At 37.9% G+C, this 144,179-nt stretch overlaps 1 protein-coding gene and 1 non-coding gene across 3 annotated transcripts; both read left to right on the forward strand.

Annotated features, from left to right (window-relative positions):
- Window positions 1-19,145: 19,145 nt before the first annotated feature.
- Window positions 19,146-112,610, forward strand: CYYR1 (cysteine and tyrosine rich 1). Of its 2 annotated transcripts, XM_073891534.1 has the most exons (5): window positions 19,146-19,546; window positions 24,702-24,804; window positions 75,956-76,000; window positions 93,131-93,288; window positions 104,958-112,610. In XM_073891534.1, exons 1-5 carry the CDS (start codon window positions 19,474-19,476, stop codon window positions 105,140-105,142), a joined length of 564 nt encoding a protein of 187 aa, XP_073747635.1. In that variant the 5' UTR covers window positions 19,146-19,473; the 3' UTR covers window positions 105,143-112,610. The 2 variants fall into 2 exon arrangements, with proteins under 2 accessions (XP_073747635.1, XP_025723753.2); XM_025867968.2 differs by lacking the exon at window positions 75,956-76,000 and having other exon boundaries at window positions 19,153-19,546.
- On the forward strand, window positions 37,374-37,480 carry LOC112834375 (U6 spliceosomal RNA). The gene has a single exon (XR_003210874.1). It is a non-coding gene; the product is annotated as a U6 spliceosomal RNA (small nuclear RNA).
- Window positions 112,611-144,179: the final 31,569 nt, after the last annotated feature.

Consider the following 144,179-nt stretch of genomic DNA (forward strand, 5'->3'; position numbering starts at 1 on the left):
AGATCGCACAGATGCATTTTCTTATGCTGCCTTCAGGAATCTAACCAAAATGACAGTACAGAGACCAAAAAAAGAAAAGGTAAAAGCCATAATCCCGCAAGGATAAAGAGAGTAGTAGAAGAGACAGGAGCAGACAGGTCAAAAAAAAAAAATCTAGAAATAGAAAAAAGAGACAGATGAATGATAAAGCATTCAGGTGGCTGAAAAAAGCTGAAAGCTATCTGCCTTCCCAGAAAGCAAATCTGCTGGCCCGACAGAACTACAAAAAGGCCAAGGAACTGGATGTGGTGGGCAGATAGGCCTCAAAACAGGAGGGATGGCTGAGATTCCCTAGAAGAAGCAGTTTGGACAACAATCCTTCCCCCACCCAATACCCCAGAATTGAGCACACTCTTGAGAAGAGGGGTGCACGCTGGGTTGAGAACAATGGGAGTCATGGTCTCGTCATACTCTACCCCAGACCTAGACAAGAAGGAAGGACCAGGAGGGGCAATGTGAGTTTTTTTTATACCATCACATGGTGTAATAATGAAATACTGAGGTCACTACTTGGATTTAAACAGGCATCTCTCTTGGGAAGCTGTGGCACATAACTCAAATGAGCATATAATTAAAAAATCATTTCTATTTAGTTTTTAATTGCATTATAAAAATTGCAGCTTTTTAATTTTTTACATATTTTCTTAATTATGTTTTGCTTTGTGTAATATTAAAATTAGTTTTAATTCCCTATTCACTGGCTGACTGAGAGTGAGGAGAGGTAGGCTGAAAGCGGAAAGGGTATTTAAAAATGTAGTAACCACAAAAATGGATACCTGGTAAACACATTCCTGCATAAAACGTCAATTAAGTTAAATTTATACTGGATCTCTAAGACTAATAAAATTCCAGCCATTTTAAGAATCAATAACAATCAGTAATGATTCCAGGCATCAAGATGATCATTCAGGGTATATTTATTCCAAGTGAATAAAAGGCAGATGACTTGAATCTACAGCAAAATAGTCACAAAATTAAATATAATGAATGACATCATCTAAACAGATTTCATCTCCCAGAATAGTGGCAAAACTCAAGTATAGTCAGCAATGTACACAGGATGCTTTATCCCCAGTCTTGTGACTTGACAGAGTAAAGATGTCCATCCCCACCCGTTAATGTTGTACCATAGGTTTGATGGGAATCTTCCTTATTAAAAAAACAAAACAAAACAAAAAGCAGCCCACAAAACTTTTACAGAATTAGTGGTAATGGTTATTCATCCCAAGCGAGTTTTCATTTGTTCTTGTGCACTGCTGGATATGGTTGGTCATCTACATGTTTCCATGAGGCATATTCTCACAAAGATTTTTTAAACGTATGATATCACAAAATATTTTTTTATCCCAAACCAGCTATTGTGCAAAAAGATATCATGTATCCTCTCTTAAATATCTCTCATTTTCTTTTCTTTTTTTTTTCTTTTTTCATTTCTTTGGTCAGTTAGTGAGATGTTCATACTACCATGGAAATAGATAAGCCTTCTATAACACAGGGTTGCACCATACATTTCTTTCAGAGATCTTCCTCTCAAAGATGATTCTTTAAGTTATATGTAATTAAAGGAAGAATACAGTATTTTATGAAGAAATTGGAATGAAATTTTTCAAATAAAACAGTTAATACACTTTTATTGACATCACTTTAATGTTCAACATGTCAATGATTTAGAGTGCAGTCATTATTTCTTCATTGTATATTCTCAGGGTTAGAGGAAAGACATTTTTCTTATGAGACGGGAAGGTAAATGAACTACTGAAGATAATGATGTATTCACCAGGCTTGAAGGTCACCTGTCTCTGAATGCCCTAAAGTGCCACAACTTTGAACCCATATCTACCTTCCTAGAGACTTAATAATATTCTAATTATATCTATGAGTTTTCCATAATCCTTTCTCTTTTTTTAAGGATTTTTTAAAAGATTTATTTATTTATTTTAGAGGGAGAGAGAGAGAGAGAGAGAGAGAGATTCCCCAACCAGACTCCACACTGAATAGGGAGCCTGATGCAGGGCTCACTCCTAGGACCCTGAGATCATTATCTTAACTGAAATCAAGAGTCGGACACTCAACCTACTGAGCCACCCGAGATCCCCTTCCATAATCCTTTCTAAATATGTTGTCTTTCCCACGGGATTGGCCCTGCTGCTCTGGAATAAGATTGCCACTCTGCCAGGCTCAGCCATCCTGGACTGATAATGAAGAAATTACAACATAGAGAATAACCATCAGCGTCTGCTGTATTTTCTTGGCCTCAGAGACCCCAGGTTCATGCCTATTCTCAGAGTCAGAGAGCATTCTTAACGGCTGGCCATCTTCAACAGGGAGGGGCCAACCCACATCTCCAACAGTGTTCTGACTATCATCAGACCTCTGAGTATAGTCTCTTCTGTCCCGACCCCACTGAAAGAACACTCTCCTTTTAACCCTACTGTGAGCTTTGCCTTCTGGTTACAAGTTCTCCATTTTCCCCAGTTGATTAATTAGAAACTAGTTTTCCTGGTTGATTAACTCAAGGAGAGACATTCTTCCCACACACATACCCCTCACAGAGATCTAGCCTTTTCCTCTGGCCCTAACTGAAAACAGTAGCCCTGCATGAAGTCACTTCTCAGCATCCAGGTCATTCAGTCTTAGACCACCCCATTGCTAAGAAATCAAAGGTCCACAAAAATGTTCACACACAAAAACAAATGTCCTTCCTTTGCTGGTTTCTTTCCAGTTATTTCAAGTTGAAAATTATGTTTGTATCTCTTTCCTGAAGTCCTCTTCATCTGAGATTCTCATTCCAGAAAACAGCTGCTCAAGCAAGAATACATGCAATCTCAAAGAATAAATTACAGTATACAAGCCGCCTACATATAAATATATTCATAAAGCAAAAACACATCTCTCAAAGAAGCAACAAAATCTGTAGAGACATAGCTTTGCCAAAAACTTATGCACAACAGTTAAAATTACCAAAGAGACTACATAGTTTCTCAGTTTATAACATCTGCAGTCATGTTTACATACTGAGGAAAAGAGCCAGAGAGGAAAGAGATGCTAAAATGCGGAATAAGAGATACGTGCAGAAAAAAAAATTATCTTAGGAGGACTATAATTAGGGAATCAAATGAGATGGAAGTCAGATCATGAATGGATGAAATAAACTTGGAAAGAAGGTAAAGCTGGTTGAGGTTTGGGAATAGAGGTCTGGGGAAAGAATCCAACCGGAAATGGAAACTTCCAATATGATCCAGGAAGTAGAAAAAATACAACAGCAGATTTGTTTCAGTTCCACAGTTAACTCCTGGGCGGTTAGCAAATAAGCCTCTTTACCCTTCTGAGTTTGAATTAACTTCATAAAAAAGAAATATCACTGAATCGCTGCTTATTTGTCACATTAAGACATAGAAATAGCAAATGCCTGGCTATAGTGAAAAAGAAGAGGGCAAACCTGCATTCAGGTATGTAATACCTTGTCCGTGATCAAGAGGGAATATATGTGAGAAATTTCGTATGCTTGGTGGATAATTAGAGCAGAGGCGCTAATTGCAGCAGACAAAAGGCAAGATTCTCTCCTCGTTAGTTTGAACGTTTTATACTGAAGGTGGTTAATCATTAGGTCTGTGATATGGGACGTGGATTGCAACAGTTGTGATGAAGGAGATTCCAGAATATCACCATGTTCATCACGTAGGAAAGGCTGTCTGCCCTCAGAACTGGCATAAGTTATGATGGAAAGAATTAAGCTTTGAAGTCCTGTTATCTTAATATCCTGGGTCCATTGTTTATTACCTATGAATTAGATACGTCTCGAAACCCCTTGAACAAGATGGTAGTAAAAGTGGTACCTCACAAGTTTGCCAGCTTTTCTCTCTCTCATCTCCATGAGGCAGCACTGGTTTGAATCAGTGTAACACAGAAATGCAAGGACAATACCAGGTAACAGAATGATAAAAATGTCTGGAGAGTCTAGGTAGGATAACACAAGCTTGTCTATGTGGGAAGAAGTCCTTGGTTAATGCTGGGGTCAGAAACCGATCAGAAACTGAGGCAACACCATAGAATCTCTAGGATGGAGTGCTTCGTGGTTGAGTTCTTTTATATATTCTCTGTATATATTCCATATATATTCTGTCACTGAATGTTTTCATCCAGGTCTTTGCCCTTCAATACCAACTTCCTAGTTTCCTAGCATTGCCACAGTTTCCTAGATGGCTACCACAGATTAGTTGGCTTAAACCCACAGAAATTCATGGTCTCACAGTTCTGAAGGATAGAGATCCAAAATTAAAGCATCAGTCAATAGGGGCAAGTTCCCTTCTCTCCTGCAACAGGAGAATCCATCCATTCTTGCCTCTTCTAGCTTCTGGTGGTTTGTTGGCAATCCTTGGCTTTCTTAGGTTTAGAGCTGCATCACTCGCATCTCTGCCTCCATCAACATCATGTGGAATTCCCCCAATGTGTCTGTTCTCCACTTTCTACAAGGACACCCACCAGTCGTATTAGATTTAGGGCCCATCCTACGCCAGGATGACCTCATCTTGCCTTGACTATCATAACATCCATGTACTCTGATTCCCAAATTGATATCTTTAGTATTGATCCTGAGTGATTTCCCAAGTGCTTACTTGGCATCTCCACTTAGATATCTAAATAGGCATTTCGACATGTGCAAAACTTACCAACTCACCCACATCCCCCAAGCCTTTCCTTTCTGAGCCTTCTTCATCTCCGTGTATGGGGCTAACATCTGCCTCACCATTCAATTTAAAAAATCCACAAGTCATCTGTTGTTCCTCCTTTACCCTCATCTCCTACATACATCCCATTAACAGCTTTTTCTTATTCCTCAACCTCCGTGATGGGAGCAGAATAATCCATTTCTCTCATCTATTCCGCCACCATATGGGTCCAAATCACCATGGAACACAAAAAAATAGCCTCCAAAATTATCTCCTTGCTTATAGCATCATTACTCTATAGCCCATTTTCCATGTGGCAATCAGTCATTTTTTTTTAAAGATAAATCAAACCACAACATTCCTCTTCTTGAAACTGTCAAAGTCTTCCTGCCATATTTAGAATGAATTTTGAACTTCTCACCATGGTCTACCAAAACTAATGAGGCTTGAGTCCAACACCACCATCTCATACCACTACCCCTCCACTTATATTAGCTCAGTCATGCTTGGAGTCAATGATTCCAGCAACTCTCCCATTCAAGTTGTCCAGAATCCAAAAATGAGATGCTCATGGGAGTAAGAAGCAGAGGAGTGAAGGCGGGAGGAGAGGGAGAGAATGGGAGCATAGCAACTGGCATTTCATGGTTGCAAGGAAATGGAGAGTGGGCCCACTTTTATATACCCACTTTAACCCAATCCTTGTTTCACTCCTGCTTCCTACCGCTGCTCTCAGTTTACCTGATACCTCCAAATTCTGAACTTTGCAATTGGGGTTACCTTTTGCAGATACTTCAGTTGAAGTGTCTGTTCTCTCTGCTAGGTCAGGTACCTCTTTAAGTGACTTTCTAGCTTCCAAAATTCATAGCAATCTCTTCCACAGATGTCTTCTCTCCTATTCTGTTTGACCTCTTCATTGATACACTTTTAATTCTTAATTTTTTCCTTAGTGAAGTTTGGGAGTGAGAGTAGATACATGCATGCAATCAATCTGCCTGATTCATGGGAAGTATCCACACGATTTACCTGATTTCTCTATTCCAACTCTTCCATTGTAAGTGGCAGAAAACCCCTGGATTTGAAGCAAAGTAAACATGATGCCATCTGTATAAGAACAATGAATGGGGGTGATAGGTTAGAGCAGGATTTCTCAACCTCAGCACTATTGACATTTGGGGCTGAATAACTCTTTGTTGTGGGGAGCTGTCCTGCACACTGTAGCATGTTTAGCAGCATCTCTAGTCAATACTCACCCTCCTGGTCATGACAAACAAAATGTTTCCAGATATTACTAGCTTTCTTCTAGAGGGCTGGGATGGAGGGAGATTTCCCCTGATGGAGAACCACTGATTTAGAGAAAAATGGGAGCACTGTTACCAGGCTAAGGAAGAGAGGGTGACAAACGCAAGAAAGACCCTCTACTCTTTGATTTAATCAACAAAAATAAGACTTGGAAAACCTTGCAGCAAGATATATCCTCATACTGTCACCCTACCAAAAGGAGATAAACCTCCAGTTATAAAATAACTAAGTCACAGGGGTGTATTATTGTACAGAATGGTGACCATAGTTAATAAAGTTGAAAGTTGCTAAGAGAGTAGATCTTAAAAGTTCTCATCACAAGAAAAAACATTTTGTAACTATGTGTGATGATGGATGTCATTAGACATGGTGGTGATCATTTTGCAATGTCTGCTAATATCCAATCATCATGTCATACACCAGAAACTAATATAATGTTGTATGTCAATTTCACCTCAATAAAAAAAAATTCTTTTGACTCTAAATTATCCATATGATCTCAGGAAAAATAAATCAGACCCCAGAAGAAGCACAAATGGAATGTGCCAAGGTGGCTCTGAGGAACTCAGCAGTAAGATCCTTTGATCTTCACACAAATGTTTCTCTATTTACATCATTCAGACCTCTGCAGCGCAAACTGTTTCTTTTCTACCGGCCTTCCAATATATGTCATATAGAAATTTATATTTATCACATATTCTTTTAATGAATATTTCCTACCCTCAGTATGTCAGAGATCACTGGGGGCATTGCACATACGGCAGTGTATGTGACATTCAAGGCCCCTACCCTCGTGGTGCTTATATTCATGCCAGGCAACAGAGTAAATAGTAAACTGATCAATAAATAAATTAACATAGGTAGTGATAAATGCTACATGGAAAATAAGAGAGCATAATGTGTTAGAAAGGAATAGCAGTGGGACAAGAAGCAGAGGGGGCAAGGTTAGACTGGTAAGTTGGGGAAGACCTACTAAAGAGATGACATCTCATTCAAGACTCAAGAGACAATTGCAGGAGATAATTCAAGGTTTCCCTTATGAAGACCTAGAAAGAGAAATCTAGAAGTAAAGAATCAGTGCCATATGTCAGCATCTCTCTCTTGGACTTCCCAGCCTCCAGAACCATGAGAAATAAATGTCTATTGTTAATAAACCACCCAGGCTATGGGATTTTTTATAGCAGCCTAAGCAGATGAAGACCATACGCACAAATATATACATTTAAATTAACTCCTCTACTTCCTCCCTTCTGTTCTTTCATAGTAGCTCCTCCCTCATTGACATAGGCCAGCAAATGGTCATCAGAGTTGCCTGTTCTTTCCTAGTATCACCTCCTCCATCTCCAGCTCACACTATTACCTGCCTCATTATTGTGGTATTTCCTAATTTGAAGTCATCTGATGGGCTGAATTTATCTTTGTGTTCTAAGTAATGTCATAAACTGCTTGCCAGTTTAGGGATTGACTTGTAGATCAGACACCGTTTCCTAATATTATCAAGTCTATGACCGAAAAAATCAGTTAGCCTCAGAATACTTGCCTGCAATTTCCCAAGAGCAGGAACGTAGTCAAGTCAGTTTCTCTTTAAAGAGCCTGTGGGTAAGCAAGCCTCCTGATTGACATATCTCCTGAAATCACCGCTGAATAGTCCTTTGCTGTGTACTCAAGGTCATTCTACCCTTCAGCTCTGCTATCATTCATGTTCCATTTTTAATTTATCATCCGGAGAAATCCCCGGAAGATATCATAAAAATCGTCCTGGCAGGAGCAGAGGTTAAAAGCAAAAGATAAGTATATGTCTTCCTCACAACAGTATAAGATTGAAACTGATTTCCCGCGGACAATGAAATGAACATATATTTTCTATTTCCTAGTTCACATTCTCTGGTGTGAATCATAAACTTATGTATTAAATCAAAAATTTTTGCACAGCCATTTGAGCCAAACTATAGTTCACAAACAGAATAGATGCAATTCCTATCTTTAAGAGTTTACATTGTAGTGGGGACATGCAGTGGCTATTCTCCACACTTCTTTGACTGCTCAGAACCCTTTGAGTACCCTTCTGGTGTTTTTCAAATTTTTCACATAAGCCTCTGGCTCCCCAAGGAAGATGCCAAAAACTCAACATCCCAGCCTCTCTTACAACTAAAGCACAGGCGTATGAAAGTGCCCTTCTGGTCACATACATTGTTAAGACCTAAAATACAGAAGAAGGTACCATGACGACGAAGGCCTAAACAAAATCTATTTTTATTTTTTGTGAGGATGGCATGGCTTTGCAAAGTCATCCAGGCCAGAGAGAGATGATTTATTGGGATTCTTATAATAGTATTTAGTGTCCAAGATGTGGTGTCCCCAGTTAAGCAGCCTTATGGTATAATTTGGCATTTCCTAGTTTCGTGCCATTCAATACGGTAGCTAATAGCCAGGTGTATCTATTGGGCTCTCACAATGTGGCTCATATGACTGACGAACTAAATTTTAAAATTAATTTAAATTAGTATTTGAAAACAGCTGCTTCATTTCCTTATTGGAAGACTGTTAAGTATATTTGGAACAACTTTGTTATGTGTATCTCTTTTTCAACTGTAAATTCTATGAAGCCAAAATCCAGATCAGATTTTCTGATAGAAATTTAGTACCCAAATTGAGACAAGCTGTTGAGGATAAAATACGCACAGGATTTTAAAGACTTCATAAAAAATAATGTAAAATATCCCATTAATACCATAATTAATAATTAGTTATACATTAATACTATGCATTGATGACATATTATAATAATATTTTGGATTGAGCAAGGTAAATAAAATATATCTTTAAATTAATTTCACCTCGGGGCGCCTGGGTGGCTCAGTCGTTAAGCGTCTGCCTTCGGCTCAGGTCATAATCCCGGGGTCCTGGGATCGAGTCCCACATCGGGCTCCCTGCTCCGCGGGAGGCCTGTTTCTCCCTCTCCCACTCCACCTGCTTGTGTTCCCTCTCTCGCTGTGTCTCTCTCTGTCAAATAAATAAATAAAATCTTAAAAAAAGAAAAAAAAATTAATTAATTAATTAATTTCACCTCATTCATTTTACTCTTTTAACATGGCTATGGAAACCTTTCAATTACGTATGTGGCTCATGTTATGTTTTTATTGGACAGCAATTTCCTAGACCAATGGCTCTCAAATTTTAATATGTAACAGAATTACCTGGAAGGCATGGTAAATATAGTGTTTTAATCGAGAATGACAGGAGGGGATCAAGGAGGGAATCTGAAGAAGTGACCTTTCAGGAGAGGTCCGAAGGTGAAAATTTGGGAAAAGCACTGCTACAAAGAGACAGAACAGCATGAAGTGGGATCTGAGGCAAGAAAATGATTTGTATTTCTGACAAGTTCCTAGAGGCTCTTGTGGCAGAAGAACGAAAACATGGCGAGAAATCAGAAAGGCATATGGCAACCAAATGGTCATGGCTCTGTAGGTCTTGGTAAGGAGTCTGAATTTTATTCAAAGTGCAAAGGAAATACATGAAAGAATTTCAATCAGTGGAATATGGGGATCTGATAACATTTCTAAAGGACTCCTCAAGCTAATACCTGGAAAACGGATTGAAACGTGAGCAAAGTGGAAACGGGCAGAACATGAAGAAGGCTATTGAAGGATAAAAGGAGGGCTAAGTCAAATACGCTGAAACAACCTAATGGAATTCTAAGCAGCTACTGACAATAAGGACTGTGAAGACTGTCCAAATACTGAAAATGTTTAGAATTCAATGTCAGTGGACACAAACGCAGAACACAAAATTGAGCAGACACTACCCTTCAACTACATGAACTCATGTATGTATACAAAGACTAAATGAGAATATACCCCACCCACCACAAAGAAGAAAAATCTAGCAGAAACATGAATGACACTTTTCCTTTTCCAAAAAATAATTTAACGTAATAGTACTTTAGAACAACATAAATTGGGAAACTATCTTCAGTTAATTCAAAGATTTCTCTTGCCTACCCTCTTAGTAAGGTGAGATCTTTTTATCGGCCCAGAAGATAAAATTGTTGATAATATGAGCCACATCTGCATTTGTGCTTAACCCTCCAGAGTGAGTTTCCATTTATGTTTTCACTACAGAGACATTATGTTAGTTTTTCTATATCAGTCTCTGCACTACACCACAAAGAAGATATTATCCACTTGAGGAATTCCAAATTCTGTTAAAAATAAATGTATCATGTCTCCAACTGGAAGACAATGGTGGCATTCTGACTTTAAATCTCCACATACAACCTCACACCAACAAAGACAAGCACAACGTCTTCTAACTAGTTATGATTTGTGTACTTAAATGCTTAATGATTGTTGCATGCTAATTTTATATCCTGTTATCCTAGTGAATTATGAACGTAACAACAAAGAGATCTAAATGTATAAAATGAAAACATACAACAACGGTTACTGGAGGTGCTCTCCTGCATAACCTGGGAGCAGGAAAAGGCTTTCTAATCATGACTTCAAAAGTCAGATACCAAAAAAATAAAAATTAAAAATATGACCTCTTAAAATATTAAAATAATTTGCAAGGCATAAGCACCACAAGCAAAATCAAAAGACAAAAAACTGGTAGGAAAAAATTGCAAAACATATCACTTTAAAAGATCTATCATGTAAAAAAAAATTTTAGGGGCACCTGGGTGGCTCAGTCATTAAGAGTCTGCCTTCAGCTCAGGTCATGATCCCGGGGTCCTTGGATCGAGCCCGCATTGGGCTCCCTGCTCAGAGGGAAGCCTGCTTCTCCCTCTCTCACTCCCCCTGCTTGTGTTCCCTCTCTTGCTGTGTCTCTCTCTGTCAAATAAATAAAATCTTTAAAAAAATAAAAATAAAAATAAAAAATAATTTTTTAATTGAGGAAAAAACCCACCTAACTCCTATAGAAAAATGGGTAAAGATTTGAATATATAATTCACAAAATGATCAAAAATAGCCTATGGAAATAGGTTCATTTTCGCTTACAATAACAAAAATGCAAGAGATACTACCTATCCCATCAAATTGACAAAACAGAAAAACTTGAAAGCTTAACAATGCAGTATATTAGCAGAACTGGGGAGAAAAAGGCGCTCACATGCACTTCTGGTAGAAATGGAACAACCGTGCATTCTCTCTATAAGAGAATTTAGCAACATTTAACAAAAGTACATATGCATTTACCCTTCAACCCAGCAATTGCAGTTCTGTGAACTTACCCTGCAAATACAGCAATAAGAAAATACATATTTTCAAGGTTATTTATTGCAGCATCATTTGTAATTGTAAAATATTGGACACTCTAATGCCCCAACATATTAGAAAATTATGGTACACACCTACAACAGAATACTATAGAGCAATAAAAAATGATTAGAGGGTATTCGTGCCAGTTGCTGTGGTTATCCATGTATCTAAGCTGAGGGGTAGGGAGGAATGGTGCCCACCAGTTCTTCTGTTCTTGGAGAAGTTTCCTAAAGATCCCCTCCCCTCCAGCATTTGTTCTGAGTTTAGTCAATAAATCTCCTTCCCTATACCCCAGGCACCTTTCAAACTGCTGTCTCTATGCAGTTCCTGGCAGGTAGTTTGTTATGCTGGATCTTTGAGGGCGGGGACTGTTTGCTACCACCCTCCCTCTCTCCCAAGTTTTCTCCTGTCCACTGATTTCTAAAGTTCCTGATGGTCAGCCCCACTGGTTATAAACACTTGTAACGTTAAGCCCCACTGGTTTTCAAAGCCAAATGTTATGAAGACTTGTGTTCCGGTACGGGTCCCCAGTGCCTGAGGTGCCCGGTGTGGGTCTGCTCCTCTCTCCCTGTGATTGTGGAGTTCCTCCCATTTGTGGTTAGTTTCCCTAGGAATTTAGTTCCTGACCATGTCTCCACCCTCCCATCCTTTTGATGTGGCCTCCTCTCTGTGATTAACTGTGGAGGGTCTGTTCCGCCAATCTTTGGGTCATTTTCTGAGTCGGGTGCACTGATGTGGCTATTGTCTAAGTGTGTCCTTGGGACGAGATGAGCTTACGATCCTCCTACTCTGCCATCTTCCTAGAAATCCTGGAACAATAAAAAATGAATGAAAGCAATACCTATGAACTGATATGGAGTGATTTCCATGATGTATTATTCAGTGAACTGACTTCCCTATAGACATACTTTTTAAACTAAATTAATATTTCAAAGCATATGGTTATTATATGAACTCTCTCCCAAATTTCCTTTGAAAAGCGAATATGGCCATATTGAGTGGGCACCCCCACAAACTCAAAACCCACTTTTAATTTTGAGATGCCCATCAAATATCCTTGGGACACATACAAATGAGGACTTTTTTAAAGATTTATTTATTTATTTGGGGGGGAGCAGGAAGGGGGAGAGGAAGAAGCAGACTCCCCACTGAGCAGGGAGCCCGATGTGGGGCTCAATCCTAGGACTCCAGGATCATGACCTAAAGGCAGATGCTTAACCAACTGAACCACCCAGGAGCCCCCAAATGAGGACTTTCAAAGGGTGATTTGCCTAAACCTAGTGAATCAGGGATAGGTCTAGTGATCTGTGTTTCAACAGACTTTACATGTCTTTCTGTAACCCACGAAGCTTTCCCAACTATACTTCTAAACCGTAACGTAATTATAGTAATACAAAGCAAAAAAATAATTAATAGTCACACAGTCCATTTTAGGATTGTTAGGTTGGTTAAATGAGATGCTACACACGTGGAGATGATTTTCTAAAATGTAAGGAACATTTCATCATAATGAGGATTATTATTGTGTAACACAGAATTGAGGGAGAAAAAATGTCCTACAGCCAATAGTACTTTGTGCTTTTATCAAACTGCTCTTCCACAAAGCTTGAAAGAGGGCTCTTTCTTTAAGCCTTCTCACAGCTTGTACTAGGTCTTGCACACTAGAGATGCTCATGAAGCTTTACTGAAACTAACAAAAACAGTTGCTATTGAGAAAGCTCATCTGCAAGTACTTGGTCTCTTGTTTCTGATACAGCCAAACTGGGAATCTTAAACTTCACCAAATCCAAACAAGCTCTTAGTTTTGAAAGACAACTTAGCCTCTGTGGTTAAGGGTAGAAACCCTGCTCTGAAATTACATTATCGGGGCACCACTCATTGCTGTGGGACCTCGGGCCAAGTTATTTATTCATGCTGAGTCTCAATGACTCCGCTCACACCGCAAGGGTGATAACAAGAGTATCCACTTCATTAGAAGGCTGAAAGTATTAATTAAAATCTTAAAGAACCTAGAAATGGTTCTGGCACAAAATAAGCAATCAATTATTCTATGCCACGAATGCCATATTTTATGTCATCTCCCTTTTTCTTCTTTGTTTTTTTTTTGTGTGTGTGGTGGTGGTGGTGGTGGTTCTGTTTGCATTCTTCTGGATTTTTGGCCTTTGTCTGAGTCTTACTTTTCTTGGCAACCACATATCTTCTAATGAAGATAAAGACCAGGCACAAATAGAAGACTTTCAGGTACCCAAAATGTTTGATTTTTTTTATTTATTAATGAGTAACAAATTGCGAGAAGTTATACTAGTCAGACTACATGGTGAAATAAATTATTTGAAGAAAGAAAGTGTGGGTCAGAAACACTTAAAAGGAATCATCATCAGACTCAGGCATACTCTATTTTATCATAGCGAAATCTGATATGTGATCTCTCCGCATGGGAACTTGTCGAGTCTCTAACTGACTTGATAATTTGCCCTTAGTTTTCTCATCTATGAAATAGGGAAATTGACCTGGACAATCTGTGAAATCCTGTTCTGTTCTATCTCTCTCGTTCTAAATAATACTGTAGGTTAAAATTACTCACCTCTCATATATCACCTATAGCTTTTTAATCATTTTCTGACATTTAAAATGTTGGTTTATGGGTCATCCAAAGGCACAACTGTAATATAAATGCAGCACCAAATTACACATGATATACTAATAAATGTTCATTGATGAATATGTATCTTTAAGTTTCAGGACTATGGCAGAAATTAAAATATCTTTGGAGATAAAACCATTCAATTTTCAAAATGCAATAGTATTTACTTTCATATTAATTGTTAGGAAATATCCACTCTAACTGACATGATCAGACCAAACGATTTTGTTTAAAACTCATTGTTCTCATTATAAAAGAATACATGTTTACTATAAAGTATTTGCAAAACACATAAACAAGAATAAAGAAGTACATATCTATATATTCACTAAATTAGGATCTCAAAGGAAATGTAGTTTTGCTTTTCCTTAGAAAGACCATGAGATTTTTCTGTATTATTAAATCTTCTCCACAGACATGAGTTTAATGACAAAAATAATATTGCAAAAGATGGATGCATCTTTTTAAAGCTAGTACTTATTATATGTTAAGAGCTATGTAGAGCTATAGTGTAAATTTGGGGAAACTATTAAATAACAATTAGAATTCCAGGAGTCAAAAAAATAGCTATTTTTACAAATTTGTCTGTACTCTTATCTCCCATATATGTATTAATGATAGCTTTTAAAAATTCAGCTTCCTTGGGGCGCCTGGGTGGCTTAGTCAGTTGAGCAGCTGACTCCTGATTTCGATTCAGGTCATGATCTCAGGGTCCTGGGATCAAGCCTTACGTTGGGCTCTGTGCTCAGTAGGGAGTCTGCTTGGGATTATCTCTCCCTCTGCCCCTCCCCCAGCTCTCTCTCTCTCTAAAATAAATCTTCAAGAAAAAACTCAACTTCCCTGAGGTTAATTTACATACGTTGAAACATACATATTTTAAGTGTACTGTGTACACTTAAGTGTATGCATGACTTCAGCACATGCATACATCAGGGTGATGGCCACCATTACCAAGATATAGAACATTGCCATCACCCCTCAAAAGTTCCCTCATGACCGTCTGCTATCAAATTTGCATTTCTACCCCCATTCCCAGGCAACCACTAATCTGCTTTCTGTCATTATAAATTAATTTTGCCTTTTCTAGAATTTCATGTAAACAATATTATGCAGTGATTTGTTTGTGTCTGGCTTCTTTGTTCAGCATATCCTTCCAGAGATTCATTCATGTTGTTGCATGTTCTTCAAATTTGTTTTTATTGCCAAGTAGTGTTTCACTGCATGGATATATAGCACAATGTATTTATCCATGGGTTATTTCCCTTGGATATTTTCCTCTCCCAATTTTCCTCCTAACTGTATATCATAAGGACTTTCCTCATTATTTTGAAGTATTGGATATTAATCCATAATATGCATGTATCCTAATTCACTTAACTGTTCTACTTCTGCTAGATATATAAGCTCTTTATCATGTTTTAAAATTATAATAAATAATGTTATAAACGTATTGGAGTCTGATTTGGAAATAGGATTCTTGGACTATAGTCTTTATCTTTCAAAGGTATAGAAATATTTTCACTCTCTTAAATTCTAAGGTTGCAAATGAGAAGTCTGATGTCTGTCTAATTCTCTTCCTAAGAAAACTTTTTTTATTATACTGAAAAATTTATATGATTTTAAATTTATACTAGCTCAAATAGGTCTCTAGGATATGTATATATGCATGTCTCTTTTTAAATTTTTTAATTTATTTTTCATTAAAATTTTACTTAGTTAACATACAGTGCAATATTGGTTTCTGGAGTAGAATTCAGTGATTCATCACTTACATACAATACCCAGTGCTCATTACAACAGGTGCCCTCCTTAATACCCATCCCCCATCTAGCCCATCCCCCCTGTGTGCCTCTTTTAAAAAAAAAAGTTTTCTTGGAACTCACTCACCATTTTAAATTTGAAAATTCAAATTTTATTATAGCTTGGAATTTTAAAAAAATAATCTTTTAAATGTTTGCTTCTTCACTTTTTGTTTATTTTAAAACTTTCTAGCTTGCATCTAGACCATATTTGGTCTCTTCTATGTGCCTTAGTATTTCTTATATTTTTATTCATCATCTATTTCATTGCATATTTTTCTATGTTATGAAATATGCTCTCTATTTGACCTTACAGCCTAAGTTGTTTTTTTCATCTGTGACGATTTTATAACTTTTTCTGTGATATTTTTAAAATCTCCAATCAAGTTTTACTTTAACTTCCAGAAACTTTTTCTGCCCTCTACTGCTGTGTTTTAAGGTTTTTCATTTCATTTTTTGTGTATACATGTCCATCCATATATACATACATATTCTTTCTTTTTTTTTTTCCAAATCCTTCCTTTAAGCTACCACATTTCCTTAAATGGCTTGATATCTTTCTTTGTCTTTGGATGTCAATTGAATTAGGACTCCTAATCACCCGAGTACTTTAAGATGGAATTTCTTGTGCAATGTTGAACCAGCAGGTAAGCTTGCTTGGTCATTTCATTGAAGTGTATGAGGAGAAGGCTCTCTGTTCTCAAAAGTAAGCTGGAAGAGGCTACTCTGATCAATACTTCAACTTTCTACTGGCATCAGTGGCAACAGGCAGCCTCTCCCAGAGCTGCGTGCAACAATTGAGCAGGTGTGGTCCAGTCCTTCACCACTAGATGCCTGCTTCTCCATCCTGGACCTAGGGTCCTACAGCCAGTTTCATCTGCAGAGGCAAGCAACTTTCCATTCCAAAAACCTTCAGTATCATTCTCTAGCTTCGCAAACACTGACTTACACCTGTATCTTCTTTTAGAACTCAAAATCCTAGTATCTCTGAAACTTCCTTCAGGTATTCTCCCAGCTATTTAGAAATTCTCACAGTTATTTTAAGATTGTACTCCTCAGCAGAATGTTGAGATCGGGTTAAGAGCAACAGGACCTAGTGATAAATTTTCTGAAAACCACGGATTAAATGTCTGGATTTTAACCCAAGAGCAAGAAGAATGCACTGGGTTTTAAACAGGCGAGTGAATGTGATAAAATCCATAGTTTAAGAAGGAATATTCCAGCTTCAGTCTGGAGAATATCCTTGGAGGCAGGGATACTGGTTGTAATGGAGACTCTAAGAGCCTAGATTAGAGCAGAGATAGAAGCAAAATGGAAATATGTTTGAGTGTTGTTCAGGTGCACAATCAGTAAAACTTGGTGATAGATCAGCTGTTGGGACTGAGGGAGAGAAGGACCTGATCAGACTTCTTATGGGACTGATGGATGGCTAAGACTTCACTGAGGCATAGAACACACTAGGGATCTCAGGTTATATTTATTTGAAAGTGATTTTTCCTCCTATCCTCTTACACCCATGCAGCAACATATTTATAGGACTAAATTCCTAGAGGAGGACTGATTACATTACATTGCATGTGCATTTGAATCTTGATACATTGCTCCCTTAAAAGTTGGGTTTGGTTTTGTTTTGTTTTGTGTTTGGTTGCTCTGCTATATGAAAAATGATGTCTCACTGTCAATTTGATTTTTACCTTTTTTTCTTTTGGGGGAGTTAGGATGTTTAGAAGACTAAAGATAGGTAGGTAGGTAGATAGGTAGATAGATAGATAGATAATTCTATTAATATCCCTGTTCAGTTTTCTATTGGCTTTCTTTTCCTTATTGATTCTTAAAGTTCTTTACATATTAGGAGATCAGGACTTTGTCCTATGCATTGTAAATATTTTTGCCAGTCAAATGTGTGGCTTATCATATATAGAAAGTTTTTTTTTTTTAAAGATTTTATTTGACAGAGAGAGAGCGAGCGAGAGAGGGAACACAAGCAGGGGGAGTGGGAGAGGGAGAGAAGCAGGCTTCCCGCGGGGCAGGGAGCCCGATACGGGGCTCAATCCCAGGACCCTGGGATCATGACCTGAGCCGAAGGCAGACGCTTTACCATCTGAGCCACCCAGGTGCCCCCATATATAGAAAGTTTTAATTCTTATGGAGTCAGATTGGTCAATTTGTTTCTTTTATGACTTCTGAGTTTTTTATAATGCTTAGAAAAGACTTCCATAATTTTTTCATAATTATTTACATGTCATCCTCCCATTTTTTTATCTAATATTTTTATAATTGCATCTTCAAGCTTAAATATTTAATTCATATGAAATTGATATTGATGAAAGGAGATGAGACTCCACAGATGCCTACTTAGGGCCCCAGCACAATTCACTGGATAACCCATCATTTCCTCTTCTGCTTTAAAACTGTCTTTTTTTAAAACTATAAAGTAAATTTCTGTACATATGTATCTCTATTTTTATATTCTCCATTCTGTTCCACTGAGCCCATCTATTCTTGTGTTAATCAAAACTGTTTGAATTATTGTGAAGTTATAATATATTTATTTTCTATTGATGCTTATCCTATTCATCACTCTCATTTTTTAACAGATATTCTTACAGGTTTATTTTCTACATAAACTTTAGAATCAGATTGGTTTGAAAAAAGCTCATGTTGGTATTTCTATTAAATTCAGTTTAATTCCCAGATTTTTAGATTAATTTTGAGAAATCTGTTATCTCTATGATGTTGGGGCTTCTTTAATAAGTAAAGAAATTGTCTTTATTCACTTATTCATTTCTTTTTTCTTCTTTCATGCATAAAACTGAGAACTTTCTGATTTTTTTGCATGAAAGAAAATGATTGATTCTTTAGTCACTTAACTCTAGTTAAGAGTTGTAGAGTTGATTCTCTTTGATTTTCCACATATACAAGCAAATCATTTGCAAATGATAATTTTGCTTCCAGTTTTTATAACTCTTTTTTTCTTTCTCTTGTCTAATTGCATAGGCCAGTAACTCCAGAACAGTGTCTAATAATAGTGATGACCATGTATGTTCTTTTTTTGTTTTCCATGACTTTACTGGCAAGGCCTTAGATGTTTAACAAATAAATATTCTATCAGCTTTCAGCAGAGATACCTTACACCGTTTCTGTACCTTCCAATTCTCCTGGGCTTTCTTTATTGGCTTTCTTTGTTCAGTACCTTCAACCCTGAAAATTCCCTACATATGTTTAAAGATAAAAAAACTAAACTCTTCTTCACTTATTGTTTCTAAAGGAAAAACAGGAGTAGAGGGCAGGAAGAAAAAGGAGCTTGCTAAACTGCTCAGCAATGGCCAAAACATAGGGTTAGAGAAAGTTCCATCTAGCTGAGGGAGTCCCTCTCTACAGAAGGAAGAACCGGAGGGTGGGGAGGAGTCGGGGCCACCCCCGCCCCCAGCCCCACGTCGGTGCCACCCGCGAAGATGAAATGTGAGCCCCGGTGGCCCAGGACTCAGGAGCGGGCTGCCTCGTCTTCCGCCTGAACGCCGCGGGCAGAGACAAAGAGACCTCCGTCCCAGCGCAATCCCGCGCGGGCCGGCCCGGGTTCCCCTCGTAGGCTCCCAGGGCAATGGCCCCGTCTCCCCGCGACCCCCGTGTCGGGAGTGCTGCCCTCTCCCTCTGACCGCCCTCCAGCCCCTCCGCGTCTGGGGCTCTCCCTTCGCTCCCAGCCCCCTTTCCAGTCTGTCTGCCCGTCTGTCCTGGCGCGCAACCTCCGGCCACCGGCTTGGATGGACGCGCGGAGACTGCCCGGGTGTCCAGGGATCTTGCTTCCGAAATTGGTCCTGCTCTTTGTCTACGCAGGTCAGTGGCTTGGGGTGGCGGGAGAGGGGAAGGGGACTTGGGACTGAGCCTGGGTCGCCCTCGGGGCAACGCGGGTAGGGCGAGACGCACGGGGACCTTAGTGGGAGGGCCAGGACTGTGTGGTCCCCGCCGGGTAGCCACAGAAGCCGGTGCGCCGGGTGCCTCGACTCGACTTCCACGCGGTTTGGTTTTGTTTTGTTCCTTTTCTTTAACTTTCCCTTTTATCCTTTTCGCTTTCTTTCTCTTTCCGCAAGCAACTTAAAAACCCCAGTCCCACAGTTAGGGAATTTCACTCTCTGGATAGCATAAAAGTTACCCAATCCTATTCACTACTCGGGAATCTGAGGTTGGAGGGCGGAGACTGAGGGTGGGAGAAAAGCTTCTTTTAAAAGCACCTGAGATTAGAGGTATTTGCTGAAGTTTTAAAATAAACTAATGTGGTGACTTTTCCATTTCACAGTAGGCTACCCCCTGCCCCTGCTACACCCACATTCTGAATATTTCAAAATAAAAAAGCTTTAGACCTTTGGGTTTCTTCTTTAGGTCATTCTCAAGGGTAGTAGTCTGGGTAATTGGATGCTTTGAGTTCAAATATAAAGTTTTTGAGGGGCTAAATTCACCCAGAGACTAGTCTGTTTTCATTGATTTCGTTAAGCACTGTTTATAGGTGAAAGGGATTTCATTTCCCTCCTAATTATTCTTCCTGAGCATTGCTAATAATTGATGGAGCAAAGCGGTTTTCTCGTATTGTGACTGAGATCGAGCTCAAAATGACCCTTCACTGGTTTTTCATATATAAGGTTAATTACACATGTGGTTTTGCATCTGCTTTGTATTCATAAAACAAGCTAAAAGCAAAGTTGTTTGTAAAGTGTTTTTATGTCTCTCACTTCCAAGGACAAAAATTACAGACAGTAGGTAAATTTATGTAGCACTGATTTAGCTTTTGATACTTACAAAGATACTGCAATTGAAATGAAGATGTTCTTCAACATTGTTGCAGAACATCAAGAGAATCGAACTCATTCAGCCTTGCCAGAAATGACTCCGGAAACTTCTATAGAAATTTTCAATTTGTACACTAAAATGTAAATTAGTGGCTGTCCATAAGTTATTTAAAAGATATTTTATTGCAAGGAAAATGCTGACTTTCAAATACAAAAACTTATAAAAGTAGGAAAAGTACTTCCTATTTCATGAGGAGAAACCACATTGTAACCTGTTTGCAATGCTTATTTCTTTTACGTACAGTGTGTGAGGTTTTCAGAATTTGAGAGACTGAAAGAAACAATTGCATTAATATTAGCTTTATATTAAAATCTTATTAGTTCACTTGAAGCAATGATTCTTTCTACCGCCTCTGTTTATCCAAAGAAAACAAAAATAAGAAAATAGAACACGACCTCACTCATCTTTACTCAGTCGCGCCCTTGAACAACAGCTTACTCTTTTGTCTGTTTTGTTCCCTGTGGTAAACCGAAAGCTTCTAATGTGAACACTTTTACTTCCTTTCCTCCTGTGCCGGCAGTGCTAGGTGCACAATCCCCAGGGTTCAGGAAATCTGCAGAGCTGGCTGGCAACAATTTGATTAGTTTAGAAGTTTTCCTCCATTCATTTCTTCTCTCCTCCCACATCCCTCCCTAGGAAGCTACAAAGTAATCACAAGCCAGTAATACTGAATTGACATACTGTCTTTGATAAGAAATGTTTAGCTAACGTGTTCTTTGGTGTTAATTCCTGAACTCTTTGCTTCAGAAGCCCTATTATGCTTGCCATACTTATTTATGCAATATTTGGCGAGTGAGGTATTTTGCGTGATGTATAGGACAGAAGCCATGCTCTGAGTCTTGTCCGGGAGACAAGGCGTGCCTACTTTCATGTATAAAAGGCTGTGCCATAGAAGACAGTTGTGTGCGATAGGTGTTCACAGGAGGGGACCTCATCGCTGGCTTAAGAGTATAAGCTCTATGAAGATGATGTCTGTCTGTTTTGTTCAGCGTAATATCCAGAGACTAGCAAAAGACCTGACCCACAAGAAGAGCTCAATAAATATTTGCTCTGGGGCCCCTGGGTGGCTCAGTTGGTTAAGCGACTGCCCTGGGCTCAGGTCGTGATCCTGGAGTCCTGGGGTCGAGCCCCGCGTCGGGCTCCCTGCTCAGCGGGGAGTCTGCTTCTCCCTCTCCCACTCCCCCTGCTTGTGTTCCCTCTCTCGCTGTCTCTCTCTCTGTCAAATAAATAAATAAGATCTTAAAAATAAATAAAATAAATAAATAAATAAATATTTGCTCAGAGAAATTGAATTAAGGAGGAATTTTAGGAACTCAACCTTTGATAGGGAAGCCTTGGACATAGGGGAATGGAATAGGACATACTGTGAACAAAGGCGAAAATCAGGAGATACCTATTTGCAAAAATATATAATTCATTTTGGTTGGAACTAAGAGATGTGGCTGGAAGTGAGGACTGGAGTTCAGTGGGGAGACCATGCAGCTATACTAGTTGAGACACCCCGTTAAATGAATTGCCAGCTTTAATGGGACAAAAACCTAAGTAGAGGCATTGCCCATAGCCTGAATTATTTTCCCCGAAAGCAAACGCATTAAATTCATGTTGCATTCGTTAAGGAGGTAAGAACAAAGTTTGTCTACCTGAAGCATCATGTTTTGCCGTGGGACCACCTTTGGAAAGAGACCCAGTGAAGTTTATATTATTATCCAACTCCCAATGCAGGCGGCAAAGACAGGATTTGGCCAAGGTTTTACCTTCCCCGGGCCTCAGCCCTCCCTCCCTTTCCTTCCTTTCTTATCCTCAGCTGTAGCTTACAAGAACCATTTCTGAGCAAGTGCTTGCGGCCAGATGTTGCTTTTCCTGTGCTACACATTCCTCAAGGCGGGGCGAGGGTTGGAGAACCTTCTTCCAGATCATGCTTTTAATTAAAGTCACTGAAGAAAGTTTCCACTGGCTATTTGTCAAGGATATTAACTTGAATATTAGAAGTAATGTCATTTATCTTCTGAAACAATTGGAATGTTCCATTCTTTACAAGTGAGAAAATGCTCTGGTATCTTCCAAATCTGATCTTCATAGAATTATTCTCAAATAAACTGGAGAAAGCACCTAACATTAAAATAAGATTTGAGGCGTGGTCAAAACCTGAGTTTGGAAATGTGATTGTGAATGTATTTGCCGTACTATTAAATCTGCCCTTTTCAGTTGTATAATTCTGGGAAGTTGACAGGAGTGCTGGAAAATGCCATAAAAAAATAATGAACAATGTGTGACATGATCTTGATGTTTGCTGTAGGAATAATCCAGCTTCTTGGCTACATGATAATGGGCTTGGTTTCCTGTAACTTTGGTTCAAAATATTTTGATAACACCATGTCCTTATAACAGTAGTAATTGGAATACAATAATAGTAATTGGATCTTTGATATTCATGGAGAGCTGAATAAGATGTCACTATCATGGGCGTCGTTCACAAGGCACCCCATGAAGCTACTTACGTAGGGGTTGTCTTGCTCAGACAGAAGTGGGGACCTCAGCTCTCCCACTATCTAAATGACTTTAAAGAACATGAAGCAAAACATCCCTGTGAAGCCTCTTGAGACAACTAACTAGTCTAAATATTTGAATTCACTAAACAGCACTAAAAATGAGAGCTATAGAAATTCACTGAGAAAATGATAAAATAGTCTTAAAAAGTGTGATGTACTCTGCAAAAAGCATACACTATCGAAAAATCATTAGATTGTGTTTCTGTCTTCAAAATTTAACAGTGGTTTTAAGTAGAGTTCTGAATCTTACAAGGGTAATTATTTTTTCCTCTCATTTCTTTTTATGACATCTCAGAAGAAAACATTAAGGTAGAAATAAAATCGAGGGGAAAAATACGAATGTTTTCACTTGCTCTACAAAGGCCATGCAGTATTGACAAAGGTGAATGAACTTTTGATCACATCCATTTGTCAAAAATCATCCTGCCAGGGAGGTGATTTAAAAACAAAATCTGAATTTTCCTTTCTGGATAAATCAATCACATGGACATACAGACATAGTGTAACATCGTGCACTTTTCAGTTATGATTCGACAGGAAAGCAAAAGTGTTCTATAATTTAGTTCTTGGTTGATGTTACCTTTAGAGAATGAGCTGGAAAGGACTTATTTTGTGATTCTTAAGCACATAACTTAAATTACCAGCCCATAACTTAATGTTTTCCTAATCATGTACCTGAAACTCACATATCCATTATAATTTATACCACCGAGTATAACTGATAATCTTAACATAAATCACTGAGGTAGCACAAAGAATTTTAAAAGCCAGGGTAACTTTTATTCAGCATTTTGGGTCTAATTTTCATTACCCAAAACATAGGGGAAAAAAGACAGTAATTTGGTTTTATCAGCTCCAACAAGTCCTTTTTACTCAGAAAATACCTTTTCCTCTTCCCACAGTGCTGTTTCATAACTTATTGATTCTTAAATCTGGCATTAAATAAATTCTTAATTATTTACAAGTTAGTTATCTACAGGAACCTCTTCTACAAGTAACTAATTATCTTCCAATCCAGATGGATTGACAGGACGTATACGCAGACTCATTTGTGTGACCAGATGTGCGCAAAGTGTAATTACTAAGATAAAAAAGTGTAGAGAAAGGATAACATATAATACACTGTCATGAAAATATACATTATTTTAAAATTATCTCCAGTTAACTTTATACACGTCAATCACACTTTCCATAAAATGAAGTTAATTGGGAGTATGACCCTCAAGTCAAGACTTTATCATTTCAAAATTATTATAAGAACTCTGTTAAAAAAAGAATTGTATTGAAAAATTGAATGACTGATTCGTTGGATCATTCATTTCTCCTTTCATTGTCTCATTCAACAATTCTAACTACCAATTATGGTACTTGATTAGGAAATTAAAAAAAGAATGACCTTTGCCTCTTCTAGATTTATGTCCAGGAGGGAAGGAAGACTCGTTTAGATGCTTACACACGTCTTGGAATTCTGAGTACATAAAGTGAATATCTAAATGCACTGAAGAGTGGTCTTTGAGGGCGAGATATGAAATAGAAGACTTTTTAATGCAGCTGTGATTTCAGAACTATAAAGGACATATGCGGTGTTTATGTTGCAGAGGATTGCCTTGCTCAGTGTGGGAAAGACTGCAGATCTTACTGCTGTGATGGAACCACACCCTACTGTTGCTCCTACTACGCTTATATTGGGAATATCCTCTCGTGAGTACTTTGGCACTATTGATGCTCTGCCCATTGCTCGGTTATGTTTTCACAAAGTACTACATTATAGTTAGGGGCAAGAAATTTTGAGAGTCGTTATTGACATAAAATCTTCACGGAGATACTAAACACTCATCACTATCTAGTGTGTTATATTATTTGACAAAATGTGCAAATTGATATGCAAAATAAGCTGCTTTTATTAGAAGGGAATTAAAAAGTATCTTCTTACTGCTTAATTTGTGTTCCAGAATAATAATGGTTTTAGTCAACTGCATTCATATTATTGATCATTTTTTAACATTGTAAATTATATGCTTTTTTCTGCTTTGTTGAAGGATTTGTAAGCTAGAATTTGCCATTTAATTATGGCTAGTTTACTTTGCCATGTGTTTGTCTAACCCATTCAGTAGATATCAGGGAAAGGAGACATTATGAATAAAAAACAGTTGAGATATGAAATGTCAATTTTTTACATAATGCATAGTAAACAACTTCAAGAAATAAGTTTAGAGCCCAAGAAAGGCCATCAACAGTGTAAAGGGGTAACCAACTACAAACACCAATGAAACATACACACATAGGATGTGTTGAGAATTTCCCCATAACAAATTAAGAATGTGTTTTGGAGGAGCGCCTGGATGGCTCAGTTGGTTAAATGTTTGACTCTTGATCTCAGCTCAGGTCTTGATCTTGGGTCATGAGTTCAAGCCCCATGTTGGGCTTCACACTGGGTGTGGAGCCTAAGCAAAAAAAAAAAAAAAAATTGTTTTGGAGTTGCTTCTGGGCAAAGGGAAATGGAGAAGCAAGAACCACCTTCAGAGTTGTATGTCTGAAAGGTGTACAAATCTCAGTTCTTCTACACAGATCTTGAAGTGGAGAAATCAGAAAATTAGGAATGTTAAGAATTTTCGGAGTCAAAAATCGCCCATGGCTTTCCAATAACAGAGTCTAGCTTCTTAGACTAGCTCCTTAGTTTTTACTTTTCAAGTGCATATCAGGATGATCTGGGAGCTGTTCTGTTGTGGCTTAACTCCTGGCCTGTGAAGGCTTTAGTAGAAACAGGAAAGATTAGGCATGAAGGGAAATGTGTCTGGCTATTTTAGGGATGTGTCCACTGATATGGCTTGTAACTCATCCTCCTTCTGAGGTTAGAAAAGCTGGCACCACATAAACTTCCTAGAATCAAAGCTGGGGCTGATATTAGAGATCAAGTCTCTGAATAAGGCCAGAAAGAATCATATTCAGGATACTCTTGAAGTCTATCACGGCTATATAAGAAATGTTAGGCTGTAATAAAGATTGATGAGTAGAATTTTAAGCATTCTTTGAAATGCAAAATAAACCCTAAATAAAATGGTTTTTTTTCTCATGGGAATCTTGTTGAAAATGGGATTAAGTCCCCTTCTTACATTAGAGATCAGTCAGAATGATATTTACAAGAACTAATCAGTTCAGAATACCCTGAATATAAATATATAATGATATTTCACATTTGTATGTCACTTCTCACTTTTAAAGTAGTTTAAAATACATTATTACTGAATTCCAGTTCTATTTTCGAGTATATTCCACATGCCAGCTATTTGCTGCTATGGGGAGATGTGTAAGTGGGCCCAGCAGGTGGTACAGATTTGAGGAAACTGGCTTCAGAGGGGTTCTGTGATTCTTTGGTCCCCTGGCTCCTGGTCCCACCTGCTAATGTCCATCCTGGTTTGTATTGTGCCCTCATTTCTCACCTCATAGCTACCTCTACCCTGGTAAATATATAGAGAAGACAAAATGACTTAATTAGAACTTAAGAAATTTAAATGTATAGATGTGCTTTGTATGTTTTATATTTGCATTCACATTTACATTTTTATGGCACATTTTAATTTTACCCTTGGTTAAAGTAAAGAATTAGTTGAACTGATATATTTATCTGGGTTATTTGGGCCATGTACTTGTTATGTTTGAAAAAAGGGATTGTGTTTTGTGTGGGGGGAGAGGAAGAAAAGCAGATGGCATTATATTTCAGGCCGTTAAAACTGAATTTTCTGTTCAAAATAGAAGCCAAGTAAATCCTTTGCTAAACAATTCTTAGGAGAAAAAAAAAAAAAGAGAGAGACAGAAGCTTTAAAGTGTTTTCCCCCACTGAATAAAGGAGAATACATTTTCAGGATTTCCACTTATTGTTTAAGATTTGAAAAGAGTTCTTAACTCCACCCAAGGCTTTTTTTTTTTAAGTTGGGGTGGGGGGGGGCGAGTAGCTGGGGAGAACAGTCATTCCAAGAATGCTTACAAAAGTTCTTTCATGCACATGTTTTCAAATATTGCTATTTTGGAACTCATAAACTATACTTCCTCTCTTCCAAGTATCCAGGTACATTCTTACTAAAATCATTTTAATCATCTTAACAGAAAATCAAATCCTTGTAGTTATTAGAAAAGTAATAAGGAAGAAAGCAGTAAACATAACGGAATGTTATGTATCCTAAATGACTAATTTTATAAATTGGTTATAATTTGGTTTCTATTTTTGTTTGTTTTCAAAATAGAAGATATCTTGGCTGTATTTAAAATGAAGTAAAAAGAGTACAAAATACAATTTGGGTCACTCTAGACTGTTCACAAATTGGTATGGGAAGGTACACTCAATCCTCATTGCTGAGGCCCCTCTAAAATAATCAGAATAGAGATGTTTAGCCCTTAACTCTGTTTACTTCAAGTCTCCTTTCTGTTTTGCAAATTAACCACGAAGGCTCATTTTATAAAGAGATCGCAAGAGCTAACTTTCAACTTACCTTTTAGTTGAGAAGTCTTATTTTACTCAGGTCCCTCCTTTGTAGACATTTTATATTCTAAATATGAGTTAATTTTGACAAATAAATTCAGATTATACATCACCACATTTTTTTTCTTTTTTCAGTTAAGAATTCTTAATTTTACTTATGTCTCATGAAAAACTTTAAAATTTCAACTTTTAATAGCATATCTACTTTTTTAACTGAAATATAATTGGCATATAACATTATATTAGTTTCAGGTGTACCACATAATGATTCAGTATTTGTATATATTGCAAAATGATCACCACAATAAGTCTATTTAACGTAAGTCAATTTAAAATAGCATATTTACTTTTGGTCATTATGGTTATAGATAATAAGCTCAATATAGAAAAATAGTATCATTTTCCAGAATTTAAGAATGCTTTTACAGAAGTCAACATATACTATCCAATCAGTTATTTACAAATACATATGGAGTGCCCATTAATTACCATGGCAGTACGGAATCTGGGATCCAAAAATGAATAAATGATATACCTTGACTTCTAGGATTTCACAATCTCATAAGAGAATAAAGTGTAAACAAATAATTCTAATTCAATGAATTAATCTATAAAGTGCCATTGGAGGGCCAGGAAGAGAGAAAACAGCTATGTCTTTGTGTGTGTGTGTGTGTGTGTGTGTGTGTGTGTGTGTGTGTGTGTGTGTTTAGAAAGAAATGTTTAGAAACATGACATTGGATCAGAGTGTTGAAGAAAGAGTATATATTTACATAAATGGACAGTGAAGAAAGGGAAGTACATACCAGAGAGAGAGAGACTCTCAGTTGCAAAGGAAAAGATATAAGAAAGGAAAATGATCACTTTGGGAAAACCCGTGTCATTCAATGTTGCTAGAGAGTGAAGGTTAAACTTTGAATATGGCAAATGAGTCTGTAGGGAAGACAAAAGATAGGTCCTGACTTTCACATACTTTTATTGGTAGATTACATACTTTTATTGACCATACTTAACAAAACTGAAACAAAATAATCCATTATTTTTCTGGAAATAAGACAGCTGGTTTTATATAGAAATGACACATTTTTAGACATCACTGTAACAAGGGACACAGGTGAGAAGGGCCAAATGGACATTATTTTCTTTATCCCATAGAGAAAGGACTTGGAATAAACACTTTCTAATGTTGCACTATTTAGAACAACATGACAGGTTATGTGACCTTGGAATTATTTCTCCATTTTTGACATTTTTCATCACAGGGTAACTACCTGAAGATTAAAAGCCTCACTATCCTTCAAAGTGAGGATTGGGACAATTCAAGAAGTAAACAATTAATTTCTCATCAAGTTGATTCTCAAATATTTCATTCAGCCACTCTTGCCCATGAAAAATAAACATCTGTGATGAATATGGAAAGGGATATTTCAATTTTTGCGGCTGATTAATTGACATTTTCAAGAGAGACGATCCAGCATGAAGATGTGGTTGTAGAGTACTCTTTAGAATTGGAAGAATTCAAGGGGAGAGAGGGGGTAATTGAATGGCTAATTACTGTTAGTAATGGAACAAAGTAAAAACAGGACTTTATTGGAAATGAAGGGAAACTGCTATGTGAGGAAAAAAAGAATTGCCTAATATTGAATATGAACCCAATAATGCCTAGGTTGGACTTAGTGAGCCAGATAACAAAATATAAGATTTAATTCTTTTACTCAAAAATAGATTTTTGCTCTTCCAGTTTGCCTCTGTAAAATGCAGCTCTGTCTAGGGATTTCAGAGCACCATCCAGCCAACACAAAATCCCCATGGGGAAAAAAAATCAAGAGGAAGAACTAATAATGGAGATCCTGGTGGAATTAAGTTTCTTTTCTTCTCAATGAAATGTGAAAGATGTATTGCGCACAGTTTTGCAAGGACAGGTAATAAATATCACTACTGTGATTTTAGAGCCATATTATGCATGGAAGCAAAACCAAGTTAAAAGACAAAGGTTTCATATTTTCAAATGGCATTTGAAGTCCTTTGCTCATTAAGTAGCTCAGCATTCTGAATAAAACACGTGAGGCTCTTCAAATACTGACTGGAACATAATGCATTTTGAAAGGCTTTTGGTATTGGTAAAAACATCATTTAAATTAATTAACTTAAAATATTCTTAGTACTTAGATATTAAAAAAACAACGCTGAAAGGTGCTTACTGAGCAAATAGAAATTTGTGGGGGTCTTATTTTTAATCATGACACAAAGATAAATAATTAATATAATGTTAAAACAAATATGAATTTGATTTCAAATGTAGTAACAAATTATGTTTAATATAAGAATTAAGTCAGTGTTTATCAGAAGCCATTTATATTTTATGGGTTATTTTATTAAGAGCAAGTATAAACATGTAGAAATCTAAAATTCTTCTCAGTCAAATTTATATTCTATTTCATCATAATTGCCCTTGTAAATTAAGCTTAAATGTCAGAAACATAATTTATCTTTAGGAAGAAATTAAGTTTCTAGAACATGTTCTCAGGAAATTATAAATATGTATAGAGATATTCTATGTTCTACACCAGGTTCTGGTGGATATAGCCTTGAATCAAACATGGCTCTTGCCCCTGAATTGTTTATAAGCTACTGGGGAGCATAGACCTATAAGAGATAGTTTAATCTACTAGGAAAAGCACAAAATGCAGTGGAATTGGGTCCAAGTTTAGGGTCCTAGGAAGGCTTCTTGAAAGAGAGTAATTCCAAGGTTAACCTTGAAAAGCAATTAATAAAATTCATCGCTTACATAGAGTTAAAAAAAAAACATTCAGCAAACTAAGAATATAGAGGAAAATGTCTTCACCTTATAAATATCTCAAAACAAAGACCACCCCTACCAAAAATGCCAGATTTAGTGGTACAATATTATAACCTTTCTCCTTAAAGGCAACTGTAAGGCAAGCTAGCACCTTCTATTCAGCATCCTACTGTTCTGGTCAGTGTAACCAACAAGGTAAGTTAAAAAAAGTGATAAGAATTGGAAATGAAGGAGCTAAATTGTTATTATTTTTAAATGATATGATTGCCTATACTCCTCGGACTATAAAAATGAATGAGAACTCACCAAGATTGCATCATGCAAGCTCAGTGTACAAAAATTAGTGCATTCCTATATATCAGCAATGTTCAGACAATGTAATATTTATGTAGCACACAAATCTCACAGCATCAAAAACTATAAGATACCTTGTAAGAAATCCAGCAATAATACATGTATGGCATTTACTGAGTAACATAAACATATAAAAATTTCAAGGGATGAAAGAGACGCCTGAAGAAATTAAGAGATTTATCAAATTGTAGATGGGAATACAGTAAGGATGCCAATACTGGGATATGTCAGTTCTCCCTGAACTCTATGTAAATTTGGTAGAATTCTAATCAAAACCCATTTTTTGGACCATTTTTCTGTTGACTTTGACAGACTGAGCCTCATGTTTATGTGGGACAGTAGGAAAATAAAAGACAGATATGAGAAAGAACAAAGTGAGGAGACATGCCTTGGAGACATCAAGATTTATTATAAAGTTATAGAAAATAAATTGTGTGATACTGGTTCACAGATAAACCAACAGAATATAGAACTTAGAGATTGACTCATGAATATATGGGAATTTGATAGATAACAGATGGCATTACAAACCAGTGGAGGTGGATAGATTATTTAATAAATGGTGCATTAGCTATCCATATGGGTTAACATTAAACTAGATCACTCCATCACACCACCCCCAAAAGCCTATTCCTATTGGATTAATTACATAAATGCAAGAAGCAAACATTTACAGCTTTTTAAAAAAAGAGAGAATGACATTATGGTATCAGGATAGGAAAGATTTCTAAAATAAAAGAGAAAAGCACAAATAAAACTACTAAAACGAAAAAGCAAAATACTGTATACTTTAGATTTTTATCTCCACGACTTATTTATTTTATAAGTGGAAGTTTATCTCTCTTAATCCCCCTTTATCTGTTCCATCCGTCTCCACCCCTGAGAACTATATACTTTTTAAATGGTGAGTTTTATGGTATATGAATTATATATCTTCATTAAAAAATTTTTACTATATAAGGCAACAGAATTCCATAGACAAAGCATAAGGCAAATCCCCCACTTGGAGAAGATATTTGCAATTCATATGACTCACAAAAGATTAAGATCCAGAATGCTCGATTGGAAAATGGGCAATGTGTGTACACAAAAAAGGTAACAGAGCAGAAAAATGGAAGGCAATAAACATATGGAAGATGCCCCACCTTGCTAGTTAAGCAGGGACCTGAAATACCATCTCGTACCTGTCACACTATCAGTGCTCTTAAGGCATTAATTCTTACATATTTGAAAATCTTTCAATAAAAAAGCAGGAAGTAATTAAGCCTGATGATCGCTGGAATGGAGTCACCTGGACACCTGTGATTCTGAGACCAATTCCGTTGTGTGGGTTTTCCAACGCCACAGTCAATTCTGACTCTGTCTATGTGGAGACAGCATCAGATCCCACAGGTGAAGGCTTCAGTCCTCCAAAATCCCTTCCACTTCAGCCATCAGTGGCAAGTCCAAGTTGTCCCCTGTGCTTCTGACCGACCAGGTATAGATTGGAGCTTCCAATGACCCCCTCCTTGGGTTTGATTAATTTGCTGCAGTGGCTCACAGAACCCAGAGACGCATTTTACTTACTTAATTATAAAAAGATATAACTCAGCCACAGCGAGATGGGAGAGATGCCCAGGGCAAGGCAGGGGGAAAGGGCTCAGAGCGTCCATGTCCCCCTAGCACTCCACTCTCCCCAAATCTCTGTGTGTCCATCAAACCCGGAAGCTCTCCAAACTCTGTCCTTTTGGGGTTTTATGGAAACTTTATGACATAGGCATGATTGAACTCAATCTCCAGCCCCACTCCCCTCCCCAGAGGTTGGTGGGTGGGACTGAAAGTGCTAAACCTCTAATCACAGTGTTGTTCCCCCTGGCAACCAGCCCCCAGCCTCAGGTGCATCCTGAAAGTCACCTCATTAACCTAACAAAAGACACCTTTAGGAAATTTCAAGGATTTTAGGAGCTCTGTGCCAGAAATAGAATGAAGACCATATGTGTATTTCTTCTTGTAAGTATCACAGCAAATTGTTAACATGCACCTTCTGATTTGGTAGGTACGGGGTGGGACCCGAAAATCTGCAGTTTGAACAAATTCCCAGAGGATGCTGATGTGGCCCTTCCTATGCACACTTGGGTGGGCAAGGCTGGTGCTATGTGACAGTGCCCTATCCTACGGGATGAAATGGTAGAAGAGATTAGGACTTGCAGACTGATGAAATGTGGGGCTAGCAATTGGGGCTAAAAGAAAGGAACAAACCCAAATTTAATTCTGGAGCTTCCACTTCGGATGATTGGGTGGATGGTGTGCTGGGAACTAATAGGAAATATTCAAGAAGGTTCAGAAAGGGGAATGAATTCCATTTTTAATTATGTTGAGTGGCGGAGAAGCAGGGGAGCAGTGGTAATAGGCTTGATAGCCTATAGGCTAGGTTCAGTGGGCCTTCAGCTGGTGAAATGTACTAATCTGAACTCAGTGGGAAGCCGGGAGCACTCACAGATAGATTTGAGAGTACAAAGCCTAGAGGTGCCCTTTGAAAACAGTGTAGAAGAGAGGTATATGAAAGAGAACAGCAAGCCAACCGCAGAGCCCCAGGGAAATTCGAGAACACACTGTGATTTCCTCCCTTTCTATATTTAATCAGCCTTTTGAAAAGTGTTCTACATCTATTTCAGCCTCCCTTACCGTATTTTCTACCCCTTCAAATTTCCTGCGCCTGTGAAAATTGATCTGTTCTTCACTAATCAGCCTGAATATACCTCCTGTAAAATGCCTTTATTTTCTTCTATGTGCTTTTTGTGTTTTATATCATCTAAAAGATAAGATTCATGGCATTTCAGTTCATTCTGAATGGAATGTGTTGTCATAACAGAGGAATTTATGTGCTGGTCCATCTTTATTTACTCGGATGGTGCCCAAACCGAATCGACTCAATCTGGTCATATATCCCAGGTTTTAGGAGCTACCTTATTTAGGTAGAAACCCGAGTTTGGTATTGTAAGAGAGACTGTGCTTGGTGGTGACAAGTATTATCAGAATGAAAGGAATTGCCCTTTATTTAATGTGTTCTTTGTTTCACATGCTTAAATATATATTAGCTTATTAATCTCCAGAAAAACCCTCATGACCAAGGTATTATTATTCTTGAATGTACAGATGAGGAAGTTAAGGCTCAGAGCTAAGTAATTTGTCTAATTTTAAACAGCTGCCATGCAATGAGCTGGTGCTTGACCTCCTTCTGCCACTCCCCACTGGCTCCTGAAGATCTGAAGATTTCAAAAGGGATGAATAGAAACTATTCATTGCTGCAAGACCTGTGAAGGCCTAAATCCCATGTTTTGGGGGAAGCCCTTTTTTACTCTTAATATCTGGATTAAATTCCCTCCCTTATGCTTCCATAAAATGATCCCTTCTCTACTCTGTTATTATTTATCCCTTTATTCCAGTGCCTAAATTATTTCTCCGCCCTTCCGGACTCTAGACCCTAAGGGGACAGGAAGCCAGTGTGACAATTTAGCACTGAAGGCACAGGGCGGAGCCAACTGTATGATCCAGAACAGACTGTTCCAAATGCAGGTCAGTCCTCCATTTACTCATGAAAAACCTGAGGTTTTGTGGGTTCTACCTAAATATGTATCACCTGTATATATATTTGCTTAAATAAATCAAATCATAATTGGAAAATGTTATTGATGTCAGAGAATCTCTTTTCATGGAGTATAAATCGGGGATCATTCATGTCATGGTTTCTGTGTAGCCAGTCATCACTTTCCAGTCACACAATTTAGGATAAATTGTAATCCGATGAGAGCGGTAAGACTTCAAAGACCAATTTGATTATAACGATTTAACCTCTCGTCACATTTCTGGAGTGACCGCGCTCCTTGAGTGATGCCGTGTCATCTGCCAGCCTGTAATTATTTCTGGTTCTCTCTTCACTTGCATAATTTTTGGAGATAAAATGTTTTGTTGATCAAACTGAGGAGAGAAGAATTATGCACACACAGTGATTTTTATTGCATTCTGTTGGGAGAATCCTGGGGGGCAGCCACTGGCCAGAACACAGTGTCTTTAAGCTGTCTCCCAACTACGAAATGTTAGTATGAATACACCCATAACTAATGAAAATTTCAGAGGGCAATAATAACCTCATAAAGGGTAATAGGATTCCATCTGAAAGTGCCACGGGTGAAAGCCTTGGCTATTTAACCCATAGTAACTCAGAGACCAGTGGAATTTCAAGTTTCGATATTCATTTTTAAGGAAAGAGGAAGAAGATCGATCTTACAGGTAACAGGAAGAATGCTTTGTTTATGCCTCTGCACAATCTGCCCAAACTAGAGAAAAACATGACAAATTACTTCAAACATACTCGGTATGAATTCATGCTGTTAAAAAAGGTGAGCAGAACTCTTTCTGTGCTGCATTTTGCAAAAACTAAGTGCTACCTGTGGTTGCAGATGACCACATGCACAGCGTTGATACATTTTTCCTCTCAGACACCAGGAATAATAGAAGATCCACCTCCAAAGTGTTCCACATAGAGAAATACTTGAATTTAAATTTATCAAGTGAACGACGATTGCGATCTCAAGCAATACCCATCCTTACATGAAGTAAATAGACCTCTTTGCCCTTTGTCAGGTGGAATTAAACCAAAAACAATTCTTTGTGATTCTATTATTAATTAATAGTAGTCTTAGTGATAGGAAGTCATAGAAGAAAAACCAAGAATGTTTGGATTCACAAAAAAATGCCTTTGAGTTTTTCTTCTTTGCTGTGTAAACTCTGTTCTGCTGATATCACTGAGTCCCAGTTTATTAATTTGTAAAAAGGGAATGGCAGTAAGCACTTGCCTACCTCTCAGAATTTGGCTAAAGAATATATTTGTTCATAAAAGCATTTAGGAGAGCTCTGCACATTTTCCCTGTCATTAATGAAAACTCTGGGCTTGGAAAATGTCTGGAGCTTTGGAAAAGAGGAAACAGGTCGGGGGAGCAAAGTGACTTCTCCATGGTCATTCAGAAATCCATGACAGACCTGAAGAGCAAATGCCACTTTGGGTGCAGGGCCTTCCCTGGTGCTCCGGACCAAAACATGGGCTTCTCGCCTCAGGAGAGCACCCTCAGCCTTCAGTGAAATAAATGACCTTTTTAATCAAATGTGATTGCAGTCTAAAAACTACAAAAGCAGCTAATTAAGTACTGTGTTCTGCGGCCCAGCAATTGCTAAAAGCATAATACAGCCCAGTAAGTCATGTGCATTAAATAGACAAATCTGCCAGGTTGCCCTAGGCTGACCTATGAATTAGAGAAGCCAACTCAAAAATGGGGTAAACAAGTCTAAATAAAAATATATAAACCTGATTTGTTAAAAAAAATCAGACATGTAATAGCAAATATCAGGGGGGGCAACGATTTGCTTTGCTAAACAATTCATTATGGAGCTCCAATTAATTCGCCTTTCAAAATTTATTTTATTCACAACCTTGCGGAAATATATATCGTACCTAAGGCTGGTGCATCTCCATTAATGATATGTCAGTAATTAAGGCACAAAACAGTGTTCTAACTGCTGGCCATTTCAACAGAGTGATCACATACTCTATAGATTTGAGTGTGCCTTTGCATGTAGAAGTTTAGAAATGCCCTGATTAGGCTTTTTAAAAAAGTCTTAATCAGCAGTTCTCTCAATGTAAGTCAGTGCTTATAAGACAAGAATAAAAAAGGCAATGACTTGCCTCTGATGATATTATACATAACCTACATTTTGCAACAATCGCCAGATTGAAAATATTTTCAGTGGTAGTGAATAAAATGCCAGATGGCATGCTGAATAAAAAGTCATTGATCATAACAAGGATCCACTGAGGTCTATCTATTCTAAAATGAATTTCTTTACACTCAGTTTGTTGGCCTTAAACAGCCGGCTTATTGTATGTGCTATATATTTTGCTTAGTGTTGGTAGTAAAATAGTTTTTGTCTCATTACCTTTCATTGCAAGGATTGGCTCCAGTTCTGGGGAAGACAATGCTCCACTCACTGCCTCCCACTGAATGCAGCTACAGAATTTGGGTGGAAGGCACAAGACAGCTATTTCAGATATATGGAAAGTAAAGAGTAGCAAGCAGATTGGGGAACAAGACCAAAATTCAAAGTACTGCCTAACTAGCCAAGAGTTTACCAGTGTTTTTTCCCCTCTGTTTACTCCACTCTGGACTCAACATAGCCCAAAACATGTAAGTAGGCTTCAGAATATGGACCAGACAGATACAGGGGAATCCCTCTAGCTTGAGCTAAATAAGCAAGGTCTCTTCATTCTGAAAGACAGTGGGGAAAATACCCCGATATTTTTTTCTCTTCTCTGTTCTCTTGTGTAGTTCCCAAGTGATGTTTTTGTTGCTGCAGCGGTGGCAGTGACAATGACAGAAGCCTAAAATCCTGAGACTGGGGAATCTTCCTTTCTGATCAGAATGATGTAATGTCAGGAGGATGGGGTGAATCCCCACTGCGTTTTTGTCTGTCTTTGTGTTCCTAGTGTTCAACCCTGGATATGAGCCCATTTTTGAATATGCAAAGAGCAAAGTAAATAAAGCCCATTTTTCTGACCAGAGAACCAAAAACATTGCCCCAAGGGAACCAGAAAGTACTAGTGAGATCTTTGTACTCACTTTGGCAGCACATATACTAAAACTGGAGTGATGCAGAGAAGATTAGCATGGCCCCTGCACAAGGATGACATGCAAATTTGTGAAGCGTTCCATAGAAAGAAAGGGGGGGGGGATGAACTAGTGAGATCTTCAAGATAGAAGACCTCAAGAAAGTGACCCTAGGGTTCCTTGTGAATTCCTGGGCTCATCTCAAGTTGCACATGCATGGATCAAACCCTAAAAAGTATACATAGAACTTTAGAACTGAATACAGGATATCCAGTTCCCAGATTGGCGGTTGGGTGGTGTACGCGTGGCTCAGATCCAAACCTGACTGCAAAGGCTCTGAAAATGTAACTGACATTAAAACCACAAGCACTGGTCTGCCTGGAACTTGTGGTCTAAATGGAACCTGGTTGATTGCCTGCTAAAGTAAAAATCTCAAAATTCCCCATCCGCTTAAACAAAACCCAAAAACCTCATAACATAATATTCAAAGCCCAGGATACAATTCAGAATCACCCAGCGTACAACAACAACAAAAAAAAACAAGGAATCTCAACTCAAAAGACAAACATAATCATCAAGCAACAGAGATGTTGGAATTATCTGACAGAGCTTCTAAAGCAGCTATTATGAAAAATGACCCCAAAAAGTAAGGGCAGACACTACTTGAAATTAGTGAAAAGACCAAAACAGAAAATATGAAGAACTAAATGGAAATTTCAGAATAAGAAATACAGTAGCTAAGGTTTAAAAAATTCACTGCATGGGCTCAATAGCAGAATAGAGATAAAGAATGAGTGAACGTGGGAACAGAGGAATAGAGATTATTCGATCTGAACAACAGAAGGAAAAAATATTGAAGAAGAAGAAGGAGAAGGAGAAAAAGAAAGGAGGAAGGGAAGAAGGAGTCTCAGGGAAAAGTCTAGCATTGATGTCACAGAGCCCCAGAAGAGAGGAGAAACTGTGATTACTTAAAACTTTCCAAGTTTGGCAAAAGAAAGAAACCAAATGCAAGAAGTTTAATAAACTCCCTGGAGCATCAACTTAAAGAAATCCATACCCAGACACATCATTAACTACTGAGAACTAAAGAAAAAAATCTTGAAAGCAGCTAAAAATAAGCAACAGATTACCTACTGAGAAGCTATGATTTGAGTAAGTTCACATTTGTCATCAGAAACCATGGAGGATGGAGAAGCAGCACATTGTTTATGTGATGAAAGAAAAGAAAGGGTAATCCAGGCTTCTGTAACCAGCAAAAATATCCTTCAGGAATAACAGTGAACTAAAGACATTCTCAAATTTAAAAAAACTGAGGAAATATTAAGCAAGCTGACTTGACTTGATCTAAAAGGATTGTTAAAGGAAGTTCTTCAGAAAGAAGGCAAATGACGCCAAAAGGAAATCTGCTGTATCAGGAAGGAAAGAAGAGTACAAAATTGGCATATATTTGGGTAAATATAATAGCCTATTTTTCCCCTTTTGAATTCTTTAAGATAGGTTAGATTGTTGGATGTAGAAACATATAAATTTTATGTTAGTGTTTTCAGTGGAGGTAAATAACAACCGTTCCGTAAACGGGAGAGAGTAAAGAAATCTCTAAGATGGTGAAGTTCTACTTTCTAACTAAAGTATGAAAGTGATTCTCCATAATGATGAGAAGTATGTGTTCTGTAATCCTTAGAGCATTCACTAAAAGGAAAAACAAAAACAAATACACAACCACCCAAAAACCCTGCAAAACCTACAGCACAATATAAAGTAAGGCAGGGAAGGGAAATGAATTGAAGGAATGAAACACAAAGGAAACAAACAGAAAGTAAGTAATAAATGATAGACCAAACATACCAGTAATTACATTAGTTGTCAGAACGCATCAGCTAAAGGACAGAGAATGGATTGTTTTTAAATGACAGAAATTTATCCTATCCACATGACACTCATGTCAACTACAATGATACTGGTAGGTTAAAAGTATGGGAGGAGGGAAAAATGGGGAGATGTTTGTCAAGAGGTACAAAGTTTCAGTTATGCAAGATGAATAAGCTCTGGAGATTCAGTGTGAAACTATGTGACTATAGTTAGCAATACTATATTGTGTAATTGAAATTTGCTAAGGGCAGAGATGTTAAATTTTTCTCAACACACACAAAAGAAACAGGTAACTGTGAGGTGATGGGTATGTTGATTACCTTGATTGTCATGATTACTTTACAATGCATGTGTATATTGAATAATCAAGTCCTATACCTTAAGCGTACATAATTTTTAATTAATTATACCTTAATAAAGCTGGGGAGGGCAGAAAGAAATGAGCTAACAAGCCATGAAAAAAAAAAAAGTAAAAGGACAGAAAAAAAATATACCATGCAAACATTAACCAAAAGAAAGCCTCAGTGACTACATTAATATAAGACAAAGTAAAGTCCAGAGCAGAAAATATTACCAGAGATAAAAAGTGATACTGAATAATGAGAAAAGGGTCAATCAAGAAGACATAACAATCAAAAGGAGAAATTCAAAATTTTGATGTTTGGTTTCTATAAACAGCAAATAAGCTAATTTTGTTTTTTGAAACACATTTTACAACAGAAGAACAATATGTGCACATGTTGACTTACATAGAGGGTTAAATGAAGTTATGTGCATTTTCCCTTTCTTTTTCCTCTTTATTTTTTAATTGTGAGTCATGTCAGTGAATTGCAGGTAATACCATGGAAGCTTAGATTTATTCTACTTCTAAACCAGTCTACAACTTGGCAATCCCTGGCATTTTTATGTGTAAACACCTCAACTAGGAAATGAGATATTTAGGGGGATGGCCCACACATAGGCTTTTTTGTAGTGCACCAAAAACCCATTGCAGTGATGGTAGAAATACTAATTTAGCAGACTGGATGGAGAGTGTGCCTTAGAAGTGACACGGAGTAAAGACAAAGACACAAGCAACACAAAATTAAGAGTGTCGGTAATTAAATTTTGTGATAAAAATGACTAAAATAATTAATTTCAACTTAGGTTTATTAAGGAGAAATATATTATTTCATGAAATGCGGAAGAGAATTTTGGAAGGGAAAAGACTATAATATTAAAACCAAGACTCGAATCACTAGCAGGCTTTCCCAACTAGGTTCATGCATTTAAAAAAACTCATTAAACTATTTAAAAGAATGATCTTGGCTTTTTTCTTCTAATCTAAATATTGATGAGAAAGGAGAGCTCACAAATAACTACAAGACCCCAAAATTCATCCCTTTCCTGGTGCAGGAAGAAATAGTTCATGAGGGAAAAGAGCTTATCCTGAAATGATTTATCCAAAGCCAGCAAAATCTGTTCTGCTTTTCAGATTATGCTATTAGGAAGACCAACCCCCAGGTGTTTCAATTAATCGATGGTATGATTTAATGATCTGCAAAACTTTGTAGGTTTTTTTTCCTGTATCGCATCATTTATTTCAAATAACACTTTTAAGCCTATATTAGCATATAAGAAACTAAAACATATTTATTCATTGTTAAATCACATCCAAGCTTTTCAATGTGTTACAATTATAAACACCAGACATTAATTACGTCTGTTCATAGGAAAGTAGAGATTTCCCAGCATTTACATTGGCTTAAATTAGAAGTTCCTAAACTTGAGTATGCATGAGAATCACCAAAGAGTACTTGCTAAAAATACATTTCCCCAGGATCTAATCAAGAAAATCAGGTTCAGTAGGTCCAAAATGAAAGCCAGAAACCTATATTTCTAATGACCAACAAATAGCCTTTGGGCTACAATGGTCTAAATTAACTACACCAAAACACATTCCATTTTTGGGCTCCTATTATCCTGTTTAGTTATCAAATTAAGAAATAGAGTCAAACTGCCATATAATGAACTATAACTTCTTTACCTTTCTATAAACTCACATACAGACTTATTCAAATTACTATGGTAAATATATTCAGGAGGAGTGAAAATAAAAGGCTATAAAAATTTATTTATATTTAATCAAAGTAATTGAATAGAGGGGGCAACCAATGACTTCTTGGTAGGTCCACAACAGTCATGTTTACAAAGCTTATACCTCTGCAAAAATAGGGTTGTAAAATGGTGATCACATTAGAATCTGTCCCATGGGTGGCTACAAAGAATAAATTAGTATTAATTTACAAATCACTTAGAACAATAGCTAGTGCTCAGTAATTTCTAGCTACCATCTGTTCTCCATGATTATCTGTTATCTCACAGATGATGGGCAAAGCAGGGAATGGTATTAGTATAAGAGGGAAGCTGTGTTGGTTCAAAAATTTTTCCTTGGCAAAAGGAATCCAAAAAGTGGGAATATAAATACAGTCTTCACCAGGAAAGGATAAAAACCTTAGCTTAAATGTTGCACAGGCTGGACCCTTTCTTGCTCAATTTTAAGAAATGAAAATGAGCACTTGCACTCGGGGCTCCCTAATCAGAAAAACGTACCCTCAGCCTTGCTCAGCTCTTGACTTCTGGCAGATTGCACTTCCATCTGCATTGTCTCAGTGCTGGGAAGCTGGCCTTTCCTCCTGATTGTTTTTGTGCCTTTTTAATATCCTCTGAGGCAGCCTCCGGCAGTGAGCTTCTTCCCTGAGCTGGGCAACTTATTTCCTGAGCATCCATTACTGTTGCTGGAGTACTCACTCTAAGCTCAGTAGAATCTATTGTGGCATTAGTGATGCTTTCTTTTTTTTTTTTGCATGGGCCCCTTCATTGCGTCTAAGAGGGTGCATTTTTATAACACTTGCAAAGTAAGATATTTTGACTGTTTCTTTTAAGACCACAATCTCTTTCCACTTCAATTGCTTCTCCCTCAGGGGCTTTGGAATGGCCGCACCATTTTAGGGATCCAGCTGAGGGTAAGTGGAACTGTGGATATATTTTGTCTAAGTTTAGTATATCATTTATGTGGTTCATAGTCACTTCCATATATAGTTAAGCTATTGTTAGCTATTCTTATATAGGAATGGCTCCCCCAAATGATCAAACAGCCCCATTCATCATGCTAGAGGAAAGACTGCATTATCTTTCTCTTTGTCTAGGAAAAGATATTGCAAAGTCATTGTCATGTGAAGAGGAGCTCAAAGAATTTGCAGCCACAAAATGTAGTAAAACATATAGGAATTTATTCTGCTGAGTTGCGTCAGGCAGTTAATCAAATGTATTTTCTTTAAAAAGCGTCCTCAAAATTTTGCAAGCTTCAGACTCCAGGAAACACTGAGCTACCACTGGTTTTAATTAACTGGTCTGTTTCTACACTGTATTTCCCATACGTCTTATTATTTTTAATTTTTAATGCATGATATTGTAGAACTTGTTTTTTCCCCATGAATACATATATCATGTTATAGCAGAAATATCAGTTGCTGTTGTATTATTATTATCAGTACAATTATTGGACTTTGGGAGGGATATATTTAATTAGGCCTGTTCAATAATAGGAAGTGATTTTTTTAAAAAATTTGTTTAATTTAGAGAGAGAGCAGCGGGGGTGGGGGGGGAGGGGTGGAAGGAGGGGCTGAGGGAGAGAGAACCTCAAGCAGACTCCCCACTGAGCACAGAGCCTGAGATCCCAGGATCCATGATCTGAGCCAAACCAAGAGTCATCGGAGGGACACTCAACTGACTGAGCCACCCAGGTTGCCCCAGGAAGTGATTTCTTAAAGTGATTTTGTATTCTATATTTTATTTAAAAATTTTTTATTATATTTTTTAAAACTACATTTTAAGAAAAAGCAGGAGAATTAAAGCCCATGGAAATATTATCCTTTTTCTAAAGTTAAAAACTAAGCAGATCATAGTTTTCTTGATATATTTACTGAACTTGCATTGTTTTAATAGTTAATTTCTTCCTGCTTTGTTTTTTGTTTTCAAAATCTCTAATATCTGAAGGTAGCAAGGGCCTTGTCCCACCTAAGAAAACACCTAATGTCTGCACCTGTTTAAAGTACTTTAAATTATCTGTTTAAGCTTTCATTATTGAAAAGTGGGTAAGGTAAACCATCTTTAACTTCATTAGGAGTATCGAGTTAACCAGAAGGTAGAAACTTCACCGTCTAACAGTCCACATGTTATCACTCATTAACTTTGCTATCTTGAAATTAAGCTTCCATTTGCTTCTTGGTATCTTTCAGTAAATGAATAAATAAATAAATCAGCATAACAGAGTGACTTGGGTGAGCCCAACACTGGGCTCAATCGCATGACCCTGGAGATCATGACCTGAGCTGAAATTAAGAATTGGAGGCTTAACCAACTGAGCCATCCAGGTGCCCCAGCTATGTGAATATTTTAAAGAATATCGTTTTACCAGGTGGAAGGCAAATCTGGAGACCCTAAACAGGATGTGATAAATGAGAAAACAGAACTTTAAAAGTAAAATATTTTGAAATAGTACAAATATATCTGTAATAAAATCGATAATTTTAACATAGAATTATTTGCCAAATTAGGAATTAAACACAGACCAGGATTTATGGTACAGAACTTTTTAAATGTTTTCTGAAACATTTAACTTGTTCTGAAATGGTTTTGTCATTTAGCTAAATTATTCTTTTCATGTCATTTTTTACTCAAAATTTATTTTATTCTCTAAATATTTAAACCCAGATCTCTGTAATATTAAAAATGTATAAATAGATGCTATGTTTTAATTACAAAGTTAGCCTTCAAAATTTATTTAAATGTTAAGCAATTTTAATAAAATTATCTTTCCTTCTGATACTGTCATTAATCAATGTCTCCTGAGTATCACCTGCATACATCACAATATATACCCATCAAAAGTGTTATTAAAGAAGGACCCTGACTACAAAGAGCTTATAAATTTAGTTTTGTAAGTCAAAAGAGATTTATAAACATTGCATTCTTATGATAGACATTCAGCTAATAAATCCTAAATAAGTTTTGATTTATAAATCCTGTTATTGCCCTTGGGATTCAAGGGACTGATTTATGAGTCAGTATGCTAAACTGTATAATTTGATCAGGCATAAATCTTATTTGGTGATTTCTGTTTTAACCTGTAATTCATAAATCCTGGTCAATGTAGGTTTTCAGTTTTCTAAGTGTTCTGCATTTACCAGTGGGTCTCATAAGTGCATATTTTAGGATGTTGATGATTAAAAGTGATAATTTGCACATAACTCAGTTAAATAAATATAGCAACTGAATAGAACTTTCTCTGTATTCTAGGGATTGAGTTTCTAGAAATGAGGTCTAAACTCATTGATGATTTCAAAGCCTTTTAGCTGGAAGAACAATAAAATATTGTAATTAAATAGGACTGGTGTGCCAGAAACCACTAATTGTCTTCTAATATCCAGTCTTTCTTTTTCTATACTAATATAATTTTCATAGAGCACAGTATCTGCCCAGGATAAACACTACATCTCCCAGCCTTCCTTGCAGCTATGTGTGACTAACTTACAGCCAATGGTATATGAGCAGAAGTGATAAGTACACATACTTTGGCTGGAATGCAAAACCAGTTCAGGTCCAAGTAGGGAAGGAAAGAAGTGCAGACCCTGACATGGGAGTGCGATCCTTTTAGGTCTGGTACACTTATTCCATAACAGATAGATGAAGGGGAAAACAATATCTAATATTTTAAGACATTAATTTAAATCTCTTATAGCATTTAGTAAATGTTAAATTTTATTTTATTAAATATGTTTTTTACTTTATTATTTTATTTTTTATTAACATATATATTATTTGTTTCAGGGGTACAGGTCTGTGATTCATCAGTCTTACACAATTCACAGTGTATTATTTCTATATTATAATTTTTTTTAAATACTATTTGTCAGGAACTCTGCTAATCACTATGGAAATACAGATAAACATGATTCAGGCCTTGCCTTTGTTAAATATATTCCTGAGTAGTAACTTGTTTCTTAACACTCGAATACTTGGAATTGTTTTTAAATTTGTTTTCTGTTTGCCAGTAGAATATAAAAATATAATTAGTGTATGTATATAAATCCTGTCTAATTCACTTAGTACCTCTGGTAATTATTTTGTACAGTAGTTAGGATTTTCTTTTCTTTTCTTTTCTTTTAGATTTTATTTATTAGAGAGGGCAAGAGCAGGGTTGGGGGAGGGACAGAGAGGGAGGGAGAAGCAGACTCCCTGCTGAGCAGGGATCCCAAGGAAGGCTTGATCCCAGGACCGCAGGATCATGACCTGAGCCGAAGGCAGATGCTTAATCCCCTGAGCCACCCAGGTACCCCAGTAGTGAGGATTTTCTATATAAAAAATTACCATATGGGGGCGCCTGGGTGGCTCAGTTGGTTAAGCGACTGCCTTCGGCTCAGGTCATGATCCTCGAGTCCCGGGATCGAGTCCCACATCGGGCTCCCTGCTCGGCAGGGAGTCTGCTTCTCCCTCTGACCCTCTTCCCTCTCGTGCTCTCTATCTCCCATTCTCTCTCTCTCTCTCTCTCTCTCTCTCAAATAAATAAATAAATAAAATCTTAAAAAAAAAAAGCTAAAAAAAAATTACCATATGCAAACAGAGAAAGTTATACTTCTTCCTTTATGATCTGTATATGTCTTTTTTTTTCTTACCTTACTGCCTGGGAAATATCAAATATAAGTTACTACATTTTGCCTTGCTCCAGAACTTAGAGGGAAGCATCCATTAAGTATGACAACTGAGATTTTTTTCATTGATCCTCTTTGTCAGATTGAGGAAATTCTCTTCTGTTCCTAATGATTGTGTTAAATTTCATCAAATACTTTTTTCCATCTACTGAAATGATTGTATGTTTAGTTTTCTTGTAATGTAAATGATACTGATTGATTTTCAAATTTTAAACCACCCTTACATTCCTGGGGGAATCCCTACGTAGTTATGTTTTTTTTTCCTTTGTATATGTTTCCAACTTTAATTTAGGTAAAGATTTTCTTGTGGATCTTTGCATCTATGCTCATGAGGGAAATTGGTCTGTAATTTCATTTCCTTGTAAATGTCTAGTTTTGTGCTCAGGGTTATACAAGTCTCTTATAACAGTGGAGGACGCATTCTTTCCATCTCTATTTTCTGAAAGAATTTGTGTGAGATTGATTTATTTCTTCTTTAAAGGCTAGATGGAATTCATCAGTGAAGCAGTGAAGTCATCTGAGTCTAGAGTTCTATTTTGGGGAGTATTTTTAATAATGACTTTAATTTTAATTTTTAATCGTTATGGGACTATTTAAATTTTCTATTTCCACTTATATATTTTAAAAAATTCATTTCACCTAAGTCTTCAAATTTAATTTTATTAAACTCATAATATTCCCTTATTATCCTTTAATATCTATAGGATTTTAGTGATAAACCTTCTTTCATTCTAAGTATTGCAAATTTGTATTCTTGTTCTCTTTTTCAAATCAGTCTATCTGATCTAGGAGCTTTTCAATTTTATTGGTATTTTCAAAGAAAGAAGTTTTTTTGAAGACAGGTTTGCAAGGGTGTTCTTTTAACATATTTCTTGAGCAGCCACATCTGCCAGGTCCTGAGAGCCACATAGTTCCTGCCCTGGTGGTCTTAGATCAGATCCTGGCAGAAGCCCTGCAGAAAGGCTTGAGGTGGGGAATTGGGCCCGTGGGAAGTGCAAAGGGCAGCTTCCTTTTCTTGAGCATTGTGGCCCAGGGATGTGAGGAACAGTGGCCTGAATCTCAGTCAGGTCTTCTCCACTGGAGAGGACTTAAGTGTCCTTGCCCAATGTCCACATAAGCCCTTCATTCCTCGGTTTTTTTCCTTTGGGCTTTGTTGATATTCTCTGTTGTTTTCTAACTCGCTGATTTCTGGTCTTAGTTATCTCCTATTTATTTTATGTTTGCACTGTTCTTTTTTCCCTAGCTTCTCAAGTTGGGAGATTAGAATATAGATGCTATAGCTTACTTCTTTTCTAATCCAGCCATTTTAAAGTTCTCCTAAGCATTGTATAGTTACATCCCATAAATGTTATAATGAACTTTCATAATCGTTGACATGAAAGTCTATTCTAATTTCCTTTATGGCTTTTTTTTTTTTGGCTCATCAGTTACATAGAAGTGTATTTCTTGAATTCCAGATACTTGGGGGTTTTCTTATTATCGTTTTATTATTGATTTCAAACTTAGTTCTGCTTTGGTTGGAGAACATACTCTGGAATATTTCAAATTTTGAAGTTTATTAAGATTTGTGTTTGGCCCAGCATGTGGCCTATTTTGGTGAATTGTCCATGTGCACTTGAAAAGAAGGTGTATTCCGCGCTTGTTAGGTATAGTGTTTTATAAATGTCAATTACTCAAGGTGGTTGATAGTGCTCTTCAGGAGATCTGTATCCTTTCTTGCTTTTTATTGTTGTTCTATTAATTGCTGATAAAGGTTGTTAAAATTCTAACCATAATTGTGAATTTGTCTACTCCTCCCTTTAACTACTAATTTTTGCCTCATGGATCTTGAATTTTTTTTTCCTCTAAGTACAAATGCATTTCTGAATGTTAAGTCTTCCTGATGAATTGACCTTTTAGCATTATGAAAATATTTATATATTTTCTTTCCTGCCTTTTAGTGAGTCTTTGAATTTTGAGTACATCTAACTGAATTTTTGTATTTAAAGTTCCTTCCAGGTAGACAGCATATAGTTCATGCCTTTTAATCTATTCTGACAATTCCTGCCTTTTCACTGGAGTACTTAATTTCTAATTAATGTCACTATTGGTGTGGTTGGATTTAGGTCTGTCTACTTACTATTTGTTTTCTGTTTGTCCCATTTGTTTGGTGTTATTTTTGTTTTCTGTTTGTCCCATTGTTTTGTGTTATTATTACATTTTATGACAACATTAACTTTCAACAGACTGAAAAGTGAAGAATGTTTATTGTAATCTGTAGAGCATTACAATAAGATTGTACAGATTACAATAAACATTCTTCACTTTTCAGTCTGTTGAAAGTTAATGTTGTCATAAAATGTAATACCTTTGCAATCTTTTTGTTATGTTTTATTTTGTTTTGTTAGTGCAATCTTCTAGGTCTTTTTACCCCCTGTAATTTATGCTATAGTTTTCATGTTTATTACATAAGCTATACATGCTATGATTTTCACTTTAAATGGTTGTGATTTTTTTTTGAGAGAGAGAGAGCAGGGCAATGGGGCCAGGGGGAGAGGGAGAGAGAGAGAATCTAAAGTAGGTGCCATGCCAAGCATAACACCTGATGCAAGGCTGGATCTCATGACCCTGAGATCACGAACTGAGCTGAAATCAAGAGTCAGACGCTTAACCAACTGAGCCACCCAGGTACCCCCATAAATATCTTTTTAAATTAAGATCTGAATTTTTATCTGGAATCATTTCCCTTGGGTTTGAAGAACTTTCTTTAGCTTTTCTTGAAGAGAAAGTCTGCTGGAGAGCTATCTATGTTTTTATTCATCTGAAAAACCTCCATTTCAGCTTTATTCCTGAAAGTTATTTTTGCTCCATGGAGAATGCTGGGTGGGCAATTTGTTGTTTTCATTTGACACTTTAAAGATGCCATTCTACTATATTTTGACCTCCAGTGTTTCTGCTGAGAAATCATCGGAAACTTGTATTTTTGTCCTGTATATGTAATGTGTCTTTTTTCTCTGGAAACATTCAAGATTTTCTTTATCTTTTGTTTTCATTACTTTAACTGTCACCTTTCCAAGTTTTTTTTTTTTTCTATTTATATCACATAGGGTTCTCTGAGTTTTTTGAATCTGTAAAATTTTGGAAACTTTTGTCCATTCTTTCTTCAAATGTTGGGTTTACCAGTTCTCTCATCTTCTTGTACAACTCCATATGTATGTACTTTTTTGATATAGTTCCACTAATCACTGAGACTCTGGGTTTTATTTTTTCTATCATTTTTTTTCTCCTTGTTCTCCACATTGTATAATTTTGATTGAATGATCTTCAAGTCACTGACTTTTATCTCCAACGTGGTGTTAAGCTTATCCAATGATATTTTTGTCTTAGATACTGTATTTTTCATTTCTAGAATTTCCATTTGGCTCTTTTTTTTTTTTGTACAGTTACTATTCCTCTGTTGAGATTTTCTGTTTATCCATTCATCACAAATATATTTTCTTTTATATCCTTGAGCATACTTACAATAGCTAAATTAAAATTCTTGTTCTCTAATTCTGGCTTCTGGGTCACCTCAGGATCAGTTTCTTCAACTGCCTTTCCTCTTGATTATGTATCTAGTAATTTGAGATGTGTCCTGGACATTGAGAAAAATACATGGTAGAGATTGAATTCTGTTATTTCCTCAAGTATTTATTTGTTTATTTGTTTGTTTTATCAAGTCCCAGTCTTTATCACCTCTGCAGTGGGTAGCTGCTAAAATCTGTTCAATTCTTCTAGCCTCGGGGTTGCTCACAGTTTGTTACATGCATGCATAGTTCAGATGACATCCTGAGATTTTCCTACAATTTATGTATACAACTTGATGTTCCCACTCCCCGCTGCCCCAGAGTTTCTCCTTTCCCTGATTTCCTCCCTCATTTTCCATCTACTTTGACAGTCCTAATCTCTGTCCTCTTATTCTTAAAACCAGCACACTCCAAGGATTTCTATCCTAAGATTTAGTGAATCTGCTTAATCTGACCGGGGAAAAAGTCTGATCAACAGGAAACTCACCCAATCCCATTTTCTTCTTCCAGGTCTTGACTCTCTTCCAATTTATGCCTGCTTTTGTTTTTTCTCCAGTGACTTTGGGGAATTGTTTTTTATACTGACCAAGAATTCAGTTGTTACCTGTGGTAGGGCTGTACCCATAGGAACTATTCCACTTTTACCATTGCACCAGAAGAAAAAACTGCCCACATCCCTGGTTGTTGATTTTGAGAAATACAGTCTAATGTTCTAAGCAGAGATGCTAAAAGCAATTAGGGAGAGTTTAAGAAAATTTCTTTTAAGAACCGATTTCCTTAAAACATATAATAGATGTCTCTCTTAAAGTGGCATTGCATATCAACCTTGTTGTCTCGCTTACTTTTATATTAAATCAGAGGGAAGGAGATACGCTATTATGAACAAAAATAAAGATGTGAGTCCCAGACATAAAAAAAATGCTACTTATGAATTTATGAATGCATCAAAGCTCTGGTTAAACAGCATAGGCTGAATGCAAATGTCTATCTGAACTTCCTCCTGAAGCCTCACAAAGCAATGACAGTAAAGGAATTGAGAGGAAAAAAAAAAAATCACAAGGACAAAAAGAAGACAGCAGACAACAAAAGTAATATTTTGAACTCTGGGAAATAGTTTAACCACTGTTAACTCTTAGACTGGAGAATGCAGTCTGAGTCTGTTGAGGCAGCAAGCCAGAAAGCCAGTCATTTTCACATAAAACTATGAAAATCCTCAGAGACTGTAAGAACTGGTGCTTGCCAGGCAGGTGTGCAAAAAATGGGACTGAAAACTGGAGTGTGGACTGAACATCTTTAAAAGAGAAGTTAGACTTCCCATCTTCCCTCTGTACCCTGGCTGCATCAAGAGAAAACCTGGGGTCTAATTTTGGAGAGATAGCCTCTGATATCAGATAGCCTCTGGATTTGGAGACATCAAGAATAGTTGAGGTTGGAGGGTGAGTTACTATGCTGACATCAGAGGGATTATGGGAAAATCTTCCCATTGAAAAGAGATTTATTCCCTGCATGGCTCCAGAAAGGCCTGCAGCCAGGCATACATACTTGGGGTTGGAGATTGGTGAACTGCCTTCTGGAAGAAAATTGATCCACTCAGAAGAAAAGACCTATGATAGGATTTTTAACCAGAGGGTCTATGAACTTGAATGAGAACAATAATTCATTTTTTGTTTCCACTAACCTCTGAAAATTAGCATCTCTCTCATGTTTGAATGTAGGTAACAAACCAGTGTAATACTAGCAGTACCTGTAACTTTGTCACCAGTAGGAATCATGGTAATATTTTATCACGTTACTCTCATTGTTTATACCTTGAAAGAGTATTTGCACTCATCATTACTTCAACAGTTATTAGAAATAACTCTAAAGCTTATGATATGATCCATTACTGTTATTGTATCACAATATTACCATAAGCACATATTGTATCACAAATTTAATTTTTAATACTTTGCTATAATTGGTTACATGCATTTAAAAAACATTCTGAAATAGCTTCCACAGGCTTCACCAGACTGCCATGGCACAAAATAAGTTAAGAACCTCCAAACCATGGATACAGGCATTCAGAGATTCCCCCAGCCAAACGAATGATCCCATAATAGCAACACTACAGTGAGACTCACAGATTGAGAAGCTATACTCATGCTTCCCAATCTGGTTCATTTGGGCCTCACTTTTAAATATGATTTAATAGCTAAGGAAGACCAGACATTAGAGGGCAACCTCTACTATGAAAGGTGGAGCCAGAACAAAACAAAATAGAGTCAAATAAGAAACAAAGAAGGGAGAGGAACACAGTGGTGAGAAAGTAAACACATGAAAACAACATCATAATTAACATCTTAAGAGAACTAAAAGACTAAATTGCATCTATAAAACAAGACCAGACACTGCACATAGAAGGGAACAAAGAACACGAAGGAGTTCTTGGAAACTCAGTTAAGATAGCTTTGGGGTACTTGAGTGGCTCAGTCAGGGAAGCCTCCAACTTTGGCTCAGGTCTTGATCGCAGGGTCCTGGGATCAGGCAGCTTCAGGCTCCACACTCAGCAGGGATTCTGCTTGTCCTTCTCCCCCTTCCTCTGCCCCTCCCACGCCCACCTCCTGCTTGTGCTTTCTTGTACATGCTCTCTCTCTGTCTCTCAAATAAATAAATAAAAGCTTTAAAAAAAAGGTAGCTTCAATAAAAAGTTCAACAGATATATGGAAAATAATATTAAGGACAACATTACTCTTTTCCTTCTTCCAGAAAGTAGAAGAAAAAAGTCAAAGAAATAAAAATAGTATTTTGTCTGCTTTACCTATTCTCTACTTACAAATCATTGCACTGCTTACTGAACATCTTCTGACCTCCATTTCAGCCCACTCACTCCACTACAGTGCTCCCCACACATACCCATTCTCCTATTTAGTGACAGCTGGTTGAGCATGAGAGGGCAGAAAATGGGTTGGTTTGAGGCAGAGCACCAGTAGCTTACTCTTTCCATAGACTGCAGTTTCTGATAAATGAAGCTTCACCTCTGTGGTAATCACTACTCTTGCTTACCAGATACTGCTAGTTTCCTACCTACCAGCCTCATGGTGGTAGGCTGTTCTCTCTCCTGTAGTTTGAGGTTAAGCATTGCTCTGTGGCTTACTTTGGCCAGTGAAACGTGCAACAGCTGGGAAGTCTTCAAAGGGTTCTTCAATTATTTAATGTGCTCATCCATCACAATCCCTTCCAATCATTTCCCTGGGAAAATTTCTCTGAATCCACACATCAGGTAAGATTCCCTGGCTTTCTGCTCCTACACTTGTACTTTTCTTTCCAGTGTTCACAATGATCAGTGTTTACAAATTCTTGGCTCTTTTGCTTGACTCTTCGATGCAGAATCTTTGGCTGGGCCTGGTACACAGTAGGTGCTCAATAAATATTCATCAAACAAAGAAACAAGTGAATGTAGCATCAAGAAAGCCGAGAATAAGTCTGGAGAATACAGAAAGAATATATTGGGGGAAGGCAGAAATAAAGATGAAAGCACAGCTGAAAACAGAGCCGGTTAAAGGGCTCTAGTTTAGCGGTGCTCAGGTAACATCAGGAAGCAGGTACATTTCCATTCTGGCGTCTCAGGGCAGCTGGTGTTATAAAAATAGTGACTCAAACTCAAAGGGGAAAAGTTATCATTTTCTTTCTACCTAAGTATTGAATTTTAAAAGCAAAGCTTCAGGCCCTTTCTAATCACATTGGAGTGACTCCTGCCATGCTTTACTAAAACGAAAGCCTCTGAAGTGTGGAGGAAATGGCATTTAAAATGTACTAAGTAAGGTGACTTACACCTTCCCCAAAAAAGTCTGAACTTCCTGCCATCCCTCATTTTGAAATGCTATAATTTGACGTTGCCTTCCTTTGGTAATGTATACTATTTCTTAATTCATATAGATCATACATAAACCTATTTGTTAAAAGCATAATGAAACGTCTCATAGAAAAACAGAGCTTAATGCCTTTGTGGCTTTCAACAATATATCACATCTCCCTTCTCTTTCATGCTTCTCTGGAAACTTAAGTCTTAAGTGACCTTTCTTAAGGAGACATACAAACTCACTGGTGGTTTTTTGGATAGACAAGTTACAAATATCTTCCAGGGGGAGTACCTCAGGGTTCACTTAACTCTCGAGCCTGATGGAGGGAAACTAAGGCAGCCCTCGGAGGGTGGGATGTGAGAGTGGCCACTGACCTACCATGGCAGCACATGCAAGAAGGAGAACCTTAGAATGCCAGCACTGTGTATAACACAAATGAAATGAGAGAGCCCTTTAAATTTTAGAGGGTGCTATAACAAAACCTGATTTAAAAGTCATTGACTTCCCTCCATAGCCATAGCAAAAGTCTCATGAGCCTGCCTCTCTCCACCCAAATGAATAGAATGAACAAAACTTCAATGGTACAGTTCTTTATAATAGCAAAAGTATTCTGAGCTGAGGCTACGTCATTCCACCTTTTATAACTTTCTCCCACCCCCTTTTTGACCTGACTCAGTGAAAAGATCTTTTAAACTAGTTTTTCTTTTATCTGAAAGAGATACTCACGAGTCAGGCTGTCTCTGTGCCACTCTGCTTTAGCGGGAATTACACCTAGCAATTGTGATGTCAGTAGACAAAAATTCCCAGTGACTTATGGGTAACAAAATGAACGAAGAATGAATGAGTGAATGAAAATAATAAAAGTCCCAGGTAAGGTGTGTTTCTATCACAACCGTTCTGTAGAATGGGAATAGTCCTCTTTTCCTTGCAAGTGTAAAAAGTAAAATTAATTACTTAAGATTTATGCAAACAGCTATTATGGTACCAAAAGTCCCAGCTGGGAACAGCACACTCAAACCAGCATTTGAAGAGAGTTTAATAAAAGGAGCCTTCGTAAAGGGATAGTGACTAGAGAAACCAACAAAAGCTGGTGCAGTGTTCCAGGCTGTCAACAGCTGAGAACATCCCTAACACAAGGAAGGGGAGCAGTTACCCAAATCCAGAGAGAGTAGCTGTATGAAAGGGGCCTCTCCACCAGAGCTATGGCTGTCTGAGGAAGGCAGTCAGCAACTGACTAGAGGCAGAGCCAGAGCATCATAAGGCTCATTCTCACTTTCCTTCTAACCTCCAGTCCCCTGCATTTGGCTGTCATTGCCCAAACCCAGATGGAAGCCAGAAGGCAAGTTGGTCTATTGATGCAGTTGTTATGGGTCAGCCTTCCTGACTACTGAGCGAGAAGGGGTGTCAAGAGGGCTAAGAAAATAACCAATGCGTTAACACATAGTAGAGATGCGATAAATGGCCACCGACTCTGAAGCTGAGTGTAATGGAATGAGAAAGCGGTAATTCATATTCATTGATTTACTCCTTTAACATTAGCCCTTTATGAAGCCCCTATCATGTAAAAGAACTCTGCTAGTCCCTGAGCATACAAAGAAATAACACACGATTGCTGCCTTCAAAGAGTTGTAATGGAGAAATCAGACAATAAATAAGCAAATGACGATATATCATAGTGATATTAGTGAAATAGTGACAAAGTATTTTGCAAGGTCATTATTTTGAGATTCTGGTCGACAAATTCCTTAAACTGATTTGAGACAAATGCTGACATAGTGCCAGAAATACTGGTGAATATCATGATATGGTTACTTCAAGCTCCATATATTTAGAATTTGATACTGAATTTTTTTATTTGAGTTGGTCTTTTTTTTAAAAGATTTTATTTATTTATTTGAGAAAGAAAGTGTGCAAGCACAAGCAAAGGGGAGGGGCAGAGGGAGAGGGAGAAGCAGACTCCCTGCTGAGCAGGGAGCCAGATGCGGGACTCGATCCCAGGATGCTGGGATCATGCCCTGAGCCTAAGGTAGATGCCCAACTGACGGAGCCATCCAGGTGCCCTATTTGAATCAGTCTTAAAGCAAACACATTTGAGTCCTAAATTCTTAACAAAACCTTCTAGGCCTTTCACCTTAAAAAAGTAAGTGGCTTTGGCTGGCTATGTTACATAAACTAGTGTTTGCTAACTTTCATTTTTGCAATTGTTCCATTCTCAGAACCATACCAAGCATTGCACAGAAAACACACAAAATAACAAGACACTCAACTTCTAGATACCACTAAAATTTCTCCATTAATAAAATATAACTTTATTATGGCAAAAAACAGTCATGCAGGCTGATTGTGAACAGCTTGAATTCCATAAATGTTTCCCACCTCTGACGACTTTTATAACACACAAATATAAGCAAATTGGCTGCCAAACCTAAGCTTCACAGTGTACCTCAAATGATATAGTATGGGTTTGTTCATTTATTTACCATCATTGTGGAGCTGCTTACAAATACTTATATGTCAGTATTCCTGAGAATATATATTAGTGTTGCTCCATAATTCATCAGTATCACCAGAAAAGATGGGTTCGGTAAAGTAATGCAAAATTGTCAAGAAAGGCTTCATGGGTATTTGCCCAAAGAATATGAAAACACTAATTTGAAAACATATATTCACCCATATGTATTGCAGCATTATTTACAATAGCCAAGATATGGAAGCAGCCTAAGTGTCCATAGATAGATGAATGGATAAAGATGTGGTGTATACATATAATGGAATATTACTCAGCCATACAAAAGAATGAGATCTTGCCATTTGCAACAACGTGGATGGACCCAGGGTATTAAGCTAAGTAAAATAAGTCAGACAGAGAAAGACAAACACCATGTGAGTTCACTTACATGTGGACTCTAAAAAAACAAATGAACAAACCAAAACAAAAATAGACCAATACATAGAACAAACTGGTGCTTTGCCAGAGGGGAGGAGGTGGGGAATTGGCAAAATGGGTGAAAGGGAGTGGGAGGTACCGGCTTCCAGTTTTGGAATGAGTAAGTCAAAAGGATCAATGGTACAGCATAGTGAATATAGTCAATGGTTTTGTAACATCATTGCATGGTGATAGATGAGAGCTACACTTGCGGTGAGCACAGCCTAACATAGAAGTTGAATCACTTTGTTGTACACCTGAAACAAACATCACATTGTGTGTCAACTGTACTTCAATAAAAAATTAATTAATTTTTAAAAAGGAAAGCTTTCAAAGATCCTTTGTTTCCTCGATTTTTTAAGGATTTTATTTTTTAGTGTAATCTCTACCTCCAGTGTGGGGCTCAAATCCACGACTCTGAGATCAAGAGTCACATGTTCTACCGACTGAGCCAGCCAGTCATGCCTCCTCTATTTTGAAGATACGTTATTACCAAAGGCCTAAGAGCTAACTCCTTCTTAAGGCCTCCAAATATACCCCTGTTCCTCAGTCATTCTAGCAAGCAGTTTAAGTGCTTAATAAGACAAAATCCAATAACACTGAACCACAATGACCTCTGTCAAAAACATTACCAGCAGCTGATAATTTTAAATTAAGTAAAATAGAGACTGATGATATTGGCCCTGTGCCTTCAGGATGTGGATCTGTACGTGCCATACTCATGGTCCATTCAGCCCCCAACTCTGCAATAGTGGGCACTTATTCCTATCGCATGCTAACAGCTGTTGCTGGCTCCAGCAAAACCGTGTTTTGTACAGGTTTAATCCATTTTAAGCAAAGCCAAGAGTGATCATTTGTATTTTAAGATTTAAATAAAAATTGTGGTTGCCTGTTTTCTTCATGAATTTTATACTTTACAAATATAATGCATGACACTCATTAATTCAATATATGAATTATATATGTGTGTTATATGTTCATATATGACTCAATCTATAAAAGGTCATTTATATCCAGTTTATCAGAAGCTCCTTTATTTCATAAACCCTTCTACCTTTCTAAAACTACCCAAAAGGAACATATGTAACAAATTCTGATGTGATGGACACAGAATGGGCTTTGAACTCAGCATACTCCTATTCAAATCACCACCCCTGCCACTTAGTAACCCGGGGACCTTCAGCAAGTTAATTAACACCTCTGAGCCTTAATTTCTTTATATGTTAAGCATCAGTGACAATACATAACTATTGGATTGTTGTGAGAAATAAGCAAAACATATAAAGCATCTGTAAAGTGTAGAGAGGAAGGACTCAATAATTATTTTAATTTCACTATGCCCCTTTGTTTGCTGTCAATAATGGACTAGGTATCTGTGAAATGGACATGAAACCAGCAAAACTTTATAGTGTTAGCCTTCCTGTCCCAGAAGACTTTTGTTGAAAAGGGGCATAAGAGATTTATTTGAATGTTCTTCCTTCTCTTGCACACTTTCTTGTCCGATGGCCACAGATAATCAGTAACCATGCTCCTCACTAACAAGTCAAATTAATTTCTGATTAGGAAATTGCTTCTCTCTGATTATATAAATAATGGTACCATCCCAGTAGATTGAACTGAATCTTAGATTTTATTTTCACTTTTTTTTTTCCATTTTAGGGTCTTTCTAAAGTTGCATCAACAGATTTCTGGCAAATATTATTTAACAGGAATTTCTAAAAAGAAACCTAAGGGTTTTAAATGAATACCCTTTGAGTTAAAAGTAGCAATTTAGTTACTAACAAAATGATATTTTGGCATAAAATTAATATTTCTATTTCTATTCTGTCAAAATAGTTTGCTTCTTTTTGATTATTAACCAGATTTCTGAACATTTCCAGATTTTTAAGTTTTTCCTTTACCTTTTTTTTATAGAATTACCTAAGTTTATTTCTTGAAGTTTCTGAATGATGTTTTCATAAAACAGTTCATTCCTTTGACTGAGCTTTTTTAAAAAGGGTAATGATAATGCCTTACCCTTCATTATCTCAGACTTTGTGGAATATCGTATTTCTGGAGACACAACAGGTGAACAGAACCTCTGATCACTGAGGTGTTTTATTATTTGAACGAGATATTCTCCTGGGACCCATAAAAAGATTCTGATACCTGAAACCTGAATTTATCTTTGAATTTGGCAGCAGAGCTCTTTGTAAAATAGCAGTGTTCTGGAGAACTAAGCTTTATGTATGATTCATCTGGCCATATTCATGCAAAATAAAAGAAATGTACAGAAGTAGCAATGAAATGGAATATATTCATCCCAACATAGGCCAGTTTTACTTGATGAAAACAGAACTATTCAACAATCAAGTCACTGTCCATAAAAGGAAAGATTTCTAGATTCGTGGCTGATATGAAGAGCTCCCTTTTTTTTAGAACTCTTTTTTGGTTGACTTTCTAACCTTCAAGGTTTATACAACATTCATTGAGAAAAATAAAAGCAGTTTGACTTTAATTGGTTATGTAAATTGGGTTATTTTACATAATTAAAACATACTGAGCTCACACAACTTCATGCCTGAAAAAACAAAATAAAACACCATAATTTAGAAATTGTACTTGCTAATTTCAAATTCCAACCCCCAGTTTATTGACAGGACTACTTATGTTAGTCATATTTTGGCCTGTGGACAAAGAAAAGTGGGAAACTGGCTGTGCTTCTGGTCTCTGCTCTGGCTCTAATTTGCTTCAAATGCCCAAATGACTTTGCTATGTTTCCTGGGCAGAATAAAGTTATAAGAGGGCAGCCTTTCTGCGACTTCTGATCATTTATGTCATAAACACAATATTTGCAAGAAAAAAAAGAGGAATCCAGAGCTTCTTCACTGAAGGGTCAACTTACTTTATTACCTAATTCATTATGACTGATTGACTTGAACTCTTGGCTTATTTTGTGAGCAGAGAGGAATGCCTTCGCTCAGGCAGATTTTGAGAATTAACAGGGCTATAGTGTTTGGAGGACGTGTGATTTGTCCCTAAGTGGGGTTCCTGAATCTTAAAATGCTTTCACCTTCCTTTGATATCTAGAACCCTGAAGTAAGCTCAAAAGTTATTATACCACTTGAAAGACGAAAATGAAACAAACAAACAAAACCAAGAGTCAAAGAGGTGAAGTGCCTTCCATAGGGCTCACACAGTCACTTAGCCAATAAAAAGTTGCAGTAGGGCTCAAAAATAAGACTGATATCTCCATGGACAAAAAAGGAATAGAAATACATGGATGTTCGTCAGGGCTGAGGCCTCTGGAGAATGATTTGATTTGTATTTTATTTTAAAAGGTCACTCGCTTTCATGTGGGCACCAGACTGTGAAGGGCAAGAGAGAAACAGGGACCCCACTTTGGAGCCATCTTGGGGAGCAGGAGAGAAGATGGGGACTTTTCCTCAGGTAATGGCCTGGGAAGAAGGAGAGGTCAGATTCAGAATGTCTTGGAGGAAGAAATGATAGTAATTGTTGATAGATTAGATGCACGAAGTTAGGAAAAGAAAATTTCTAGACTAGAGGTGTTCTAGGCTTCTACAATGAAAGTGAATATACCTCAATCTGCAATAACCATGGAAGGACAACAGTGAAGTGAATCTTGCCCATTCTGCTACTACTCAGCCTTTCTCTCTGAACCATGGAATTGTTTTGAAAGCAGGTTGTGATCCTTCTATAGGCTACAATAAAGAACAAAGGTGTATAAATAAATAAATAGAGACAAGAATAGTTATATTCTGTTAAAATTCAAGCATATCTCTTTTCAGTAGCTTCTGGTACTCTCGGTCTGGCCTCATCTTATCCACCAGAGTTCAATTTCTAAAATAATTTGATTATATCTCTCCTCTATCTGACACTTTCAGATGCTTAGGATGGTCCCGAGGCTCCTTGTAGTCTGGCCTCTCGTTACCAGACTTCCTCTCGGCCAAGTCCCCCACACCTTCCTCCCAAGCCTGTATTCTCACAAAACTGAATGTTCTCGTTTTAATACCTATTGTTCTTTGGGCCCAGAACACTCTTGGTTTCTTCCTGGGCCTGGAAAAACTTGCTCATCTTTCCAGTACCAATAACCAATTCCTTCCCTGGAATTCAGTTATCCCAGGGATAAAACCGCCCTTGAATTCATTTCCCTGATCATATTTTTTCACAATTTATGACCAATCACTGTGTCTCCATCTCTCCTGATATACTGTGAGATATCAAGGGCAAGAACCTGGTCTTTTTATCTTTTTTCATTATTGTATGCCCCAGTGTATGGGAGGTGCTCATCAGTGCTGATTGAAATAAATTAAGGTCTGTCTCATTATAAAAGTTTATAGCAGGTAAAATAAAATATTTTCTCCAAAAAATCAAGATGTGAAAGCAAAAGGTCCACTTTGGTCAAAACAAAACTAAATTTTGTGAGCAATCAAGCTGTTCATAAATTGGGCGAGTATGCTTCTGGTATATAAATAACCCTTAAAAAATACCATCTGTGCATTTTTCTAAGTCAGTGTTTTTTTCAGTTCTTTGTTTTTTTCCAAAGAGGGGTGCTGTCACAGGTGCCTTTAAAATTGTCATTAAAACTGTTGGATAATTTAACAGATTCCTGTGAATACACAGCTTTTTGGAGGCTTTCAACTCCACTAAAATTCCTTCATGGAATAGATCAAGACTAGGTTAAAAGATCTTCTGTAAACTTTTAAAAATAATATATGGTAAATCTTCTCTATAGTTGGAGTATTGTCCACAATGCCAATTGTTACTATTCTCATAGAGTGAGTGTCTAATACTGTGGTTGATTTAAATGTGCTAATACATAAAGGTAAATATTTGTTGTAGACAGCATACAGTTTTGACAAAATACCACATAGAACAATACAACATCGATGTAAAACTATGCGAATTTTCATTCCAGATAGAATTCGTTTGCAGATGATGACAGTGTAACCTTTTCAATCCATACCGCTCCATATCCTTTCCTGAAGGACAAAACAGCTAAGAAGGAGCTCCAACAACAACAAAAAAAAAAAAAGAGAGAGAGAAAGAGAGAAAAAAAAACATTATAAATCCTACCTTAATCTTTTAAAGAAGTGAATTGAATTTCTTTCCAAACATGAAAAATTATTTTATTCTATCTCTTCCTGTTTTCTTCTTTGCCTTTAATTCAGAAGCTGTGTCACAGATGAGCTATGAGTAGGTTTATCAGGATGTATAGCATGTATCCAAGACCCAATCAAACAATATTTTGCTGATCATTCTCTTTGGAATGAAATATACTCAAGAGTTCAATAGAGATAGCAGTCCATCAGGGATTCTTTAAAAAAAAAATAGATGGAAATATTATTACTTGGTCAAAATTAGAACAAATTAAAGGAGGCCATTATTAGCTATTATCAACTGATGTGAATTTGAATGTTCCTTTCAGATAAGTTAGTCCTGATGGTTCTTACTGGAATTTGTTTGAATTTAGTGTTCATTCAGTGTACCACCTGCTTACAAAATGTAAGAATTAAGAAAATAACCTGAGCATATCTCTCGGTAAAAATGTATTGGCAGAGCTGTATCCATTTAACTAGATTTCTTTATTATACATATAAAGTAATTTCAGTCGTCTAGATAGTATCAATAGGTTAATTCATGGAGAAGCAAGGTTGCTGACTTCATCTCTTGAAAATACCTCTCACCTGGATTACTGCAATTGTCTCCTACTTCACTTTCTCAGTTTACCCTTCCTCCTGCAGTCTCTTCTCAGCCCAGCAATCAGAAGGATTCATTCCAAAACCTGATGTTGGATCATGTCAGTCCTCTGCTCAGAACCCTTTAGCAGCTCCCTATGTCCATGTAGAGTAAAAGCCAAAGTTCTTACACAGTCAAGTCCCTCTAGATCTGACCTCTTAACCTCTGACCTCATCTCCTCTCATTTTCCCCCTGAGGCTCCTTCAGCCACAGTGACTTCCTTGCTTGAATATATGAGACACAACTTATGCTCCTGTGCTGGCTGTGCCACCTGCCTGAAATGTCCTTTTCCAGGTGTCTGCTTAGCCAACTCCTTCACCACCTTCAAGTCTTTGTATGTCAACTCACTTGCATCCCTTCCTTTGATCCTCCTTATCCTGATGACTTATTCTTTTATTCCTTGTAGGATTTAATCTCTTCTGACAATATTTATACTTTATTATGTTTATTGTTTGTTCCCCTACTGCTTCCAAAATGTAATCTCTTCAAGGACAAGAGTCATACTAATGTATTCCAAACGTCTGAAATAGTACTTGGCACATGGTAGGCTCTCGATAAATATTTGTTGAATCAAATGAGTGAATGGATTGACTATACAGCTCTAAGATTTACAAATTAATTCATTCTGAGGATACAACAATGAATAAGAAGACATGATCCTGTACAAAAACTAACTGATGGTGCCTCTGATGTTAGGATCTAGCCCTGAGTAAGGGAACAGGGATGGTTCTCCTGAGTCTATTCAGTTTGGGGGAAAAAAAGACATCTGTTGCAAGGATTTCAATGATACTTCAAGAATGTAAATTACTGCTCAACTTTTGAATTCAGGGTGACACCTGATCCTGAGCCTTTTCCCTCTCTTCGGGTAATCATTTGGTGAGGAACTAAATTGAACCATTTGTTGCTGTGTCAGAAAGCTGAACGTTAGGAGGATAATAGTCTGAGAGCATCATAAAGTATGTGGCTACAAAGAATAAAATAGTATAATTTCTTCTTTTCACAAATGAGACTAAAACAATAGCTTCAAGAAGTTAGTGTCCTGGGACAACTATGTCAGGTGTCTAAGTATGGAGCTCAGATGGTTGCAGATACTTAGGAGCTAATTTCATAGGACCAAACACTGTCTCAGCATTGCCCTCACAAATGCACAGAGAGTGGCCCCATCCACAGAGTTAAAGATCCAATGTCTTCAGCAAGCTGTGTGCAGTCAGCATAGTTGCTGTGACACAAAGATTCATTGATGTTGTCGGCCAAGAACTCAGGGCCACATGAGAGGAACACTGACATTCCTCCAGGTTATGGTCTGTACAGTCTGCTATAACAGAATACCATACTGGGTAGCCTAAACAACCAACATTTATTTCTCACAGTTCTAGGAACTGGGAAGTCTAAGATCAGTCAGCATGGTTGGGTGCTTGGTCGGGCCCCTCTTCCGCTATAGACAGCTGCCTTCTTGCTAGCAAGATGGGAGACGGGATGGAGAGAGACCAAGCTCTCTGGTCTCTTTTTGTAAGGGGACCAATGCCATCATGGAGACTCTACCTTCATGACCCCATCTAAATCTAATTGCTTTTCAAAGGCCCCACCTTCAAATATATTGCATTGGGATTAGACCTTCAACATACGAATCTTGATAGGACACAAATACTCAGTCCATAGCAGTCTCCAAGAAATATCTGTATGTGCCTGTGTGGAAATTTTCTGGGGTCTCTTAGCGATTTAATGAAGAATTGTCTAGGCTCTCTCAAATTTGGGGATTCCTTCCCCCTCCTCCACCCACCCTTAGTTCCTCTTACCTTTGCCAATATGTCTGATTCCTCATCCACCTGAATCCTCTTCTTTTAGAGAAAGAATAAAGAAGAAAATATTTTAATGTAAACTAAATATATCTAAATGGGTGAATAAGTTTTCTGCTGCATTTTTCTTTCAGGAACAAGCCACTTCTAGGAAATAATTAGGTTTATCTGACAGCAGTACTTGAAAGATTAGAAGTAATACCATATTAAAACTGCATATAATAACATGAAAAGTAAAAAATGGATTCTAGACAGCATTGGCTCAGATAATCCCATACAGGGTGTTCTGTTTTTTTCTTGTAATTCACTTTATTGATAGGTACATTATTTTTAGCCTCAATTGTAGTCAAATTTATAATTGGATAGATTATCCTAGTGAATTCTTAAATCCTGGCTAAACATTTCTTTTATTATTAACTAGAATCCCTTTATTACTTGCTAGCTTATAGAATAATCTTAATATTAAGTTATACAAAGAATTTTAAAGCAATAACTCTTAAAATATTTAATGCATTCTAGAGGCCAATATAAGTGGCTTTAAGTTTGACCATTATCATACATAATATACACAGCTACTATTGTCTCTTTACACAGATAATTAAAAATTGATTACATTTTGGGAAACCTCTGTAAATATATCAAAACTAGGGAACTTATCATCCAGCAGAAGCCATCCATTAGATATTCTGTCATTAATATTTTTAAGGTGCAATTTCCAGAAGACTATATTTCATATTTTAGCTTTAGTAGTAGTCAATTTTCTTGTAATCACTGCAAACTCAAAATTATTTTTTTCATAATTTAGGACCCTTAGATTGTCCATTAATGAATACATTAATATTTATCAAGTGAGAAAAAAATCCTTTTTATTATATGTCTTAAATATAAGTCTTGCCCTGTAATCCAAACTGCCTTTCAAGGGGCCCGTGTGAACAATCAGACTGTCACAATGATATAAATTATATAAGAAAAGAAATTATATAGTAATTTAAATAGTACTTCTAGAAAGGACATGATCATAGGATCAAATCAGTATTTTTGTTAAAGACCTTGAAAATCAGATTGTATGCCAGTAAGCCCATACATCCGACCGGTAGTGAAAAGTACTTTTAGACTCAGATCCTCACATTGGCTTTGCAGGTAGTATAAAACAAAGGGCCATAGTCTACCTTCAATATGTCATCTTCCTCCATTTCATACAACTGCTTCATTCTAAAGAATTTCAGTGACCAGAAAGAACCAAGTCAAAATAAGGTGAGTGTAAGAACAAAACTTCGAGGGGAAAAAATGCCCAGGTAGAGGAGTCTAAGAAAGTGAAATTTCATGTATACATTGTTCTTTAGTACTTCTATTTTTAAATACCTTTTGTATGAATGCTATTCTAAGGCTCTGTAGGGGGTGGGTAAAAAGATGTACACAAACGCTAAAGTTGTTGGAGTTTATAGTATGTATGCAAGTATTATTTCAGATCAAGTATCAAGCCATGTAAAAGGCATAGAAAGAAATGCTGTCAGAGTGGAAGAAAGAAAGAGATAGCATTTCTGAATAAAGCGATCAAGGAGGGTTTTCTTGAGGAGGTAACCCTTAACAGGCAGGGAACAAGGTGTACAAGGGTTCATTGGACGACAGTTAGTAGCCCAGGAGGACTGTGCAAACTAAAATAAGTCTGGAAATGAAGTTTGGACAAGTCTGTGAAAGGCTTGGAAGGCCAGAAATCCAAAGCAACTGACAAGAGCAACCAGTACGTTCTTAGATTATTTCATGTGCATGTTGGCCTGTGGGACACAGAGTATCCATGAGTGAGTTGTGAGTTCAATGGGCCCATGATAAGAGAGAAAACAGCCACCTGTGCTATCAGGTTCACCATGTTGAATGGTAAAAAGAGAGTCCATTTGTAATTTCTTTATCTTCATTACTCACTTAATAGATATTTCTTGAAGAATTATGACGTGCAGTGGTAGGGAGCAAGGGGAATTGGTTTGGGTTCATTCATGTCTGCCTTCAGACCTCAGCTCCACTAATTATTTATAATCTCCTTAAGTCACAGTTTCCTTTTCTGTAAAATGGAGATATGCTGCTTCCTTGCAGAGCTCCTATGTATGCCAAATGAGATATTGTAAGTAAAAGCCTTAGCACAGTCCTGATGGGTGCTTAGTGCTCGCTTAGCTCCCTCTTACCCTGGCCTTTCCCAGGCTCTGTTCTGTCCCTCCCTCCGGCTCTCTTGTCTTCCCTGACTGCTAGGGCCACGGAAGCCTTCTTCATAACTTTCTCTGCTCTCTAGATCCTAGAATTACATCTAAGGCTCAGCAAGAATAATTTAAGGAATCCTTACCCGATATTCGGGACACAGCTCCAGTCACAGTCTTGGTAGCAGCTTAGCTCTGACTTTGAGTGTGATTTCTGTCTTTGGACTTTTGCCCAGTCAGCTCTTTAGAACCCCAGTCTTTCTCAGACCTGGCTTCTGTTTTCTCCTGGCCAAACTCCACTGCCTCACGTTATCCCCTTTTCTATTGGCGCTGTTGTCCTGGACCCTGGTCTGGTGACTGGAATCCTGCTACATGTATTGAACGTCACCCATGTGTTGGGCCAGTCTGTTATTCAGCGTATTTTCTGATCCTGGATTGGGTCGTGGGCTTGTGTCCTTCCAAGATTTTGTTTGTTTTTATGGAACTGAGCCACCCCTCCCCACAGCTGCTTTATTAGAGCACTAACATGGGTCTTTTGCCATGCCACTGGAATTTCCTTGGACCCTGCAACTAAGGAAGTATGTGATTGTGTGTGTGTGTGTATGTGCAGAGGCTTGGCATGGTTCCTGACACTAGTCTCTCAGTCTACTGGGATCAGTACCAGGCATGTCCACAGCCGCACCATTCTTAAAAGGTACAAACGTAACTAAGGCAAGTCCTTACACTTAAGGATTGTATGACAAAACAGGGGAAATGACACAAGTGCATAATGAGGTATAGTGCAAGACAGGATATGGGAAGTGTGTCAGAAAACATCAAAACCCTGTGCAAATTCACAGAGGCAAGAAATCAGATTAGGTAGGCACATTTCTGAGCTGCCATGTTCAAAGTGACATCTGAGCTGAGCTTTCAATGTTGGATATCGACCAACAGATAAAGGAGAGCACACAGCTAGAACACAGAAGCAACATAAACAGACACAGGGCACCACGAAAAGAGTAAGTAGAGGATAGGAAGGCAGGAGAGAATCTGGTCTGGGCCTAGCTTATGGAAAATCTTAATTGCCTGCCTAGGGAAAAAGCCCTTCATATGATGAGTATTAGAGATCAGGGCTTAGTATATAGCCACACAGGCTAGGCGCTGTCCAACCCCAGGAGGTCCATTCTCACATGCTGGGAGTTGGCAAACTTCTGTTTTATTTGGCCAGATAGTCAATATTTTAGGCTTTGCAGGCCATGTGATCTGTGTTGCGAGTACTCAGCTCTGCCTTTGTAGCTCAAAAGGCACAGACAGTATGTAGAGAAATGAGTATGGATGTGTTCCAATAAAACCTTATTTATGGACCCTGAAATTTGAATTTTACAACATATTATTCTTTTGATTTTTTTCAACCTCTTAAAAATGTTAAAAAAAAAATAAGCATACAAAATAGGCAGCAGGCCAGATTTGGCCCTCAGGTTATTGTTTGCCGGCCCCAATCTAGACTCAATGTGAATGATACACAGGCCATGACAGAAAACCATTGATGGTGTTTATTAAAGACAAGCATGATACTGTCAAATCTGAACAAGAAATGGATTCATAGGGAGACAGATGTGAGATAAGAGACTGCGGTTCATGCTGTGTGTATCTGTGTCTGTGTGTGCTTGTGCGCTACTTTTGACACACTTTTGAACTGCTGTGTAGAAAGGGAGTTTGACCTGGACCATTTATTATTGTACACTCTCTATTTCAAAAACGTCCACACAATGTGTGATCATCAGCTTGGCACTGTGACCAGCTCTCTGAATCTCTTTTATAAAAGAGGATGGCAGAAGTGTTTAAAGAGAAGAAAAGAAGAAAAGCAGTCATTCTCAAGGTTGTCATCTTTGTGGGGGGGCGGGAAGTAACCCAGACCCTGGGGTCAAGGCGGTAATGCATAGAAGTTGTTGGTAAAAGGAAACAAAGGAGCATTCACTTTGCAATCACCTGGTCCTATTTTATAATAACATCGCATAAAACATCCTATAAAATTCACTGTGCTTTCTGTTACTCTCCATTTTAAAAGCCAGCACTTGGATATGTGTCAGAAATCTTGGTTCGGTGACCTTCGGCTTCAGAAAGCTTTATCTCACTTTTGATATGCTGTCTGCATTCCAGCGCGTGGCTGTGGGTATCTATTTGCAGCTGGCTTTTTTGGATCCATTTCTTTTGTTTGTCACAGTAGAGCTATGTGGGCCAATGACTAGGCAGAAAAATTCCATGATAAAGTTCAATTAGAAACTTCTTATATGGATTTTTGTGTCTTGGTTAGTGTGGTCCTGATTGGTTTCTGGACTCTTAATATTTTAGGCTGTGATTCTGTGACCTTTATATGACAGTCAGGATATTCCTAATGTTTAGCGCGTGTAGAGTACTGTTACTAGCCGCAAACAAACATCTTCTGAACTAGAATAATGGGTGGAGGTTCCACAGAGGAAAATCTGCTTAATGTAGGACATACTTTTCTATCAGACATAGATACAAATAAGTGAAATGAGGGCGCCTGGGTGGCTCAGGCGTTAAGCGTCTGCCTTCGGCTCAGGTCATGATCCCAAGGTCCCGGGATCGAGTCCCACATCGGGCTCCCTGCTCGGCGGGAAGCCTGCTTCTCCCTCTCCCACTCCCCCTGCTTGTGTCCCTGCTCTCGCTGTCTCTCTCTGTCAAATAAATAAAATAAAATCTTAAAAAAAAAATAAGTGAAATGAGCTTTCTCAGAAAATAAATGGCAGGCTGAGTCAAAAAGAAGTTCTCTACAGGGACAGTTTGTTAATTTGAAACAGGTGACCTGGACTCTCCCTATCCTAATGCTATAGATTCCACTGAGTTTTCCAGAGAACCCGAAGGACATTTTAATAGAATTCACACCTTTGAGTATCTCACATTACATGGATTTAAAAGATTAGACTTGCTTTTGATAAGATTGTTTTGCATCTAGAAAACTGATAAAGGGAATACCATTATTAGCATTGCTACGATGATATTTTGCCATCATCAACAATCTGGAGGTGACTTGCAAAATAATTACATATGAATTCAGTATCTTTTTGAAGTCTGACAACAAATATATTCATTAACTACCCAAATCTATAAAAAGTAATGTTTTTAAAAGACTTTGATATATCCTTAAATACATTCTAATGAAATTTTTCAAATTTCAATTTACCTTGTCCTAACTATGCATCAGTCTTTGGAATATAGGGTTGGCTTTGTTGTACAATAGCTGATCCAGGAGGACGCCCTCCAGCAACAGAGTGCCCAAGATACCATGTGAGCTGCCAATATTGGATTCATTCACTCTTGAAGGCAGTGATAACACAAAAGTGTCTTCAGAGGCTGCAAACCTGTGCTTTGGGTAATCTTTAATGCTTATCATATATAATGTTTATCTTATATCACAGTTTCCTTTGCATTTCCTTCATGTTCCATACATAGAAAATATACCAATGCTGATACATAAACGGTTCCTTACTTCACTGCTTAGGTGTCACAGCTGTTAAGCAAGCAAGCAAGACTGAAAATGGTACCATTCTCTATGGGTCTAACAAAGTTGATGTAAAAGAGTATAATTCATTATATCTCATCCAGTCAGGCTTCTAGGTTTCATACTGCATTATTTATGTACTTGCATTTGAATTCTAGCCTAAATTTGGTAATTCTGCTTGCAAACTTTTATAGTTGAAACTAAAAAATCCCTCTGATACAAGCAAGCTATATATTATTTTCAACACTTTTTGGATTTGGAAACAGAGACCCAGAGTTAAAAACTGACTTACTCAAGGCAACGTAGGTAGGGATCAGTTCAACCAGATCTGAGCTCAGCTCTGCTGGGTCCTACCTCTGTGCTTTCTCCATTGCTTCATGCTGCATCTTAAGAAGATCATTCCAAAGCTGGCTGCTGTGTGAAACCTGAGGAATGTGCACCAGTGTCCAGGTTTCCTGCCTTGGAGGGCACTTAGAAGACTACACTTCCTAACCAACCCTCTCGTAGTTAAGTGGGACCCTGGGATGAGCTGACCCTTGGACCATGAGCAGAAGTGCTGTATGTCACTTCTAGCCTGAGTTAAGTAAAAGCTCTGTGGGTCCTTTCAACACAATCCCTTTGGGGGCAAGCGTGGAGGCCATATGTTGAGAGAGTGGGGCCAAAAGATGCAAAGAGCCTAGATCGCTGAGTCACTGCATAGAGGAGAGCCGTCATAGTGAGTCACCTGACTTACGCAGACTTTGAGGAAGAACTAAGCTTTCTCAGTTAAGCCACTGAGATCTGGGGCTTGTTAGTCATGGCAGCATGAGCTCAGCCTACTCTAATACAACCCATCTCGATCCTATCTACAGCAGCTATTAACACGTTAGCATTCTCTCCCGCTATGATGTTCAGAGAAAGTACAAAAACTGCTCTTTGGTGCTATTGGGGCAATAATGCAGGAGAAGGTAATAGGGATTTAGTTGCCGAGATTTTAAATCAAGGGGCAAGGAAGGACTCACTTAAAAGATAACATTTGACTAATAACTCAAAACCATGCAGAGAAATCTGCAGGAAATGCATTCTCAGCCAAAGGGAATTGTCAAGTGTCTGACATTTGAGAAGCAGCAAAGACACCAGGGTAGCTGGAATACAGTGACTGGGGGAAGACAGTAATGAGAAAGGAGGAGAGATAAGGAGAAAAGGTGCATCGTGGAGGGCCTGGTGGGCTATTATCAGGACTTTGGCACTTGCTCTGAGGGAAAGCAGGAACCACTGGGAAGTGTGTAGTGACATAGTTTAATTTATATTTTTAAAGGATTGTTTTCTAAAAGCCTATTTATGACACTAAACAGTTATTTATGATGGATGATGTTGTTGCAATATAATCCTGACTTCAAGAGGTGTGGTTTTGATCCATGACTAATTTTCACCAAACCAATGCTGGTGGTGTTAACTCACACTGCAAATTATATTGATAACAGTCAGACTCCTAGCGAGGTTCCCAGTGATACCCTAGGCTGCAGTGCCTTTATTTGAAACACTTGCCATAAAGCTATCAAAGAAATCCTTGCAGGAGCCTTTATTCTCTTGAACCTCCACTGTAAATCATCAAAAACAGTTGCATATAATTTCATAGCAAATGAAACCAGCACTTGGAATGTCCTCTGTAATGACAGAAAGAATACATTAATCTTTACAAACTCTTTGCTTTGTCATTTCCTTCTGGACACTCAAAAGACCCCTGTTGCCTCAGTGTCTCCCACTACATCAGCCGAGTCCAGAATTTATGCCCATTGTGTTCCTGTTCTCAGCTCAGAAAACACTCATTACCCCAGTAGCTCAAGTCAGAAACTCCAGAGGTTGGTAACCATTCCCAAGTTCTTGGTCCTACACAAATCCACCCTTTCCCCTCTTTCCCCAAATCCAACCTTCCTTCCCTGTCATATGAATTGCCAGAACAGCCCCTAACGGATCTCACTGCACACAGCTCCAGGAAGTATCTTTCGTTTAAACACAAATCTGGTCGTGTCATTCCCCTCTCTGCAAGGGAGGAGCTGACCTCTTTGGACTTAAAGATCCCTTACCATCACATTCCTGCCTGCATTGGTAGCCACAGCTCTCATCACAGCTAGATTGCAATTTTGGCAGCAGACACTCAACACTGCTTGTTTTCCAAACATCCAAAGCTACTTCACACATCTGTGACTTTACACATCACTTGCCCTCTGCTGGAATATTTTTTCGCCTTGTCTAACTGGCAAATTCTTACTGCTTTCAGCCTCGGCTTATATGTCATGCCATCTGTGAAGGCTTCCCTGACCCCATCTCCAGGACCCCCTCAGTTGTAACTTTATTTCAGTGTTGAATTGGAGCTTACACCTGTCACCCCCACCACACAACCCTTTGTATGCCAAGCCCCTCAGATAGAGGAACAGAAGATATATGGTAGGTGCTGAGTCCCTGTTGAATGAATTAATAACTCTCCCATTCGGGCTCTATTGCCTGGCATTAACATAAGTAAGAAGATGTCATGTCTGTATTTGATACCCTTCCCGTGATGCTCAACGGGTAGAAAATGGCATTGTGTCGTCATTTCCTTCTGGAGGGAAAATGTAATTTTTTTCAGCAGTTTGTTGGGTGAGTTGAAAATAAACAGTACTTTAATTTTGAACCTGTTCTTACTCAGGTTTGGGGGGTATTTGGGGGCTTTTTATTGCACAAGATTGACTTATTTTTGTAATTCTTCTTTAGCTTACAGCCAGTGTTATTGAATGATTACCATTCTTCTTAGCGCTGACCTCATTTTCTTTTGCAGTGGATGCTTTGGCTATGAAGGGGAAATCTGTTGAGAAAATTCAGCCTCCGGTTTCTTGGTTCATGTGGGGATTCTGAATTCTGAAATTTGTGTAAAAATAGATTTGATTTAAGAGAGCAGCTATTCTAAAATTAATAATCAAATGATGGGAAAAGTAAAGATGCCTGATTTTTTTAAGGGATTACACTTCAATGATACTATAATTGTTTAGTATTTATATTTGGTTCTTTTTTTGCCCCCTTATTACAGGACAGCATATGTTCTATTGGGACATTATTGTTTTTGCCTCATTAACTTGAGAGCCCTCTCTAGTCAGCATGAGGCATGTTTGGATGAATACTGCAATAATCTGCTGTTATAACTGGTAGCTGAGTCATCTGTTTTTAGAGGATTGGTACTGTAAAGAACTGAGTCATACGTCTCGTGTCAAAATTGAGTGTGAGTTTTAACGTCGAAAGTAAAATGAACCCTTGAGCATACTCAAGTGAAAATCACAGCAACCTGTGGGCTGAGGGTTTTTTGTAGCACCTATTTGATTTTTTTTTTCCCCAGTCGTATTCTTATAGTCTTCGTATATTCATGCAGCAAGTGGAAAAATCCAAGCTCAGAGCTCACCAGCACTGTTATGAAAAGGATAATATTAGAAATAATTCTAGTTTCTCTGTGATTAGCTATAAACCTCGATCCTTTGCCCTTTATGGGCTTCATTTGCCTGTAGAGTTATCAGTGGTCAAGTGTTCAAATGAGGGGCCAGAGGCATTTTGCAAGTGAGCACCCACCTAGATGGGGTAAGGAGCCTACAAAGATTCATGCACCTTTTGCTCCTGTTTCTTTTCCCTAGAGTGGGAGGATTCCCAGCACGGGCACTGGGTCAGATATCCGAGATAAGATTCAGAGCACAGAACACACTGATGATGGAAACGCATGAAGCAGTGCTTCAGACCAAAAGCACCAAGTTCATTCTGCTGTTGCATCATGATTTAGCTCTGAAACTAGGACCAGAAAATCTTTGGGGAAGTCGAATTTGAAAATGCAGCCGCCCCTACAATTCACCTTCAGGTCTTTTTAAAACTGATTTTCTCTGTCTCCTTATTTAGCGTTGACCCAGGATGCTTTGGAAAACACAATGCAATGACGGTTGAGAATAATATTTATAGAGTTTGCGAATCCAAAAATGCAGTGAAACATCATTAACACAACAGTGGAAGGAAAGCCCCCTAAATGTCAGAAGAATGTCACAGTTCATAAATTGTTCATGTCTGGAGAATACTTAACATAGTGCAGATTAATTAGATTAATGGCGTGTTGATGATAGGGTGACTGTCGGTTAGAGGCAAGGTGACATTGACTGTGAGAAGTAAAGACAATGGATCAGGAGTCAGGTCTAGTTAGGGTAGAGCATGAGGGCTTTGAATTTCTCATAAGCCCTTTCTCTAGATTAGGAAGGGAATCTGAAGCCTCATATCTTTAGCAGAAGAGTGATTGCCAGTGGGGAGTGGGGGGTGTATTGATGGTGAATGGTCACAAGCAAACAAAACAGAGATGGGATAGAACTGTGCAGGACCTTGATTTTGTATTTCTCCCAAGAATAACTAGTTCCTAATGCAGTATTGCCTCCATTTCTTCTCTCACATCTACAAAAAACATTAAAAACCTTTTTGTTTGTTTTTTGTTCATCTTAACCTAGTTTCTTCAGAATGTACTTGGTATGGTGCTAAGTAGACAATAACTTCCTGTTATTTTCTTAAACAGCCGTTCACAATTAACTATGTGGCTCTGTGATTGCCCTCAAACTCAGTCTCAGAACTTTATGATCATCTTGGCTTTAATAGAACTTCATAGGAATGATGGTAACAGCTTCTGTTTGTTAAGCACTTATAAACTCTGGTTATATACCTACTTTTTCATCCTCATAACAACCTTAGGAGTTAAGTACAATAAATACATGCATTTTTCCTGCAAAAAAGATGAAATTTAGTGAAGTTGAAAAGCCTATGCATGGTCACATCATGACATGTAGCAGAGATTTAGTTCTGTCTGTTATCAAAGCACAACCTAAAGCTCTCTGGAATGTACCACCTCCCAGCAGCTTCCAAATTCTCATGGAGAAGCACATCTTAATTGCAACTCATGCTTGTATTGCTTTTTAAATGCTTGGGGATAAAGACTTTTGGAGGAAATATTAATTCTAAATAATTTACCATACCTTGGTGACCATGAGGCATAGATCATTCATTATGAAAAACAAAGTGTAATTAATAGCATCAAAACTATAAATGTTGGGGCGCTTGGGTGGCTCAGTCGGTTAAGCATCTGCTTTTGGCTCAGATCATGATCTCAGGGTCCTGGGATAGAGCCCTATGTCAGGCTCAATGCTCAAGGGGGGGTGCCTTCTTCTCCCTCTCCCTCTGCCCACCCCCCTCCCCCACTCATACACTCTTTCTCTCTATCTCAAATAAATAAATAATCTTAAAAAAGGAAAAAACCATTGATGTTTAGCAAAGAAGGGCCATTTTTTTAAATTTCATCCCTGATTTGTGTTTTAATTCATGTTAAATTTCCAGTTTACAGAAGTTTTTTCCTTTGAGTGTAAACATTTAAAAAATATTTTATCTTTCAAAAATGCAAAATATGACTCAAATACATCCTAACTTTTTAAACAGGGCACACCTTCTACCATATATTAATCTGTTCTTGATGCTCAGACATTGTTAAGATGTGCTGGACTCTAAGACCTTATTAAGAATGCCCCAAGGGTGCCTGAGTGGCTTCAGTTGGTTGGGCTTCTGACTCTTGATTTCAGCTCAGGTCATGATCTCGGAGGTCATGAGATGGAGTCCCACATTGTGCTCCACGGTCAGCAGGGTATCTGCTTGAGATTCTCTCCCTCTTCCTCAGCTTCTCCCCGACTGTCTCTCTCACTCCCTAAAAAAAAAAAAAAAAATGAAAAATAGAATCTTAAAAAAAAAGAATGCCCCAAGTTGATACGGGGTTCTTTGGGGTTTTTTTAATTATGATTTATCTGTATTATTTTATTATGTTCCAAAATTATTATAATACCATCATTCTTTAACACCTATCACTTCATATAGTTACCAAAAGATTTTTTCCTTGTAATGAGAACTTTTAGGGACTACTCTGTTACCAACTTTCAAAAATACCATACAGCATTAATTACAGTTATTTCCTTTGTGTATATACTCAGAAGTGGAATTGCTGGATCATATGATAGTTCTACTTCTAGTGTTTTGAGGATCCTCCATAGTGTTTTCCGTAGTGGCTGCACCAACTTACATTCCCACCAGCAGTGCATGAGGGTTCCCTTCACTCCACATCCATGCCAGCATTTCTCTGTTGTCATGTTGATGATGACGATTCTAACAGGCATAAAGTGATATCTCACCGTGGTTTTGATTTGCATTTCCCTGATGATCAATGATGTTGAGCACCTTCTCGTGTACCTGCTGGCCATCTGGATATCCTCTTTGGAAAAATGTCTAGTCACGTCCTTTGCCCATTTTTAATTGGGTTATTAGCTTTTTTGCTATTAAGCTGTATGAATTCTTTATGTATTTTGGATATTAACCTCTTATCGGATACATGATTTGCAAATATTTTCTCCCATTCTGCAGGCTGCCATTCCATTTTGCTGATTTTACGATATGGAGTTCTCGTAGGTGTGTTTTATCCCCTTTGTCATTGATTTTTTTTCACAGTTGACCTTATGTCATTTTATTGAATTTGCTGCTTCAAAATTCCTTTGGGCTAAAGAGAATGTTAATAGACAAGTAATAGAGCTAAAAACACAGCTAAAAATAGAGACTTTTACAATAGTTTTAAAAATTAGAATCAATAAGCAATGTGGGAGGAACTGAAAGTTTCTTCCATTTTTTTTCAAAAAAGTGCACATTTCAGGGTTTCTTTTTGCCCCAACTTCTTTTTGCATGGATTTGTAAAATTTAGATTTTTCCAGAGGTATATTTTTTTTCTCCTTTGTATCCTATGCTTTAGTTGTAAAAATTACCTGAAATAAGTAATATCCAGACAAGTGCTTTATTGTGACTTTTAAAAAAAATGGTACATTCTCAGGGGCAAGCTGATGATTTCTGTCAGCTGCTTATTAGATGTCCTAAATCTCCAAGAGGCCATGGCACTGATGTTTTTCAGTAGTGGTCTCCAGGCAACGGGATTCCCGTCATTACTACAGAGGACACAAAAGTGAACAGAAATGAGATGAGATGGTTAGGTTGAAGAAAGCAAGAATGCAAAAAGAAATTTAGATGTATTTGAGATATATATATCAGAATGTTCTAGTGTCTTAGAAAGAGAAGTTAAAAGGAAAAATTTTAATCTAAAATTTCTTAGACTATGAAATTTGTATTTATTTGGGACTTGTCTAATAACATTTAGATTTTTATCAATAAAATGTAATGCAAAATACTCTGAAAATATAATTTTGATTCAATCTGATCAAATGCTCAAATGACTTTTTTCTTTTTTTTTTTAAGACTAAAATAAGCAGTTTTGGAAGGCAGGACTTAAATATTTGAATGTATGTCCCACCACACAGGAGCAGACACGAAATTATCTCACCAAAATCCTAAATAAATGAGGTCCCTGAATATTCTCTCCATTATTATAGTATTTCCAAGTTTTTTAATGGTAATAAAATTACCTTACTGAAATTAGAATCTACCTACTCCTACTTTTATTTTCCTTATCCACTTACCTCCAGAATCAAGTATAAAATAGATACTTTTAACTACAGTGAATACACTCAGACCATATTCATAAGGAAAAGTATAAACATTTGGGGAAAGAACTAGCACATGTGAATAAAGAATAAAAAGAAAAATTGTCATAAAAAATATGAATCTACAGGAGCACAGCATGACCGGTTCCACATGGTATTAAAGATTAGAGAATTTAAATTAAATGTCTTAGCTTTAACATTAGCTACAGCTCACTGGTGTATTACAACATAAAGACAAACAATATGGCAAAGAAAATAAACTTGGAGTTAAATATATTATAAATGGACTTAGGACACCTCTTTTATACATACAAGGAATCAGAGCCCTCTCAAAGAAAAGACAAGACTGCAGTATCTAATCCTTATAGGTACAAAGACCAAGAGAAATTTTAAGGGCCAAAATAATTTAACCACTTGCTATTTGCTGGAGGGTTTACAGCCTGGAATAATTAGCGTACAGGAAGGAAACAGTGACTTTAACTTTCTTTTAAAATCCTCAAATTCATAAATAACAGACTTCTCTCTCATTGCTCTCTAAATGTAACTTACTCCTGTCAAACTTGCTATGCGTTTTCATCTGCTCCCTGACTGTCCTCCAAAGCAAGCAATATTCATATCTCCATTTCATCTCTTTTTGCAAGACCAATAACATAAAAAGCAGTTATCAAATTTATATATAGCAAGTGAATTCTGCCCATGCTGCATTTTGAATCCAGGGGAAAGTATCTTTGATCTCTTTGCCTTGGTTTTATTTCGAACATCTCTGTCTTTGGTCCCTTGCCTTCCTGTATAGACTATTCTAAAATTTCAAGGCATACGTTATATCCTGGGTGTATAAACCAGTGCTTTGTTTTAAAAATTTAGCTGGGTGGCTCAGTCAGTTAAGCAGCTGCCTTTGACTCAGGTCATGATCCCAGAGTCCTGGGATCGAATCCTGCATCGGGCTCCCTGCCAAGCAGGGAGCCTGCTTCTCCCTCTCTCACTCCCCCTGCTTGTGTTCCCTCTCTCGCTGTCTCCCTCTCTGTCAAATAAATAAATAAAATCTTTTAATAAATAAATAAATAAATAAAAATTTAGCTGGATTTTTTAAGATGCGAAGACTATTTCACTATTAATGTGTTTATGGTCTTGGGTTGCCGGCTTTTGCTATTGCTTTTATTTTTCTCCTTAAATATTATGCATATTCCTTTCTACCATAATGCACTGGTGTACTAGGGCAAACAAGCCAAGATCCGTTGCTGTATGATTTTTCCACATTTGTTAAAATATACTTATCCATTGATACTTTTCAGTTATACTCGTCAACTATCATGGTGTGCTCTTCATCTTCAGTACATTTTGCAGTCCATCATTAATTCTTCGAGTACTTCAGAGAGGTAGATAAGTGGGCATTACTGGTCAGATTTTCATTTGGTCTAACTGTGGGAATCCGTCCATCAAGAGAACAAAATGAAATTGAGACCCATTGCTGTCACTCTACAGATGAGGAAACGAGACCAAAAGAGGAAGTGGGGAACCAAGAGGAAAAAGACTCTGTGTGAATGGAGTGGAAGAGCATTTTCATTCTACCTCTCAGTCCTGGGTCTTTCGTATTTACCTGGTTACAGACCTTTCTCTGGGCCAGGGAAAACAAATGGAACCTGTATGCGATGCATTCTGTACAGAAATTTTTCTAGGAATTTTAAGATGTGACAAAATGAAAGAAAAATGCTGTTTAATAACCACACCATGATTGGTGTAGCCTGAATTTAGCACTAGGGAACAGGGGCAGCATCTATGCAGAATGGTCCTTTGCCACCTTATTGATTGTATTCTGAGGAAATTACCAGGATTTCTCAGAGGAAATGTCTGCCCTTTTCTTTGAACGTCTAAACGGTACATTGAACATGCATGATGTTCCGTAGATAAGCAGAATTCAACTCTATCCCATTACCTCTTTACAGGAAGCTTTTCCCCTGCAATGGCTGAAAATTTGGCAGATCTGTGACTTTCCTGTTCACTCTTAGTCCTTAAGTCTTCTAAGTCCAAAGCACTCTCCTGTGGAAATTGTTGATGTCTAATCTAAGATGTGAACATTTCAGACTTCAGGCCGGGCTTCTCCCCATCTTCTAGCTGCAGGCAGTATTTGGTAGGTCCACTGTGTTCAGGGGGAGAAACGTAGCCAATTGATTTCTTCTCCCACTCATTTCCTGCCCAGTGGGTCCCCTCCTCCCAGCGCATGCCCCACCGGTGTAAAAGCTCAGGAGGGCAGAGTGAAGAGAAGGGCACAGGAAAGTTCTGTCACTTCCTGATTCTTTGCTGGCTTCTAAGCCTGTGTTGGGCCCCTCTGACGGCAGTCTCCAGGACTTAGAGCTTCTCCCCTGCTGGTGTGGTGGACTTGCTGGTATCTCATTCAGGTGGCCACTGTCCCTTTCTCTCTGCACCATCTCCTGGCCTTCCATCATCCATTCCACACACAGACTTAGCACCCTCCCCTATTACAACCCTGCTGCCCCCATGTGGTCTTCTTAGGACCTAGAACAGCTCCCAGCTGACTCTACTCCACATGGCCCACATCTGGTCCACAGATAGTCAATTCCATAACTATTGTGGACTGAATGTTTGTGCCCTGCCCCCAACCCACACATCCTAATCTCCAATGTAAGGATATTAGGAGGTGGGGCCTTTGGGAGGTGATTAAGTTTAGAAGAGGTCATGAGGGTGAAGCACCCATGATGGAATTAGTGTCGGTTGCTAAGAAGAGGAAGAGACCCTGGAGCTTTCTTTCCCTGCCATGTGGGGATACAGTAAGACAGGAACAAGATAGAAGGAGAACCCTCACCAAAAACCAAATCTGCCAGAACCTTGATCTTTGACTTCCCAGTGTCCAGAATGGTCTGTTGAGAAATAAATGTCTGTGGTTTAAGTCACCCAGTCTGTGGTATTTGTTATAGCAGCCTGAGCTGACTAAGACAGGGCTCGGTATTTGCCTGAGGTGCAAATTCCCTATCCCCAGCCCTTTCCCCCTCCCTCCCTGCACTGCCATAGACCCCTCCTCTGCCAAGAAAATATTGCATTCATTCCTTTTTCCTTCCTTCCCAGCATCTCTTCCCATTCTTCAAGACCATGATTCTTCTCCTTCCACCAGTCTGATCCACTCACTGATACTTTGGCATTCCATGTACATTCAGACCCAGCAGCTTTTCATGAATATAACTTCTTGCTTGGCTGTCCAAGCTCATTTCTGGCTTCTCACTCATGAATGCCCTTGGATTCTGCTCTCCTGGCCTTTTGCAGTGTCTCAAATGCACTGTGTTCTTTCCCTCCTCGTGTGTCTTTCTCTTGCCTTGTTGTATTAGTTACTTGTGGATGCTATAACAAATTACCAAACTGTTGCTTAAAACAACAGAAATTTATTTTCATATTTCTGGGGACAGAAGTCCAAAATCAAGGTGCCAGCAGGGTCATGCTTCCTCTAGAGGCTGTAAAACCTCTTCCAGTTTCTTGTGGTTGTTGACATTCCTTGGGTTCATGCTCACACCTCTGTCTCCATGATCACATTGCCTTCTCTTCTTCTGCCTGTCAAATCTCCCCTCTGTGTCTCCTGTAAGGATACTTGTCACTGGATTTAGAATCCATCCAGATAATCCAAGGTGATCTCTTGATCTCGAGATCCTTAATTTAATTACATCTGTAAAGACTCTTTCCAAATAAGGTAACGCTCATAGGTTCTGGGAACTGGGACAGGGACATATCTTTTTGGGACATCATGCCATCACTATACTTGCCAGTGACTTACTTCATTTCTTTTGCAACCTCCCAGGTGGTGTCCCTGTCTCCATTTTGGCCTCTTGTGATTATTTATTATTCTCTGACATCTTCCTGAAACACTGTTCCTGCCACTGACCCTTCTGCGTTCCAGTCTCCCCTTTACCTTGGCTTTCAAAGTCCTTCATGATCTCATCTCAGTTTAGTTCACCAAACTCATCTGCACTAGTCAGATGCCTTCCTGCTATCAAAACTGTATATACAGTGCTTGCTCTGCTGAACGTTTCTTTCTTAAAATATGCCCTTTCTCTTTCTTGCTTTCCCACAGGTTATTTCTTCTTCCTGAGTACTTTCTTTTCTTCCTTGGCTAACTCACCTTTCAAATAACATTTTAATTACCACTTCCTTAATATTTCTTACTATCTTGTTGTTTAGCTGTCTTTCTTCCCTGGTAGAGAGGCCAGTCAGACACCTTCCAGGTCACTGTTGTGTCCACAGCTCCTAGACACACACCTGAATATGTACTTCATCCATAGGTGATGAATACATGACGAGATGTGTCCCTCACTCTTTCAAGAACTTATCAAATGTAAAAGATGAAAGCTGATGACAAATTTAGCTGCTTGAAATTTCAAACCAAATGAAAATATATGACACAAGTGAAATAAGGGAAGTCAGTGTGAGATTCAATTCAGACTTCTAATTCAGTGGAGAGCATAAAATCAATATTTACACCTGAGTCTCCTGAAAGATCCATGTTTTGCTTGTCTTCCAGTGTAGAAAGAATGTGTATTTCTTATGTTTTGAAACATATTTAGGCACCTTAATCTTAAATTGATTGATTCCCCCCAAAAAGCAATTATTAGTTTCACACTGTCATAATACTATTTTTGAAGGGGAAGAACAGTGTGTATGACTCCTTCTCAGCTTGGTCATATGACATGAGCCACATTTCACTGAGTCCATGGCATTTTAATTACTTGAACTTAAAACAGTAAAAAAAAAACAAATTATATTTATTAGCCTCATGTGGTGCTAGAACTTCCCTTAGGGAATGATACGAGAAGCAAACTATCCTCTAGTAGCAGAAGGGAAAAAAAGAGGTCAAGATTTATGGAATGGAGCCGAAAGGCCCTAGGACTATTTTTCTCTGTCGGCACACTTCTCCTAGCACTACCGCTAGCTGATTTGCTTTAAAAAATGACCTTGTCTGTCTTATAGAATAAAACCCAAATTCTTGTTAAAGGGTTTATTTTATGTCCTATGACTTCAGTGATAGAAGATTGATGAAACAATCTTAGAAATCATGAAATGGGGACGCCTGGGTGGCTCAGTCGGTTAAGCGTCTGCTCAGGTCATGATCCCAGGGTTCTGGGTTCGAGTCCCACATCGGGCTCCCTGCTCAGCAGGAGGCCTGCTTCTCCCTCTGCCTGCTGCTCCCCCTGCTTGTGCTCTCTCTCTCCCTCTCTCTGGCAAATAAATAAATAATAATAATAATAAAGAAATCATGAAATGGTGAATTGACTGACATAATCTCAAACTGTTTACATGAAATCAGTTATTGGTGTTTTTCCCTAAAAATTTTTATGATTTGGATTTCCTCATGAAGGTACATTGATGGGAAAGGCATCATTTTTAAATTAAATATGAGCAGATATGTGAATATTTTAAGGACCACTCAAAAATCATTAAGACTCTTGACTTTGATTTCAAGTAAAGAGGAAAAATAGAAAGCTTTGATGCAATGCAACTTAGTGTACCTAAAGTGAGTATTCTTTAGTAACCTTTCCACAGTATCAAAAGCAAGTAATTAATATGTTACTGTCCAATCAATACCTGTCATTACCAGCAGATATTTTCAAGTTTGTCATCCCACTGAATCTTAGCAGTCCAAAAACAGGAGCAATTTGAGTGACAGTTATAAATGACTAAAGGAAATTAAAAGACACCTTCTCTTAAGATTCATTCACGTCTGGTAGGAAACTGATCTTCCTTGCTAAATGTGGGTTAGATCATAAATAGAATAGGGCATTGGATAAACAATAGGTCAGAATCAATCTGGCAGTTTTTAGGTTGCTGGGTTAAACTTTCTCCCCATTTGGGAAGAACTGATCTGCCTACTGTCATGGTCCAACATCTTTGAATGACTATACTTGAGGAGAAAATGTTGCAAGCATTGTTTAGTTTCTATGTTTCTGTAACATTTTGTTATTAATTTTGTATATTACCAATCAGAAATAATGTTCTATGTTAAATATTAATTTTGTGATTTCTTCTCACACTTGAAGTGCATTTGGTAGATTTGAGAAGACGAAATAAAATGAGAACTGAAAAGAAATTAAGGATAGTATTCATAACAATATTCCTTCCATGTAATCTCTATAAATGGAAATGTTTTGACTTAAACTGCTGTCTCTTTTTTGTTGAGAAATTGCTGCTAAAATCACCTGTTTTCCCATTCCACATAACTGAGTCCAGCTGACTTTTTCCTTCTGGGCTCCGACCTTTACTTTCTGAACCAATTTCAACTAAGGCAGAAAGCCCGTAAGCAGCTTTATGCTCTTTTTGTTACTCTAAGTCATTGATTCTCCACTTTGGCTCATATTAACACCACTAGGGTCACTTTAAAAATATAACACTATCTGGATTTCATCCCCAGAGACTATGATTTAATTGATTTGGGTTAGGGCTCAGGCCTCAGTATTTTTGTGATTTGATTTAAATCTAATATGAATCCAGAGTTGAGGACTATAGCCTTCATTCCAAGACAAAATGAGATTGGCTTTCATATTCTATACCAAATCAGGTGCCCTGTGGGGCCTGTTCAGCTGTATAATTCTGGGAGCCTGATAAGCACACCTGGGTCCTTGGAAGTTTCATCTGTCTTGGAATGTGGTATTTCTAGGGCCCACCAATGGACTACATTTTGTTTCCTGAGTTGAAACTTCTTACAGTGTCTCATTCTAATAACAAAAGTCTTGCCCCCAAAACTCAATCTCGTTGAGGTCAAGTCACAGAACTCATTAGTAATGAAAACTGGATTTAAATGCTGGTATTTTGAATTCATATCCTGTGCTCCAAATCACACCAATGCATTAATCAGGATAGGCTATGCAGAAACTGATAAAACCTGAAATCTCAGTGGCTTGGCCCAACACCATTTTATTTCTTGAGCCCATCAGCAGCTCACCTGTGTGCCTCTCTCAAGCCATGACGCAGTGACTCAGCCTCCTTCCATATCGTGAACTCACCATCCCAGAATCCTTTGCTTCCAGACACCCAGGCAGGCTGGGGTAGTAGAAGGTGAGGAAGAAAAACCAAATCTTAACTAACCTTGACAGGAAGTGACACATCTCTTCCTTTAATATTCTGTTGGGAAGAATTGTTCACATGGCCCCCTCCCCTCCAAGATGCAGGAGAAGCTAGGAAATGTAGAGGAACACATGGCTCTTACTGTTTCTACAGCAAACCTGCTGCCCACAGTTACCTGCCTTAGGTGGATCCGCAGAACTAAAGATTATTACTCCCTTAATTCCCTGTGACTGTGTTGCTCCTTGTTAAATCTGCTTCCTTCTGCCCAATCAGCATAATTTGTCAGAAGAATCTTCAATCTATAGTAATCACTTACACTGTAATTTGCTATTCTGCCTGTCCACACAGGCAATATAAGCTACTTGAATAAATACGGTTTGCCTTGTTCTGGCAGGCTACACACTTTATATTGGCTAATTTTCTTCTTCCCAGTAGAAGAATTGTTATTTCTCAGGCCACTCCTCCACCCTTTAGTCTGCCCTAATAGTTGGGACAGGATGAAGTTTACCTGAGACATGGAGAAAAGACAAAACCATGGTATGAGGACACTCTGGTAGTTCCAACCAGGCATAATTCCTTTCCTGTAAGTTGCATGGCTGTAAGAGTGAGTAGCCCCCTGACCTATTGGAATTTCAAAGAATGCAGTGAAACATTGAGGCATATTATAATAGCTACTCTGAAAAAATGCACAGAATCTACCTGATTTTTGAATCTTTTATTCTCTTTATAAAAAAATATCATGTAAGATGTCCTCCATACTAACTATTGCATCATGGTTATAGGTATTTTTGTCAAGATGCTTGAGACAAAACTATATCCAAAGTAGAAATAATTAAGAGCTGACTAGATAATATGAGTATATGCAGTTATAATTACTTATGTAACATATGTAATACTACCTTGAAGATTAATTACATCTCCACAGACTTGAGATTGTTGCTTATACTGGCAATAAGTGAGAGACAAAATACTGAAAAGAGGTATTCTCTTCCCACCTCAGAATTGGAGGCGATGTTGGAGGAAAGATTTGTGCAAAGAATTATAGTTTAGATTACAATTAGCCAATATTCATAAAATTCTGTTCTTGTTGGACTATAATTAATTATCACACTGAAATTTAACTCTCTTCTAATCTTTTCTTAATGTTCATTAGGCTGAGATTTCCACCTCTGGTTTGCTTTCCTTTGCTTGACCTGCCGCAGCTGTATTATTAAAGCGGAATTTCTGCTAATTGGCTGTGGTAGTAGGGAGCTGGAGGGGACCTCTGGCATCATCTGATCCAATTAGATTCTAACTGCACAAAGACCTGAATCAGAAGATCAGACTTCATGAAGCAATCTAAAAATAACTTAAAGATTATTATTTTTACTATACATTTTACAGAGGTTTAAGGACAGTTGTTTCAGAGAAGGACAATTAAGAGTTCATTGATTATACAAATAAAGCAAACCTCCTATCCATGCATGCTCCTTATGCTAAAAATTTATGTAATACAATATTAAAGAGTAGATATGCCTCTATAAATATAATTCATCTTTGGAAAACACACCTGGTTAAAGTCAGACCAGTGGTCAACAAGGGTAAGGAAAGTTTATCCCCTGTCCTCTATATGGCACCTTCTGGGCCAGACCCTTCCTTTCTTCCCTATGACAGGTCTCTTCTTTGGGAGAGGTAAGAGTTCTGGTGAACTAAATCCCGCTGAAGTATCACACACTTAGAGGGCACTGTTCCACAGTAGAATAAGCTGCTTTCAGATTCAGTGACTTTTAATTCCTGGGAGTGTCCCAAAGCTTTGGGTGACTGGTGGGTGGCACAGAATTATGATAATCCTTTTGGAGTTTGAACTTGATGACTTTAAGGTACTGCTAACTCTACTTTCTATGTTGTTCTTGAACTCCCTCCTCTCTACCTTCTTCCCCACCCCACTACCATGGTCAGGTTCAGCCTCTCACCATCTTTTGGCCAGATAATTACAATGATCTTGTAATAGGACTGCCTGGTCACAGCATGGTACCCAGCAACTCCACTCCACGTTACTCTTAGACTGACTCATACTTACAGCTTTTCACTTGTTTTCCATTAATTCCAATAAAAAGGCCAAGTTCTTGAGAGTGTCATTGAAGATCCTCCTGATCTGCCCCTTAAACCCCAGCTCAGTCTCCAGCTTCACCTCTTTTCTATTCCAGCATCTCTTGACTTTCCCTTAAACATATCACGATATATTACATTCCTATAGCCTTTATATGTTGTTCTTTTGATCTTAAATGTGCCCTGCTATAATACCCTCAATTCCCTTTAAGTCCTACTCTTCCTTTATTTTTTCTTAAAGATTTCTTTATTTGATGGAAAGGAGGGGCAAAGGGAGAGAGAGAGATAGTCCCAAGCAGACTCTGAACTGAGCGCAGAGACTGACATAGGACTTGATCTCACAACACTGAGATCACAACCTGAGCCTAAACCAAGAGTCGGATGCCCAACCGACTGTGCCACCCAGCTGCCCCAATTTCTGATCTTCTTTTAAAATTCAGAAGGGGTTTACCTCCCTCAGGAATCCACCCCCCAAACACACTTATATACCCACACCCTCTTTCATTCATACTCTCACATACACCCAATCTCTACTCATAGAAGCCAGCACACACATTATCACATTTGGATTAGACACTGTCCTCTGCTCTCATAGAACCTGGTCTGTGCTTCCCCATTTGCACTTAATGCCATGCATTATAATTACATGCATGTCTGTGTCTTCCTCAGCTTTTGTCTTTCTTGAATTTCCAACATCAGATCTAAGCTAGAAGAGATACTAAAAGGTGTTTGATATTGCATAATTTATGATTCTCTCCAACCTTGAGATTAAATATTTTTTGAAATAAAGCTCATGCTGTCTCTCTCAAATAATAAATAAAATCTTTTAAAAAAGAGAGAAGAAATAAGTGTTTGTGAGAATGTAGAGCCAAAGGAACCCTTGTGCACTCTTAATGCAGTCATTGTGGAAAAGAGTATGAAGATTCCTTAAAATATATATTTTTGTATTTATATATATTATATATGAATTGTATATTACATATTTATGTATATTATGTGTTTATATATGTATATACATACGATGGAATATTACTCAGCCACAAGAAAGGATAAGATCTTGTCATTTGCAACAACGTGGATGGGCCTAGAGTGTATAACGCTAAGTGAAATAAGTCCGGCAGAGAAAGATAAATACCATATGATTTCACTCATATGTGGAATATAAAAAACGAAACAAATGAACAGGCAAGAAAAGCAGAAACAGACCCATAAATATAAAAAACAAATTGGTGGTTGCCAGAGAGGAGGGAGATGAGGGATGGGCAAAATGGGTGTAGGGGAGTGGGAGGTACAGGCTTCTGGTTATGAAATGAATATGTCACGGGGACAAAAGGTACAGCAGAGGGAATACAGTCAGTGGTACTGTATGGTGACAGGTGGTGTCCACACCTGTGAGCATAGCATAACTGTAGAGCGGTCTAATCACTATGTTTTCCACCTGAACCTAATGTCACATTGTATGTCAACTATATTTCAATGAAACAAATAAATACTTTCATTACAGAGAAAGAATTTTGTGGGTGATACTTCCTTAATAGTTTAATAAATGTGAGTGAGAGAGCTTAATTCATTGATTTATTAAAGATTTCTTGAGCACCTTCAATATGAATAGGAATAGATTTGGAATCATATATCTGTGTATGTGAATGACATATTACTTTTGCCCTGAAACCTAAGTAATATTAACAGCTGTGTCCTTATAAAGATATTTATCACAGTTTTCATCTCTCCTAAAAAGGTGTTTCTATATTTTACTTTAAAAAAATCACTTCACAGAGTGTCTAGGTGGCTCAGTCAGTTAAGTATCTGACTCTTGATTTTGGCTTAGGTCATGATCTCAGGGTCCTGAGGTCAAGCCCTGTATTGGGCTCTGCACTCAGCAGGGAGTCGGCTTGAGATTCTCCCTCTCCCTCTGCTCCCCTACCACATTCTCTCTCTCTCTCTAAAATAAATAAATCTTTAAAAAAAAATCACTTCACAACTTTAAACAATACCTTTTCCACAGTATTTTATTTTTCAAAAATACATTATCAGAGTAGACATACTTTTTCCTATTCTTCCCTCTAAGTGCAACTTTAGAACCCTAGACGTTATATATAAAACAAACCAGAAAAGTCTAAAAGGTGAAGAGGATTGATCAGCTAGGATCTCATGGCCCGAAGGACACAAGAGTGAGTTCCCTGGGTTTTCTTTTTGCCTCAATAATCCCAGACTTGGAGGTAACTGGCACCCTAGAAACACCAATGGGCACTTACAATAAAAGCCCCAACAACAGCCTAATCTCTCTAGCGGCAGCACCCAGGAAGAGGCAGCCTAGCAAGACAGAAAACTTTTAGACAATAACAATTTGACTACGGCCAAACACTGAAGGGAAAAAAAAATACAGCCCCACACTACATCTACCAGCAAAGGTCGAGTGGGGAGCGCACACAGAACAGAAGAACTACAAGACATGTGGAGCAAAACTGATGGGAATGAAAGGAGAAATAGACAAATCTTCCATTATAGTTGGAGACTCCAACATCCCTCCCACATCAATTAGGGAACAACTGGACAGAAAATCAACAAGGATACAGAAGAACTGAACAACCAACTGAATCTAATCAACATTTCTCAGATACCTTCTTCAACAACAGGAGAATATACAAAACCCCAAAATACTCCCAAATAAGCATAACCAACTAATTTTTTATGAAGGTGCAAAAGCAATGCAGTCGAGGAAGGATAGTGTTTTCAATAAATAGTACTGGAGCAGTTGGATATCCATAGGCAAAAAACTCAACCTCAAACTCAAACTGGCACCTTATCCCAAAATTAAACCAAAGTGGATCATAGGTTTAAATATCAAACATAAAACTAATAAATCTTTTAGAAGGAAACATAGGAGAAGTCTTCAGAACTTAAGGCTTGGTGAAGAATTTGTAGGCATGACACCAAAAGCACAGTCCATAGTAGAAAAAATCGAAAAATTGGACTTTATTAAAATTTAAAAACATTTTTCTCTGCAAAAGATTCCATTAAGAGGATGAAAAGACAAACTACAGACTGAGAAAATGTTTGCAAACAATGTATCTCATAAAGGACTTCTATCTCGAGTTTATAAAGAACTCTCAAAAATTCAATAGTAAAAACACAAACAATCCAATTAGAACATGAATAAAAGGCATGAAGGGACATTTCACTGAAGAAGATACAAAAATGGCAACTAAGTCCATGAAAAGATGTTCACCCTCCCTGGCCATGAGGGAAATGTATGTTAAGATCACAATGAGATATCACTACACACCCGTTGAAATAGCTAAAATTAAAAATAATGACAACACCAAATGCTGGCAAGGATGGAGAGAAACTGGATGTCTCATACTCTACTGGTGGGAATATAAAATAGTACAACCATTCTGGAAAATACTTTGGCAGTATTTTTAAAAACTGAACATATTCTTATCAAATAACCCAGCAATCCCACTTTTGGGCATTTATCCCAGAGAAATGAATACATATGTTCACACAAAACCTGAATATGATTGTGCATGGCAGCTTAATCTGCAAAAGCCAAAACTGGAAATAACCAAAATGTCCTGCAAATAGGTCATGGGTTAACAAAATATGCTATCTCCATATCATGAAATATTATTTAATAATAAAAAAAGAATGTATTAGTATGCACAAAAGCTAGGATAGATTCCAAGGGCATTGTGCTGAGTAAAAAAAAAGTCCACCTCAAAAGGTCACATACTACATGATTCCAATTGAATGACACTCTTAAAATGACAAAATTACAAAAGTGGAGAACAGAGTAGTGATTTGAGCAGTTATTAATGGTGGGGAGGAGGGTGGTGGGTGTGACCATAAAGGAGTAGCACAAGGGAAATCTTTCTGATGATGGAGTAGTTTTGTACCTTGCTTGCCATAGTGATTCCATGATCTCTGCATGTGTTCAAATGACACAGAACAATACACACACTTTACACTAATGTCAATTTCCTGATTTTAATGTTGTACTCTAGTCACCTAAGATGTAACCACTGAGGAGTGCTGGGTGGAGGGTACACAGGCCCTCTCTGTACTTCTTTTATAACTGTCTGTGAACCTGTACATATTTCAAAAAAAAAAATTTAAAAAGGAAAATATATATGCTCTGCAGTCCATTCTTTCAAAGAAAAATACATTCCCTACATTTTTTCAAGATGTTTATGATGCCAAATTTCTCAAGTTAATAGATTCTCTCTTTCCAACAGTTGACAAAACCGAATTATTTATATGCCAGAAGGTTACTGTTTATTGTTTCTTTTAATTAATAATGGAGTAAATAATTCCATAAATGTTATACTTGCCATGTCTTTAATAACTAATTTACAGTTGCTAATGGGTATCAAAAGATCAAGGACACCAAAATCATGATTTAATCAGAAACCTCATTTAACACATTAGTTGCAACCTAATTACTGACCTCACAAGCAGGCACTTTTGCTGGAGCTGCCAACAGGAAAACAAAATGTGACTAATTTTCTACTTTCCTCTATTTAAAAAATGAATTAATGAATATAAATATGTCCCAATTTGAAATCTTAACAGCTTCCATAACACTTACTTTGGAAACTCTATGCCTGAATAATTGGGCCATTGATTATTTCTGGAACATAAATTAAGCCCTCCAAATCAATCTTATTTGGACTTCAAAATTACAATAAAAAGGGTTCCAGATTACTTTTTGTTTACTTATTTCAAATTATCTCCTTTGATACATCTCTCTTTTTTTTAATTATGTTATGTTAATCACCATACATTACATCATTAGTTTTTGATGTAGTGTTCCATGATTCATTGTTTGTGCATAACACCCAGTGCTCCATGCAGAACGTGCCCTCTTTAATACCCATCACCAGGCTAACCCATCCCCCCACCCCCTCCCCTCTAGAACCCTCAGTTTGTTTCTCAGAGTCCATAGTCTTTCATGGTTTGTCTCCCCCTCCGATTTCCCCTCCTTCATTCTTCCCTTCTTGTTATCTTCTTCTTTTTTTTTTTTAACATATAATGTATTATTTGTTTCAGAGATACAGGTCTGTGATTCAACAGTCTTACACAATTCACAGCGCTCACCATAGCACATACCCTCCCCAGTGTCTATCACCCAGCCACCCATCCCTCCCACCCCCCACCACTCCAGCAACCCTCAGTTTGTTTCCTGAGATTAATAATTCCTCATATCAGTGAGGTCATATGTTACATGTTTCTGATTTATGAGATAGATCTGGCCCCAAGGGTTTGGAATGAGAATTACAGACCTGTCTTAGAAAAGTGTGGGATAGATATGTATATGGCACAAAAATAAGAAATTATTTATCTGACAAATGAGTCCAGGGGTACAGATATTTCATGATATGAAATTTGAGAGGAGAGTCAGGTAAGCATCAAGCTGACCTTCATTTAATTAATAAGAAAATTAGGGGGGGTGAGAGGTGTTCAGCAACTTGCCCAAAGAACAGTTGGAACCTAGGCAGTCTGGCTTTAGAAATCATGCTTTTATTTTTTTTTTAAAGATTTTATTTATTTATTTGGCAGAGAGAGATACAGTGAGAGAGGGAACACAAGTGGGGGGAGTGGGAGAAGGAAAAGCAGGCTTCCTGCCGAGCAGGGAGCCGGATGCAGGGCTCGATCCCAGGACCCTGCGATCATGACCTGAGCCAAAGGCAGACGCTTAACGACTGAGCCACCCAGGCATCCCTAGAAATCATGCTTTTAAACCACAAAAATGTTGTTACTGAAGACTTCTTCTGAATGGCCCCACTGTCACAGCAGAATGAGACTCAGTCTCTGAGCTAAAAGCACCAGATCTTATGGAAATTCATACCCTTATAGGTAAAACCCTAGGCTCCAGCAAAGTGTCACGCTGGCTCATACGTGAAATTGGAGGATCCTTTTAAGGGAGGATCCTTTTAAGGACATGGACCTCTTCACCCTTTTCAATCACTGTATAAGATTCATTCTCTGATGTATCATTACCTTTTTTCTTTTTTTGTCATTTGGATATTAGGGTGTTTCTGATATCTTGCTTTCAGCAACAATATATTGGCAAACATTCTTATTACATTATTTGTGCCCACATGTGCTGTCTTTCCTCAGAAAGCACTGCTAGAAATGATACTGCTGGTTGAAAATCTACATCTTTTCACAAAGATTTCTCCATTACTTTCCAAAATGTGAACAAATGTAGACTCCTACAAATCATATTATCTACATATAATGATAATGTCGACTCTTGCATGCAGTATTTTTTCTTTCTATGATTTTGTTGTGAGAGATAAAACGTTCTGGAGAAAAACATAACATTAACAGAATAGAGGTTTTGCTTGCATTGCTCCTGAATTTAATGAGAATACCATTTGTCATAACTGTTTTCTGAATAATTTTTTAAAAAAATTTGGTTTTTCTCTGTTCTGTTAAGAAAAAAAAAATTCCAGTTCTACTTTGTGAAGAGTTTTAAGAAAGATAAATGTTAAATTTTATTTACTATTTTGACATTTATCAAGTTGTTTTCAGTTAATGTGTACTCACAGACAATAAATTCTTTGCTGTTCAAGTTAACAGCAGTATGGTTTTTTTAATTATTATTTTAGAAAGCGTATCTGAATAATTGTGTTTTGTATAAATACATGGATTTCTAAGATCAGAATCTGAATGATAGGTTTACTGTACTGGAAGAGGATTCCCTGAGAGCTTATAACTTTTTCTTATCTATTGAAATACAGAAAACGATTTACTTGACTGATTCAGGGAATTATCTTTTTTTTTTTTTAACATTATCCTTAGGGGGTTCGCCAAAGGGCATTTGTCATATAGTCACGGATGTGTATTTGAAAGGCTCATGAGCTTTTTCAATAAATGTACTTTTGTTTTCCTTTTTTAGGGGTACAGCAATTGCTGGCATAGTGTTTGGAATTGTATTCATCATGGGGGTCATAGCTGGAATTGCCATATGTATCTGCATGTGTATGAAAAACAACCGCGGGACCCGGGTGGGCGTCATCAGGACCACCCACATCAATGCCATCTCCTCCTATCCTGGTAAGCACAGGCGCTCTCTCCTTCTGAAGGAAGAGTCAGATCTGTTAGTTATGCTCTACTCCTTGGAGAGAGGAAACATTGAAGACTTTCAATGCAATGATCTCCAAGAATGTAGGGCATTTCCAAATTAATGTAGACTGAACTCTAGCTTTCCATGGAGATTACTTAGATCCAAGTAATAAAATCTAGCTCATATTTGAAGGTATTCATATTTTTAATGCTTGTCTTATTGACTACAATTCCCAACCAGCCAGAGTTAAGAGAAATAGACAGTTCACACCCACTGTGTCTACCTGCCAAAGTTCTGAGAATTATAAAGTATAAGTGACATGTCTTAACAAACTGGCATCTGATTTAATAGGTATGTATGTAAGAAAAAGGATTGAATAAAGTTTTTATGTGTCCTCTGTATGCAAAGAAAACAGTTATAACATAATATGAACATTCTCAACAAAGAACAAAAGTGATACATTAAGAGTTCGACACGTTATTTGTTGAGAATCTGCTAGAAGTTCTACATATAAATATATTGAATACATATGACTCCATAAACAAAATACTGCAATTTGCATTAGGTAATTGCTCAGTGGTGCTTTCTAAGTCAGTCTGTATATGTACCATCTGACATATAAAAAGGAGTCAAGTTTTGAATCTAACACATTCTTAGAAAGATAATTTCCTATCCACAGTCATGTCCTTCCTCAGCCCCTTTAGAGAAGAGTGTCCCTTTTACATGCAATCTGCCCCATGTTTCAATTCTCTAATGACCTTTCCTCTCTTAACTTTTTCCCTATCATCTTCAATTTAAGGGAGCAAATTTCAAATGAATGTGAGAATGATCATTTCTCCTGTTCCTCTTTTTTTTTTAATTTTTTATTGTTATGTTAATCACCATATATTACATCATTTGTTTTGTTTTGGTGTAGTGTTCCTCTTTTGTCAGTTCTTCCTCTTCTCCAATATCTTCATGTCGGAGTGTCTCGAGGATCAGACTTGTGTCTTTTTCTAGACTGTATCTACACTTACTTCTTTGGTTATATCATTTGGCCTCATGGTATTAAGTACTATTTATATGCTAATGCCTCCCAAAATTATAAATTTCCATTCCAAACCTCCTTCCTGAATTTCAGATGCATTTGTCCCACTGCCTACTGGACATCTCAGATTGGATGTCTTATAGCTATCTCAAGTTGAACATGTTCAATGCTATACTTCTGATCATCCCCCCAAACCTCCATTCATAGCCTCTATCCTCTCAACTGATGGCATCTCTGGACTTCCAGGAGCTCAGGTCAAAACCCTGGAGTCATCCTTGACTCCTCACCTCTGTCAAACCTACATGCAACATACTAGGAAAAGTTCCAGTCCCATCTTCAAAGTATATACAGTACCTGACTACTCACAGTCTCCATTGCTCTTTCCCTGGTGGGAGCCACCCTCAGCTCTCACCTGCTTTGCTGTGATAACATCCTAACTGCTCTTACAGGAGCTACCTTTGGCCCTCAGGAGTCTATTCTAAACCCAGGAGCCAGATTGAGCCTTTTAAAGTAGATGTCAAATTATATCATTCTTCTGTTCAAAATCTTCCAACGGCTCTCCATTTTCTCCAGAGAAGGAAAAAGCCAGTGGTTCCTCATTTTATCCAGAGTAAAAAGCAAATTCCTAATCAGGGCCTGCAAGGCAATGCATGCTTTGGCTCCTCTTTTTATTTCTCTCGCTTCATTTTCTTCTCTACTCCCTCTTGCCACTCTGCCTCCAGTCACATACTTTTATGAACAGAGAAACACACTCCATGTGCTCTGTGAACACAACAGGACACACTCCCATCTTAAGGCTCTGCCTAGAACGTGGACTCCCTCACTTAATTCAACTTTTTGATCAAAGATCACCTCCTGAATGAGGCCTGCTCTGTTCTATTTAAGATTGTATTATATCCCAGCCATCAAAAAAACCCAAAATCTTGCCATTTGCAACGACATGGATGGAACTAGAGGGTATTATGTTGAGCTAAATAAGTCAATCAGAGAAAGACATGTATCATCTGATCTCGCTGATATGAGGAATTCTTAATCTCAGGAAACAAACTGAGGGTTGCTGGGGTTGGGGGTGGTGAGAGGGATGGGGTGGCTGGGTGATAGACACTGGGGAGGGTATGTGCTATGGTGAGCGCTGTGAATTGTGTAAGAGTGTTGAATCACAGACCTGTACCTCTGAAACAAATAATACATTATATGTTAAAAAAAAAAAAAGAAGATACTAGGAAGGGAAAAATGAAGGGGGGGAATCAGAGGGGGAGACGAACCATGAAAGACTATGGACTCTGAGAAACAAACTGAGGGTTCTAGAGAGGAGGGGGTGGATGGGTGGGTTAGCCTGGTGATGGGTATTAAAGAGGGCACGTTCTGTGTGGAGCACTGGGTGTTATACGCAAACAAGGAACCATGGAACACTGCATCAAAAACTAATGATATAATGTATGGTGATTAACATAACATAATAAAATAAAATTTAAAAAAAAATTTAAAAAAAGATTGTATTTTACCCCTCCCCATTGTGTCTTCCTTAGTCTATTTTTTTCCAGAGTGCTTTTAATCTTCTAAGATACCATATCGTTTTTCCAATTGTTATATTTATTGTTCATTGTCTATCCCCTCCTCCTAGCTCCACAAGGCAGGAATCATGATCTGTTCACCACCCAATCTCGATTATAATACCAGGACTGGCACATAATGGACACTCAGGAGACACATATGAACAAGTGAGGAACACAACTCATGACAAGATCTGATTTAGTTATATATCAAAACTCAAGGAATTTATCTTAAATTCCACCCTGGAATATGTAACTTTTACTTGCTACAAAAGCAATTCACAATTTTGAATCTTTCCAACTTACTAAAAATATTCTTGGGATTAGTGTAATGATGTTAGAACTAGGGTATTAGAAAAAAATAGGGGGAATTATTTTTTATTCTTCACATCTCTCCATTTTTACCTGGTCAACCCATAACTCAAGAAAACAGAGGAGAGTCAGACAGAGACATTAATCGGAGAGAAGGCAAGGAGAAGCCCTCTGTAGCTAACATTCCAGATACACTTTTGCTCAATCAAAAAACGTTCAGTTAAAATTGAACATTAAACATTTTAAAACATTAAAAAATGTTTTTTATAAAATTAGAAGAGAAGATACAAAATATTTTAATGTGAGGGCTTATGTTTTCTTGGGTTTGAGGTTTCTATTTCATGCATGGAAACATGTTTTTAAAACTTTAGAGTGGCATCATTTATACTGGCAAATCACAGCAGCATGTTACATTTTCAGTAAATACATTGTTCCGGGAACTGAATAATGCGAGAAACATAATAAACCTTATGGTGGAAGCATTTTTACCACAAAAAAGCTAGACCTTCAGAAAGCATAATGTGCTTGATTACTTCGCATTTCCTTCTCAAAGTCACTAATTAAGCTTTTACTTAAAAGATAGGAAAAAACACAGAGTAGTATTGAATGTTTTTCAAAATCTTTCATCCTTGGAAATATAAAATATTTTTATCCACAATAATTAATTAACTTTGTGATAAATAACAACTCAATTTATTGTATAGTAGTCCTTCAGCCACATAACATGAGTAGAAAATAATTTAGCCAACGTAATATTCCTTGGTAAAAGTGCTCAGTGGGGATACCCACAGTGGAGATTATTGCTGTGCCCTGGGGAGGAGATTACTGAGAAAATGTGATCTGCTACACCTGATCATTTGGTGGACAGTGACCTTCCAAAATAGTTCTTTATTCCTGTTATGTTGGGTAGAATGAACAGTGTCTTGTTCAAATACAATTATTTTAAAAACCGCTAGTGTGAAAATAAAAATTATTTGTCAAGTCTTATACTTCCAATACTTTCCAGAATTTCACTGTAAACAAAGGAAAGTGATCATGTTAAACCTTTAAAAAAATAGATTTGGATGATACACACCTGAAAGAAAAACAATACAGAAAGACTATAACAGAAAGCTTGGCAAAAATGTAAAAATCAAATGACAACCAAAGGAAAACGAGAGATTTCAATGCTATCAAGAAATTTGTGATCTGAAGTCCATTATTGAGTCTCCTGGTGATTGATAGATGATAGATAGTTAGATAGATAATGATAGATGATAGATAGATAGATGATAGATAATAGATAGATGATAGATAGATAGATAGATAGATAGATAGACAGACAGACAGATAGATTTAGGTAAACCATGGAGAAGGAGGGGAGGTTCTTGGGAACAGAAAAATGACAAAGGATACATATTGAAAGGAGTTGTGGAATTAGAAAAAATCATCATTTTAAAACCATCATAAGAAAAGTTTGCGACAAGAGTCATTAATGGGCGTTAAATTTGGGGGGAGAGTTTGCAGTGGGGCAAGACATTTGCATGGTCTTAAAGTGTCTTACCCCCAGATTTGTTTCTAGTTATAAAGAGAAAAATGGTAACTACATAGTGGAGAAACCAGACAACACCTTGACCAGGTGGTAAAGATTAACATCACCAAAAAAGGACAGATGGACATCTTGCACCTTTGGGTGTTAATTACTGTGAGGATGATACAACTTTCCATGTGAAAGATTCTGGCTGAAAGTTCACAGTCTGAATCTAAACATGAGAAAAGATCTGACAAACCTAGGTTAAGGAACATTCTATAAAATAACTGACTTGTAGTCTTTAAAATCTTTTGGAAATATTTCATTAAGAAATCAAAACTCTAGAGGCACCTGGGTGGCTCAGTCAGTTGAGCATCCAACTCTTGGTTTTGGCTCTGGTCATGGTCTCATGGATCATGGGGCCAAGCCCCGAATAGTGCTCCATGCTCACCCGGGGGGTCTGGTTGAAGATTCTCTCTGCCCCTCCCCCCACTCAGGCACGTGTGCATCATTTCTTTCTTTTTCTCTCTCTCTCTAAGATAAATAATTTTTTAAAAAAGAAATAAAAACTCTATTTGCATCATTGAATTCACAAATGAGGGCTGCCTTATTAGTATATGTACTGAACATGTGAAGACTTTCATGTACTCATCAAAGGATTTGGTGATATGAGGATATTGTCTCCTGATTGTGCCTATATTCTTATTGAAATTAGAAGCAAGTCTTCTCCTGAAAGTGGGTTAAGGAGCTGCTTGTAGATAAGGAATCTCAGAGAATGGAGGGATGGTGAAATACCTACAGGAAGGCATAATTTCCAAGCAATGCCAGGAGTCTCCACACTTAAGAATATAGTCTTTCATTGAAAATGAGATCAGTCAGTATGATTGTGCATTTTTCTATAGCCACATGAAGCTCCTAGATACAAGTCTGGGAGAGCCAAAACGTTGAATTTAATCAAGAATGGAGTTTTGTCAGGAAACAGGGAGAAAAGGAGATAAGAAAGTTGATGATAAATGCACAGAAATAATTTTAGTGATGGACCATAAATCTAAGCTGAATAAAGAAAGACATGAAGACAGGAAAGAGGTGACATCAGTTTAAGTTAACTTTTTCAAATGTCATCAGTAAAATTGGAAATCTAGGTGAGATTCAAGATACATTGGAATGCGTATTCTAGAAAGATAAAGAGTAGTGGTCAGATTTACATAGGTACAACAAGGGTGAGAAAAAGATTTTTAACACAAAAAAGTCCAGGTATTTAAAAAATGGTGAAACAATTTAGGTGATACAAATAAACTGTTTAATACTTCATGAAGTGGATTGTCTTTGTACAGAACTGCAAAATAGGTGGAAGGCAGGGAGCTTTTACAGGATAAAGAATTAAAAAACAAAGAAGAGAAAAACAGAAAATATCTGATTGGCTTGGGCCACATAGTTAACCTTGTTTGGGGTGAGAAGGAACAGGAAGTAAGTACAGAACTCAGAGTTGGCTTGATGTTTGGGGATTAGCTGACTGGATATACTAAGTTTCCCGTCCAGTGGAACTTCACAGGGATATGAAAGCTATCTAAGTTTTGGTTTGCTACTGTGGCACCCTGGGCAGGAGCAAGCTCCGTCTTGGGGCTAGAAATTTACTTCAACATATGAATGTTGAAATCATCAAGAATACTAATAGAAGTTATGTTGGAGAGAAAGATAATGGGCCTGATGCTAAATCTTCAATGAATGAAAGTCTAGGGCAGAGCACACCACAGACATTAACAAGGAGGAGTAGAAAGTAGTATAATCTCATGGTGTGTGCTACAAAAGAGCTCAGGTTTTTAAGGAGAGAATATAGACCATAGTTTGAAAAATGGCTGTGAGAATCCCAGAAAACACCCAGGGCACCTTCTGGCCTTACAGGATGTAGGATGTCCGGGGAAAGAATACCTCTGATTTAGTACTGCTGCAGAGGAAGCTGCCCTCTCAGGGGAAAATCTGACTTTAATAGGTGCAGTAAATGTCTACTTCTTCTCTCTGAACTACTATCTCATGCACTCTTCTCTCTTCTCAAAGCTAAAACAACAACAACAACAACAACAAAACCCAAACCTTACTTTTCTCACCCTCAGTAGATCTCATTTCTCCGGAAAACAGACACAATTGGAAGAGGACTTCCTCATATTCTGAGCTAGAGTCACATGTAAAGAGATGGAAAAGAGAGGACACAAAGGGCTTTTCTGAGGACAGACATAGTGGTCTCCTGAGCACAGTGAAAGGGGGAGGGAAAGTTTAGAAAATTAATGAGATTTGATGTGTAAAGCCTTCCAGAGTTAGAGGTCTACAATGAAAGATGTTCTAAGAGCTTTTCCTCATGGTAACAGAGGAATGTAAAATATGACTGGACTTGTCTTGATGTTATCTGAGGGAAAGGGGAGTGATAGCTTCTAATAGTATCATCCTTTTGGGAACTACATCTTAAGCCACTGTTGAGGAGAAATGGGCAGGATTGGGTCTTTGTGGTGGGAGTGGAGGCAGTGGAGGTCTTGCTGAGGGCTCTGTGGGTTTCTGCTCTGAGTAAGGTTCAAGCAAACTGTGAGTAGTGTGGTTTGGGGGAGGGTGGAGGAGAAGGTTTGCTCCTAGCAATAATATTAGAAGTTGTCCTTAAAAATGTCATAAGCTAGGAATGCCTGGATGGCTCAGTCAGTTGAGCATGTGACTCTTGGTTTCTGCTCAAGGCATGATCTCATGGGTTGTGGGATCGAACCCTGCATGGAGCCCCGTGCTCAGCCGGGAGTCTGCTTGAAGATTCTCTCCCTCTGCCCCTCCTCCCACTTGTTCTCTCTCTTTCTAAAGTAAATAAATAGATCTTTTTAAAAATGTCATAAGCTAATGCTAAGATGTATTAAAAGACAAATTGAGGCATACTAGACATTTTTGAGCAAAAATTGATTTGAATCAGAAAGCACCATACTGGAAATGATTAGGAGTTCCCTGCCTTATAGAGAGAAAATGTAGAAGCAAAGAAAGGAAATTATTTCACTGGCTATAGCTTAAAGCCTAGTTGGGCAATTTGTGACTGGTTGTCCTTAGTGTTTTGATTTTGTAACTTTGAAGCATTTACAGGCTTACATTTTGGTTTACTCACTATGACAATAGAGCCACCTCAGTATAATAGTCTCCTTGTTTAATTAACTTAATAGGTGGTAATCATATTGCAGTATATAAATATATCAAATCAACATGTTGTATACCTTAAACTTGCATGATGGTATATGTCAATTATATCTCAATAAAAACTTTTTTAAACATGTTAAAAAAAGTTATGAGATTCACCTGCCCTACAGATATTAAAACCATTTAAATTAATAAATAATTAAAATGAGGTGTTAATGGTATAAAAAGGTATGTCTTGATCATTGGAACAGAACTAGTACATTAAAATTTTACAAACTAAAGGAGAGATAACAAAACAATGTGAAAAATGAGGATTAAGAAACCACATAGATAATTTGGCTTAGCTAAAATTTAAAACTTAAGGAAAATAAACTTTGACACAAAAATACGCCAAATAAAATAACAGATATAAGGAAGCTTTAAATATATAAATAGAAATAGTTTGGCTATGAATCAGATATCCAAAAGAGAAGACAAATTTTTAAGTTTAACAATAGAGAAAAGATCAAAAAGATAACCATATATTTTGTTAGATACAAGTTTTAAATTTCAGTATGTCAGTAAGTAAAAATAATATAATTAACCATTTTGACAGTTATTTTTACAAAGCTACCTAGAAAAGATACATACCTTTGTATACTTGTTTATATCTTGCTATCTTAATTATATCTTGATTCTAATTAAGATTCCAGTTTTTAAACTACCAGTCCAAAACAAACAACAATTACCCAATAAACAGTAGGGGCACCTGGGTGGCTCAGTTGGTTGAATGTCTGACTCTTGGTTTTGGCTCAGGTCATGATCTCAGGATCATGGTCTCAGGGTCATGAGATCGAGCCCCACATCAGCTCCAAGCTCAGTGCAGTCTGCTTATCCCTTACCTCCCCCACCTGCCCTGCTTGCTCTCTCTTTCAAATAAATAAATAAAATCTTTAAAAAAGAAAAATGTAAGTAAACTACAGACAGTAAACAAGTTGTAGAACAATGTCAAATCTAGCTACTATCAAAGAAATATAAAATAAAGAACTATTTTTAATTTTAAATTACCAAAATATTAAATGATAACCGGTTAGTTGATTCCCGGAATTTTATTCTAAAGAACTAATTCAAAATAATAATAAAAAGGTCAATGTGTAAAAAGGTAATCATCTTTCCATTACTTATAATAATAAAAAATTGTTAATCTCAAAATAAGTGAACAGTCAGAATAATAGGCAGCCATTAACAATAAAGTTTATGAAGAATATGTAGCAGAATGAAAAAGACTATGTTATAATCCAAAGTAAAAAAAGCATATACTCATTTTACATGACTACAAGGACATAAAACCCACAAATGACTAGAAGAGATTATATAAAGATGTTACTGGTTAAATCGTGATGGCAAAATTATGGATGATTTTCCGCTGTTTCCAAATTTTTAAAAATAATGTTGTAACGGTTTTGGTAACACCATGCATCTTCCCTTTATGTTTGCTTCAGAGATGTTGGCCTGAGTGGGTGAAAAACACTAAATTTCTTCTATAAATTTCATAGCATCCCTAAATTTTGTAATATTGTAGAAAACTATAATGACATATTTGCTGTACTTAAGAGAGTTGGAATATTGATGATGAAAGAATTTCAAAGGCACCATATCTCCAGCTGCATCCATACGTCTTCGAAAGATGCTTTGACCTTTAAGAAAGAACAAAACCTCTCAGAGTTAATCAGGAATTTTCTAAAACTGATACCTTGAAAAGTTTACTTCCTGGTGAAACCTTATTATCTGAAAGAAAGAAAGATAGCAGAGTCCACAGTTATACAAGTCTTATTTTAAAATGTCTTCCAGTAGCTAATACTATAAAAGATGTGCCATGTTTATTTCATGATGGATAGTCCTCAAAATATTGCTCTTCTGCATTATATTATCACTTTATCAAAATTCAAAAGCTCTATGAGTAGAGGGCCATATGAATCTAATCATATCTTACATTTTCATGTTCAACAAGCAGCTGTATAAACCATAGGGAATCTCACTGAAGTGTCCTCTAGCAGTTTTAATGCAGATGGCAAAATACAAACGCTTTGTTACCGAAGCATAAATAGACACCACAGCTTCATGACAGAGAATGATGCAAAGCCAATCTGTAGATTCATTCAGCGTGTGCTCCGCAAGTGGGAGGCAGGGAAAAGCTTCAACATAAAAACAGCTTAGAACCACATGCTTATAAGAAAAGTTCAATAGGTATCCAGCTGTAACTTCCTATTTTACATGGAGCCTGTATTTCTTGGCTTGGATGAAGTATATTCTAAATCTCTTTGTCTTAGTCCTCCTGGATATAATGAAACAAAGGAGTGGGTGTAATGCGGAGGGAATGTGTGTTTAGACTCCATAGGAGTTGTTCCATTTTGTTATAGAAAACAAAGCTTTTGATAGCCCAGCCTCAAGTGTTTAAAGCAGCCTTAGAGAAGCTGAATACAGCTGTCCTCTGCTATAAGCCCTTCGCCTGGAGACTTGTAAAGCCTTTGCTCAATAGAGCAGTCCTCAGAGGACATCCCACCCAGTTCTCTGTCTCCATTTTCCTCTTTTCTCAGGTGACCCAATTCTGTGTCCTCACATCCCTGAGTACAGGCAGATCAGTAGTGGTTCAAATCATTAAGCTCCTGGTAAAATAAGCCAAATTAAAGGGATTCAGAAGAAACATTGTTAGTGTTTGCAAACAGGGTGAAGCCCTATGTTTTTGCATGCACATTGATCAGAACACTACCATAATCTTATTGGTAAGATCACAATTTAGATGACATTTTATTTTTTATTTTTTTAAGATTTTATTTTAAAGTAATCGCTACACTCAATGTGGGGCTCAAACCCACAACCCTGAGATCAAGGGTCTCATGCCCCACCAGCTGACCAGCCAGGCATCCCTAGAAGATATTTTAAAGATAAGTTTATTGAAATGTTGCTTGTTCTTTAATGCCATTCTAATGTTTAAAAAGCTTGGCCATTTATTTGCATTATTATGACACTAGTCTTGTGATTTAGGCTACATTCATAGTAAGCAATTAAGGCATGCCAATTTCCAACCAGAATCATGATCTTGATGATAATTCAAACACTGGCAAATCGTCAGAGGGGTTGTTCAGATGTTGCAGAATGATTGGTTCTTGAAGATATGGAATACTCAAGGGGTACCTCTCTTTGAACCCTTGACATGGGACTGAGATCCCTACAAAAGAGACACCAATACATAGTCATAATGAAGTGTACTAAATGTGATTTAAAACACACTGACATATATTACAGTAAAAAAATAATTTAAGAAACATTTTCAAATAATATTTAGAAAACTAAGTTCTTCATTTCCATTCACAAATGTGCTTGCCCATCCTCGCTTTTATTTCTTATTCCTATAATGGCTCCATAACCTTCTAAGTTCCTGGAGTCTAATAAAGGGTGCCCAATACCCGGGCATCTGCTTTCACTCTCCACCTCTTTCTCTACCTACCTAGTCATCACCGAAGCACTCACCTGCTCAAGGTCTCTTATGATTTTCCCTCCCAATGCCATGAGTCGTTTATAATCCTTCACATATGCTATGACATCATCTCTCCTTTTCTTCTGCTCACTTCAATCCATACTGCTGAGAAAAATCACCCTCCTAAGCATATTCACTAGCATCTTCAAAAAATCTTTGGTAACTGCACATCACACACCCCTTATGTGAAAGTCAAAGCCCACCATGATGATGATACCATCAGATTTCTCAACACTTCTTCCCATTTCCCCCTTCCATGTACTTTTTGCTTTCAACAAAAGTGCTCTCCTGCTTCTGTGCTTTTGTTCAATCTAGAATTAGCGCCTAGTCTTTTCTTTATCTGCCCATTAACATCATATTTCCAGAAACTTTCCCTAAGCAACCAATTCTAAACATTTTGGCCAATGGTACCACTTTTTGTAGCACTCGCCCTTTCATACACATGTGTCCTCAAACCAATAAAACTAAGATTTTTGCAGGCAAAAATTACGCCCTGTCCCAAAGTACTCAGCTCAGTGGTTTAAACATAGTAGACACTCAAATATTTGCTAAATGCCTGATGCCCTTTGCTTTTTCTTTTTCAGTGGCACCACCCCCCTATAGTTATGACCATGAGATGGAATACTGTGCCGACTTGCCACCTCCCTACTCCCCGACCCCACAGGCTTCAGCACAGCGTTCTCCACCCCCTCCTTACCCTGGAAATTCAAGAAAACAATCCTTCTCCCAGAACAGAATATGTGCCAATCAGAGATCTTGCCTGGAATAAAATGTCTTTACTCAGAAACAGGAAAGGATTGCTCTAAGGATTACTTTTTTGGGTCAAACAATATGTCAGGTGGAATATCCAGGCTAAGAAATACTGAGTTTTTACCCCTCTCTGAGCTGACCCCATCTGGAATACTGCTTGGTTCAATGGTATCACATTTGAAGAGAGGTACTGATCAATGCAGTCACATTCAGAGAAGAGTAATGAGACAGACAAAACATCTGAAAATCATATTGCTTAAGGAAACTGCAATACTGATCCTGGAAAAGAGAAGAATGATGTAAGAGAGAATAGCCTGGAGTACATAAGGAAACAACTATATTCTGTGTAGCTTTAAAAGTCAGAACTAGAATTATTCATTCTTTTGTTCATCAATAAATACTGTTCAAGTGCATGAGAGCCTACTCTGTGCCTTTCACTGTTTAAAGCACTGGTTGGAAGCTACAGAAACTTTGGTTTCTGGATAAGAACAAGGAACTTTGGTTTCAGGATAAGAAAGAGGAGTTGGAGCTTCCTTATTGACTAGATTGTTTTGTGAAGTTTCCTATTACCAAGACTTCAAACAGAATCTATCTGGAAGAGACATGTTCTAGAAAGGACAGCTAAATCAAATGGTAGATGGGTCCACTGGGCCCCAAACATTCTGCTCATGGTTTAGTTAAGTGTGAAGTAAATTTCTGTGCCTCCAAGAATGAAAACATTTAGAACAGTTTAATCTTATCTGTTTAATTTGACAAGTTAAAACAGGATCAAAGGGACTCAACAGCTGCTTGAAGCCAAGAACTCTTCAGTGCTAGCTACTGCCACCTAAAAATCATCTGACTTTAATTAGTGTTTTATTATGACAAAAGTTTTTCCAACTGTGGGAAAAAACACTGTATCAAGTTCTACAAGCAACAGATACTTCATTTCAGATTAAAAGATTAGAAGCTGAATATTCCCATGGGATTTTACATCAGGAAGTAAAACTGTAGAACTTGATTGTGAAGATATATAACAGTTTATGAAAAGAAGAAGGGAAAATGAAATTTGCTTTCTGTCCTGTGGAATTCCATTCATATGTAGCTTAGACAGATTTGTTTCCCTTCTGTAATATTTTGAAAATATATTCCCTTGAAAAAGTTATACAGTTAATAGAAAGGTTAAAACATTGACATCAAACTGTTGCCTTTTGCCAAAATCCAAATGTTATGAAGTGCCTACCTTAAAGTATAAAATTTTGGCTAAATAATTCTAATGCGCTGTATTTTGCTGCAAGTGACCTTAATATTTATATTTTTATGTGGGCCCTTTCATACATTTAAAATTTACATTGACAAAATATTGGGGTGACATACATCATTCCTGAATTTGCTCCCCCTCACAAGAACAATTAACAGCTATCCCAAAACAAGACATCATAGAGAGAATCCTAGAACACAGGACTGAGGCTGAAGAATACCCCACACACAGACTTCAGAGACCGAGGTAGACTGTATTGGAGGGGTAAGAGAAGTTACTGCATGTTGATTGTATTGCCCGTTCCCCAGGACAGTGCAGCACCATGGGGAGAGGTGATTCCTGAGCCTCCAGTTCCTCCAGTGGAAAAGAGAACCCAAGAGGGAACAACCAGCACTGCCACCCCCCCAGCATTGTATGTCACTCTGTGAGCACCCCTACTCTCATCCCATACCACTGGAATTGCAGGGCTCAGCCACTGGAAATATAACTATGACAGAGAATGAGGGAGGAGCTTACAACAACCAGCACATGGATGTCGGCAGACCAAGTTCATATTGGCAGTACCCAAAGAGTAATCTCAACCAGTGGCTTTGCTCATCTGTAGAACTAAGCTAGAAGTACACTCTGGGGAACTCGGAGAGGTATAGATCTGCCTGATTCAGATCCTCAAACAAGATGTTTGCCAGCCCTACAGCCCAGTTTGCTCATACCTAGGCAGGGTACTGAGTCACAGCCCCACACACTGTGGAGAGTGCCTTCAGCACCATCTGACCAGAAGGGCTAGAGACAACTCCTGGATGCTGTGTGGCCCAGTGGCACTTGAGCTAAGAGAAGAGCAGACAGAGCCAGTAGTTTGCAGAGCCATTGGCCTCATTTGGCCAGGGAACTTAAGGCGTGGGTCTTCTTGAATTAAGACAACAAAGAGCTTTACCAGTTTTACAGCTGCTTCTCCTATTGCACACAGAAAGGGAATCTAATTCATGGCCTTGCTCATGGCTAAATATAGCCTTCAGCTATCTGACCAGGGAACCTAACCAGAGCACAAGGGAAGCCATATAGTCCATCTAACAGCCCTACATACAGTGGTGCTTGAACAGTGAGCACAGCTTCCTCCATCTGCAGAGCATCACCTGAGCAGGGAATTCAGTGGACACTCAGGCCTGATTTGAAGGCCCCAAACAATGACCTCTATGTGCCCTGAACCTTGGCTGCTGCCCTGCCAAAGCAGGGAAGCAGGGAACATAACTCCATCTACTACTGAATACAGACCCAGTCCCAACCATCTAGTAAGCCTGAGCAGAGAATAAGGCAACTGAGGACCCCATCCTACAGCCTCATTTGGATAGGGAACCAAGCCAGGAGTCATATCCACCTATTTTCATGCAGTGCTACAATACCCCATCCCTGTCCTCAGAATTTGAATAGTTGCCTTGCCCAAAGCAGTCCATAATAGCAGGCCCTGCCTGCCCAAAGGCATTACCAACAGACACACCCAGAAAAATAAAATGAGCTGACTAGCGAAGAACTCTCTGTGCCAAAGCAAACCTATAAAATCTGGAAGAAGAGATTAATTACTCAGATTCTCAGATACCAACACAAGAAATCAAGGATCATGAAAAATCAGGTAAATATGATGCCACCAAAGCAAACTATTAAAGCTCCAAGAACTGACCCTAAAAAAAATGGAAACCTATAAACTATCAGACAAAGAATTCAGAACAAATCTCTTAAAGAATTTTAGTGAACTTTGAGAGAAGAGAGACAGAAAACTAACAAAATTAGGAAAACAATGCATGAACAGGAGAAGTTTGACAAGGAAATAGCAACCATCAAAAAAACAAAAACAGAAATCTCAGAGTTGAAAAATACAATAAAAGAACTGAAGAATTCAATAGAGAGTTTCAAAAGTAGATTCAAACATGCAGAGAAAAAATCAAAACCCTGAAGGATAGGATATTGGAAATTACCCAAGGAGAAAGAAAAAATTAAAAATAGCAAAGAAAGCCTATGGAAATTATATGACAATGAAAAGAAACAATATGTGCATCACAGGAAGTCCAGAAGGAAAAAAAGAGAAAGGGACAGAAAGCAATAATGGCTGAAAACTTCCTGAACCTAGGGAGAAAAATGGATATATAGATCCATGCGGCCCAAAGGATCCAACAGTTTGAACCTAAGGATAGAGGGCTACACTGAGACACATTATTATATAGTCAAAAGTCAAAGACAAAATATTTTTTAATAGCACCAAGAGGAAAGAGAGAACTTACATACAAGGAACACCCCCATAAGACTATTGGATTTCTCAACAGAAACTCTTCAGGCCAGGAGAAAATGGGATGCCGTATTCAAAACATTGAAAGAAAATAACTGTCAACCAAAATTCTACACCTGGAAAAGCTGTCCTTCAGAAATGAAGGAGAGATAAAGACTGTCCGAACAAACAAAAGCTGAGGGGGTTAATTACAACCAGACCTACCTTACAAGAAACAAAAACACAAAAAGGTAACATGAATCTCACTGGCAATGACAAATATATAGTCATAACTGGATTCTGCAATATGGTAATAGTGATACATCACTCACTCACAACTCTAGTTTAAAATTTTTTTTTAAAGGAATGTAGCAAAAATAACCATAAATACAATAATCTGTTATTAGTTACACCAGCTAAAAGAAATAAATTATAACAGCAATAATCTAAAATGTGAGGGGCAGAAGTAAAAGTATAAAGTATAAAAATTGTATTTATTAATAGGCTTAATATAGGTTTAAAATAGGGTGTTATGAGTTTAAGATATATTATGCATGCCTCATGGTAACCACAAGGGAAAATCTTGAGGTAATCACACAAAAGAACACAATAAATAAGTCAAAGCATACTGATACCAAAAAAATCGAAACACAAAAAAAGAAAGAAGGTTAAGAAAGAACAAAGGATCTACAAAAAAATGAGGAAAAAAATTAACAAAATGGCAATAGTAAGCCCTTACCTATAAATAATTACATTAAATGTAAATGCATTACATTCTTCAATCAAAAGACATAGAATGGCTGAGTGGATTTAAAAAACAAGATCCAACAATATCAACCTAAAAGAGACTCACTTTAGCCTTAAAGACACACATGGACTGAGAGTGAATATGAACAGACAGAAAAAAGACATTTAAAGCAAATTGTGCCCAAAAAAAGAAGGTGGGATAGCTATATTTATATCAGACAAAATAGACTTTCAAAATAGTAAAAAAAAAAAGTCAAAGAAGGTCATTATGTGATGATAAAAGTACAACACATCAAGAAGATATAACAATTATAAATACTTAAATGCCCAAGATAGGAGCACCTAAATATATAAAGCAAAAACTAACAGAGCTAAAAGGAGAAATAAACACTATTACAATATTTGAGGACTTTATTACCCCACTCTCAACAATGGATTGATCATCCAGACAGAATCAATAAGGAAATAGGAGAACAGTGGATTTGAACAACACTATAAGACCAAATGGACCTAACAGAAGTATACAGGACATTCTAGCCAACAACAGCAGAATATACACTCTTCCCAAGAGCACATGAAACATTTTCTTGGACCGACCATATGTTAGGCCACAAAACAAGTCTTAGCAAATTCAGGAAGACTGAACTCCTACCAGGTATCTTCTCTGATCGCAATAGTGTGAAACTAGAAATCAATAACAGGAGGAAAACTAGAAAATTCACAAACATATAGAAATTAACACCGCCCTCAACAACCAGTGGATCAAAGAAGAAATTAAAGGGGAAATAAAAAAGTTTATCGAGAAACAAAAATGGAAACGCAACACACCAGAACTTATGGGATGTAGCAAAAGCAGTTCTAAGAGAGAAGTTCATAATAATAAATGCCTACCTTAAGAAGCAAGAAAGATCCCAAATAAAAACAACCTAACTCTATGCTTTAAGGAACTAGAAAAAGAACAAAATAAACCCAAAGTTAGCAGAAGAAAATAATGAAGATTACAACAGAAATAGAGAACAGAAAAATAATAGAAAAAAATAAACCAAACTAAGTGTTGGCTCTTTGAAAAGATAAAATTGACAAAACCCTAGCCAGACTAACTAAGGAAAAAAGAGAAAGGACCCAAATCAACACAATTACAAATAGAAAAGGAGACTTACAGCTGATACCACAGAAATTCAAAGGATCATAAGAGATTTTGCCGGTGAGAATGTAAACTGGTGCAGCTACTGTGGAAAATAGTATGGAGAAATCTTTAAAAAATTAAAAATAGAACTACCAAATGACCTAGCAATTCCACTTCTGAGAATATATCCAAAGAAAATGAAAATACTACCTCAAAAAGATATCTTGTACCCCCATGTCCATGACAGCATTATTTACAATAGCCAAGACATAGAAGCCATCTAAGTGTCCATCAATAGATGAATGGATAAGGAAGTTGTGGCGTGTGTGTGTGTGTTTGTGTGTGTGTGTGTGTTTACACAAAGGAATGTAATTCAGCCATTAAAAAATTAGGAAATCCTATTATTTGGGACAACAAGGATGGACCTTAAAAGTAATATGCTAAGTGAAATAAGACAAAAAAAAAAGATAAATCCCCTATGATCTCACTTACATGTAGAATCTTAAAGAAAACAACAACTCATAGATAAAGAGATCAGACTTGTGGTTTCCAGAGGTGGGGGAGGGAGGAGTGGGAATTAGAGGGAGGTGGTCAAAAGTTACAAACTTCCAGTTATAAGATAAATAAGCACTAGGGATGTAATGTGCAACATAAGGACTAGAGCTAACACTGCTATATGATATATAGGAAAAGTGTTGAGAGTAAATCCTCAGAGTTCTCATCATAAGAACACTTTTTTCTTTTATTCTTCTTTACTTGCATTTTATTGTATCTATATGAGAAGATGGATGTTAGCTAAACCCACAATAATAATCATTTTACAACATATGTAAATCAAACCATCATGCTGTATGCCTTAAACTTATACAGCGATGCATGTCAGTTATTTCTCAATAAAACCGAACAAAACCAAACCGTGTATCACTTCTATTCACCAAAAGAACACTGTGATAAACACAACTCGCTAGTAGCTGGTTAGAAAGATCTTTAAAAAAAAAAAAAAAAGATTGGTATTTATTTATTCATGAGAGACAGAGAGAGAGGCAGAGGGAGAAGCAGATTCCCTGTGGAGCAGGAAGCCCGATGTAGGACTCTATCCCAGGACTCTGGGATCATGACACGAGCTGAAGGCAGACGCTTAACCTACTGAGCCACCCAGGAACCCTAGAAAGATCTTAATTACAAGTCTGCTTAAACACTGCACTGCATGCATAAAAAAATACTGGGAAGAGATGTTCAAATTTTTATGTCACTTTGCAATTAAATCTAAAATGTTTAATCTAACATCATCATCATAATTCAGTCAAGTCCCAAAATGATGCTAAGAATTTTGTTGAATAAAATAATCAAAATAAATGTCTTAGGGAATAAAATTATAGTTCCTGTCCTTATAGTTAGGGAACTTAGTAGTCACATAAGTAGCATATTTTCTTTCAAATACATTGATCTGACTGAAATGAGGTCTAGCTGTCAGTGAGATCTAAAAGCTAGATCTGTTTTGAATGACTTTCTTGATTTGTAGGCACTGATGATTTTCTGACTTATAAGGACACAAAGAATTCGAGAGTTCCAGCCTGTTCTAGGGACTGGAATTTTAGCAGTACATATGCTTTCTCTCTCTTCTGCAAGTGGGATCAGATCCAATTACAGGGCAGCTCTGCAACTCAAATTGTGGGGGTCTCCGTGACATTCACAATGTTGGTTGCAAATGAGCCATAAATTCCTTAAGAAAAATGGAGAGGAAAAGACCAGCACAAATTGAATTCTCATCATCTTTGCCGTCAATAAACATTTACTGCATACCTCCTATGTTCTGCAAGCATTACCCACATCGGGAGCCATCTGAGTCCATACTGTTGTTTTATGGCTTCCCTTAAGGCACAGGATAGACCCAAAGACCTACAAGCGATGACTATTTTTACTATTTATATTTAGTGTCAGAAGAGCATAAATGTGCACATTATCCATATAGACTTCTGGAGTTCACTGATCTTTTCCTAGATGATACACATTGAAGGAAAATACTATGTAATGTGAAAGCTTTGAATTATGGTTATTTAAAAACTAATGTGTGTTCTGTGGCCAGAGTGTTTACAATAAACAATAAAGTTAAATAACTCACCATAACAGGTTATATTTTAATTGTCTTGTGCCCATTTTGTTTCACCCTTCATTTCTGCTGATTTAGCCTCATTCTTTTGTACAGAAACACAGGACTGAAGCCAAATAGACTTTATTTTGAATCCTGTCTCCTGCCTGTATGATGGGAGACAGGCCACTTCATCTCTATGAAATTTAACTTTCTGCTCTGGAAAATGTAAATAATATAATGAAGTTCATCAGGTTTTGTGAAAATTGGATGAATACATGCAAAATTCTAAGTATAGTGCCTGACACATAGGAAATGTTCTAAAAATATTCGCCAAAAATAAATTAACAAAAGAATACCATAAGGATGACAGCCTCTGGAATTGTGCTATCCAACATGTTAGCCACCAACTACATATGGTTATTTGAATTTAGATAAATTGAAATTAAATTAGATGAAAAATCCACTTCTTTAGTCTCACTAACCACATTCCAAATGCTGCATCGATAGCCTCATGTAACTAGCGGCTAGCTCACTGGGCAGTGCTGCTCTAGAAAAATCTATGCAATGAGGTAGCAGGAAGGGGGTAAAGAAGAAGCACTACAGTCATCTGGTCCAGGCAAAACTGTACACTTTGTCATTAATTGTGATGTCTTCCACAAATAGATGCCATGGCTGTGGGAGTAAGACTGTGATCTACAATGAGAAGCCCACTCAGTCTCTTCTCAGAGCCAGAAGCAGGGAAGCTATTGCAAGAGCTGAAGGGCTAAATCTAGAAGAGGGACCCTGGACCTGGCCCAGGAGCTGCTGAGACAGCTCACAGTCTACTCCATTCTGCTGAGCTGCCCTTCTCAGCTCCAGAAGCCACTCTACAAACATCCAGGGCCAAACATATCTTCCTAGGGTGCAGCATTGAGGTGTGCTCTTCCATTATTTCATAATCTTGTTCCTGCCACAAAATGAAAGCAGCACTTACCATTTACCCATTCTACTTTCAGCCTATCCTTGTTTAGCCAAACCCATTTTGCTAACTTTTGGCTTTAAGTGAGGGAGAGTCCAGGGTGCATCAGACTATGTGGAGCCCATCAAAAGTGGAGATCTGGATGCTATTGCTTTATTTGTAACTTAATTAAAGCAACCTAACATCAGACTGCCCAAGTCACATGATCACCTTCCTAATCACCACAGAAGCTGCTAAGGACTTCCAGATCCTCAGTCAGAATGTAGTTGAAATGTAGAATTTTAATTTTCTAATTATAGCCCCAAGCTGCCAGAGGGGTATAGCTGAACTTGTAAGTTCAGTGCTCTTCTGCTACAATCCCACTGTGTGGTATGAATCATTTCAAACTGTGTCAGGACCTCCAGAGAGGAAAGCACCATAAGGAGCTTTAAAAAAGATCTCCAGGTGATTCTGATTTCCACCCTAAGCCTTACCCCACCCTTGCCACCTATGACTGTTAAGGCAGAGGAAGGATCAAAGCCTTCAGAGTAAGAGAGACTTTGTTTCCCTCTCATCTCTGTCACCTAGCTATGTGCTCTACGCCAAGTAACTCGGTTGCCATAACCTCAGTTTTATCCAAAATATGTGAATAACACCACCCTTGCCAGGTTGTTGCAATGATTATAAACAGTATACTGAAAACGTCTATCATAAAGATTCTATCTGGGTTGGTGACTCAGACAGACACAAATATATATACCTATTCTCTTTCCAATTTTTGTACTCCCACTTCTGAGCCTTACCACTTCTATAAGCAGATAAAATACCATTGCTGTGTAACAGCAATGTTTCAAGCACTTAGCCGCTTGAAACAACACCGTTAATGATCTCAGTTTCTCTAGGCCTGGAACCTGGGTGTGGCTTAGCTGAGTCCTCTGGCTCAGGGACTCCCACAGGGCCATGGTCATCTCAATGTGCATCTGAGGGTCTGCCTCCAAGCTCATTCACACACATGGAGGATTCTGTTGACAGGATTCTATGCCTTATAGGCTTTTGGACTAAGGGCCTCATTTACTCACTGGCTATCTGCCAGAGACCACCTGCAACTTGAAATATGTCAGCTGGCTTCCCCAGTGCAAGCAAGCAACAATAGCCATAAAGTAAGAGAACATGCTAGCAAAACACAGTGCCAGCAACAGGGGAGTCACAGACTTAAAACCCAATCTTGGAAGTGACATCTCATCACTTTTGCCACTTTCAGTTCCTTAGAATCAGGTCACCAGGTCAAGTCTGCACAAAAGAGGAAGAGATTACCTGAGGGCACAAATACCAGGAGGCAAGAGCATTAGCTATCTTAGTAGTCAGCCTACCATGGCAGGGATATTTCATCTCATTCTCTGTAAGTCCATTATTTGAAGTTTAGGCAATCTTCCCTCTAACAGGAATATACTAGCTCAACAGCTGAAAGAATCACAGGGCCAAGCTTGGTTGTGCTCAAATTGCTTTTAGTGAACTGACAGGGGTAAGACAGAGCCAGCGACAATCACGGGGCCATGCCACCTGGGGGAGTGCCGCTCAGGAATACCGAATGGAGACACACCACATTTGTGTTTCTCCTGAGCTTCATTTATGAGCTGCACTAAAGCACATCGCGTTTTGGCACAGAATGAAGTAAACCACACACCACATACCTTATAGACAAGTCTTAACGTGGCCCCAGTTCGAACCTTTGTTTCAACTTCATTCCAAGATATTTCATCTCCATCAAGAAAAGAATTCCGAGACCAGTTTCCAGATGAGTGTTCAGCGGATCAAGTTGCCACCTAACCTGATCTTGAATACCTTCACTAAAAATGGAAAACAAATCTAAGGGAATGTTTGGAACTGCAGAAACATGTGCTGGGAATTTTGCCTTCTCTGGATGCCTCAAAGAATAAATGGTTTTAAAAAATTGTTTGGTGAGATGCTTTGATTCCCGTTTTGGCTCTGCTTCGCCTCTTCCCACCCAGCTCTGAGCAGCTTTTGAGTGTGTGCTGCCTGACACATCTTAGTATGAGAGGAGGCAGGGAAATCATTTTCTGAATCACATTTGGATGTAGGCAACAAGCAAGTAAGAGATCTCATCTTGTTTCCATGACCAGAAGGATGGATAGAACCAAATGATCCAACGTTCCCATTTTTTTTGTATCTTGTTGTTAGTGTCTTCATTATCACACATCTTGTGTATTATTTTCTCTGTTGAATGGGAAGAACTTGAAGGCATTTCAGAAGAATTAAGTAGTTGAGAGTCCAGTTCCTTCTGCTTTGTCTGTGAAAATGCACTGAGAGACCCACTCCCTGGGTCTCTCACCACCACCTGAACACACAAGACAAACTTTCTTCTTCAAAAACCCTTTGACTTCTTCTGTGGAACTTCTGCTCATCTTTCCAGATGTAGCTAAAGGGTTTATACTTTAAGATGTGTGATTATTTCTCCAGTCAGAATTCATGGATTCTCACCTCTGCCCCTGTTGGCACCATTTTGTACCCTTCTTATATACTTTGTCACAGATTGGTTAAATGTGTTTTTAAGAATTAGAAGAAGAGAGTTTAGAGTGAGCAGCATATTCTCTGTGGGGGTCCATAATCCAAGATAGGGGTCAGAGAACTGGATAAAAGGCTACAGTTTCATAGTTTTTAACTGATGATATATGTCCATCCAGATATAGCTGGATTGTGTTCTTAAGCACAGTATTAATACATGTCCACTCAAGTAAATGAACGTGCTCATCTTGACTGACTCAGTGAAACAAGACAACATGCCAGTTTGGGAGTGGCACTCTTATACTTCTTCAGATTAAAATCAAGCTCATTTTTTTTACCAATAACCAATGATTTAGCATTTATTATGTGCCAGACTCTGTTCTTTTTTCTTTAAATTCAATTAGCCAACTCATAGTATATCATTAGTTTTAGGTCTAGTGTTCAATAACTTATCAGTTTCATATAACACCCTGTGCTCATCACATCACATGGCCTCCGTAATGGCCATTATTACCCTGTTACCCATATCCCCCCAGCCACCTCCCCTCCAGCAACCCTCAGTTTGTTCCCTATAATTATGAGTCTCTCATAGTTTTTCTCCCTCTCCAATGACTTCCCATTCTGTTTTCCCTACCTTCCCCTACTGTCCTCTGCCCTGTTTCTTATACTCCACATATGAGTGAAACCCATATAATTATTGTCTTCTCTGACTGACTTATTTCCCTCAGCATAATACCCTGCAGTTCCATCCACGTTGATGTAAATGGTAAGTAGTCATCCTTTCTGATGGCTGAGTAATATTCCATTGTATATATATATATATATATATACCACATCTTCTTTATCCATTCATCCGTTGATGGACATCTCAGCTCTTTCCCCAGTTTGGCTCTTGTGGACATTGCTGCTATGAACATTGGAGTGCAGGTGCTCCTTTGGGTCACTACATTTGTATCTTTGGGGTAAATACCTAGTAGTGCAATTGCTGGGTCGCAGGGTAGCTCTATTTTTAACTTCTTGAGGAACCTCCATACTGTTTTCCAGAGTAGCTGTACCAGCTTGCATTCCCACCAACAGTGTAAAAGGGTTCCCTTTTCTCTGCATCTTCACCAACATTTGTTATTTCCTGTCTTGTTAATTTTAGCCATTCTGACTGCTGTGAGGTGGTATCTCATTGTGGTTATGACTTGTATTTCACTGATGACAAGTGATGTGGAGCATTGTTTCATGTCTGCAGGCCATTTGTATATCTTCTTTGGAGAAATGTCTGTTCATATCTTCTGCCCACTTCTTGACTGGATTGTTTTCTGGGTGTTGAGTTTGATAAGTTCTTTATAGATCTTGGATACTAGCCCATAATCTGATATGTCATTTGAAAATATCTTCTCCTATTCTGTAGGTTGCCTTTTAGTTTTGTTGACTGTTTCCTTTGCTGTGCAGAAGCTTTTTATCTTAATGAAGTCCCAATAGTTCATTTTGCTTTTGTTTCCCTTGCTTTGGAGACATGTTTAGCAAGAAGTTGCTGCGGCCAAGGTTGAAGAGGTTGCTGTCTGTGTTCTCCTCTAGGATTTTGACGGATTCCTGTCTCACATTTAGTTAGGTCTTTCATCCATTTTGAGTTTATTTTTATGTATGGTGTAAAAAAAGTGGTCCAGTTTCATTCTGCATGTGGCTGTCCAATTTTCCTAACATCATTTATTGAAGAGACTGTCCTTTTTCCATTGGGAGACTGTCTTTCTTCCCTGCATTGTCAGAAATTAGTTGACCATGGAGTTGAGGGTCCATTTCTGGGTTCTCTATTCTGTTCCATTGATCTGTGTGTCTGTTTTTGTGCCAGTACCATACTGCCTTGATGATTACAGCTTTGTAATAAAGCTTGAAGTCTGGCATTGTGATGCCACCAGCTTTGGTTTTCTCTTTATCAACATTCCTTGGCTATTCAGGGTCTTTTCTGTTTCCATACAAATTTTAGGATTATTTGTTCCAGCTCTGTGAAAATGTTGATGGTATTTTGCTAGGGATTACACTAAATGTATAGATGCTCTGGGTAGCATAGACATTTTAACAATATTTATTCTTCCAATCCATGAGCATGGAATGTTTTTCCATTTCTTTGTGCCTTCCTCAATTTCTTTCATAAGTGTTCTGTTTTGGAGTTTTTGGAGTACAGATCCTTTACTTCTTTGGTTAGGTTTTTCCCTAGGTATTGTATGGTTTTTGGTGCAATTGTAAATGGGATCGATTCCTTAATTTCTCTTTCTTCTGTCTCATTGTTAGTGTATAGAAATGCAACTGATTTCTGTGCATTGATTTTGTGTCGTGCCACGTTGCTGAATTCCTGTATGAGTTCTAGCAATTTTGGGGTGGAGTCTTTTGGGTTTTCCACATAAATTATCATGTCGTCTGTGAAGAGTGAAAGTTTGACTTCTTCTTTGCCAATTTGAGTGCTTTTTATTTCTTTTTGTTGTCTGATTGCTGAGGCTAGGACTTCTAGTACTGTGTTGAACAACAGTGGTGAGAGTGGGCATCCCTGTCATGTTCTTGACCTTAGGGGAAAAGCTCTCAGTTTTTCCCCATTGAGAATAATATTCACTGTGGGCTTTTTGTATATGGCTTTTATGATAGTGAGGTATATTTCCTCTATCCCTACACAGTGGAAAGTTTTAATCAAGAAAGGATGCTAATACCAACCAAATATCAGAAAAGAATTACCTCATAAATCACCTTTCCCATAGAACAGATTACAATGTAATTTAGACTTAAGAAGCAGTATCCAAAGGATTCACTAAAGGCATTTCTACTAAAATAAGATGTCATAGTTTTCACAGTGCCATTTCTTTGGGGTCTGTAAAAAAAACAACAACAAAAAACAAAACACTGAATATTCAGAAATGAAGCAAAAAGAAAACTGCTGGAAATAGGATTTAAAATAAAATGGCTACCAACTTTTGCGCTGTTATTATTTGATATGTATAGAGAGCAACAGTGCATTTATCCAAGTTCTGAAAAGCAGTAATACAACTATAAAAAGATTCTAAATGAAATGATCCTTAGAAATCTATTACCTTACATCATCATTTTTTTTTTTTTTTGGTGCTAGGCACTGTTCTAAGCACTTTACACTTAATTACAATGAACCTTCCAATCCCAGGGTATACTTATTATTATTCCCATTTTGCAGATCTAGAAACTGTAAATGTATCACTTTATAGTCTTAACAAATTTTTTCCAGTGAGAATAAATTTCTAATGATGCAAAGAAATATCTGCATATTTACTCTTTGCTTGTAAGAGCTACCCATGGTGATCCTGTGGCTGGTCACAGAAGCTGCCTTTCCATGGCTGGAGTTCCAAGTGGATGATTATACATGTTTGAACAATCTTAATGACTCACATCCTTCTCTTTGGGCTTCTGTTGCAATTCATCACTTAGTCTTCTTCAGTTCCAGTTTTTATGTACACTGTGAATGAAATGGAGAGTGAAAAGGACTCTTTTATCTCTGATACAGCACCTGGTCCCAGCAGATACCTTCACCCAATTATCTCCCAGGGCATGATTTTCTGTGAATGCTCTATATTTCCTTTTGACCAGGACAAAGGGATGAGTCAATATTTATAAAAAAGAGATAAAAGAAGGGGACATATGCAAAATGATGTAAACTTTTAACTAATTTTGAAGGGACAGTCAGGAATGTTGGTAGCATGAATGAAAACTGTGAAAATTGGTATCTACTTTGTTCATATCTCAATATTCCTATGGAACTGGTTGTGAGCTTTCTGTTTACATTTAAAAGAAAACTCAAGATTTCTGCAGAATTTTAAAAGAAAAAAATACATATAAACAATAAAATATTAAACTAGACAATAGCAATATGGTAGGATAGTTAGGGAAAATGTTTAAATAAGAAAAAGGCAGTACTAGTCTTCTAGATAATTCTGCATAAACAGCAAAGTCTTATAGTAATCCAGGAATAAAGTCATTTTGCCCATCATGAAGCTATATATGAATGAATGTCAAAATTGAAATATTTATGAGGTCTGTGTTTCTCCAGGCCACAGCAATCTAGTAAATGGTACCTCCCCATCCTGGGCCTCATCTGCTACTGTAGGACTTCCAGACTCCTACAAAGAAAGAGGATTCCCCAGAGAATATTTCTAGGTACTCCTATCAGGTTGCATCTTCCAGTTTCTTTCTCTCCAACTCCCCTTGACTGATGTTATTGACTAGCGATATGCCAACCACTAGATTGCACAAAGGTCATTTGGCACTGCCATGCTGCTAAGGACCACCGTTAAGATGGTTTGGTGTGCCCAGCCACCAGTACTGTTGTTACTGCAGGAAATTCTGGGTATTGCAGTAGCAGAGCAGAGCTATCCTGGAGAATGACTGGGGTGCCATGTCCGCCTCTGGCTGTTGTTAAAACCTACTGGCCACAGATGCCAATAGAGTTAGGACAAACACACACTTGAGGCCTGGGCCACTGAAAGGGTAGAGTCTCCAATATGCCAGAGCTTCCTATGTTCTCTCTGTCCCTTAACAAATGAAGATAATGTTGCACTTTGAGCTAACTGGGAAAACTGCTCTTTTTCTGAAGATGCTAAGCTCAAAGAAGCAATAGTGCATGTTCCCAAGATCTCAGGGGCTATCTTGTGAAAATGTTGCTTTCATTTTTGACCTAACATCCTCTCCTCTCCCTTAAACTTAGACATAGATCTACAAGGAAAGAGCTTTAGGACAAATTCTAGTGATAGACATTGTGCTCTTATTGTTTAAAAAAAAAAATCCACTCTTCTCTGAAACTGGGACATTTTATGGGAACATAATTCTGCCCCTTTTCTCTCTGAGGATGAACCTTGCCCAGGACACTTCATCATTCCTCATACAAATAAAATCTCAGTGAATCTGCTCCAGATGTCTACTCAGTCTTTTGGACATGCTGGGAGTGAATAGTTGACATTCAATGTGGGTAACTGCCTTGTGCACTACAAACAAAATAAATGGTTTCAATGACTAGCCCATGTCTCCCAGTAAAGAATAAATAGCTATAAAGTAGAACTTAACTGAAATTAGGGTTTGGTCAAATTCAAATGAAGAGAGAAACTAATTTTATCAAACTATTTAGATGAAGTCATTATTTATTTCATTTTTTTATGTGATTTGACTATCATTTTGGCAATCTGTAGATAAGTTCTTAAAGACAGGTCAGTAGAAACCAAAATAAAGGCCAAATGTTTATTCATTATATAACAACTTTTGAACAAATATATGGCATGATATAAGATACCTAAAGTGTTGCATGAACAAAATGCTGAATAGAAATAAAAGTCCTCTTTGTGTTAAGCCTTTCTGTACCACATACCTCACATCTTGTCCTTCCAGATCAAATCTCCATCCCTTTTCCCTGTATCTCTTCCCAGGGAGTCTACATTGCATGGACTACATCAATGAGTTCCCTTATCTACTGGGTTTTTGGTTGAGTTTGGTCAACAGGGAGACCCCTCCGGAGATCTGAAGGAAAACAAAGAATAAGATAGGGTATTTACTTGGGGTATTTATTTGGGCTGTGACTCTCAAACAAAAGTCTTCATTCCCACGGGGTATCTTTACCAAGCAGCTGTTTCTGCTGGCTCCCTCCTCTTCCCCATTCAGGTCCAGGGCTGGTAACATTCCCCACTGACACTAGCCCGGGGATACTTCACCATGCCTTGTAGTTTTCCTAAACTCTACCTACACATTTCATTAAACTCTTTTCCAATTACCCAGTTTGAGCGTGTCATTTGTTTCTTGCCCTGATTGAAACACTCACTCTTTTTTCTTTTAAAGATGTACTTATTCATTTGAGAGAGAGAGAGCGTGCATGAGTGCAAGTGGGGGAAGGGCAGAGGGAGAGGGAGAGAGAGAGAAGCAGACTCCCCACTGAGCGCAGAGCCCAACTCAGGGCTCTATCTAATGACCCTGAGAGGATGACCCCAGCTGAAATCAAGAGTCAGACACCCAACCAACTGAGCCACCCAGGTACCCCTGAAATGCTCATTCTTAAAAAAAAATGTATCTGAATATTAATCATTTAATATATTAAAGAGACCAGAGTCTCTTTTTGATTGCTCTGGATTTCATTACCTATTTATTTGAGAAAGCAGGCAGGAGACCTGTATTCTAGTCCCAGCTCTACCAGTATAACCAGCTTCAGGACAGTAAAGAATTCCCCAGGGCCACTGTTTTCTTAAAAACAAATTAATAGTGTAAGACTAAATGATCTCTAAGATCATTTCTAGCTCTATGATCGTATGAGGGACTAATAAATTGCTTTGTGGCAGCTTTCAAGAATGAACAAGCCAATAGAAACAATTCAATAGACTCAGAGGTATAAGACCCCATAGGAATATTTTTATGTAACATCCTTATTTCTTAGGTGAGAAAACAGACACAGAAGAGAGAGGAGACTTTTTCAAAGTCACTGGTGATAGGCATACTTCTTAGAGGAAACCAGCAGAACCTTGAAGTCCTTGCTTTTATTCACTGCACTGTGTCACTTCTCTCCACACTTGTTGGTTTGGGCTGTTATTGCCACACTCTTTCCTGCTCTTTGCACATACTGATGCTCCATGCTTCTCATTTTCAGATCTCAGTTGAAATACCAAATGGTAAGACTTCCCTAACAACGTGATCTGAGGAAGTCTCCAATGACCCCTTAGCATTGCTCTGCATCACAATTTCCTGTGTTGCCTTCACAGCACTTATCCCAAGATGTAATCAAATATTGTTTACTTGTTTCTGTTCTGTCCCCTTTCTCTACTAGACCTTAAGCTCCCTGAGACCAGCAGCATGTCTGTTTAATGCATAACTCCATACCCAACACCCAGTAAAATGTCTGGGGCAATATAGGCAGTCAGTAAAAATATATGTTGAATTCATTAGTGAAACTTTTATAGAACTACAAACTAGGGTATAGGATGTAGTTGCCCAAATGCCATAATAAAAGTTAGATTTAAGCCCAAAGCTCTTAAATTCAAAGTGATCACCTCAAGAAAATATCCTCTTCCCTCTCTGCTCCTTTTCTATATGGCTCTCCTTAATGGGCATGATTCACCATGAGAAGTGGTACCACCACCCTACTACCAAGAACCAGGGAGTCTTTGGAACAACGTGATAGCATTTTGGGTGACACTGTCTCTAAAGAGATGTTCCTGGCATTTAGTACAGCACAAACGGCAATCGTGTAAAACAAAGAATTGCCCTGCCCCCAAATGTCGCAGGAGCCAAAATTTTCTCCCAGATTTTCCTTCCTCAGGTACCTCAGAGTCACCCAAAAGATACAAATCCATGATGACATGAAGTTAACATTAATTTTGAATGTTTCCAATAGTTAATGACCCTAACACATGCCATAGGCAATGAAGTGCTCAGCTGACTGGCTAGTCTGAGGAACAAAGGAGTATTAATAAATGTTGTACCTCTACTCTCTTCTTCCAACTCCAGAGACTGGTGGTGGTTACACAGCAAGAACATCTCAAGAAGTGTTTTAGCTTCCCTCACTGCAATTTTGCTTTGACAGCTATGTTTCACCGAAGTAATGGCCACATGTGGCTGCACCCAAGGGGATGGATGCAAATATCCATTGTTCAAGCAAGGATATATTTTTACCTGACAGCAACCTATATTCTATTCATAGCAGAGCTTCATTTTATTGTTGGTGAAGAGGCGAGTGATAACCTGTGAATGTACAAGTTGTTGGGAGCATGAATAACATACTAAACATAAGTCCTTTATATGGTCTCCATTCTTTAGGGGAAAACCCAATCGGGCAGCACTGTTTCCATGTCACCAGGCTTGGAGTATGTCTTTGGAAATAAAAACATTGGCTTTTACATGTCTGGAACATGGATTTAAGTAATCAGGCCCTAAAACTATGAAATAGCATTAAAGTTAAAATAGTAGAGGCAATATTTCTACTTAATACTAAGGAGAACAAAACAGAAAAGTCCGTCAGGTTACTAAAAATTAAGCCTGATACATTTGTAGACACCCACTTTGAATCACTTTCATTCACTTATTCATGCATTCAGGCATTTATTCAATCAACGGATTTTTATTGAGGACCTGTTTTGTGTCAGACACTAAATTTTGAGTTGATAGCAATGAAGTAAATAGGCCTGGTACCTTGACTTATAGAGATTACAGTAATATCTATGTTCTGTGCCAGAAAAAAAATACCAGTCACTACAAAACTAATTTATTAAATTCAATTGTAGGAATTTATCAAATGAAACTGTCAAGTCACATCAGCCCAAGGAGCAACCCTTAGAGGTCATTAAGCTTGAATGTGTTATTTCAAAGGTAGGAATGCTAAAATTGTGGAAGGTGAAGTGGCTCAGCTGAGTTGAGCGTACACAGAGGAAGCTGCAGGCCTGGGGCTCATACCAGTTAACACAGGGGAAGTTACAGAGGATCTTCATTGACACATAAGGCTAACAGGACCACTAAAAGACCAAATACAACAAAGTGCACTTTAGCTAAAGTTAGACTCATAGCTCATGTCATCCAAAAATTCTTCTTAAGAACAGTTGTCTTCTAAACCCAAGAGGTTTCCTTTTGTACTTTTATTTTTTTTCTATTTTCAACTTTTTATTTTTTTAAATTTTATTATGTTATGTTAGTCACCATAAAACACATCATTAGTTTTTGATGTGGTGATCCACAATCCATCGTTTTCATATAACACCCAGTGCTCCATGCAGTACGTGCCCTCCTTAACCCCCATCACCGGGCTAACCAATCCCCCCACCTCCCCTCTAAAACTCTGTTTCTCAGAGTCCGTAGTCTCTTATGGTTCATCTCTCCCTCCAATCCACCCCCTTCATTTTTCCCTTCCTTCTCCTAATGTCCTCCATGCTATTCCTTATGTTCGACAGATAAGTGAAACCATATGATAATTGACTTTCTCTGCTTGACTTATTTCACTTAGCATAATCTCCTCCAGTCCCATCCACATTGATGTAAAAGTTGGGTATTCATCCTTTCTGATGGCTGAGTAATATTCCATTGTATATATGAACTAGAAGATGTATTTGAGCAAATCGTAGCTGAGAACTTCCCTAATCTGGAGAATGAAACAAACATTCGCGTCCTAGAGGCAGAGAGGACCCCTCCCAAGATCAAGGAAAACAGGCCAACACCCCGGCATGTAATAGTAAAACTCGTAAATCTTAGAACCAAGGAAACCATCTTAAGGACAGTTAGGGTGGAGAGATTCCTTACGAACAGAGGGAGGAACATCAGAATAACGTCAGACCTATCCACAGAGACCTGGCAAGCCAGAAAGGGCTGGAAAGAAATATTCAGGGTACTAAGCGAGAAGAACATGCAGCCAAGAATACTTTATCCGGCAAGGCTTTCATTTAGAATGGATGGAGAGATGCAGAGCTTCCACAACTGGCAGAAACTGAAAGAATATGTGACCACTAAGCCGGCCCTGAAAGAAATATTAAGGGGGGGGTTCTATAAAAGGAGAAAGACCTCAAGAGTGATATACAACAGAAATTTACAGGGACAATCTATAAAAACAACATCTTCACAGGCAACATGATGACAATTATTTCATATCTTTCAATAATCATTCTCAATGTGAATGGCCTAAATGCTCCCATAAAACAGCACAGGGTTGCAAATTGGATAAAAAGACAGGACCCATCCGTATGCTGCCTACAAGAGACTCATCTTGAACCTAAAGATACATCCAGACTGAAAGTGAAGGGATGGAGATCCATCTTCCAGGCCAGCGGACCTCAAAAGAAAGCTGGGCTAGCAATTCTTATATCAGACAAATTAGATTTTAAACCAAAGTCTGTAATTAGAGACACAGAAGGACACTATATCATTCCTAAAGGGTCTATCCAACAAGAAGATCTAACAATTGTAAATATCTATGCCCCCAACATGGGAGTAGCCATCTACATAAGCCAACTGTTAACCAAAATAGAGTCATATTGATAACAATACGTTAATTGTAGGAGACCTCAATACTCCACTCTCAGCAATGGACAGATCATCTAAGCAGAAAATCAACAAGGAAACAAGAGCTTTGAATGATACACTGGACCAGATGGACCTCACAGATATTTACAGAACATTCCACCCTAAAACAACAGAATACTCATTCTTCTCGAGCGCACATGGAACTTTCTCCAGAAGAGACCGCATACTGGGTCACAAATCAGGTCTCAACCGATACCAAAAGATTGAGGTTACTCCCTGCATATTATCAGACCACAATGCTTTAAAACTGGAACTCAATCACAAGAAAAAATTTGGCAGAAATTCAAACACTTGGAAGCTAAAGACCACTCTGCTCAAGAATGTTTGGGTCAACCAGGAAATCAAAGAACTTAAACAATTCATGGAAATCAAAGAGAACGAAAACACATCGGTCCAAAACCTATGGGATACTGCAAAGGTGGTCCTAAGGGGGAAATACATAGCCATCCAAGCCTCACTCAAAAAAATGGAAAAATCCCGAATTCACCAACTAAGTCTACACCTTAAAGAACTAGAGAAAAAGCAACAAATGATGCCTAAGGCAAGCATTAGAAGAGAAATAATTAAAATTAAAGCAGAGATCAATGAATTAGAAACCAGAAACACAATAGATCAGATCAACGAGACTAGAAGTTGGTTCTTTGAAAGAATTAATAAGATCGATAAACCACTGGCCAGACTTGTACTGTTTTAATATGACTTAACGTTTGATGTTTTCCTTCAGTTTTGTGAAGCCTATTGGTTATATATATCTATGGTTTGTTTGCTTGTTGGTTAGTTTTAGCAAGGCTCAGTACTTTACAGTTGGAAAAGCCCTTTCTAGAAGCCAATCTGAAAAGGCTACAGGATGTATGATTCCAACCATATGACATTATGGGAAAGGCAAAACTATGGAAATAATAAAACAATTGGTAGTTACCAGAGGTCAGGAAGGAGGGAGAGATGAACAGGTGAAGCACAGAGTCCTGTTAGGGCAGTGAAACTACTCTGTCTGTTACCGGTGGTAACAGTAACATGGTGGATCCACGTCAGTATACATTTGTCCAAACCCATAGATTGTACAGCAACAAGAGTGACCTATGAACTCTGGGCGATGATGAAATGTCAACGTAGGTTCACCAAGTGCAACCACTATACCGCTGTGGTATAAGATTTTGTTAGTGGGGGAGACAAAAGTCAGGGCAGAGTGTATATAAAAAATCTCTCTACCTTCCCCTTCATTTTGCTGCAAACCTAAAACTGCTCCAAAAAAATAAAGTACAAATCAGCAGTTCAATAAACAAGGAGGGAAGAGTAGTGCTACCTGGGGCTACCTTTACTAATTAATATTCTTTCATTCATTCAACAGACACTGCACAGGTCCTATGTGTCAGTCAGGATCATAGGTGCTGGGGCTTTACCAGAGAACAAAACTCTCTGGAGCTTCATTCTAATGGAAGGATAAGGACAGAAAATAAAAATAATAAATAGAGCACTGACCGTGGAAATGCTCTGAAGAAGATAAGCAAGGTAAAAAGAGCTGGGGAACAAAAGTCTGTGTTTTTGTTAGGAAGATCTGGGGCTCTTGATTCAGTGCCATTTAAGCAGAAAATCTCTTGATGAGGGAGTGAGACTGGCAATTATCTAGGGCAAGAGCGTACCGGGGGAGAGGGAGGAGCAAAAGCTAAGAGCCTGAGAAGGGAGAACACAGGACCTATTTGATGAAGAGCAAGGAGCCCACTGTGGCTGGAGCAGAGTGAGCAAAGGGGGATTAGGTCACAGGAGTAACGGAACAGTTTAGGCAAAGGCTTTACGCCATGGTAAGAATTCTGGATTTCATCCTGAGTGAAATGGGAAGTCACTGAAAGGTGTGTGTATATATATATATATACACATACACATATATATATATTACACTATACATATATATGGTGTTACTATGTGTTTAACTCAAATATTTAAATTGTGTAATATATATATCCTTTTGCTGCAATATTTAATACATGTATATTGCTTTTCAAATTTCAATGTGCTTTCATCTATATAACTGCATTTTTATCCTCACAGGGGAGCTCAGTGGTGGAGTGTGAGGGAAAGCTGTGAAAAAGAGATATATGGGCTAAGGCAAATATGCAGCCTGAGACCATATCAAATTAATCCTGGTTATCTGCCCATCATAACATGCATTAATTTATCAGCACAGAGCTTCATCTAGCACATCCCTAATGGATATTTCCAGACTATAGATGAAAAAGAAAATTCTGGAAATTGGGCCACTGCCATGGATCTTGAGGGGACTGGGGCATAGTTGGGGTGTTGGGTAGCAGTGAGGAGGGCTTTGCAGAGAAGTGGTACTGGAATAAAATTAGGAGGACTTCCAAGTGAGGATTTATGGTTCCCTGAAGTTTTTTTGTTTTGTTTTTTACTTCTAAATATCCCCCTATGGTATGCCTGGAGAATACTGGTCAAGTTCTGCCCAGCCTTTCTTAGTCAGCCTCCCAGAGGCACACCAAGAAATAAAATTTCACAATAAAATTAGGTCTCCAGCATTCATTTTCATTTTTAAAAGTCTTTAGATCTTCTCTCTGAAATGTTCTACCACCTTATTTATTGTTTCCTGGACTGGAGAATCAGGTTCAATGTGTGGTTCTGTCTATGCTTCTGAATGTTTATAATCTCTAAGACACTACACAAAAATACACAGTTGATTCTATCCATTTTATGGCTGGTAACTAGAGACAAGAAGGACTGCGATAACTAAAAGTATATGAGAACTGGTAAGGTCCTTGGTTCTTGTGGATGTTCTTATGGAATGTTTTACTAGCTTTCTGCCAGAACCGACATGCAGCATGGGACCTTTCACTTCCTAAAAGTATTGTAATTTGTGGTATATATTTAATATTCTTTGTGCATGCCTTTGGGAAGATAGAAAGTAAAAATGGAAAATATTATCTTACTATCCTTCCCCTTTAAAATGAATTTAAGGAGTGTGTGCACGTCCTAAGTAGAAATTTCTAGTTTATTGCTGTAACTTTTCAATAGTCTCTACATTTCCAATGATGAGTAATTGGTGTGTATGTGTCTGATGCTCATTTAAGCATTCAAAGCAGATGGATGTGGAGGTAATGTCAAAATCTAGAGAATTCATCTTTTGTTTTTAAGATTTTATTTATTTGAGAGAGGGAATGAGATAGAGAGAACATGAGGGGGGGGAGGGTCAGAGGGAGAAGCAGACTCCCTGCTGAGCAGGGAGCCCAATGCAGGACTCGATCCCAGGATTCCAGGATCATGACCTGAGCCGAAGGCAGTCGCCTAACCAACTGAGCCACCCAGGCGCCCCGAGAATTCATCTTATATTTATGAATATAAATCACTGTTTGCCCCAAATTAGTCAATTACTAAATAAAATTTATAAACCAGCCAAATGTCTCCTATGTGAATTACCAGATTTTAATTGCACACCTGCCTAAACCATTGAAAGGAGAATCTCCAATTTGAAAATAGCTACACTGTTTTTCATTATAAGATTAGCATTTTCCTTGGGCCAATAGTTCATAGCATTTTCCGGCTTTCTCTCAAAGCTATCCTCATAAAATGAGTCAAAGGAAAAAAGAAAAATATGGACATTTTCAAAAAAACTGCTATTTGTGCAAACTTCTTTGTTCTGAAATAACAATGCCACCTCCTAACTCAGAGCCAAAACGTGATTTAGGGGTTGAATGATTATATTCTAATGAAGTAATGCCATTTGATTTCTAACTTTTTAAATTTCACATTCACATTTCTGCATGGCATAAAAGAACACACAACTCTTCAATACAGACAGAATGAAAATTAATTGAATCCAATATTGAAATTATCAAAACACTCAATACCCTCAGATGTAGCTGATAAAAAATAGAATATCCTAATTGCCCTGAAAAGAGGGAAGGGGTGAGAAAGGAGTCTAAAAAATTCTAAAATGCTCCAGAAATATGTAGACCACTGCTTCCAAATATATATTTTAGAATATTTCAAATGATTGACAGGGTTGTTAACTTTCCTCTTAAGCTCTGTTGCATAGAAGATTCAGCTTCAACTACACATCCCTGAACAATTTTCACTTGTCTAACCATAGTGGGATATTTCCTAAAAAATAGCCTGAAAAAAATCATAAGGTTTTAGTTTGTTAGTGTGACAGTTACCTTCCTTTCTGATTCAATTTATCCCCACCCTATGGTGTAGTGTATCCTCTCCCTTTAGATAGCAATGATTATGAAAGCTGATCTGGGTTAGTTTCCCTTTTTCTATGACCTGGATTTTCAGGGTTCAGGCTAAAAAAGTAAGAGAGGTTCACGTGTGGGGGCACCGGAGGTGCGTGCGTGTGACTGAGTGTGCTGCATGAGTATGAATATGTGGGTGTGTGCATCAGTGTGAATGCATGTGTGTGTGGGGGGGTGCACTTACAGTGAACACACTGGACTTGGGAGTTAGTCAGAGCGAGACTGAAGTCCCAGTTCCACTGCTTACAAGCTGTAGGACTTTGTTGAAGTTACCTAATTTCTGAGAGCCTTGGTTTCCTCATCTGTAAATGGTAAGTCATTTAGTATGGACTATAGCTTTGTGCAAACTTCTAAGAACTATCTGTGATGGTTAATCTATATGTCAACTTGCCTCAGCTATGGTGCCCAGTCGTTTGGACAAACGCTAGTCTAGATGTTGCTGTGAAGGCATTTGCGGATATGATTAACGATTGCAATCAGCTAACTTAAGTAAAATAGATGACACTCCAAATTATGGATGGTCGTAAGAACGAAGAGTGAAGTTTCCCAAGGAGGAAGCAATTGTGCCTCAAGACCGCAACATAGAAACCTTGCCTGAATTTTCAGCCCACTGGTCTGCATTACACATCTGGGGCTTGTCAGCCCCCAAAGTTACATGAATTAATTCCTTAAAATGAAATCTCTCTCTATATATAAACACACACACACAAACACACAGACACACACACATATCATGGTTCTGTTTTCTGAAGAATCCTGACTAACATATTATCTCATGTTGTCGTCGTGGAAATGAAAAAAGTCCCCTATGAGGCTAGAATATTGTATGTAGTCAATACATTCAGGTCCCTTTACCCCACTATCCCCTCTCCTCCAAAAGTTACAAGGAGTCCACTCATAAGGCAAGTACTGAAAGCAAATTGGCTTTGTCCTTTGGGATTTGCAGGAGAGCTGGGGAAGGGGACGGAAGGAGAGAAAAATCATACAGGATAGATGCTCTCACAGGAGCTGCCTGAGACCAAAAAAAAAAAAAATAAAAAAAATAAAGTCCAGTGTGTTATTTGCTGTCTTTCAGTCCAGATCCAGCCCTAGGCTGGGTCTCGTTCTGCCAGAGGAGAGGGCTCTAAGCCTGGCTGGAGTCATTATCTTTTAAATGAGAGCTACCGACCTGATTTCTGGAAACCATCTCACATCAAACCCAGACCCAAACTGTGTTTCACTTAGGCTCTGGCCTCTCAAAAGCAATTGGAGAAAAGGGACTCAAAAATAACTCCATCAGAAGAAGCACTAGAAAGTGAGGCTGAGGCTTTTCTTTGTCACTGAATGTGATAAAAATAATGCAAGTCCTTAAGTACAATCGCCGCTCCTGATCAGAATTTCTAAGGGAGAAATTTAAACCAAAGTCAGCTCAGTTTCACAGCTGACACTACTTTCATAAGGTCTTATTTCTCAATAACCAGACATATAATTCACTCTCATCTCTCTCTGGACTCCCTAAAGCCTCCTAATGTAGGTTAACCTGATTTCACTTGGGAAGATGTTCAATTTTATGATCGTAGTTACTTAGGAAAACACAATTGCAAACTTCCATAGTCAACCTAAACCAATTCACAAATTCAAAATTTTGGTGGCTTTCTTCATGTATTAAAAAACTGATTTCCAAAGATATGTGTCTAGGAAAGGGTTACGGGGACACTCATGCCCTATTAGAATGGAAATGGGGCAGATCTTCCTGAAGAGCAGTTTGACAACATACACCAAAATGCAAAATGTGCATATCTTCTTACTCTATGTTTTCACTTTAAGGAAATGATCTAAAAGAAAGAAAACAAATATGCAAAGATGTATCCATGAGAATCATAATTACAATGTCGAATACAACATAAAATAAAACCAATATAATTATCCATAAGGATAATGCATAATGATCATCCATACAATGAGAACTATCTCATTGTATGAGCTACCACAGGTGAATCATGCAAAACTATTTTATGTCCACATTATATTAAGCAGAAAAAGGAGGATTTAGAGCATGCTCCCATTTTGCTTTAACAAAAATATTATCTATATATAAAATCCTGAAGATAATTGTTATCTCCGGGATGTTAGATGAAAGAGTACTATTATTTCTTTATTTTTGTATTACTTTTTTGGGATAAGTGGTCCATTTTTATAATCAGGAAAAAATAGTTATTTAAAATACTAACCAGAGAGAAACTAAAATAAAATATTTGTTTTCATATATTTTAAGGAAATTTTTAATTTTCAGAGTTTCAGAAAATTGGTCAGTAATTCTTAATGTAAAGCATAAGCAGAAGTGGATTTTTTTTTCCAGATTCAAACAATTCTCTGAAATCCAAGGAGTCCACAGGAGACTCTTGAAATGCTCAGTAACCTTGCAGATAAGAGTGTAGGCTGAGAGCCATGGTAACTACTGAATAAATACGTTTGTCAGTGTCTCTAACTCTGTGGAGATGCATGAGCAGTTTGTCAATGAGTGACTTACATACATGCAGATGGATTCCAAGCCCTGTTTACCATTGACTCTATCCTGTGCAAGTTGACAGAGCTTTTTTATCATCTCAGCTGAAGCTACTTCTACATTTTAAGTTTGTGTAGCAATTTCTCTCTGGATATTTTCCCATTAATTTTCCAACAAGCCCATCTTTAAACTCCAGGCAGAATGTGGTTTAACATGAGATCAGGGGTAAGGAGAGCTCAGTCATTTTTGAAGAGGGCTGATGTGTACAACAGGGAAATGTGTAGTATTTGTCTATCAAGACAACAAACTAAAGGCAGCAATCCGGTTTTCTGTTCTAGGACTCAACTGTGAATGGAGAGGTAGGGTGAGCCCAGCTGCTTCTAAGTTGTGTAAAGGAGTGACAACAAAATAAATATAAAAAGTAAAATTGGTAAATAATAATAGATAGATAATAAAATTTAACAATCAATAAGGCAGATCCTGGAGTCCCCTTGTTATGCCAGTTTTAATCTTTGAGTTTCTGTCTAGTGGAGAGGTGGGAAATGGGTTATGTGGAGGAGACAGAGCAGAGTAGAAGTAGAATTTGGAGGACTCAGAACTGAACCATTTAGCAACTGGTATAAAATTATTTCCATATTTTAACAATGCTACAGCCCTATGCATCTTTGATTTACACACCTGGCATTGAGACTAGCTGTAGCACCTGGGTGGCTCAGTCAGTTAAGCATCTGACTCTTGATTTTTGGATCAGGTCGTGATCTCAGGGTTGTGAGATCGAGCCCCTGGTCGGGCTCCTTGCTCAGTAGGGAGTCTGCTTGAGATTCTCTCTCTCTCTCCCTCTCCCTCTGCCCCTCCCCCTGTTTGCACTCTCTCTCTCTCACTTGCTCTCTCTCTCCAAAAGAAATAAATAAATCTTTAAGAGAAAGAGAGTGGGAAACTAGCTCTAGAAACCATGCTTAAATCGGGATTCCTTTAAGTCAGTGATTCTAAAATGTGAGCATCCCCCCCATGACTTCCAATCACAGGGACATTTGGCAACAGTTGGGAGACGTTTTTGGAGCTACCAGTATCTAGAGGTTAGAGAGCAGGAATGCTGCTAAACATCCTACAGCCTCCACAATAAAGAGTAACCTGATCAACTATACTTCAATTGAAAAAAAAAGAAATGGAAGAATTATCTGGCCCCAAATGGCGATAGTGCCCAAGCTGAGAAATACTGCCTTGAACATTGTATAAAAGGTATAATAAAGTCTTCTAATAATATTCTTTTACAGGATTAATTGATATTTCAATGGTCAAAATAATCCAACAGGACATAACACGGAAATAACTTCAAAGCTGCTAATGTCTGTGCTCCTCATAATGTGAAGCATATTTCTCTTGCTCTTTGATAAAACAGGAAACCTCAGACATAGTAACATCCTCAGATTAGTTCGGCATACCAAAGGCATTGAACAATTTACTTATGTTCCATTTGCAAAGTCAAAAATACCAACTATAGATTCTTTAAGAAAGGCCGTGTATTCAGAAAAAAAAATGACAGCAAGTTATTTCCCCAAAGAGCTCCGATTAAACTATTAACATAACCATGAGATGATTAAAATTTTGTCATATATACATTTCCCAAGACAAAATGCTTTAAGAACTACTATAGAATGAATGTTTGTGTGCCCCCAAAACTCCTGTTAAAACCTAATCCCCAGTGTGATGATATTTGGAGGTGGGGCCTTTGGGAGGGAATCAGGTCATGAGAAATGAGATCTCAGGAATGGGATTAGTGCTCTTATATAGAAGAAACCCCAGAGAGCTAGCTCCCTTGCGCCTTTCAACAAGTGAGGACACAGTGAAAAGACAGCTGTCTGTGAATCAGGAAGCAAGTTCTCACCAAGCACCAAATGTGCCAATGCCTTGATCTCAGACTCCCCAGCATCCAGAACTGTGAGAAATAAATTTCTGTTGTTTACAAGCCATTCAATCTATGGTATTGGTTACAGTAGCCTAAACAGAGGAAGACAGCAACCAGCAGCATTGACCCCAATTCTTATAAATTCTTGTGTGTGTAAGTTTGAGGGTGCCTCTGATTTGCCTTATTTTAATTAGAAAAGATATTGACAGATATTTTCTGTCAAGATCCTTGACCAGTGGTTTGTGTGAATGTGTGTTTGTGCACATGATTGTGTGCATATGTCTGCCAACTATCACAGACCTGATGTTGCTGAAGTAGGAGTTTACAAATGTGTAGTGTGGCACCATTAGAGAGAAGCTTCATCCATCCTAGAGAAAGGAAGGCTCAAATGCTTCTTCAGCGGAATGGGCTTCATGTTCTTGGGATTTAGTATTCTAGTATTTAATATTTGTGCCATTAGAAATAACCAATTATTGAAAACTAAGTATTTTTCCAAGACATGTTTTTTTTTTAAGATTTTATTTATTTATTAGAGAGAGCGAGCGTGTGTGTGTGTGTGAGTGAGGGGGTGGGCAGAGAGAGGGAGAGAGAGAATCTCAAGCAGACTCCCCGCTGAGTGCAGAGCCAGACAAAGGGCTTCATCTCAGGACCCCAAGATCATGACCTGAGCCAAAATCAAGTCAGACGTTCAACTGACTGAGCCATCCAGGTGCCCCTTCCAAGTCATGTTTTAAGAATTGTGGATTTAAAGGGGAAAAATCATGTCTATGCCAGCCAGTGCACAAACCCACTAAAATGCAGAAAGATATATTGCTTCCTAAGGATTATATAATCAAAAGACACATCCTATCTTTACCAATTGTTATCAATACAATCTGAAGTTGATATGGTACTTCATAGTTTATCCAAGGACAACGCCTCTCATGAATCAACAACCATCCCTCTTCCCACTTAGGAGAAAGATCTTTGCACAATTTGATGTTTGCCCAGACTTATAAATGGCATCAATAATGCATGTCTAGATAATTCAATAAGTGGCATGTCTCAAAACAATAAGTAAAGTAACAGCCACTATAAATTATTTTTGCCTCTGGAATTTTTCAGCCATTTATGGAGTTTTAGAATTCCAGACATAAATTTTCTTTTAATGATCTCCATGGCATGGGATCTGCAGAAGGTGAATTCCCAGAAAGACTTCAAAGTCATACATTTTTCAATATATCAAGGGTCTAAGTGGAAAAAATAGGCATAAAACAGCAACTTTCAAGATAAGCAAAAACTTGAAAATTTCTAGCATGCACCACTTCTAAAAAGCCTACTAGGTTGCTCAACAATATGAATGTACTTAATGCTAATGAATTGTACATTTAAACATGGTTAAAATGGTAAATGTTATGTTACGTATATTTTACAAAAAAAGAAAAAGAAAAGAAAGGAAAGGAAAAGAAAAGAGAAAAAAGAAAAGAAAAGGAAAGGAAAAGAGAAGAAAAAGAAAAGAAAAGAAAAAAAAGAAAAAAGAAAAGAAAAAAGTAAAAGCCTACTAGGAAAGCCTAGTAGGAAAAGCCAGTTCCTGGGTAAAAATTCTCAAGATGAGTCTCTTTCTAGACTTATAGTTTATTAAATCTGAGTCTCTGCTATAATCTCAGTATCAACAACCGCTTCCTGCCCTCTCTTTAACTTTGATGGGCTGGCTACGCATACTCACACCAGAATGTCCTGTGTACTGGGCGTCTCTTGTGCCTTTTCTCATGTCTTCTTGGCTCAACTTTTTTGTTTTTTAAGATTTTATTTATTTATTTGTTTAGAGAGAGAGGAGAGAGCATGAGCAGAGTTTGGGACAGAGGGAGAAAGAGACTCTCAAGCAGACTCTGTGCTGGGTGTGGGGCCCGACACAGGGCTCGATCTCACCACCCTGAGATCATGACCTGAGCCAAAATCAAGAGTTAGGCGTTCAACCGACTGAGCCACCCAGATGCCCCTTGCCTCAACTTTTTACTGCAAGCTGTCACTCAGGACCCACCTCAACACAAGTGTAACTTCACGGCACCTCTTCTCACTGTACCACCGACCCACCGCTTCCTGCCCCAGGGTTTCTCTGCTGTTACTGCCTGGTACACCTGAGGAAGCTACTCAGACATTCTTATGCATGCACAGTTTGGAAGTACAAGGAAGTTAACACCACATAGAAAATCAGACAACTCTGAGGCACATTCCGCATAGCTCATTAGAGGATCCCCAACATATAATATATTTATATCTATTGATGTATATGTTTATGTATGCAGCACAGAACCTCTCTGGAAGGACACCCAAGGAATTGGTGATATTGTTATCTCCAGGAAATGAAACTGGGTGGCTGACGGGGGTGGAGAGAGAATTTTCAATGAATATTCCTTTATGCCTTTTGAATTTTGAACCATGTGAATGTTGGGACATCTTATTTGATGTGAGAACACCTAAATAGTCAGGCTGATTCATGTCATATAGACTTGGAGGGGGGGAATAAATTAAATATGGCAGAGTTGTCAGTTTGAGAAATTACCTTAAAAAGCCAAGCTTGTCACAGATTATCTTCCCATAACGATGCTTTTTATAGAGGAAATAGCATTAGAAGTTCAGAAAGCAATCCTCACATTATCATGGTCACATTTTCGACAGTACATGTCGGAATGTTGGAATTAAACTGTTGGTTAGAAACTATTTCTGGTGACCTCGAATTGATTATATATCAAAAGTAGTAGAATGGTGTGCATCATACATCAGTCTACTAAACTAACTGACAAAGGCATTTTGCTTTCCTGTGATATTAAGTAGAAGCCTTGGTCTAGAAGCACACTCAGGTGAATCCAGACAAATTCTGTGAGATCATTTCAGAGGACTTCTTTGATTTGGGTAGACTTCTCAAAATGGCCCCAAGTGCTTCCAGTGTTATATCACACTTTGGCTACAAAACAGATTTCCATATCACAAAATATAGAAAGTCGGTATACCGCCATTAAGTCTGTTATAAACACAGGGGCTAATTTTAATGATGGTTTCTCCCATGTTTTAAGCAAGCATGAGAAATGAAAATCTGTTTTACAGGAAGATTAATCAATGACATTTCAAATAACCAGTCCAACCTTAGTGAATGTAATTTTCTATTTATATAATGTAGCTAAACAATGAAAACTTTCAGGAATCTTTTTGTGCATAAAACATGGGTAAAATGTTTATCCAATGGGAAAATGTAATAGAAGATGGTTTTGGCTTGCTTTTCTCACAAAGTGTATCAGCACAGGAAAATATGTATGGGTTTTCAACCTCCATTGTGTGCACAAAAAGAAGATACCACTCATTTGCATGTGCCTAAACCTTGGGATGTGTTCTCCCTACTTTCCTTCTGTGTTTTACTAATTAGATAGGGATTTATTCTTGATAAAATTATAAAATCAAATATGAGTTAAATCAAATTAAAGCAAATGATGAAACTAGACATTCTTAAGCACAATAGAAAAGCAAAAGAACCACTGCACATCTCAGCTACTCTAAAAATTAAACTATTGTTGGCTGTCCCGGGTTTTTGTCCACAATAATTCATAGGAAATACTATCACATGCTGGAAGAAAGCATAATTAAGATTGCCTATTGGCATTGCCCTACATAATATAATCTGTTTATTCAGAAGTTCCACTTTGTCTTCCAAAGGTTGATTCAAGAGCTTCTTAATCCGACAAGATATGTTTTATTATGTTTTCCTTTGTAATGAATATTGGAATAGTTAATGTAGGGACTGATTCTTTATTGAAAACAATATATTACAGGGAAAAACTCTGTCTGAGAAAGCAATCTCCCAGTTCCAGTGTGGGTTTATTAACCATCTAAATTTGATCTTCTCATGAAGCTAATTTTTAATTGTCCAAAGTACATGCAAGGTCTTTTATACCAGAGAAAAAAAGTGACTATTTTAAGCTAAACACTTATTAAGTATCAAAAGCAATAAACCTCACTTAGTTTGTACTTAATAGGCCTTATATTTACTGAAGCCTGAAACTCTTGGTTATTACCACTTATATAACATTAAACTTGGTGCTTATGTAAGACCATGATAGAGGTGACATTAGCCAAATTTAAAAACTCTTCATTAGAAATTGCCTACTGGTCAACAAGGGACATTTTAGAACTACTTGGAGATTTACAATACTAAAGTAAGTTTCTGGGGGTGGTTTAGAAAATACTTCCTGGAATTCTAGGGATGAAACATTTAATTCAGAAACATCAATTTCCCTTCCCCTGATTCGATGCCACTATGGAGGAATACATTTTGCATCCCAGATATGTCGTTTCTGGGCTTCTAGTAACATCCATTGTCTTTCTTCACCATTCCAAAAATCCATAATTTCCCTGGAAACAATGAGAAGGTTTTTTTTCCCCACAAAAATAGTATCTATTCAATTCCAAAATAGTCAAGGCACTGTTTGGACAAATAAATCAGCTTATTCAACAAAATTGAATCCATGATGTCATGTTAACAACAACAACAACAACATTGGTGGTGGGGATATTTAATTACTTAACCTGCATTTGGTAATTTTACAGGTTCAAGAGCCAAAATATTAGTCTGCTTTCAACCCCTAACCCAGATCAAATTTGTTCTCAATCCAACCTAGAAGGGGGCCTGGTGAAACACCAAGGGATAATTTTAAGGGTCATATTCTAGAGAAAGTTTTAAGCAGTGAAGAATCTGGACTATTTTTTTTTTTCTCTAGAACTCACCTGGATAGAGCACCTTTAAAGAATTAACACATCTTATCCAGGGACTTGTTCAAAACATTCTTCTATTTGTGAGTCTCAGTAGCAGACAATCCCCCCAGGAGCTACTCTGGGCATGTTGGACATGATGGACCCGACAATATATGGAATGAAAAATGATAGGCTGACCCTCCAGTTGAAATCGATCTGTTCCTTTCAACTTTGAAGCGTAAAGAGTTATTTGTCATTTTCACTCACTCTGCAGGTATGGAATTTACTTGTAACAGTTTATGGGGTTGAAGCTTTGGTCACTGTGCAGTACTCTATTTCTTTTCCTACTGCAGGGATGCAAGGCCCGAATATGGCTTATAGCCTAGGCAGTAACCAAAATGACAACATGTAGGAAAGAATAAATTGACTGACCCCAGAGCTAAGCATCCATCTCAGAGATTTATGGTAGGGACCATGAAGAGATATCTAGTAGCCAAGAAGTACTTCTAGAGTCCTTGAATTTATGGTACTCTTCATTTCAATCCACCTAAGAAATTGGGGTTGAAACAAACATGGTCTTATATTCCCCATACTACAGTAATTGTGGTAATGGTGGTCATGCTGTTAGTAATAATAACTGTTATAGAAACATTATAACCTGATATTCTTAGAGTTCTATAGTAGATTTTGCTATAACTTTCTGAAGAAGGCTGACTGAACCTAACTGAAAAAAGACCTATCAGCCTATGTGTGGTAAAGACACTCCCCCCACCCCCAGTTTTACTGAGATATAATTGACATACAGCCCTGTATAAGTTTAAGGTATATAGCATAAAAACTTAACTTTCATATGTTGTGAAGTGATTACAATAAGTTCACTTAACATCCATTATCTCATATAGATACAAAAAATGGTTATTTTTCCCTTGTGATGAAACATTCTTAGGATCTCTTCCCCTAAGCCCTCTTGCCAAGAGGAAAAAGGAAAAATACTTAGGTGCCGCAGAAAAAAATAATGAGGCCAAGTAAAGAATTTGGATGCAAAAAAATGTATGCCCTTAATTAACTATACAAACTTGACTTATTTATTGAATCTCCCTAGCTCTCAATTTTATCATTCTCACAATGAGAGGTTAAATGACATCTAATTTCCATCTTGATTCAGAAATTCTAAGATTCTATGATTAAATATGTCAGCAAAAAATAAGTGAATATTAGTTTCTCACCAAAATTACTTCCAAGCCCACATTTCACATTTTGTATAAACATAAAGAGCTATTTATTTTTCATAATTAACCCTGAGCAATACTTGAGGCACTTGAACAAGATTATCGAATACATTTATTTCCTCATAGGGTGACCAGTTAAAACAGGACTGCCTCAGTCTTACAACTTAAAAGGCCCATGTCCCAGAAATCTCCTAGGCCGGTGCAAACCAGGAAGGCTAGTCACCCTATGTCACTACCATACTACTACTGTCACTCCAACCCACATCCTCCATAGCTCCTCTCTCCCATAGGAATTAATACCCTCAGTCAGAAGATTCAGTTCCACTCAGTTACTGATTTTATCTCAACGAAGAAATGTACTGGATGTGAAATCTTGCTACCCCTGACCCCTTATCTATGGCCCTGACAACCTGCCATACCCTTCCCCCATTCTCAAGAAAGCGTTGTGCCTGCCATTTGTACTCCCTGATGAAAGCCAGAGTCTTCTTTTGAACCAGTTCAACTTCCCACCTGATAGTGAGTTCTACTACTTCTTTTATTTCTACAATGACCCCGAAACTGGGCTCTCCTCTCACTATTCCAACCTCCCATTCAGTCTTGAAAGAGAATCTAGGCCAGCCCAGGTCAAGTTGAGATGAACCTATCCCTTTGAGCATCATAATGTAGGCAAACATCCACCTCTGCAACCATCCCTGGTTCCTCTCAGTGCTGACTTCTCTATTCTTCCACTGGCTTGCATTGTTGGAGATGCCAGCCCAACATACAGCCAAGCTCACTACATTGGGATATGGCCCTGTCATCCTAAACTTGACATTTCTCATATTTGACTCCTTCAGCTTTAATTTACTGCTGAAATCTGTTGTGACATAGGTGGTACTAATGTTCAAGACTCTGCTTCTCCCCCACATTGATATCAGCTATTCCTCAACGTTGTTGGAACATGGCTACAGAAAGGGTTAAGTCAGTAAGAGAATGAAATTGCTAACCCCCATGAGAGTCTCTTCAGATACTTGATGGACAACTAGAATTTCATGCAATTTTAATGTACATGTATTCTATTATTTTAGCATGGAAAAAGTATTCTAGGTGAGGAGTCATGATCTTCAGCTTCAAATGATATCTTCAGAGGATACTGGGTAGGAATCAGATCTGCTGTCTATTGTCAGTCACTAGAGCAACAAGGAGTATCGATTGAATCTAATTCACACTTGCTGGTGGAGTTTTTCAGTACTTAGTAGCAAGCCCCAGAAATAATGAGCACAAGCCCCAGGAGGAGCTAACCACCCCCCCTCAACCCAGAAGGTTAAGATGGTGGTCAGGCTGCAGCCTTTCCGAAAGTAGATCCTCACTCTAAGCTAAGACATACACCTCATTCGGGGCACATCAGATGTGGGAGGAGATAAAAAGCACAAAAGTAAGTACTGTCCACTAGCCCTTTTCCCAAGAGCAATTTCAGAAGATAGGATTCAAGTTACTCAAAAAAGAAGCAAAACTTGGAGCTAAAACCCCTGGGCTTGCTCCCTGCTGGACAGGGAATGTCATATGGCTTGGGAAATCTGGGGTAGAACAGAAGACAGAGGCAAATTAAGTAGCAATGGAGAGGTGAGTGGTCAGGAGTCAGGGAGCCAAGAGCTGCTGGAGCTAGAAACTGCTGAAGAGGCAGCTTGGCAGCAATTCTAAGAGAGACAACGGGAACCAACCAAGTCAGAGCAGCAGCCAGCTGAGTCAGAGCAAAGCTGAGCTCTGTCTGCACAGGACAAAGCCAGACTGGGACCCAAAGAGGTGTCATAGAAGTGACACACTAATACAATAGGCAGGGAACCATGGAGCTAGGGAGTTCATGGGTCTGCCTTCCCATCATGACTTCATTCTTTAAAGTCCTGACAAAAGGCACACACTGTTAAGTTCTTGCTCTAGCTTTTCTTCACTTTTCATGTATCAGAAGAATCAGGTGTGTGAAACCACTTCAGTGACCAGTCAGATATGTAAGCAGTATATATCCAAGACCATATAGTCAGAGACGGTGGAGCAAACAGTAGTTACAGTGACTAGCACCTACTGAAAATTATGCAGAGTCTGAGGGTAATGGAATTTGGCCAAATTCACTTTGCAGAAAGCTGTCACCACTGATACTGAATTTCACACGTGTGAGAAAAAGTACAGGAGAGACAACTGGCTTAGAAAAGGAAGGTGTCTTTCTCTGCTAATCCTCCAATTATTTCTGCTGCAGCCCCCACCCCCATCAAAAAAACCCAAAACAAACAAACAAAAAAACACATTGGAATACGCAACCTGAGTAAAGAGTTAGAGAACCAAAAGTCAAGATAAGGATGTGCCACTCATAAATTATAAAATATTAGACATTACCTAAATATTCAGGGACTCAGTCCCTTTATCTGTAAAATGAGGGGGAGGTGATGTTGCTTTCTCAATCTTACCATAAATGTAAAATAAGAAAGTGACATGTGAAGAATGTTAAGTGCTACAAACACATACTACAATTATGACTGTATAAGGATAATGCGAGGCATTTTTTATTTCCATTTTATCTCTCTTTTACCTCATCTCTTCCTTGTTTCTCTTTTTACTTCTCTACCCAAGCCATATAGGGAATATGCTACTTTCAGATTGAACAGCTTTCCAATCGTAGCAAAATATGATGAAGTACAGAGAAGCCAAAAGGAATGTGAAGTGTCAGGCTCATCAGAAATGCTATTTCTTAAGAGCAATTGTTAGATAATGTCTGCATACTAATCATTGACAGAAGATAGCATTAGCTCAAAAGCATTAAGATATTACCAACAGCCCTTCCTCTATGTTTTCCTTCCTATCCTTCCCACATTGTATGTTTTACTTTGTTCTCCCTTCAAAATGGTGTCATTTCCCTGATTTTCAGCCAAGTAAGTCTTCTGTCCTTATGTATAGAATTTAAAGTCACTTGATTATACATAAAAACATTACTAAAATAGACTGCACTTTAAAACGCCTACATAATACGGCGACTATGTCTATTATTTGTCAGAGACTATCTAATGGAGACAAATTCTGAAGCCACTGTTCTGGCCTTATGGCTTCCTTTACACTCTAAGGAAAAAAAAAAAAAAAGGACAGGGGAAAGTAAAATGGAGAGGAACCGGGGGTGCCTGGCTGGCTCGGTCAGTGGAGCATGCCACTTTTGATCTTGGGATTGTGGGTTCAAGTCCTGATAGAGTGTAGAGATTACTTAAAAATAAAATCTTTAGATAAACAAATAAATAAAGTGGAGAGGAATTGGAGCATTGAAAATATTATGAATATTTTAATTAAAAAAATCTAAGATGTCTTGTGCTATGCACTGAATATTTGTGTCCCCACGAAATTCACATGTTCAAATCTCATCCTCAACGTGATGGCATTTGGAAGTGGGTCCTAAGGGGGTGATTAGGTCATGAGGATGGCGCCCTCATGAACAGGATCTGTGCCCTTATAAAAGAGACCCTTGGGAGACCCCTTGCCTTTCCACCATGTGAGGACACAGTA

This window comes from Callorhinus ursinus, unplaced genomic scaffold, assembly GCF_003265705.2.
Source record: "Callorhinus ursinus isolate GAN/ISIS: 27379988/994484 unplaced genomic scaffold, GSC_fseal_2.0 scaffold1, whole genome shotgun sequence".
NCBI lineage: Eukaryota > Metazoa > Chordata > Mammalia > Carnivora > Otariidae > Callorhinus > Callorhinus ursinus.

Bases quoted from the DNA above. Each gene is read 5' to 3' on its own strand.
- CYYR1 (XM_073891534.1), top strand. From the start codon at position 19,474: ATGGACGCGCGGAGACTGCCCGGGTGTCCAGGGATCTTGCTTCCGAAA. The intron at 24,805-75,955 runs GTGAGTACTTTG...CCCATTCTGCAG, and splicing joins TATATTGGGAATATCCTCTC to GCTGCCATTCCATTTTGCTG. The intron at 76,001-93,130 runs GTGTGTTTTATC...TTCCTTTTTTAG, and splicing joins ACGATATGGAGTTCTCGTAG to GGGTACAGCAATTGCTGGCA.